Source organism: Rhipicephalus sanguineus, chromosome 4 (assembly GCF_013339695.2).
Source record: "Rhipicephalus sanguineus isolate Rsan-2018 chromosome 4, BIME_Rsan_1.4, whole genome shotgun sequence".
Lineage (NCBI taxonomy): Eukaryota > Metazoa > Arthropoda > Arachnida > Ixodida > Ixodidae > Rhipicephalus > Rhipicephalus sanguineus.
In genome coordinates, this window is record NC_051179.1 from 177,281,125 (window position 1) to 177,418,285 (window position 137,161).

General features: G+C 48.0%; 2 protein-coding genes and 1 pseudogene across 3 annotated transcripts; 2 read left to right on the forward strand and 1 right to left on the reverse strand.

Moving 5' to 3' along the window:
- Positions 1-12,209: 12,209 nt before the first annotated feature.
- On the forward strand, positions 12,210-13,631 carry LOC119391877 (phosphate-regulating neutral endopeptidase PHEX). The gene has a single exon (XM_037659529.1). It carries the CDS (start codon positions 12,210-12,212, stop codon positions 13,629-13,631), a length of 1,422 nt encoding a protein of 473 aa, XP_037515457.1.
- Positions 13,632-20,104: 6,473 nt separating this feature from the next.
- LOC125758355 (zinc finger MYM-type protein 1-like) lies at positions 20,105-21,837 on the forward strand (annotated as a pseudogene).
- Positions 21,838-25,306: 3,469 nt separating this feature from the next.
- LOC119390923 (calcium-activated chloride channel regulator 2) lies at positions 25,307-116,537 on the reverse strand. Of its 2 annotated transcripts, XM_049414980.1 has the most exons (12): positions 116,013-116,537; positions 97,398-97,504; positions 96,867-97,037; positions 91,160-91,284; positions 89,150-89,255; positions 76,891-77,121; positions 76,130-76,420; positions 70,995-71,177; positions 66,419-66,680; positions 60,082-60,183; positions 57,835-58,020; positions 25,307-26,322 (listed from the first exon to the last, which is right to left on the reverse strand). In XM_049414980.1, exons 2-12 carry the CDS (start codon positions 97,410-97,412, stop codon positions 25,823-25,825), a joined length of 2,172 nt encoding a protein of 723 aa, XP_049270937.1. In that variant the 5' UTR covers positions 97,413-97,504; positions 116,013-116,537; the 3' UTR covers positions 25,307-25,822. The 2 variants fall into 2 exon arrangements, with proteins under 2 accessions (XP_049270937.1, XP_049270938.1); XM_049414981.1 differs by lacking the exon at positions 76,891-77,121.
- Positions 116,538-137,161: the final 20,624 nt, after the last annotated feature.

The following is a 137,161-nucleotide window of genomic DNA, read 5'->3' on the forward strand; positions in this document are numbered from 1 at the left end:
ACTGCCGTCAATCGTGAAGGCGCGCGAGCGAACACGATAAGGAAGGGGAGAAAAGCGAGAACCGGTGCGGCAAACGAACGGAAGAGGGCGCGCAGCTGCAACTCAGTTTCAAAGCGCTCGCTGAGCGAGAGCCAATCAGTTCAAACCAGGGGGCGTGCAGGCGCACAGACGTCTAGCCGTTCAGGCAGTTGAGGCATAGAGTAACATAGGCATTTGGGGGGTCGTTGTAAAACGAAGTTCTCGCAGCGCAGTGTGCAATGCCGAAGTAAGTTCGTTGTGCGCATGTATTTTTACCGCGTTGATTAATATTACGTGCCGGTATCGTCGCTGGAAGTCGTGGAATGGACACGTACTTACACGGCGTGTCGGGACGGACGCATCGTTCGTTGTTTGACATGGAATCGCTGACGGCCATGTGTTGTCGTAGCCCCAATGAGCGCGAAGCTTTGAACAAGATCACAAGCGCGCGCATTTGACGAGAATGTCGCCGCAGCGAATATCGCTCTTCGGTGAGTTCAAGAAGGTTGCCAAATCGCGTGACTGTGCATGACGACATTGTGTAGGTAAGATTGCCCGAGCGGCGAGCTGCCATAACAGAGATGGTGTGCAAGAGGAAGTGTTTGATACGAAAGTATGCGTTGTACTAGTGCCTCTGCCTTCTGTGGTGCTCGTTATACGCTTCCGCGGAGCCGTTGCCGTGTGCGTCGATTACAGGGTGATTCCACGTAAGATCGAACAAACGATGGCTGGTCGACCTCTTAAATTTATTTCAAAATTTTATATATTATTGCCTGATGAGTGGAAAGAAGAGATCCGCAATTTGTTTTGCCGCCAAAAATTTTTTCGAAGCACAGGAAATCAATAACGACGAGGAGGTGGAGTGGAGCGCTCATCCGCTCTGCTGTTTTGGCCAACTTTCGTTGTGAATTGCACAAAATATATTAAAGTTAGGTAGCTGAAATTTATTTACCTAAATATATGCATGTTTTTGCTTCTGGTCAGGTATTTTTAGTTTTTGTGTGTAGTGTAGATGGTTTTATAAAAAACCTCACAAATAGCCCAATTTGCAAAATTTTCTTTACTTTGAAGCTCTTCATCTCAAAATCGCCTAGTAGCAGAGCTACAAAAATTCCGCATTACGTTTTTCGCATGCTTGTCTACCAAACTGCCAAATCTTGTATTTATATAACTTTTCAGTAAAGAGATATGATCGGGCTAAGTTCAAGAAAACACCGAACAATGGAATCTTCTGACGACAATTAAAAAAAAAACCTCATTTTTTAAATTTCCTAAACTTTGTCCACTGATTCTCGTCCACATCAGCTTTGGCAATCATTAAAAACATGTTGCATAATATCGTTGCACTAATAGTTACGGCCCCTCCAATGAGACCCTTAAAGCAAGGATGGGCAATTCCGACTTCTTGCCCAGCAAGTGTATAAAATGCAGGCAGGATTGAATTTCTTTTTATTAAAAGGCCAGCACGTACCTCAAAAGGTGTCGCCGGCACTGAAGACGTTAATTTTGAAATTATTTGGTCACTGCAGCGCAGGGGCGTAGGCAGAAATTTTTTTCGGGGGGGGGGGGGGGGGGGGGGCACCTCCTTGATCTGTAGTGGGGACGAGCAGGCAGATGTGGTCGAGTGTCATTTTCTGCTCTGTATGCTATGGCAAAAAAAAATTTCGGGGGGGGGGGGGGGCACGGGCCCGGTGTGCCCTAACGTGGCTACGCCCCTGCTGCAGCGGCCACGAGCGCGGATCTACCGAGCAGGCGCGCGCGCACCCGAGATGCTCGTTGTAAGAGACGGCGCAGTGAGAGCTCGTTCTCGCGTCCTCAGACCGATTGAGTTCGAAACAGCAACACCTCTCGGGTGACTTGAACGCACGTGCACTGGAGCTTCGCTATTCTATCCGCCCTCTGTTCGCATCTCAGCTAGGCGCTGATAACACGGCGGAGATGGAAGCAAGATGAAAACTATAAGGCAGCTATGAGCGCTCGCTTCACGCACGCTGCTGCCAGAGAAACTGCGCTGCGCCAGTTGCGATCAGTGGAAAGCATGAACGTGGCGCTCCAGTGGCAAAGCAAAATATGGAATGTCAAAGGAAAGAAAAGCAAAACTATCGGTAACCGGATGCGCTTGCCTATCTTAGATGTCGGCAGCAGACGGCCTGAACTAGCCGCGCGTTCAGAGCGCTGTTCACACTTCATTCGGCGCGGATAGTTCTTGTGCTTTCCTCTTACTCTACTCCTCCTGTGCGTCTCATGGCGAGAAAGTATAGCTCGGAATGAGTGTATTGTGGAGACTACCTTTCGAAGCACAAGAAGCTTAAAGGAGTACTGACACGAATTTAAAAAAAATCGGATTGTTGCTCTAAATAAAATACTGGTGTCGAGAAACCTAGAACGACTATTGTGGTGCCTGGGAATGCATCCTATATATTTTAATTAGCGCCACCTTAAAAAGACACTTTCGGTGTCGATATCGAGGGGGTGGTTTCTCAGTGTCGTTTCATAGCAGTGTGACGTCACGGAGATACAGAAACTCGCGACGTACTAGCGGGAAATCCGTCATCTGCTCGTGGTGGAATAGACAACGATGAGTGAATTGTCGTCCAGTGACCCTGACAGTGATTTCTACGATTTAGGCTGCATGCAGGACGCAGAACTCGCGAACTCGGAGGAACTGTCTTGACTCGTCGGGATAATGTCCTTGCAGTGTGGCTGGCTTGCAAATGCTCAGCGACGAAAACTTCAAAGTCAAATTGAAATATTTTATACGTGTTCTCCGGCTCCAGCGTGTGGACAGCATGGACACTGCATACCAACGAAGCAAAAAATGGCCCTTTTGCGATGCCTTAAAATTGTGTCAGTACTCCTTTAATTATTGCAAAGAAGCCAAAATTTCGCAGAGTTACCGACCTAGACATAAATGCTTTGAAGGAACGTTTAACGCCCGAAAGATCAGTGACTGTCAATGAGACGGACTACTTGTGCTACGCGTGCTATTGCTACCACTGCAATGAAAGATCTTCACGGAACGCACAGTTTAACGATGACATTCTTATGCCCCCTGAAAAAGAAATCGACGCAATTAACCAGATCACTGCGACTACCGGTGCACGTGCGTTCAAGTCACCCGAGAGGTGTTGCTGCTTCGAACTCAATCGGTCTGAGGACGCGAAAACGAGCTCTCACTGCGCCGTCTCTTATAACGAGCATCTCGGGTGCGCGCGCGCCTGATCGGTAGCCCCGCGCTCATGGCCGCTGCAGTGACCAAATATTTTCAAAATTAACGTCTTCAGTGCCGGCGACACCTTTTGAGGTACGTGCTGGCCTTTTAATAAAAAGAAATTCAATCCTGCCTTGACTTTATACACTTGCTGGGCAAGAAGTCGGAATTGCCCATCCTTGCCTAAGGGTCCCATTGGAGGGGCCGTAACTATTAGTGCAACGACATTATGCAACATGTTTTTAATGATTGTGAAAGCTGATGTGAAGGAGAATAAGTGGACAAAGTTTAAGAAATTTAAAAAATGGGTTTTTTTTTTTATTGTCGTCAGAAGTTTCCATTGTTCGGTGTTTTCTTGAAATTAGCCCGATCATATCTCTTTACTGAAAAGCTATATAAATACAAGATTTGGCAGTTTGGTAGATAAGCATGCGAAGAACGTAATGCGGAATTGTTGTAGCTCTGCTACGAGGCGTTTTTGAGATAAAGGCCTTCAAAGTAAAGAAAATTTTGCCAATTGGGCCATTTTTGAGGTTTTTTATAAAAACATCTACACTACACACAAAAACTAAAAATACCTGAGCAGAAGCAAAAACATGCATATATTTAGGTAAATAAATTTCAGCTACCTGCAAGGGGGTTTATTGACCCCCTTGCAGGTAGTATTGAAGTGGCATTTCTTCAGGTTAAGCTGAAGGCTTGCGTTGGTAAGGCACTGGAGAATCTTGCGCAGACGAGTGCGATGCGAGGTGAAATCGGATGAAAAAACGACAACGTCGTCAAGATAGCACAAGCATATCTTCCATTTGAGACCGCGTAAAATGCTGTCCATCATTCGCTCGAACGTTGCGGGCGCATTACAAAGTCCGAAAGGCATTACTGTAAATTCGTAGAGGCCATCCGGTGTGACGAACGCTGTTTTCGGGCGATCAGACCCGGCCATTGGGACCTGCCAATAACCAGAACACAGGTCTAGCGAAGAAAAGAATTCGGCACCTTGGAGACAATCGAGGGCGTCGTCTATGCGGGGAAGAGGGTAAACATCTTTCCTCGTAATTTTGTTCAGGCGCCTGTAGTCCACGCAGAATCGGATGGAACCATCTTTCTTCTTGACGAGTACAACTGGGGAAGACCAAGGACTACAAGAAGGCTTGATGACTCCGCGCTGTAGCATGTCGTCAACTTGCTCTGTAATTACACGACGCTCCGCTGATGACACACGATAGGGGCGCTGGCGCAAAGGAGTATTGTCCCCAGTGTCAATTGTGTGAACAACGGTGTTTGTTCGACCTAGCTCCGCTTGGGGGAAGTCAAACGAACGTCTGAACTCATGCAGCAGGGAAAGAAGCTGCTCTCGTTGAGCCGGAGCGAGATGGCTGTCGATAGAACGGTGAAATGCATCTGAGGACACGCTGTCCGAAGCAAGGTGAGGAACCAACGCGTTCAGCTCCGGATTCAACTTGGTGTCGGTGAAATCAAGAGGCACGATAACGCCTTCATCGATAGGCTGAATGTGGCCGAGCGTCTCGTTGCGGCGCAAATTGAGAGGGCACGAGTTGGGATTAGAAATAAATATCCCGGTGGTGTCTTGACGAAGCGCCAGAACGGCGAATGGCAGCGACGTGTGGTGGCGGCTACCGAAGATGTCAGATGGCGTGAACAGAACAGTAACGTCAGAAAGGGAAGCGCAGTAGGCAGGAACAAATAACGGCGCTCAAAGGAGGGAGGTCAATGTCCGTCGCGACGACAAGGTTGGTCACAGTAGATACGGTCACATCGACAGAAGGCGCGTCAAGAAACGCAGATAGTTCCACTTCGGCCCGAGCGCAGTCGACAACGGCGTGATGGCGGGATAGGGCTGACGCGCTGGACTTTTGAGTACTGTGGCGGAGCCTGGTGGCGTGCGCCGAAGTTGCTTGGGTAGTCAAAAATGGACGCCGACCGGCGAGTTACGCAGTTCTCAGATGCTTTAAGCGTTTTACTTAATTTTGCGCCTAGTTTTCAGGCTCAAAAAGTGCTTAAAACGTACGCAGGAACTTGTCCGCTATGCCTGCAGAGTCTGACATGTTTGACGAGCGATCCCTGCTTCAACAAACCGTGTCGAAAGCAGGTGGTCTGGGCGACGGCTCTGAGCAGCGCGCGGTCCCGAAGCGCGGTCGCCGCCGTTATTGTTGCGTGGTTAATTGCCTCGAACCTGGGGGTAAGCATCCTAATGTGCGGTTTTACTGGATACGTGCCGTCCGACGCGTGAAGTGAGTACGCGAGCAAAACGTGGTTTGCAACGTAACGTGCTGATTACTTTTCGTACGCGCGTGCAAGCGTTTATATATGTATATATTCCCTGTGTGCAGTCCAGACGGCACGCCGTGGCTGCCGACGGCGATCACGAGGATATGCAGCCGGCATTTCATGCGAAACGAGAAAAACGATGCCATGAGTCACCCTGCGTATGTGCCTACAATTTTTCCGGCAGCTTACAGCCGGCTGCTTCCAGCGGCCGGCTGTAAACATTGCGCGCCGTCGCTTCTCGACCGCCACCGCACGCTGACAGAATTTGACGAATTCCCTAGAAGCAAATGTTGAAAATTACGACCGTGCATGGGGAAAAAGTGTGTTTGCGACTGAATGCGGCAGAAAACGGCACACGACGCGAATGCGCTCATTCGGGCCGCCGACGGCTAGCCTTCGTCTGGACCTTTCTTGATTCCGTTTCGTCGTGTAATGCAAATCATGTCGGTTTTCTTAACAGCAATCTTTTCGTTTATGCACTGTCGTTAATCGCGCGAGCATGCCTCGTAAAACTTAACTCGAGTTCAACGTCGTATGAGATTCGCTGCACTTGCGAGTTGCAGCGCGCCGAAATGGTTCCTTCAATCTCCTGCACGTCGTAAACATACTTGACGTTGAGCTTCTTGCGTTTACGCAGATTGCTTGGCCTGAAGAACTCAGCCACGCCAGAAACTGGCCGAGATCCAAAGCGCAGCACAACCGACAGCGGCGGCTCCATTGCGCATCTGAGCTTAGTGCTGCATGCGGCCGCCCGTCTGACTACTCGAAACCAAAGAACTTGTCGTAGGGGGCGCTTTTTAGCACCGTTTTCGCAGCGCCGCCTGGGCAGCCAGTCAGGCCTATAAGAAATCCCATCCTAGAATGATATCGTGGGAACATGAAGCCAACACGAGAAATTCAATGGTGTACAACACGTCTCGAATTACCACTTTGGCTGTACATGCCGCAACGGGCTCAATTTGTTGTGCGCTCGCAGTGCTGAGGGAAACCACGGGAGAAAGCGTCGTTACTTTACGAATAGAGCGGCAGAGTCTTTGACTGATCACGGATATTGCGGCACCAGTATCGATGAGCGCAAGTGCTCGTACACCTTCGACAGTTACATCAATAGGATTGGCGGGGGACAGGCGAGGACTTACACGAATAGACGATGACGCAGCTCGTGCCTCCGGAGCTGCGGCAGTCAGTTTTCCGTCTCAGTGGGGGTGGGTCGTCGACGCATAGGTGACACAGAACGACGACGTGGTGAAGGGGAAGCAGACCGTCGAGAAGTGAAGGTTTGGGTATCGGGAGCAGCTTGCACGTCGCGTTCGTAAACTTCAGGTGGCGTGTGAGGCGCGCGGTATGGCAGCCGAAACGAGTAGTCGGGATATCTTGGTGCCTCCTGGTTCACCGCGAAGCGCCGACGACATAGGCGTGCAACGTGACCTGGAATCCCGCAAGCGTAGCAGATGGGCCGGTTGTCAACAGTGCGCCAGGGATTTCCGTAGTGCTGCGGTGTAGCAGAAAATGGCATGGTGGACGGTCGCACAGGTTGTGGGGGCGATACTGGCAGACGACGCGGCGGCCTTGCTGCGGCAGCTGCATAAGTCAGTGGGGCGGCGACAGGTGTCGGTGGAGAGGCGGACGGCAACGGCAACGCCTCGGAGACCTGCTCTTGAATAGCCTGTCTGATGGTCGGCGATAGGCAGTTCGTGGGCACTTCGGTGGTCGGCAAATACGACAGGCACGAGAGCTGTCGAGCCACTTCTTCGCGTACATATTCTTTTATCTGCGCCAACAGGGTGTTATCACCACCGACGGTCAAGGCGGCGAGGGAGTCGTCTGATGTCATAGACCTCCGAACTGAGACGCGTTGCTTACGAAGTTCTTCGAAGCTCTGGCACAAGGTCACAAGCTCGGACACGGTACGTGGGTCCTGCGCCAGCAACATTTGAAAAGCATCATCGTCGATGCCTTTCAAGATATGTCGGATCTTGTTTTGTTCAGTCATCTCAGGGTTGAGGCGCTTGCATAGATCGATGACATCTTCGATGTAGCTGGTGAAGTTTTCGCCCTGCTTTTGCGCACGTCCGCGTAGGCGCTGTTCGGCGCGGAGCTTGCGTACTGCGGGGCGACCAAACACATTTGCCAAGGTGGTCTTGAAAGCGGCCCACGTGGAAAATTCCGAATTGTGGTTGTGGAACCACAGGCTGGCGACGTCTTTGAGGTAGAATGGGACATACTCCAATTTCGAGGGGTCGTCCCACTTGTTGGCGGCGCTCACCTTCTCAAATAACAGCAGCCAATCTTCCACATCTTGGTCCTCGGTGCCGTTGAAGAAGGGAGGATCGCGTTGGCACAGGGTGGTAGGCACGATGACCAGTGGCGACTGAGCCGTGCCTTGTTGGGCGGTGCCTTGCTCGGTAGTCTGATCAGGCATTGTCGGCGCAGTGGGCAGCTTCCGGCTTCGAAGTTCCAGATTTAACTACCCAGCACCTCCACCACTTTGCAAGGGGGTTTATTGACGACGTCTGGTAGCAGGTAGACCGCAGGTCCAGCGAGAAACAAGCAGGCTCTGCAACCACAGCTCGCGATCAGCGCTCGCGCCTTTGCACCAAGAGATGATCCCACTGGTGAATGCCTCGCTCTTTCACCGCTACATACCTAACTTTAATATATTTTGTGCAATTCATAACGCAAGTTGGCCAGAACAGCAGAGCGGATGAGCGCTCCACTCCACCTCCTCGTCCTTATTGATTTCCTGTGCTTCGAAAAAATTTTTGGCGGTAAAACAAATTGCGGATCTCTTCTTTCCACTCATCAGGCAATAATATATAAAATTTTGAAATAAATTTGAGAGGTCGACCAGCCATCGATTGTTCGATCTTACGTGGAATCACCCTACAGCTAAAAACAGCGTGAAGAATACGCGTTGCATTACGCCATGCTATGCTTGTGTTATGCAGGCCTTGTGTTGTTGCGCCCTTCTGCCTTGACTGTATGCAATGCGGCATCCTTGCATGAAATGACGCGCACATGCCTTGTCACTACAAAATTGAGTCTGCTTTTAAACATTACTGGTCACCCCGTACCTTTTCTATGGTGGAAACGCAGCAGACGTTTTCGTTCAATAAGCATAGTTACCCGCCACGGTGGTCTAGTTGTTAAGGTGCTCGAGTGCTGACCCACAGGTCGCAAAGATCGAATCCCGGCCGCGGCGGTCGCTTTGCTTGAGGGCTCGCGAAGTGCTTGAGGCCCGTGTTCTTAGATTTAGGTGCACGCTAAAGAACCCCGGGTGGTCAAAATTTCTGGAGCCCTCCACTACGGCGTCGCTCATAATCGGGGTTTTGGGTTGTTAAACCCCATCACTTATTGTTATAAGCATGGTTATAGTAAACTAACGTGCAAATCAACTTTATAAAAGTAGACGGCTGTGCAGATAGACACATGTACACACACGGCGCGGTCATGCATACGCCATGCTGCTCAGAGGCTATGTGCTTTTAGCTGCGTCGCCGTCTACGGTGCCGCGCTCGTTTTGCAAAGAATGGACGTAATTGTTCTATAGTAAGTATTTTAGTCTGTCTGTTGCGGATCGTAGCTCTTGGGTGTGTACAGACTCAACCAAATCAATCGATTAGCCAAGGCAAAGCATAGCGGACTTTAATTGTTGGCTTTAACTGTAGTGTAGTAATAATGGCCTAAATTAAAATGGAATAAAGTGAACGAAAAACCGCCCTTTGCGTTGATTGTATCTAAACGCCCGATGCCCTACCGATTGAGCTACGACAGAAAGCGCTTCACCGTACACTTCGCTGGGTATTTATGTATGTGTAGTCCCTTGGAGTGTTAGCCAGTGCCACTCGTACTCAAGACGGTGAGTGTGGAACACTTTTTTGCCAGAGTGCGTCAAGCTGACCGATAAAACGTCGCATGCGAACTCGAGCCATAAGTCAGCCGGGGCAAGGACTTCGCGGTGAATGAAAGAAAAAAAGGGGATTTTTCGAGGGCCTCGTTTCATTTTTTATGCACAACCAAAACGAGCTAAAAGATCCCCTTCTTTCGTAGATTCAGCGAGGGCGTCGCCCCGGTAGACTTAAAGCATCAAGTTAGCATGCGAGGGTTTATTGGTAAGCTGCTACGTGGTGCTAAGACCCCGCCGCGGTGGTCTAGTGGTTATGGCGCTCGACTGCTGATCCGAAGGTCACGGGATCGAATCTCAGCCGCGGCTGCTGCATTTTCGATGGAGGCGAAAATGTTTGAGGCCCGTGTACTTAGATTTAGGCGCACGTTAAAGAACCTCAGGTGGTCCAAATTTCCGGAGCCCTCCACTACGGCGTCTCTAATCATATCGTGGTTTTGGGACGTTAAACCCCAGATATTATTATTATTGTTACGTGGTGCTAAGATCAAGTGCCACGTGATGTCCTCTGTCAAAAATGAATGTCCCAAACTCGCCGCCTGGGCTACGTGCGGTGCTGGCTGAGACTCCTAGAGATTACAAATACACAAGTACCCAACGAAGTAAACGGGGAAGCGCCAGACGCGTAACTAGAAGGTTATGGATTCAGATCGCACCGACGGAAAGGGTGATTTTTCGTCCACTGTAATCAGTTTCAACGTACGCCATTATAACTACACTAGAATTAAAGACGACAATTAATGTCCGCTATGCTTTCCCTGGCCTAATTGTCTGTTCGATTAATTTGGTTGTGTCTAACAAAGAAACGAGGCCCTCCAAAAAATTCCCATTCGCTCGTTCATCCGTTGTACACGAGGCTCACTGTAAGGCAATTCATTTGTCTGAAACACGTTTTGAACTGGTAGTAACAGTAAGTACACACATACAACTACAAACTTAATTCATTCGAAGTAGCACACCACGTATATGTAAATTATCGTTGGTGGATGTGAGCTTCCGTTCAATTAAACTTGTTAAGCGAGTGCATGCTCTCCTTGTTGCTGTATCTGTGTGAGAAAAATTGGGGCAAATATTGGTCCTGCCACTCCATATTTTCTTTGTTTGATGAGCCATACATCGTCTGTCTAGTAAAAGTTCTGTTAACAGAGAAATAGCATCGTTACATTGTATGCAAAAATGTGTCTGCATTTATTTTTCGCGCATGCTTTGTGGTATGTTTTTATATTTTTGTATCTTTTTCTGATTAAAGCTCTGTTGTAAGTCGGCGCTTGTGCTTGTCATTCTTTTCTGTGTGTTTTGCCTCGTTTTCTTTTCCAGAATTTATTGGGATAAATTTATACATCACTAGTCTACAGGAACTGCCTCTAGGCAATCTGTAGACCGCAGTATATTTGTGAGGTAATAAGTCCGTAGACACTCTATATACTGGGTCATAGGAATTGCCTATAAATAATCTACAGACATTTGTCTGTGGATATTTTACAGACAAAAGTGAACCAAAGTAGATTTATGTAAGCCTATAGACATTTGTTTATGGACATTATGCAGACATCGGTTTAAACGTATGAATTTTTATTAATCTACAGACCTTCTATAGCCAGTCTATAGACTTAGACTTTCTTATAAACTGGTCTATAAAAACGAGTGTGGCCACTATTCCATAGACTGTCTATAGACCAGTCTAAAGAACACGGCTATAGGACGTCAATTGATTTTATCGACAGATGTCTACAAACTTTATATAGACTATCTAAACATATTTTTGTAAGGGTTGTGACAAAGAGCTACCCTGGTCGCTCCGGGCGTTTGCGACAAGTGGATTTGACAGGAGTAACATTTCTAGATCATAATATGCCTTCTTCCGGAAGTAGCCTAAAGGATTTATCGATTTGTAATCTTGATCCTCATCTAAATCTATCATGATCGAAATTGTCCTGTCATATTTAGCGAAACGAAATTTCGCAGAACATTAACAGAGCATTGGTAGCACAGCTTTTGGCCTAGTTGGAAACGGTTCATCCTTGAGAAGCGCGATAGAAACACGGGGCTTCTCAAGGAAGAGCACTGGTGTCATTATGGCAGCTCCTCTGGGTCTGATATCAGTTTAAAATGTGCTTTCACAGTGCTGTCAATATATTGCCTCGTCCTACCTTCGTCGTCTTCATGGTGTCTTGGCCTCATTAAGGACGTCAAGTGTGCGCAATACGTTTTTTTCTTTCCATTTCCAGGTACAAAAGGGCAGGATTCGGACAGGAGCCGTACCCCCAGTTGAGTACAGGTCAGCTCCTCCTCGATGTGGACATGTTCTTCAAAAGATTTCTTGCCATCAAGGGGCGATACCCAAGATCTATCGAGAGCAACTTTCTTGTTCAGGCGATGTGGGTTCACGAAAAGTGCAAAGCAGCCCACGTCACAGCTGATACCTTGCCGGCCTGGATGAAAATTCTCGAATCCCTCGAACTAAGTGGATGGCCGTACACCAGGTTCTCTGGCGACCTAGTGAAACTCGTCTCTACAGGTGATAGATACCTTATGCTCGAGACGTTGTTTAGGGTCAACGTCCTGCGAGCAGTTGGCGGTCAAAGCACGTCACAGATTGTTCTCAAGGCGCCGGTGACCTATCTCAGGCGCTGCGTTTCCCTCTCGAGACCGAATTCAACGAAACGGTATCTAGAAACGCTCGTGCGAGCTCTAAGCCTCTACCGGAACGCAACAATGGGTGAAATCGCAGGGAAACAAATATCGCGACTTGAACTAGCGCTGGAGAACCTAACATCTATAGACACAATGACTGAGGAATACTCGGTGAAGGACCTGTGGTCTATTGATATGCTGCCAAAGAGTGACCGCTGGGACTGGCTCAGTTACATGAGAATGCTATTCAAGACCGAGACGAGGGTCGTAGGGACCACATTTATGTACGTGGAGGATCCCTCGTTCTTCTCTCGCGTGAGCACCATATTCGACACGGATAACTATCAGACTGCCATCGCGAACTACGTGGGCTTCAAAGCCATGGTCACGTTTTCGCCGTTCCTGCCATCCGATTACCGACTGCTGTACGAATTCAGTCACGGCTACAACATCCAGCATATAGACGCCCAGCTCGCGACATGCAGCTTCCTTCTTGAGAAGATGTACCGCTATGGCGTCGGTGTGGCTGCCAAGCTCACGTCCAGCAAGGAATTCGCCAGCGTATACAGGACGCACAACGATGACCAGTTTGCCGCGTTGTTCAACGAGACGCGGACGGTCGTGCGCGACCTCCTGCAGTCGGGTCGCTCCTGGTTTTCACGCGAGGACATCAAAACGGTTCAGCGGAAGCTGGACGCCATGGCGCTGGTCTTCGGCACGCAGGCAAACTTCGTCCAGTACGAGGGCTACCGCCAGACTCCAGCGCTGGCCCTGGATTCTAAGAGCAGCGTTCTGGACACTGTGTTTTCTATCTTTTCCTACGCGTCTTCCACATACTGGGACGCTCTCGCCGCTGGTGGCGCTGTAAGGACGACGGCAGCCTACGACAACGTCTACACGACATCCATCTTTAACTGGGGCAGCGAGTACCAGCCTACCAACAACTTGGTGTTCGTTCCCAACGGCGTGGTTGGATTCCTCGGCACAATATCGAACAAGATTCCGTTCCAGCTATACCCAGCCGTTCTGGCGCACGTAGTTAGGCCTGTGCTGAGCGCGCTTGTACGTAGTAACTCGCTCTTTGACGAACGCATGGTGCCGCGGAAGTGGTGGAGCTCCGAGTCCGTCGGCGCGTATGAGAACGTCACCCAGTGCCTGTGGAGGCAGTACGAGGCGGCAGGGCGCTCTGACGAAGGATCTGGAGCTGACTCACGCTCTTCTGGCAGGTTCAGTACAGCACGCCTAGAGAGCGACTTCTTAGACAACGCCGTGCTCCGACCCTTGTACGAGTTGTACGAGAGAGCTTTGGAGAGATACAACGCAACGCGGATGTACTACCGGCTACCCGAATGGCGCGTTACATCGAAGGAGCTCTTCTTTTACAACTACGCTTCCGCCTTCTGCGACGGTGCAGACAAAGCGACCAGAAAGCTCCAGCGCAGTCTGGCGATGACACCGGCTAAGCTGCGCGTCAATGTTCCTCTCAGCAACTTTCCTCCATTCCTCAAAACGTTTTCGTGCCCAAAAAAGAACACTCAGCTGCCGCGGTGCGAGGTGTGGCAGGGCTTCGACTGAGGCTTCAGTGCTGAGCACGGCAATGCATATAGACTTGTGCTCTGTGGCCTCTCGTTTCCACTGCAATACATTTCGGCCTAGATTATATACTTATTCTGCACATAACACAAATTCATAGTGATATATTTGCGAAAACAAACGAAAATACTGTTGATTCATTCGAGAAATGTGCTTTGTTTGATAATATCGTCATCCAAGCGGACATAATGCATTTACTTATATAATTTCGAGGGGAGGGCTTGGATTATTAGAGATGCAGTCGGATTACTCGGTAAATTTGTTATAGAAATGTTCCACTGTGACTTTTGCGAATGCGTCGTTGGCTATTATGTCAAACGACAGAAAAAAAAATCGAAGATGGACGTTCCCACTACAATATAAAATCAAACAAATGTCATTGCACGCCAGTGTGAAATAAGAATTATTACATGTAATACATGTAATAATACCTAGCGCTCATGTAGCAGTGTACACGAGGATTAGGTACAAATATAGTTGAAATAGCAGAGGTGATCCAAGCGTTTAAATCCGAAGCATTTTAGTAAATATACGTACATAGCACAGTGGTTACGTGAAACACTTTTATGCACTTGAACGCAGTATACACAAATATAGATATTGTGACACAAGCATACGCATCATGACTGCGGCCACCAGGCTCTGCAGCACGAAAGCCTCTCTCGGCGGTCTCAAATTACCCGTCTTGTAATAGCTGAAACACCAGCTTATGCGTCTACACTTTCATAGCAGCTCCATCCCTCCACTGAGCTCTCCGGTGGTTTTCACTACGTTTATCTTTCCTTGGTATAATTTCATTGTGGCCTGACAGTCCCAACGTGGGAGCGGCCCGGTGCGCGCTGAGTCGCGCAGTTCAGGATTTTTCAATAAAGTGTTGCATCCATCCACCTAATAGACAAACGGTTTTAGTATCTGCTGTGAATCACACCCTACACATCTCAGAGTGCTCATTCTTATGTCAACGTCCAGCTGCTCTCATTCGCTCGCGAATAGAAACCACTGTCAATTTTTGTATATTTTTGTTATTGTGCTTACTTTAAAAGGACCCCAAAACAACCTCTAAAAATACAAAGAACGAGCGCGTTATTCTCTACTAGCGTTTCCTGTCTTTTCGGCACAGTACGTGACGCCAGCAGCTCGTTAACGCGACGTCATTAGGAAATAAGCATTCAATTGGTCCTTATAAACGAGGGACATCAGCAATGAATTGTTTCCCACCACACTTTGCTATGCAGTCACACGCCCGTTCTGTCGCGTCTCCCTTGACCATCGTGCGCGATCAACTGATATCACTTCGTTTTGTGCGTTTTCGACTGCGCAAGCGGAGATAACAGCGTGTAACCGAAAAGCACAAAATCCAAATATGATCAATGCTTAGTGCTCTCATTGACAACGTGTTTTCTGAAGAAATAAGAGGCGAGAAGGAGACAGCACTTGTAGATCAGTGAAGGCGAGGAAAAAATGTTGCAGTGGCTTAGCTCTGCTATGCCAGCATAACGTAGCGTTAGCAAAGGTTCAGCTGATTATTCTTAGCTTTCCTGATTGTCTAGGATTAGCTTGATTATCATGCTTACTGCTGCTCCAATGACACACACACGGTATACATATTATGTGGCACATGTATATTTATTTTGCCAGGCAACTACTACGGGATCCCATGAGTTAAGCTTCTCCGCTCTTTTGCGCCGTTGAGCAGCATTTGCGCTCTCCTTCTCCATGGCTAAACCACACTGGCAAACGCCAGTGAGAGGCGCTATCAAGTGGCTCCAGCGGAGTGTCAGACGGCCACTGCACACCGAAGGCGAATAGCAGCGCGCGCCGGCGCCAATACGTCTGCCAAGGCTACGACGTTACTCCTCTGGAAAGCGCAGACCGGCAGCGGCGAAGTGCGCGGGAGTTGCCGGCTCCGGTGCGTGACATCACTGATCCTCACACATGCGTAGCACGGCTCTTGAGGATCCACGCGAAACTGGCTTGGCTAGGCCAGTGTAGCTAACGCTACAAAAACCAGTCTTTCTTCTATGAACTCGGATTTGTTTAGGGCCCTTTAAGAATCTTTGTTGATCTCCAATTTGCCGCCCCGTAGTACCCGTGAAATGCAAGTGGACACTTTTCCATTCATGTATGAGTCCAAGCTTCTACATGACTTTGTAACCCCTATGGAACGCGCTCCAGATAATTTTTATTTTGTAAACGTCTTTTTCATGACGAGGGCTCGGTGCGACTAACTGCCCGGGGTAAACGTACTCCTGCAGATATCAACGGCTGAGTGGCAGTCATGAAGACTCGCTTTTTTTCAAGCTATCGACATTACCTTGCTATTCGTTACATTGATTATCATTCCTGCTTATCTATTTTCTTGGCAAAGATCCACTGATGCACAACTGAAACGCCACAACTAAATTTCGACCTCTGGGTGGTTGAAAGGCACTTTATGGCTGTTTCGCAAGCGCTCGGTCAATATATATGCAAACTGGTAGGGAAACTTCCTTGGAAGCCCATGTGTCAAAAATTTGACGGCTCGTCGTCATCTACGTATCGTGGGCAGTTAGCAAAACAACAGTTAGCAGCTAACAGTTAGCAAAAAAAATGGCGCCACAACTAGAAGCGGCAGAGACGTCGCGCTTTCACGCTACATGGTACGCAATTGTTATAGTTTTTGGAAGTGCTGTTAGAGCGTGCTAGGACAGGGGAGTGCCCGGAACGAGCTTCGAAAAGTGAAGCCCAAACTGGGTCAAGCCGCTTGTGGCGGTAGATTGCAAGCCGCTTAGATCGGTAGTTTGCAATGTGTCGTCGTTTAAGAGTTGCGGGTGGCGGCTCCGCCAAAGTGGTGCAGGGGTAGAATGCCCGCTTCCCACTCAAATGGCCCGGGTTCCAATCGCAGCTGTAGATGGTGGGACTTTTAGTGGCACTAGTTATAGCTCTGTTGGTTTTCCTTCACTTCTTAAAGCTAGCTTCAGTTGCTTCGTGTTTCCATGAAAAGTGTGGGAACCACGCCCACCGGCTATCGCGAGATGGCGCCACGTGCTGCGCAGAGGCGGTGCGCGTGGCCCCTGCTGCACGGCTTAAAAGGAGCAGCCTGCACGCTGCCCAGGGGAGAGGTGCCTTGGCTGCCAGGGAGGACGGATGCTGCCGCCGATCATGGTCGCCGCCTCGTCGTCTCGTGTCCCTGGACTGACCCTGCCGTATGCAGCGTCGAGTTGAATAAATTATTGTTGTTTGTTGTGAGTTGAAGACTCCGTCGTCCTTGCTTGAACTACGGACGGGACGCAGCAAGCCCAGTACCCACAGTTGGCGCCCAATCTCTGCAGTCATAAGGAAACGGCTCATAGCCTTCTCGGTGCGGTGCTGTCAACGCGAAGAGACTGCACTAAAATCACTTCTCTCCCAGGAGCGGCCGAACCCTCTTACGCCAATGTTTGGTAGAGTTAGGAGCGTTAGCTGGCAGGGGCGGCGCCAGTGGGGGGCACGGGGGGGCTGGAGCCCCCCCCCCCCCCCAGAATTCTCGCCTGCCCCCCTTTGCCCCCCCAAGATCGCCGAAAAGCTCACCCAAGGTAGGCGGTATGAAGCAAAATGTCAAATTTCTGTCATAATTTGAAGGCAGGTCATGACAGCAGCGCTGCTTATCCAAATGACCATCTTGTTTAGGCATGACAGTTTATTGTAGGAAATTTCTTCTCACAAGCGATTGCCCACTCGCCTGTGATAAACAGGCGCTTGAAATACAGTGCGAACAGGTGCAAAAAAAATGCTCCGGCTGATATAGATTTAGAAAGGGTCTACACTTTGCAGTCCGGTCTGCTTGCGTGAACCAGCAAGTTCGTGCCTCGGATGCGAGAGCCTCTTTTTGAGGCGCCTTCCCCTCACATACCGCTTCTGCAGAGAATAAGCTTCGCCCTGCTAGGCTCGCATAACCGCGAGCGCTGGGCAACCCAAGACAGCACGCATATAGCACGGATACACGTGTCGTCCATAAGCGGACCAGAACACAGGCGAAGCAAACAGCGTGGGCTTGAAACCTTAGATGTTCATATACGGAACCGATTCCAATGCCTTTCCATGCGAACTCCACTCGGCAACTGGGCAGAGTTGAACCTTGGCCATGTGGAGATCCCAGGCGCATCCCTGAAAAGCAGTATAACCGAAGCCAGAACACGGCAAGAGGGATGCGCGTGTCGTCTTTCGGCGGCGCCAATGCGGCACGCCCAATAAACAAAGCGGACAAACTGCCGCGGTGTTAGATTCGTTTGCTCGCTTTTTCTTACACCGTGGGAGTCTTTTTCTTACACCGTACTCGATCGCTAGCAAGCAGTGCTTGTGACGCAGGAGAAACGCCAGCCCGTCTTGCCGCCATGCCAACGTGCGGTCTACCCTACAGGACATTGGGTTCATTGCCTCAGTATGTCGCAGAAAAGGTCCATTGCCGACTTTTTTTCGACTTCGAGCAAGCGGGCCAAGCAAAAAGGCGTCCCCCCCCCCCCCCCGAGCTTTCTGCTTCAACAACCGAACAATCGCGGACGCTCCAAGAACAAGAAAATTCTGCTCAGTGCTCCGTTTCGATTCCACTTGAAGAGACTGTGTGTAGCATCGCTTCTGACGACGCTTGCCCGTCCTCGCCGATGCATATGGACAGCGAATGTGACGAGCTTTCCGCATCGTGGGCAGCAAGGGATGAACCTGATTCTGCGACCTAATTCACCGCCTCTGTAGATGCCGAACACGCAGGCCAGTTGGACATTTCGAAATTCAAGGCAGAGCAACCCACACAGCCAATACTGAACCCATTTCCATCTAAGAAGTACGGCAAATTGAGCAGGAGCTTCAACTCGGACTGGTATCGCCTATTTCCTTAATTGGAGTGCAGCGCGCGGGCTGACGCAGCTTTCTGTTACCCTTGCAGAATGTTTTCAACTGGCGCCAATGAGAAATCTGCATTTGTCAATGGTGGATACAGTAATTGGAAAAAAAGCCCTAGAAAAAGACGCTGGTTTCAGAAAGCACAAAAACTCACTCGCGCATAAGACTTGCCAGGCATCGTGGGTTTCCTACACGCAGATGAAGTCGGGAGGGCAAAGCAAGTCAGTTGCATCACATCTTAGCGACGCGTACTCCAGGGAGGTGCAAGAAAATCGCCTCTATATAGCAAGAGTTGTAGATATATTGCGATTTACTGCTGTTCAAGGAATCGCTCAGAGGGGCCACGATGAAGGTGCCACAAGTGAAAACAAGGGAAACTTCGTTGAGCTCTTGAACTTGTTTGCTAAATATGACGAAATTGTAGCAAAGAATGCTTCCATATTGCTAGCGAACACACACAAAGGACGACATAGAAGGAGACAGGACCACCGCTAGACTTCAACTACGGGTTTCAATCCCGTACATTCACGGAGTTTCCCACCGGCTCAAAAAAGTGGCGCGAAATTGCGGTCTTGGTGTCTTGTTCACGGCTCCTCACAAGCTGGCTGGGCTATGTTCTGCTGTGACGGAACCTGAGAAGCCGCGGTGTGCTAAGAAACACCAATCAAAGTTCACAGCTTGTAAGACGGGAGTCGTCTACACACTTCCACTTGCTTGTGGCAAGGTGTATATTGGCCAGACGGGCAGATGCGTCAATGAAAGGCTCAGGGAGCATCGCACGGCTGTTCGATCGCTTGCAGGGGGTGGTTTATTGGCGATGCACTGCAAGAAGTGCGAGGGTTGTACCCCAGCATATGACGCCACTTCTGTGATGTACGTTGGCGGGGAACAGAGAAAGAGGGAAATAGTAGAGGCTGTCGAAATTCACAAGGCGGGTGACACATGTGTCAGCACTCCGTCCATCGCGTTGTCGAAAAGAGAACTGGACTATCTGTGTAAGAAGAAACCACGTGCGAACTGGCGGTATCGATAGGCGGCGGAGAATTTCTTTTCTTTTTGCTCGGTGGATAAAGGTACCTGCGCGTGCGCAAAGAAATGTATTGTGTCCTTCATGTCGATTAAAAAATCAGTTGAAGTCTAGCGGTGGTCCTGTCTCCTTCTATGTCGTCCTTTGTGTGTGTTCGCTAGCAATATGGAAGCATACAATCAACACCAACTAGCCCAGCTTAATGCATTAACATGTAGCAAAGAAATTGAAGGGTGGAGCAGCGAACGCGAAGTATGTTCATCATTCGATACAAGACCAGCTTCTCGAAATTCTCAGCCACATCACATTAACAAGTATAAAGGAGGAGATAAAAATCTCCCAATGCTTCGCACTTATCATCGATGAAACCAAGGACCTAAGCAAGACGGAACAGGTATCAGTTGTAGTAAGGTACTACGTCAGTAGAACTGTCTTTGAGCGGTTCCTTGGATTCCGCAATGCTGAGCAATTGGTTGCAAGGTCGCTCCTGAGCTACGTAAAGGAAACGTTGAATCGCTGCCGCATTGATGCTCAGCTTTGCATTGCTCAAACATATGATGGTGCGAGTGTCATGAGCGGTACCTTAAGGGGCGTCCAGGCGCTGTTTAGGCAGGAAGTGCCGCAGGCAGTGTACGTACATTGCATGAACCACCGCCTCAATCTTGTCATCGCGGATGTCTGCAAGGCGATAAAACCGGTGAGGGATTTTTTCTCTCTTTTGGAATGCCTCTATGTCTTCCTAAGTGGATCTGCCGTTCACTCCATGTACGTAGATGTGCAAAAAAGGTTGTCTTTGTCAGTGACAGAGCTGCAGCGTCTCGGCGATACACGATGGGCCTGCCAGATAGCGGCTTGCAGAGCTGCAATGAAAAGCTTTCCTGCAATCCTTGTATGTCTCGCCGAAGTCATCGCTACAAACAGCAGGCGGGCAACGGAAGCTAGGGGTCTGCTTGAGCAAATGAACTTCTCGTTTCTCTTCCATTTAAACCTATTTACCAAGGTACTTAGCCGCCTTAAGGTTCTTTCGGACCTATTGCAAAGCAGAGACTGCAATCTTAGTCAGGCATGCATCATCGCACGCACAGTCATTGACGAGTTCTCCGAAATGAGAAATTTGCAGAGCGCATTTGACACTGTGTGGGCGCAAACCTGAAGTATTTCTGAGGAGAAGGGGGTGCCCCAAAGGGAAAAGCAGAGAACAAAGCGTCTTCCGCTCCATTTGGAGCAGTTTGTATTGAGTGAAGGACGGCCCGTTGAAGAAGAGTCTCCAGATTCAAAGGAAACATTCAGAGTCAAAGTTTTTCTACCCGTTTTGGACCACCTCATTGCGGAACTAACTAGGCGGTTCACGGAGAATAATGATGTACTCTGCGGAGTCAGCGCCCTCCACCCCCAGAGTGAGAATTTTATGGACATCTCCTTACTCAAGCCTTTTGCTGAGCACTATGCATGCGACATCGGCAGCGTTGAAGTTGAGTGCAAGTTGGTAATAAAACTCCTTCAGCGCATCGAAGCCGAAAGGAAGTGCAAGATAGAAACATTGATGCAATTGGTGACTGTCTTGGGAGAGTATAAGCTAGCCTTCCACGAACTGCACAAGCTAGGTGTTATCGCGGTGACGATACCGGCATCGTCATCATCTTGCGAGCGCACATTTTCATGCCTTCGAAGACTGAATACTTATCTTCGCAGCAGGATGACCAACAACCGTCTGAGCGACCTAGCTGTGCTTGCGGTCGAGCGATCTCTTTCCAAAGATAGATCTTCAGCGTGTTGTTGACATGTTCGATGCTGCGCACAGTAATCAACGTATACGTCTACACTAATATGCTGGAAAATTGTTCGGGCACGAGCACATAGGAGTGAAACCTATACCGGTATCAAAACACCCGCTTCACCATAGAATAATCCCCGCCGTGGTTTGTGGTGTGCTGTCACAGCGCAGGCATTGGCACCTGTGGTAGCGACGAAATCTTCGAGGACTTTCTTGGTATTTGTCCCCGCTTTGAAACAAACTGCAAAGGGTGCTGTCCGAGGCCGCTTCGATGGCCTAGCTTGTCTGATGAACAGTGTATAGTCGGAGAGCTGACATTTGCGTTTGCGAAAGCTGGTGTACTGTATAGCCAGATGTCAAATGACTGACATGCCTATGGTGATCTAGTTTTGTAAATATATCCTCTCTGTATTTTTGTTATTCTTTTGCTACATAGCTTTTTGTTATTCTTTTCCCATTTCCAACGCTTTGCACGACCAAGCGGCGCAAGAAGGGTGCTTTAACGTTTTTTTTGTTATCTAGCGCGTATTTAGGAAACTTGGAATTGATATGAACCTTACTTAGTGGTGTTAGTTATCTCTGATGCTGTGAGATTACTCTTTAGAAACTATATTGTGATGTAAGGTTAACTGGTGGTATTTTATTGCTGCTGGTTACCTGCTTCATTTTCTTTATTTGGTACTGCTTTTTGTATATGCGCTGATCGATGCAATATATAAATTTGCATTATATTAGCAGAATCACTGCTGTGCAAACGTGCTAAATATAAATTTTTATCTTACTGCGTTGCTCGAATATCTTATTTACGCTGACGTGTTTAGAACGTGGGCCTTCAGCCCAGTCTAACTGTTGTTAACATTTCAGCCACCGAGCAATTGTATCCTATTGTGTTCTCGAAGATTGTAGTCAATGTACATAAATAAATGTTAGCTTTTGCTTTTCACATCCTTTGATTGGTAGCTGACGCAAAGCACAGTGAAGGGGAACAGCGCAGGTACCGACGGCTAACAGGCACAAGACAAACGCAGCACTGACTTTCAACAAAATGGATATTTCGCTTGTGCACAGCTGTTTATATTGAACAATTCACAAAAGAAGTTATCGTAGCTGCGCACATCTTCTCAAGTCGCTATCGCCCTGGCATATTATCAAGGAAGCTCAGCTCTTTTCACACAAGGCTACAGTGACAGGCATCTAATGCAATTCTAACCCGTGCGTAATTTGGCGGGTGCCTCGATGATTTATCTTGTAAGAGTTGACTTAGATCGAGAAAAAAAACTTGCAGATAATATTTTATCTCGATGTAAGCCAACTCCTCAAGTCATCAGATGATGTAAGCTTACATGTAAATCATCGAGGCAGCCGCTGTCTGGATGACTGATGGGAGAAATTGCAATGAACAGAACCGTTGGGGCTGAGCAATGACTGGCATCTGTTGATCATGCGCGGCCTCGATATCTATTACGTTGCACTTACCTAAGCAGAACACCGTGTATGTTTATTGGAGCCTTGAGCGACTGAAGGAAGCGTATGTGCCATCTAACAAGATTTATATCTCGGACATTCCAATCTAATAAGTGAGCCGTTTATAAAACAGGAGAGGAAAGAGGAAGGGAGTAAGACATAGTGAAAACACAGCGCATAAGTTCCCCACCTCCCTGCCCCCCCCCCCCCCCCCCGAAGGAATTCGCTTTTCGTGGCTCCCCCCCCCCCCCCCCAGTAAAAAAATCCTGGCGTCGCCCCAGGCTGCCAGCCTTAGTTCGAATGACATTAAAATTTGGTGCTATCGCATTTATTGCTTCGTCCTCGCGGTGAAACTGATTTTATGCAGTCATCCCTGCCACAATCGCGCAACCGCGGTTTACAACATGCGCTCGAGTATACATAGCCACCGAGAAAGCGTCGTGACACAGACCACGGCAACGAGCGGCTACGCCGATTTCCAGCTTGTGTGCAGTTAGTCATAGGTTATGTAAGTCTGATACGCAAGAGAATGATCTGAAAGCGTGTGGTACCGCGTAAAACCGCATGCGCGCCACGAAATTCTCTTTACTGTGGGCTCACGGTCTCATATATTTATAAACACAGGCAAACCAATACCGCAATTGCTGGCGCGCTCTATCCCGAAGGCATCGGCAAACAGCTCGTATACCCTTCTACGCGCTGTGCTCCCAACGCGAAGAGACCGCACGCGAACCACTTCTCTTACTGGAGGGGCCATATTCTCTTCAACCGGCGTTTCGTAGACTTAGGCGAGGTCGGATCCAAAAGAGTTAGCTGCTAGCCTTATTTCGTATAACATTACTGTTTGTTACTGTCGCATCCACTGTTTTCCCCTTGTGGTGAAACTGCTACTTTTTTTACTTGCCTTCATTTATTATGCTAAAGAATAAAATATTTCCGATTGATGAAATGTTGGCGGCTCCCATAGCAGTTTATCGAAGAAAAAAAACGTTACGATTGCGATAAGTTACCTGTTGCGAACTTGCGCATCGCTGATCACCGGATCGCGACCTGGTGACCTCATCCCTATACACCAGAGCACGCCTGTCTCGCACCCAGGCTGCTGGCACTGCTGGCGAGCCGAGCGGATACTCTCGCACCCAGACGCTGGGCTGACCGGGCTGCCGAGGCGCGCGCGGGCTGTACCAAGTAAACAGGGCAAGCTGCAGTTCTGAGGCTTTAAAGTGCGAAAAAGTACCCGTTCACGCCGCTTCGGCGTGTAAGAGCTCGTCTGGGCACTACTGTGTCGTCTTTGGATGCCAAAACAAGCAGCGCAACAAGAGGATATTAGCGTTGTCTGCGACGATTACGACGCGCCACGGAAATAGTGCCGGTGCGGTGTTATCAGCTTCGCCGCGAGTGGATAACTGTGATTCAAGCAAAAAAACTTGGAGCCGAGTGAAAATGCGCGAGTAAGTACACTAATTGCGTGTATTCTGCAGTGTGATGCCCACCTATTTCATTTTGCGAACCTGATTTGCGTGACACGCAACTGGGTTGAAGGCAGGCGCGAGCTTTGTGTGGGGGTGCACTTCATACCTTTGAGCGTTTCCTTTGACGAAAGTCTCGTGCAAGGTAGTGCTTTCAAGCCCATGCAATCAGCATGCTTTGCCACTTTCAACGTAGTATTAAGCTTTAGTGATTTGATGGCATCCACGCCTTCGAGATTTCGTCTTCAAAAGGTTATAAATGGCACGGTGCTCCTCAACAGCTGGTCAGAATTTCGTGCTTTCATTGCAGTGTTTGATGTCCCCAAATTTATTTGGACACGAGGCATCCAGCTGCACATAATACATATATTGGCACGTAAGTAAACAGTACTCGCGCCAGTGTCCTTTACGTCGCAGGCGTAGCTAACCGGCTTAACTAAGAGTAGCACAGTTTCCCTTGTAAAGCATCATCGTTACAAGAATAAAATCGCTCAGGTAGCTTCCAAATGGGATCGCTGAACGATACTGCAGGTTATACTCACTGATAGCACGCTTTTGTGAGCAAGACGCATTATTGTAAGAGCGCTCGTGAAACAAAAATTACGTTCCGCGAAACTACCCGTAAAGCGTACTCTAATTATTACGCGATGCATGCTGAAATGATGAGCTTTCACAAAACTTTGTGCACAACTTGTAATATGGCGCGACAAAACATCGTTTCACTCTTTCGCGAGCTGCACTGCAATTACGATTCACGCGTACCACAGCGAGAATGTTTTTTTACAAATGTAACAGCGTACGTATCTGACGAGGTGGCTTCCGCAGCTCACTCAGCAGGTACTGTATACATTGTGGACTTGCATGAGCAAGATGTTCTTGATGTTCCAATAAAATCAGCGAAAATGTCCAGGCTGGAAAAGACGCAAAACACGCTCTCCGACGGGCTGAGTTTCGGGAGTTACACGTTTGCTCTGTGTAGCGTCTGCTGGCGTGGCAGCCCGCGCATGTTTTTCGTCGCGTGTGCGATAGATGGCGCGACGCGCGATGCAAATATGGCGATGCGCATGGAATTCTCTGTGTTCTGGTCTATAGGAAGATGTCACAATCCCAAGAGTACATCCTTTCCGTAGTAGCCCTTGTGTACAACGTTGTTTACATCATTTGTGGTGGCAGCAATGGAAGTAAAGCCAGTAGCGCATATGATTGGTGCCACACATATTACGCACGCTGCACATGCATGAGCGAAAAGAGTAGCTGATTCTTGGACCTAAGCTACATCCTTCTAACGTGTTGATATTTGCGCGAACGTTAACGAAAACAGGAGGATTTCAACATTCAACTCGTCAACGAATTCACACCATACGGCGAAAACAGGATCAGTAAAGCTTGGTCCACATCATGTATCCTGTAGTTGATATATGCGCCGCCTCTTGGCATTCTAGCCATCATTCTTCGGTAGAAGTGCCGCGGTAGAAGCGTAGATGTTCAGACTTGCTCACAGCTCATAGAAACAAATTTTAAGAGGTAAAGAAAGTGCTTACTATTTCTTTCGTCCCTATCTCACTAAAGCGCTTAAATTTTGCTACTGCGGTAGAAGGCTCCGCCTGCAAGCCATCTCAAGCTGCGCCTTTCCCGGTGAGGCCGCGAACACAGCCACGGTTCTGTCGGAGCGCAATACCTCGCGACGACGTACGCGCAGATACGCAGCCGCCAGAATCAGGACAGCGGCCACTGCGAGCAGCGAGAATAGAAGCACCGGAAGCCAGGGCGGAAATGAAGCGTGGCGGGACTTGACGCTTCCTGCGACGCTGGCCGCTGCAATGTTGGAGAGTGGAGACCGCATGCCGGAATGGCTGACGGCGACGACGGCGAAGTACAGCCCCTGCGCTGGGTCACTGGTTTGCGATGTCGTGATGAGAGACACTCTGTGCAGGTGACCCGCTGGAGGAACCGGGTTCAGGCGGCTGTCCCCTACGAGCTGTGACTCGGTCACTCGATGCACTGTGTTGTTCTTGTGGGAGCCATTCGAAAAGTTCCGCAGCGCACTGGCCGTGTTTGCCGCAAACAGCTCTATTTTGGCACCTGCGAAGGGATACAATCGAGGTGGTCATGTACGCTACGAGTATATAGGTATTTGAGAGATTAAACTTTCAGCAAATACTGAACACTTCTCGGGCTGTACGTTTGAGTGATTGATAACGCGTGAGAAGGTGTTACGTGAGTTTCTGCGTGTAATGTACGTATATCTCTGACCTGCCTAGTAACACTACCGAAGATACGACTATTTACTCCAGCGACTGTCCATTTTATGATACCATTTTGAGTCCCTTGTTGATCAACACCGCCTCAAAAATTTATATGTGCAGTTCTGTGCCTGGCGCGAACCATACGGAAGATGGCAATTAACCTCAGCCAGCGCCTCCTCTATTTTTTCAGTGCCTGGAAAAGCGCACTCCTGAGGCCGCCGAGCTCGCTCTCCTCCGCCGTTCGCCGCTGCCGTGTGGAGGCGCCGTGCGAGTATACTACGGGAAGCTGGTGCTGCACGGCCGCGCGTATTACGAAGCTCAAGAATTGGCGTTGACATCCGAGTTTAATTCCATTCGTGCTTCTCGCAGGCTTTCACAGGTACAGGCGGGATGGAAGAAACGGAAACATAGCGACGCGCTTTTTATTGCGACAGCAATTATATGGACAGTCTAGACGGGTTTTTGCCGTCGCCGTCATGTCCCTCCAGTATGAAGTCCAAATTTATAAAATCCCCCGCGCATCGTATGTTCTACCGCGGGTAAAAGCGCGCGAGCGGGAGCGACGAACGCGGCCGAAGCAGATATCAAACGAGCCGGCCCACTTCCGTCGCTCGGAGGGTGCATGCGATAACATCACGCCGCTCGGGAGGTCTGCCGTCGAAGCAGACAGGAAACGCCCCGCCCGTCTTTAACGACCATGAATAGACTCGAGGGGGCGGGGGGTCGCGAGATCAGCAACTCTGAACTTTGAACCTAAGGGCGCGGTCGCGATCGCTGGCGCGCGCTATCTCGATAGCCATCACAGCGGGCGGCTCGTATACCCTTGTACGTGCTGCGCTCTCAACGCGAAGAGACTATGCGGAGAGCATCTCTCCCTAGAGCGGCCGTATTCTCTTACACCAGCGTTTCGTAGTTACGCGAGATTGGATACAAGACAGTTAGCTGCCAGCCTCACTTCGTATAACACTACAACTTGTTGCTATCGCATTCATTACTTCGCCGTTGCGGTGAAACTGTGACTTTTTTTTCCTCACGCTCTGACCTTGGTGGCAATAAAAAGATGCTAGATGGTTCTTGAATGTATCATGGATCACTCTTTTTATCAATCACCCAGGCTACAACCGCTTGAAAATAAGTGCGAAACAGCAGGGAATGTAGACTCCGCATGTTCGCGTTTCTTTCCGTCCTCACTGTACGTGTCAAATTGGATAAAAATACCTGCGTGAAACACGAACCACAGAGCGAACACGACGGGACAGGCTGGTACTTACAACTGATCAGGGAATGCTTTCAACGCAACCTTATACCCCCGGCAACGACCCTTTGCGCGTGCGTGAAGCAGCCATGCGTCATACAAAACGAAATCTTAACGAGTTATCAGCCGTGATTTGCGACCCGAAGATTTCATAGAATATGAGAAGCGACTGCTTAAGAAGGACGCAGCAGCGTCACTCTTAGAATCTTAGGTCAGACAAAAGCCGAAAGGGAAATTTTGGGAGCCTTCTACATTAAGAAAGGGGAAAACAATTGTGTCAGTGACACGTCAGGGCACCTGTCTGCTAAGGAAATGACCTTTCTAGACGCCGTGATAACTAGTTTGAATTTCGTTTTGTATAACGCATGGCTGCTTCATGCACGCGCAAAGGGTTGTTGCCGGGGGGTATAAGGTTGCTTTTCAAGCATTCCTTGATCAATTGTAAGTGCCAGCCTGTCCCGTCGTGTTCTCTCTCTGTGGTTCGTGTTTCCCGCTGGTTTTCTATCCAATTTGATAGGTACCTACTAGCCCGCTCCATCACCTTCATACCACTGTACGTATTCCGCAGGCAGTATGTCAGGCCGTGCTGCCGGTTCGATACTTGCATACGAGTTTGATAATATTCGCGTTTTATTTCCTATTTGAGGCTTTTGCAACCACGTCATTTGCATGCCTCAGTATGTCATACTGTTGTGCTCCACTGCGCAAATCGAACAGACGGAAATCACGATTGTCTTTTTTCTGATTTCGATTTATTGATAAATAAAAAGAAAAGCTTACAGGTCTCTCATGCATTCACATAAGACGAATGAAAAGCGAAAGCCAACTTCTTTTTCTTCCCAGTCAATGTGTTGAACATACCCTGCATTTGAGTTGAGTTGAATAAACTTTATTTGCCCAACGGTTGATATTATGCCCGGGGCTAGGCTGCCCGGGATCCACCAGTCGAGGAACATCTTTCGAGGTCCTCGGCGACGGCCCTCCCTCGCAGATATTTCTGCATCTAACTTGATTTTCTTAGTGCCTCCATGATCGGAGGCACTGTGAGCTTTCTGCACCTCAGCTGTTTAAGCACTGCATCCGTGATCGGCTCATCTGTGACCAAGCGAAGATGTAATACGATGGCGTCACGCTGTGTGACGTCACAATGTTGTCACGAAATTTTATGTTATGTGAAGTCATGTGATGAAGTCATCACTTGATGACTTCTTGCGTCACTCGTGTTGACGCCGCCGACGGTCAATTTTCGCGTTTGATGAGGCAGCTAATGCTTTCGCCTTAACACACTGCCCGGCTTTCGTTCCACGAAATTCCGCTGGCGTTTCGGAGAGATTGCTTTCAGTAATTAGGCGGGATAATTGATGTCCTAGTACATCTTCAAACTACACTAGAATATGTAGCCGTCAGTTACGACCCGAAGATTTCATAGAATATGAGAAGCGGCCACTTAAGAAGGATGCAGTAGCGTCAGTCTTTGCAGACTACCCTTCGCGTTTGCAGCCCAAGGTAACAACTGAACCAAGCATGGTACGTATCACTAAACGTGATCGTGCGGCGTCCGAACAGTCAGCGAATGCATGTACCAGTAGCAACGCTGCCTCGCGATCATCGCCATGTGCAACGCGGACATTAGGTACCGAAGCTGAACTATCGGAACCCATGAACACCACATGGGCTACCGGCGAAACAACCGGCAATCATCATGTACATTGTCACAATGAATGCATGCACAAAGCTGAGCAGGCTGCCCTATGCGACAAAAGCGTCCAGGTCAACAGCCATTCTGCCTCTAGTTTGCTCGCTGCCAAAAAGGCCAAATGGAACAAAAAAGCAAGAGACCTGAGGAGTCAGATAGTGAGACTACATTAGACCATCGACAAATACACCACGATTAAACTGCACTCTAAAAAAAAAGAATCAAGAGAGGGTCACGGCACCGTGGCTCTCTTCGCGTATCTATTTGACCCCTTTTGAAAGGTAGCAGCAGAAAAATAGAGTTAGCACTTTTGTAGGAGTCACAGGCCTTTCGTGAAGCGCGTTTCCGTTGGCTTCCGTGATGAAGGCGCCGCCGCATACGCCGTACATATCGCGCGTCTGCCGTTCGGCGCCGTCGTGGCGCCATGGCTCGCGACAGAGCTAGGCTGGCGCGGCGCCTCCGCCTCCTCCCTCAGTCCCTCTGTCTTTTGTAATGCGTTGCGTTGGTTGCGTGAGTTACGTCAGTCGCCTGTCTTGTAGTTTTGTGTTCGAGCGAACATGCGCATCTTCAGTGGCGGTGACGCCAGGCTCCGTGCTCGAAGTGACGCTTGGAGGGCGCCTCCTCCCTCAGTCCCTCTGTCTTTTGTAATGCGTTGCGTTGGTTGCGTGAGTTACGTCAGTCGCCTGTCTTGTAGTTTTGTGTTAGAGCGAACATGCGCATCTTCGGTGGCGGCGACGCCAGGCTCCGTGCTCGAAGTGACGCTTGGAGGGCGGAATATTCATGGAACTGCGGACACGGACAACGTGCGCCTGTTAACGGTGAGTGTATTGCTTTTGTAGATGCTAATTATACAACTTTAGCTGGGTGTCTGGAGCAGCTCTGCGGAAGTAGGCTGTCAGCCATTTCCAACAGCAGTCTTCGGATGCCCAACTAAAGATTTCAGTTAACGAGTTGACACCGTTATGCGCGTTGCTGTACAAGCTCCCATAAGATGAGCGATGCAAACAATTATCAAGGTCATTGTTTGCTGATCGCACATGGTGTCTGGACTGCTGAAAGAGCAAGATGTCGTTTGGAGTTGCGTTTTAGTCTACGTCATATTAACATGCCCAACGATATTGAGTGTGCAGTATGCTTCCGCGCGTGGGAACGTGAAAAAAAAGCCTGCGTACAGAACACTTAGACGCGGTATATATAATGGTTTTTTGCTAAAAGATGGTAGTTTAAGATGCAAATATAGTACGATGTTTCCAGCGCGTACGCGGTACTCACTTAAGTTGCACATGCCTCGCCAGTAAGGTGAAAATCTCGAGACTTTCGACGGCGCGCGTTGTTGCGGCCGCCACCGTGCACTCTTTTCCCTCGTTTCTGTTTGATGTTTTAGCGGTTTGCCTACATCTGCGATGACGTTTGACGTTATAACAGAATCGAATGAATGTACGCGACTGCGGGAGTTATGTGCGGTAATTCTAGCATATGACATGTCTGATCTCGACGTAGACGACGTCCAGACGCGCTGGGTGTCGTTCGGACGCTTGCACTGGCATGTGTTTATCTGAAAATGTAAGGATGTGTTACGCTGCTAAACACGCGGTCAGTAACCGCTCACGACGTGCCCCTGAATGCCGGAGGATGCGCCTGGGTGTCGGAATATTCCGGCGCAAAGCCGTCCTTATTCTGAAACCAATGTTTTGAAGCGATTTCTCAGAAAAGAAGTGCTTTCATTCGTGCATAGCCAGTGCCTATTGCGAAACGAAGTTCCCACCTCTTTTGCGTGAAAATTTGTTTTCGTTGCGACATTATTTAAAACGAGACATGCGTGTCAGATGTGTGTACAGTAACGGTGTGTTGAACAAAGGGTGGTTTTAAATACACATAATCAGTGTGTGTGTGTGTGTGTGTGTGTGTGTGTGTGTGTGTGTGTGTGTGTGTGTGTGTGTGTGTGTGTGTGTGTGTGTGTGTGTGTGTGTGTGTGTGTGTGTGTGTGTAATTCCCAGAATCCCGGATCGCTTCTCCCGCCTCTTCCCTCCAGTTGACAGCCACACTCGGGGAAAGGAAGGTGCCGCTATGACCTGGCGCCTTACCAATCGTGATGGGAAAATCAACAGCGGCGTTCGCCCTGTCAACGAGGCAGTCGGTCCTACCTTTTCTTTGCTTGGACAACACGACGTAGGAAAAGAGGTGAGTGGCATCCACGCAAAGGAGCCTAAACCAATTTCGTTTGTTGTTTAAAATAAGCTCACATCATCTTGTGCTGCAAGTTTGTCGCCAAGTGACGTGTTACAAAAGTCTTTTTTCGCGCTAAACCACGATGTTAAGTATTGACCAACTCGCACAACAACAAGTCCTTATTAAGTACAAAAGCTACTATATGCAAGTTGTGTTTTACACGTTAACGGCAAAAAACTTGGTTCCTTAACATGCCTGTTTGCATTTGTTGTTTTGTTGTGAGCCTTCATTATGTCTGTGTAAATCACTCAATGTTCAGGTCTTGCAAACTTTTGCTGCAATTCCGTTTTCTCATCGTAATATCACGCTTTTCATATACACTTTTTCATGGCTACTCAAGCTGAGCAGAAGCAACAACATAGCAAGTCACAAGTCTGATGCCTCCAGCCGTCACCACTTTTTGATTTATTCATAACCATAAGCAATAAATATGGAAACATGATGCCAATTTCTGCAGTTTATTTCGCGCCATATGACGCTATTCACATAACTGTCACACATTTTAGTTGGCTATACTCGTACAAGCATGTAAATGAGGAACACCTTAATTTCTTAATTGGAAATCACAGACCATCTTTTCGCGCTTTATTACTCTGCTGGAAAAGGTGTGTTGTTTTGAGGAGTTTCATTTGAAAAATGCTAAAATTGTACTATCTTTTTTTTGTATTCGCTGCGCACAACGGCAAGTATTATTGGACTTGCTTAAACTTAATACTTCACTATTTCCAACAGCAGTCGCTCAAAAGTAGGGAATGGGTGAATTGAGTAACTTAACATAGTTGTCGCGTCGCTTGACGCTTCGGTGTGTGTCATTTGACCCCCGTAGGAGTGTTACCGTTAGGAGTCGTCTGACTCCCTCATAAATGTGATCCTTCGGATAAGAGTCTTTCCACTCTTCCTAGAGAGCAAGGGTACCCTCCTAGAGCGCGCCGACTCTGACCCACGAAGAGTGTTGTATTTCTCTTTTTGTTTCATTTATTCTTGTTGAACGTCACGTGCGCGGTCCGGACGCTTTCCCGGAAAGGCGTCTGGAACTCCTCGTCTGCCGGCATCGAACCGTGAGACCGCGCCCCACCTCCGCCAACCAAGCCTCGGCGGGGCAACCTTTGACCGCGGTGTTGACGGAAGAAGTGCAGTGCGTCGCTCCGCGTGTGTTGTGCTTGTGAGGGGGGGTGTGCGGTTACGTCGGCGGGGGGGACGGACTGCGTGCCTGCGTGCACGAGGGAGACGCTCATAAGATCTTGTAGAGAGCGGACGTGTGTCCAAACGCTAAGATGTTTCTTACTCTTTCTTTGTTTTATCTCTAAGAATATAAGTTTTTTCAATTCTAACCAAATTTGAGTTTTGTCTTTCTTCAATCGTTCACATGGTGCCGAAACCCGGGATAGAGGGACAGAAACATCGAAGCCGACAGCGGACTTGAACTTTCCGACCGCTTGGACTCAGTGAGTTGGTCACCCACTGGTGCATCAATGGATCGACGCTTGGAAAAGCTGCTGGCAAAACGGCGTGTACGGCGTGGCCACAACTCTCGCATCATCGACGAGGCGGAGCCTGCGCTGCGAGACGGGACATCCAGCCAGGTGTCCACTTTGATACTGCGCCTGGAAACCAGTAACGAGGAGCTGCGCAAGATCAACGACAAGCTGGAGCCGCTGATCCTCGAGGAAGAGTTCGAGGCGGAGTACAACGAGGCTGTAAGTTGCGACGACGCAGCCACAGCCATGATCGGCCGTCTTCAAGCAAGGCTCAGCGCCCTGAATATCAACAACGGAGCACCCGAGACTGCACCGCGATCGAGTAATGATCAACGGGAAGCTGTTCTCAGAGTCGACGGCGTGAAGTTACCCAAGCTACGCTTGGAGACTTTCGACGGTGAGTTGGCCAACTGGATGCCCTTTTGGGAACAATTTCAGCAATCCGTTCATAATAACCCGCGCCTTTCAACTACTGAGAAATTTCAGTACCTTCGCTCGTTGTTGCATGGATCAGCCTTAGTGGCGATAAAGGGCCTTAACGCCACAGAAGCTTGCTACGAAGACGCCCTTGAAATATTACAACGACGTTTCGGCGACAGAAGGCAAATTGAACAAAATCATCTCGCTAAGCTTCGAGCCTTACCCGCCGTTTCATCATCGAGTGACCTGCGTGGACTTCGGAAGCTATATGACCACGTTCAGGGGCATATACGCGGGCTTCGCAGCCTGGGAGTGAATGCGGCTACGTACTCGACTATGATGAGCGACATCATATTAACATCGCTGCCGCACGATCTTGTTGTTGACTACAACAGACAAGTTTGCCGTTCTAAAGGACCTTCACAGCGAGCCAGCAATGAAGTAGACGGCGAAGTTGAAGTACCCACACGGGCAGACAGCACAAGGGCTGATGACCAGCTGAAAAATGTGCTTGAGTTCCTCCTAACCGAGGTAGAGAGCAGGGAGAGGAGTGTTAATGCCGACCGTGCGCCGAAAAGGGCAGTGCAAGAAAAGCAAGAAAGAAGTCCGAGGAGGCCGACCGCTGCGGTTCTTCACACTAAAACAGCAACCAAGACGAAGTGCTGTTTTTGTGGCTCGTCAGAGCACTGCACGGAACTCTGTCCTGATCCTCTTGATATCAAAGAAAAAAAGAACAGATTAATGGCTGACATGAGATGCTTCCGCTGCACTGTACGAGGTCATCGCGTTCAAGACTGTCGAAAAAGAGTGAACTGCACTATCTGCGGAGGGCGACATGTGTTTTCTATGTGCAACGCCAGATCGGCCGGAGCTCCGAAGCAACAACCTCCATCTATCGCTACGACCAACGTTTACGCCTCTACCACAGATTCCAAAGATTCCGACGTGCTCTTGCAGACCTTTCGAGCATGGGCCATTGGCGGAAACAAAGGCGGTTATATAAGAGGAGTGATAGACGGAGGCAGCCAGAGAACTTTCATCAGGGAAGATGTCTCCAAAACGCTCCAGCTCCGGGAGTCGGGATTCACCACTCTAAATATCTCAACATTCGGCGAGCACCAGAGCACCGAACAAAGCTGTCGTGTTGTGGAAGTTCGATTGAAAGCGCAGTACAGCGGGCAGGAATTCGTCATCGAAGCAGTCGAGGTCCCCTTCATCTGCAAGGATATTCTGCATACACCAACGGAGCATCATTTCATGAAGGCAATCGAGGCAGGAAGAGGACCCATCGCTGACAAGCTGCTGCTTCCCGGCATGCCAGCCATTCCAGGAGTAAGCCTTTTGATTGGATCAGACCACATGTGGAAATTTATGAAGAATGAGGTTGAGCACTGCAAAGATTCTACAGGTCTAGTGGCAATCAACACTGCATTTGGGTGGACCTTCCAAGGCCCGGTAAGCCCAACCAGTTCATTATTTGTTGCAGTGAACACATGTGTTTTAAGAATAGAGACACGCATGCCAGACCACTTAGACTCTCTCCTGCAAAACTTCTGGGAACTTGATGCTTTAGGCATAAAAGAGGAGCACAACTCGAGCCTGCATGACCAAGCTGTACAAGACCAATTTGAGAGTGCAATTGCATTGTCTGAGGGCCGCTATCAGGTAGCACTGCCGTGGAAAGAATCTGCTGGTGGAGCTCACAGTAATATAGATTTAGCTAAGAAGCGGCTTCAGAGCTTGACTACACGGCTCAGACGCGACGGAGAACTGCTAGAGAAATACGACTCCGTTATGCGAGAGTACCTGAGAGAAGGTCATGCCGAGCGTGTGCAACCTCTCCAGTCAGAAGACACTGGACACGTTTACTACATGCCCCATCAAGCAGTAATACGCGAGGAATCCACTACCACGAAACTAAGAGTTGTTTTTGACTGCTCATCGCATTTGCCAGGACAGCTTTCACTCAACGACCAGCTAGAGAAGGGACCACAACTTATTGCAGATTTGGCTCGAATTTTGCTTTGCTTTCGTCTTCATGTTGTGGCACTAACCGCTGACATAGAGAAGGCATTTTTGCAAATTCTTGTGCAGCCAAGAGACAGGGACGCGCTCAGGTTTCTCTGGTACGAAGAAACACCGAATGATCCTCATTCACTTCCCAAGGTAGAAGAGTGGCGAATGACAAGAGTGCCCTTCGGAACATCTGCAAGCCCTTACCTACTCAATGCAACGATACTTTATCATCTCGAGAAACAAAAGGACGAGCGTAAACACATTTCAGAGGTCCTCAAGAAGTCTTTCTACGTTGACGATTTGATAACTGGAGCTGAGTCAGTCTGTCAGGCTGTGGAAATGTACAGAGTTGCAAAGGCAATCATGGCAGATGCAGGTATGAAGTTGCACAAATGGGCAACAAATTCCGCAGAACTACGAGACTCGTTCGATAGCGACGACATCGCAGACGATCCTGACGCGATTCATAACGTTCTCGGGTTGCGCTGGAAACCAGGAAGTGATCTTCTGTCTATTCCTACAGAGAGTGTCCTGAGAGCCGTCAGAGGTAGTCCGAGCAGCAAGAGAGCAGTACTCCAAGCCGCTGCCAGGATTTTTGATCCCCTTGGACTTGTCAGCCCGTTCGTCGTCAGAGCAAAAATACTCTTTCAGCGTTTGTGGGAAAGAGCGTTAGACTGGGATTCCCCACTTCCAGATGACTTAGAGAAAGAATGGAAGAAGTGGTGTGATGAACTGCTGGACTTTCAGCAGCTTACCTTCAAGAGGTGCATTGTGGAGCCTAACGAGATTGCTAGCTTTGAGCTGCACGTTTTCTGCGACGCGAGTCCGGAAGCGTATGGAGCTTGTGCGTACCTGCGAGCGAAGAGCAGCGATGACCGATTTAGCATTGAGCTAATTTGTGCTAAATCAAGGGTAGCACCCTTAAAGCACCTTTCGTTGCCTAGACTCGAGTTGATGGCAGCCGTCGTAGGAGCTCGTCTCGCAAGCTACGTCTGCAAGCAAATAGCATTGAGCATGGTAGTTCATTTCTGGGCGGATTCTACAATTGCACTTCACTGGATTCAGAGTCACGCTACGAAGTGGAAAGCGTTTGTGCAAAATCGTGTATCCGAAATTCAGAGTTTGAGTGCCCCTCAGCAGTGGAGACATTGCCCTGGTAGCGCAAATCCTGCAGATTGCCTCACACGAGGCATGTCAGCCCAGGCATTATCAGAATCCACACTTTGGTGGCATGGCCCACCTTGGCTTCGCGGCAACTGCGATAAGTGGCCCTGTGCAACACAAAAGAAGGTTGCGCAAGAGACTGAATTAGAAGAAGAAAAAAGGAAAGATAAAACGGCGCTGCAGTTGTCTTCGGCTACTAAGAGAGAGCCAATCATAGACGTAAGGAAGTATAGCCGGTTGAAGAAGCTTCTCCGTGTCACTGCTTGGGCCTTCCGATTCCTTAGAAAGACGAGAAGAGAAGTTCTTGATGGTGATCTCACGGCCGAAGAGCTCGACCAAGCAAGGACTTACTGGGTTAAGGCTGCCCAAGAAGAAACTTACGGCACAGAAAGGCAAAGCCTAATGGAAAAGAGAGCCGTAGGTCAACAGTCGGATATATCCATGTTGAGCCCTTTCTTGGATAACGCCGGACTTCTCCGTGTTGGTGGACGATTACAGCATTCTAAAGAGGAAGAAACTGTCAGGCATCCCATATTACTACCTCCTGCACACGAGTTCACTAAACTCGTTGTGAGAGAATGTCACCTGAATGTGTTGCATGGTGGTGTCCAGGACACTATGACACAGATCCGAGAGAGTTACTGGATACCGCGATCACGTCAGGTTGTAAAGCAAGTCATTCGAACTTGCAATGGCTGCATAAGGGAGAGACTGAGAGCAGCTAAAGCACCGACTGCACCGCTTCCTGCGGATAGAACCTCGCCAGGCAGTTGTTTTGAGGTTGTTGGCATTGATTTTGCCGGCCCACTGTTCACAAGGGGGAAACGCAGTGAAGAAAAGGCATACATAGCGCTGTTCACCTGCGCGGTTACTCGTGCTGTTCATTTGGAGCTTGTATCGGATCTCTCCGCAGAAAAATTCCTGCTGGCCTTTCGACGTTTTACGTCGCGCCGTGGTTTGCCGTCAGTCATCTACACGGACAACGCCCTAACGTTTAAGAAGACATCGAAAGACCTTTTTTACTTGTTCAATTCAATGAAGAAAGGAGACTTCACCAGCTACTGTGCAGATCACCAGATACGCTTGGCGTATATTTCTCTGAAACTATGTCGTGGGATTGCCAAGTGAATCACTTAGTTAGTAAATTATCTAGAGCAATAGGTACTATGCGTCGCCATTGTAACTATCTTCCTACATCCATTAATATGATGTTATATAATTCAATGTTTCTTTCCCTAGTTCAATACGGAATTCTAGTCTGGGGGACGACTGAGACTGAGCTGAGAACATTCGCAAGCTGACGGTATTACAAAAAAGAGCAATACGCCTTGTCTCCAGGGTGCCATATCTTTGGCATACTGCTCCTTTGTTTACAAAGCTTAGAACTATAAAAATTGAATCTTTGTACACATATAGGCTTTGCCGCATGTATAGATTGGAAAAAAGTAAGAATGATAACGCTTTAACAAAATTGGCATCCTTACAGCAACATAATTCTTTTTATAAATTTCGTTATTTAGAACCTTGGATCGTTAACAAAAACAGAACTAAATACGGTGACCAAATGCTACAGTTTTGTTTACCTGCTGCTCTAAATCAATTATACAAAGAGAATGGTCTCAGTGTATCAACTCTGTCGTTAAAAAGGCTACGCGATGTATTTATGTGATTGCTTGTGCTGCCATGGGTCCATTTGTTTGTCTTTTTATATGCCTTTAACACTTCGCCTAATTTCTTTCCCTTGTTTTCATATGTTTCCACAATAACCTTGTTTATTTATTTCCGACCGTGGATGTTTATTGTTTTTCTGTTTTAGTTAGTCCATTGATTATGTATATCGTGTGTTCGACCGCTGTGAAGCCGCCCAGTGTATGAGGTGGCCAGGTTCCCCTCAAGCTGCTCAATGCAGCTTTTTGCCTGGTCATCCTCGCAACCTTGTTGTTGTGAATAAACAATTCAATTCAATTCAATACAGTGGAAGTACATTGTTGAGCGAGCAGCATGGTGGGGGGGGGGGTTTTGGGAGCGTTTAGTTAAGAGCGTCAAAGTATGTCTTCGGCGCGTATTGCGAAACGCACATCTGAGCTTTGAAGAGTTGATGACAATGCTCAACGAAATTGAAGCTGTCATTAATTCACGCCCCCTAACATTCCTGCACGTATCGCCAGACGAAGGCACGCCCTTGACACCGGCGCACTTTCTCACTGGAAAAAGATTGCTCGCGCTTCCTGACGGTCAACCGAGTGCTCCGTCCACTGCTTCAGCCAAGGAAATGATAAGAAGATGGAAGCATTGCCAGAGAACAATTGACCATTTCTGGCGTCGGTGGAGGAACGAATATTTACTTCAACTAAGATCGGCGCATCATTCCGCAAGCAAAGAAAACAACGCACTCAAGAAGGGAGACCTGGTCTTGATTCACGACGAGAGGCTTCCTCGGCTTCTCTGGAAAAAAAACATGGTTGATCCCTCTATCATAGGAATCGGTATAACACGAAAGTAAAACGTGTCCTCACAGACGTAGTTGAGCGTTTGTTGTGCATTGTTTCGCCCCGAAGGCGAAGGAATGAATGCTATAGCAACAAGTTGTAATGTCACGCGAACAACAGAAAGCAGTTCGAAACTTCCAACGCGTTGCTCAAGAAGAAAGGACGCACGGAACGAACATACACAGGATGAGCGCGAACTAACAACTGTCACAGCTCGACTGTTAAAGCGCGCTGGTCAAATGCAATGGAGAAAGCACGAAACGAACGCACAAGTATATACAGGATGAGCGCCAACTGTCACTGTTGTAACTTATTTGTTTGTGAGCAGCGCGCTCCTTTTGCAAAAGCGGCTGCTGCGGTGAGCGAAATGACCTTCGCGCTCTCTGCAACTTGAACGCAAACCTGCGGTGAGAGCGCAAGACGTACAAGATAAGCACGCGTGCAGGAGCGACCACGCCCTGTAGAGACACACGCTCATCTCAACGCGGGAAGCGACGACATTTAAAGAGCGCTCTTCGAGCCCTTCGCGCCATCTAGCTAGTGATAACGAAAACACACTGATGCACCCTGATCTCTGAGTACCGACACTGGCAAATGGTGTATATAAATAGCACGCCGTTAGTATGCTGAAGAACGTGCCGTTTGTGGCGGAGTCGTTTGGCGCTGCGCGCTGGGGATCGAGAGGTCGCGAGTTCAATTCCAGGTGACGGAACTTTTTCTTTCAGTTTTTTCTTTGCCATATGCTAGTCTTTATATTTTACAACGTCATATCCGTGACGGAAATGCGTCAGTGGAGCCGTGGTGGACCCCGGCATAAAACACTTTCGTGTTAAAAAGCCGTTATTCACGAGGTGCTCCCCAGTCGGGACAGGCAAGTGCGAGCTTGCACTGTGCGTCTGCCAGACGGTAAACTTCTTCGCCGGCCTGTGCAACTGTTGTACCCAGTAGAACTCAGCAACTAAAGAAAAAATGAGCTTGCTCATTTTGGGGGGCAGTGTGTTGTATTTCTCTTTTTGTTTCATTTATTCTTGTTGAACGTCACGTGCGCGGTCCGGACGCTTTCCCGGAAAAGCGTCTGGAACTCCTCGTCTGCCGGCATCGAACCGTGAGACCGCGCCCCACCTCCGCCAACCAAGCCTCGGCGGGGCAACCTTTGACCGCGGTGTTGACGGAAGAAGTGCAGTGCGTCGCTCCGCGTGTGTTGTGCTTGTGAGGGGGGGTGTGCGGCTACGTCGGCGGGGGGGACGGACTGCGTGCCTGCGTGCACGAGGGAGACGCTCATAAGATCTTGTAGAGAGCGGACGTGTGTCCAAACGCTAAGATGTTTCTTACTCTTTCTTTGTTTTATCTCTAAGAATATAAGTTTTTTCAATTCTAACCAAATTTGAGTTTTGTCTTTCTTCAATCGTTCACAAAGAGGTCACCGTGACTCTTTAAAGAGAGTCGTATACGTGGCAATTCAAAACTCTCCGAAAAAAGTCACCTATACTCTTGCTTTTTTTTCTTAGAGTGTGCCTTAAGCTACCGAAATGGTGAAATCACCTGGCCGAGTTGCTCATTTTCTGGCTCCAGCTGTTCCTTTCTCTTGGTGGCAACAAATGTTTTTCTCCAAAGCTCTACGAAGGGAACGGGTGATCACATGTCTCCTCAGAAGCATTTAGTGCTATTTAGCGCATGAACTCCAGGCTTGTGTATAATGTTTTACACCACTAGACAGTAGCATGGATCTGGGATCTTTGAGCACCCAAGCTTTCAGTATTAGCTCCTGGCAAATGCGGCTTTCAAAAGTCGACTTTCAGGCAGTCAAAAACCGCCTCTCACTCAAGCGAACATAACGGTTGCAAGACAATCTTCCGCGCATCGCTGGCATGTGCTCTCTGGTATCAGCCTAGCAGGCTTTGAGATGGGCTGGTTGCCCAAAACGACAAGTGCTTGATGATTTCTGTTGTCGGGCCGATAGGCCCTTATCTGCAGCACGCACGTTGGAAGCAGGGGGAGGAGAACACACGCGCATTGCCCATGCGCGCGACGAGCGGCAGCGGCGGAAAGCCACAGGGGGCGTGAAGATGGCTGGCGGATAAGAAGGGAGGTGAGACAAGGCCCAGGGCTTTTTGGTGGGCGGCAGGACGATGGGATGCGGCGATGGTCGCGCTAGGCGCGACGGTTTCCTCCGTGAGTGCTGCAGAGCAGAGGCCACGCCGGTTTGGGACGTCCGCTAATAGGAGTCGTTGGCTCGTCTTCTACTGCGAGTTGCGCGTGAGTTTGCTTTCCTGCCGTTATGTTTCGCGCGTAGGTTCCATTTGACCGCCAGTCTGCGGGGACTGTTCGTTCCGGGCTTTTGGCTCTCCTGTATACGTTAGTGCCGTGTTGCACCGGTCTGGAAGGCCGGTGGTGATTCTTTTGAGTCGTGAATTAAAACGGTTCTTGTTCCCAGCGTTGCTGGCTTGTGTCGTGCGAATTACGGCTCACTGACCCCCCTGAGCGGAGGCGGGGCCTTCATCTGGCGCCCAACGTGGTTTTCGCACGTAGCTGACCTTCCTTTCGTTCCTTGCAACGTGGTTTCCTCATGCAGTATTTATTCTTTTCGTTTGAGTTCGCTTTCGCACCGCGAGAACCGCACGCATTAGGCCCCCGTCCTGCCGGCCCATCGCACTCGCGATATGCTTTGTGCATATTCCAATGCTCTTGCGTTCCGGTACAGTTACAGCTCGCGAAGGTGAAAGCCCTACGGACCTCAAGTCTAATATAATGCCCGACAAGGTGAAACAGGACGCGTCCGAGCCAGATACTCCTCGTATCGTCGAGCAGCTGACCGCGTTGCTAGAACGCCAGGCTACACCAGCCGACACCTTTCGCTTACCGCTGGCCGTGCCTACGTACGAGGGACACACAGACAAGAAATCGGTCACAGACTTTTTGCAAGATTTACAAGATTATCGCGACGCGCAAGCCCTCCCAAATGAGACTCTTCTGCTACGCGTTCTGCCAGTCGCCCTGTCTGGCTCTGCCGCACGTTGGCGTCGTCGCCAGTCTTTCGAAAGTTGGTCTCACTTTGAGCAGCTATTCCGTGCCGAATTTCTGCCCCCCGACTACGCCGTCCGCATGAAAGATGAACTTCGCAGCCGTACACAGGCTGAGGAGGAAAGCCTCCAAGAATACATACGGTCCTTACAGGAGCTTTACGACCGCGCGGACCCTTCGGCACCTGAAGCGGAAAGAGTGGCTCGGGCAGTTAAGCAGTCGCATCCGCGTTTTCAGGCGTATCTGAGGGGTCGTTCATTCTCTTCACTCGACGTCCTCGCTACAGCAGCGGGTGATATTCAGGCGGCGATGTTGGCGGAGCTCACGTACCAACCACCGCCACCGCCTGAATCCACTCTCGAGCCATCCTGTGCGTGGCACGGTCGGTCCAACCCAATGGCCTCACCGATGACCCCACCAAGGGCTCTAGACCCATTAAGCCACCACAATCTGCCTGCTCCGTCTGCCTTCCCGTCAACTACCCAGGAACGTGGGACACCCACACCGGGCGCCTCGACCCAAGGCCAGCCCGTAGCGGTCGCCGCCCATTCTAGTGCCGGAGGCACAAGTAGGAACCCTCCGGTATGCTTCCAGTGTGGAGGTCGGGGCCACTATAGGAGCCAGTGCCCAAGCCGACCACGTTCTGGCCGCTGGGGAAACGATCGGGGCCGGCGATGGTGAGCGCATGCCAATCGCCGGCCAGCATTCCACCGCCCCCCGGGGTCCTCTCACTTTACGCAGGTCCTGGAAGAACTACGGCGGCTCCTCTGTGGGCTACGACTCGTCTTCAAGAGCAGCCAGCCACGCTGCAGAGGCCAGGCCACCGGGTGTTTTGGTCTTCACATCATCCAGCCGCCAGGAATCACAGACGCGGCAAACCTTCGACAAAGCAACGCACGCCCAAAGGGACAAGGCCGCATCCCTTCCCGCTCGGACAACTGCCAGAGAACCAAGCAACCAACGCTCCTGCGAAGTGCTCCCCGCCCGATAACAGCCATGGTGTACTCAACAATACGGTGAGCGATCGTCCGCCTACATTCACTCCCCTCGCTGCCCACGCCGATAAAGCACCATTAGTGATGGTTTCCATGGCAGGAGTAAAGGTCCCGGCTCTGTTAGATACTGGTTCAGCTGTTTCCGTTTTCGGCGATCGCATTAAGAATGCCTGCGAGATGAAAGGCTTAACTTTGCGAAGTGTAAGCACTAATCTGCGCGTGGCCTCTGCTCATGTTGTCCCTGCTACGCTTGCAGCTCGCTTAGCGGTTAGACTCGACGGGCGAAAACTTCGGCAACGTTTCCTACACCTACCCGGACTTTCCTGCCCCGTAATTTTGGGACGCAATTTTATAGCGAAGTCGGGTATCGTGCTTGATGTCCGTACGGGCACCTACAGCCATGGCAGCAATGCAAAACCACTCGCGTTTGTGACTACTTCGCCACAACCCCAGTCTGATCTGCTTGCAACAAATGTGCACCCGTTCTTCGAGGCCAGGGAGGACTTCTTCACTATTATCGAATCCTTCAAAGGGCCATCACAGCTAAAAGCTAGAATCGAAGCAGCCCTAAAGCCCTTTGCGGCAATGTTCACAGAGGCTCCTGGCAGGGTTAATGTATTGGAACACACGATCGACACAGGCGACGTCCGCCCTATCCGTTTCAATCCTCGTCCCCTGAGCGTCCACAAGCGTGAACTTCTGGACGCTGCCCTCGACGAAATGCTCGCCACCGGTGCTGTAAGAGCGTCCAACAGTCCCTGGGCGTTTCCAGTTGTTTTAGCTCCAAAGAAGGACGGTTCTGCTCGGTTGTGCGTTGATTACCGGCGGTTAAACGCCGTCACGGTTCGAGACTCGTACCCCTTCCCATCAATCGACTCTGTTATGTACTCCCTTGGAGCCGCCAAATTCTTCACTACCCTTGACTGTAGCAAAGGCTTCCTGCAGATCCCGTTAGCAGAGCGCGATGCTCAGAAAACGGCATTTACTTGCCACAGGGGATTGTTTGAGTTTTCGAGGTTACCTTTCGGATTGTGCAATTCACCGGCCACATTTCAGCGCGTCATGGACATTGTGCTTCGAGATGCCAAATTCAACTACGCAATGGCTTACATGGACGACGTGGTAGTCTTTTCGCAAACCTTTGACGAGCACCTGACCCACCTAACCACTGTACTACAACGAATGCAGGACGCAGGCATCACCGTCAACCCCCGGAAAGTTCAGTTGGTTTCAAACAGGATCAACCTACTAGGTTTCATTGTCGAGCAAGGCACAATACGGCCAGATGAACAGAAACTTCAGGCCATCCTGCATTTTCCACCACCAACGGGCGTTAAGAGCCTGCAACGGTTTTTGGGTATGGCGGGCTTCTACCGTCACTTCATTCCTCACTGCGCCGATCTGGCAAGACCACTTCACCAGCTCCTGCGCAAGGGTGCCCATTGGTCTTGGACTAACATGGAGCAGGCAGCCTTCCAGGCTCTGTCGGAGGCTATCGCTGATACAGCACGGCTGCGCCTCCCTGACCTAAACTTACCCTTCACGGTGCAGACCGACGCAAGCGATTATGGCCTTGGAGCAGTTTTGCTCCAGGAATATCAAGGGATGCTTTACCCGCTAGCATTTGCGAGCCACACGCTCTCGGGCGCAGAAAGGAACTACACCGTAACAGAGAAAGAATGCCTTGCAATCGTATTCGCACTGAAGAAATTCGACATGTATCTGGATGGAGCTGCATTTACGATTCAAACCGATCACCAGGCGCTGTCATGGCTGTCAAAGTTACAAAACCCATCCGGTCGTCTGGCCAGGTGGGCCCTTTCTCTTCAGAAATATAACTACAGAGTGGAGTACAGGAAAGGCACTGGCAACAAAGTGGCTGACGCGCTTTCCCGAGCGCCACTGTCAGGGGATGGCGAACCAGCCGCCGAGGTCCTGGTCGTGACAGTCCCTGAAGAAGTCTGGGGAACACTGGTCTCACGACAGCAGCTCCTCGACGCTCAGAGAAGCGACGACCAGTGCAAGCAGATATGCAGTGGCCTGGGCGCTGCTAGTTCCACCGGGAACACACGGTCCGCAAACACCTATGGCAGCTACTTGCAAGCCGAGGACGGCCTGCTCTTGCGTTACGTCCCCTCACTTGACACTCATGATGACGAGTCCCCGTTCCGTGTTTTCATTCCTCGGACTCTACGCAAAACTTTCATGGCGTACTTTCATGACACACGCCTCGCTGGTCACAGTGATGGCAAGAGAACTTTTGAAAAGCTGTGTCGCGTCGCCACATGGCCGCACATGAGAAAGGACGTCATAACATACGTCCAAACTTGCCCTACCTGCCAGACCGCAAAACCGAGGGGAGGCAAACCACCGGGCCTCATGCAATCTGTAGAAAGCAGGTATCCATGGGAAATAGTTGCCTGTGATGCAATGGGCCCGTACCCCAGATCAGCTAAGGGGTGTCGATACTTGTTAGTACTTACTGACCACTTTTCTAAATGGGTAGAGCTGTACCCGTTACGCCGGCTGGATTCAAAAATAATCTGGGATTGTCTGCTGCAGACCTTCACTCGCTTCGGTTTTCCAAAGCAGCTAATAACAGATAATGCCACATATTTCACAGGCAGAATATTTGCGGACACTTGCAAGGTTCTTGGTGTACACCACAAAAGAACGACACCTTACCACCCTCAGGCCAACATTACTAAGCGCGTCAACAGAAACCTTAAAACAATGTTGGTGGCTTTCACTGACCGGCACAGGGACTGGGATGCCCGCGTACAGGAAATGGCATTCGCCACGCGAACAACAGTGAATCGTTCAACTGGATTTACTCCGGCAGCCATTCTATTAGGTCGCGAGCTCAAGTTTCCTATCGAACATGAGCTCACCCATGACTCCGAATCACCGCGCTGTAACTACGCGACGTTCGCGCAAAATCTCTCCAGTCGCTGGAGCGAAACTTTACGGGAGGCCAGAGAGAACTTGGAACTGGCCCGCCTGGAACATTGCAATCAATACAACAAGGGCAGGCGACCTCTAGAGTTCGCGGTTGGTGATGAGGTGCTCCGCCGCACGCATCCACTCAGTGATGCAGCAAAAGGGTTTGCTGCTTCCCTCGCACCACGATGGGATGGTCCCTACGTGATTACAAAGCAAATTTCTAGGTTGGCATACCTTCTCAAAAACAAACGCGGTGGTCGAGTAACAGGCCCTGTAAACGTGTGCGACCTCAAAGCTTACTACGAGCGCCCGCTAGACGCGTAAACACATTCCCCCGCTACCGTCGACATTGCTGTCCTGGGTATTCGCTGTTTGTCAATCAGGATGCGGTGCCTTTTTGTTGTCCTGCTGTAATAACCTTGCCCCGCTGTAATAACCTTGCCTTTCGCAGAACACCCCGCAGCAACTTCAGTGCCAACTAGCCCGCGACAAAGCACAAGGCTGGCACCCATCACGGAACGCCGACACAGGCTGCTGTGAACGCCGACACACGCTACGTGCACGTTCCATTCTGTGCAACCGGTGGGACAGACAGGGCACGAATGGTTATGTGGTGTGACGTGTGGGCCGGCTCCGTTCGGTGTAACCATCAGGACAAAGACATGCGACGAACGGTGATGTGTTGCGGTGCCTGACAAACTGTGTAGACAAGGACATGCGACACCAGGACAAAGACATGCGACGAATGGTGATGTGTTGTGGTGCCCGACAAAGTGTGTAGACAAGGACATGCGACACATTATGAACTGTTGTGGTGCCCGACGAACTGTGTAGACTAATTCAGAACTGCTTCTCAGTTCCCCTTTTCTATTTTCTGTGGTGTTCATTATTGCCCTTAGTAGTCGGTGGAAAATGACACTCACTGGAGTGTCCATTCTTGTGTGGGGGGGAGTGTCGGGCCGATAGGCCCTTATCTGCAGCACGCACGTTGGAAGCAGGGAGAGGAGAACACACGCGCATTGCCCATGCGCGCGACGAGCGGCAGCGGCGGAAAGCCACAGGGGGCGTGAAGATGGCTGGCGGATAAGAAGGGAGGTGAGACAAGGCCCAGGGCTTTTTGGTGGGCGGCAGGACGATGGGATGCGGCGACGGTCGCGCTAGGCGCGACGGTTTCCTCCGTGAGTGCTGCAGAGCAGAGGCCACGCCGGTTTGGGACGTCCGCTAATAGGAGTCGTTGGCTCGTCTTCTACTGCGAGTTGCGCGTGAGTTTGCTTTCCTGCCGTTATGTTTCGCGCTTAGGTTCCATTTGACCGCCAGTCTGCGGGGACTGTTCGTTCCGGGCTTTTGGCTCTCCTGTATACGTTAGTGCCGTGTTGCACCGGTCTGGAAGGCCGGTGGTGATTCTTTTGAGTCGTGAATTAAAACGGTTCTTGTTCCCAGCGTTGCTGGCTTGTGTCGTGCGAATTACGGCTCACTGACCCCCCTGAGCGGAGGCGGGGCCTTCACTGTTTACAAGTTTTCATTATACTTCAATCAGCGCGAATACAGCCGAAAACTTAGCCATATATCAGCTTCCGGCATTCGTTTCCGCGAGCGACGGCGGATCTACTCCGGTGGCGGCGCGTGGCGGCTAAAAGCCGTACTAACGCCGACGCTGAATTACAGCTCATGATTACTGAACTGGATACGGAAAGTAGAAGAGTAGGTCTGAAAATTAATATGCATAAAACTAAAGTAATGTGGAACAATCTTGGCAGAGAACAGCGCTTTGCGATAGGTGGCGAGACACTGGAAGTTGTAAAGGAGTACGTCTACTTAGGACAGGTAGTAACCGCGGAGCCGAAACATGAGAGTGAAATAACTAGAAGGATGGGATGCGGCTCATTCGGCAAGCATTATTAAATCATGAATGGTAGTCTACCACTATCTCTCAAGAGGAAGGAATATAACAGCTGCATCTTACCGGTACTTACCTACGGAGCAGAAACCTGGAGACTTACAAAGAGAGTTCAACTTAAATTGAGGACGACGCAGTGTGCGATGGAAAGGAAAATGATAGGTGTAACCTTAAGAGACAGGAAGAGATCATAGTGGGTCAGGGAACAAACGGGGGTTAAGGATATCATAGTTGAAATCAAGAAGAAGAAATGGATATGGGCTGGGCACCTAGCACGTCGGCAGGATAACCGGTGGTCATTAAGGGTAACTGACTGAATTCCAAGAGATGGCAAACGCGTGAGGGGGAGACAGAAAATTAGGTGGGTAGATGAGATTAAGAAGTTTGTAGGTATAACGTGGCAGCAGAAAGCACAGGACCAGGTTGATTGGTGGAACATGGGAGAGGCCTTTGCTCTGCAGTGGGCGTAGACAGGCTGATGATGATGATGATGATGAACGCCGACGCCGGTTCCCACTGCTCTCCTCAGCTGCGCGCAGGCACAGAAAGATAGAGGCGCTGCCTCAGCAATACACTCATGCCATTTTGTAGTCGAGTATTGCTTTCCATGTTTCATTAAGTTGCAACGGTGTAATACTAACTTAGCCTCAAGTGTGCATCTATTTTCATATTATTTTCACCCATATCTATGGTGCTATAAGGACACTGCATGTCCTGCATACGAAATAAAGCGCACAGTAAGCTTGGTTACATTCAAAGAACACTTCACGAATCCTTCGGGGAAACTAAATTATTGTTATACGAGTTCCTGATGCCGTCAATTTTGGAATATGCTTGCGGCATGTTTGGTTCTGTTATAAGCAATGTGAAATTAATCTTTCTTTTATATTCCGTTCAAATGAAAGCACCTCATTTCATCCTCCACCATCACCGGCGTAATTAGTGGCGCCACAGACAGCGCCTCCTACACTGAACGTCATCGTTATTCCTCAAAAACATTACACTTCATGGCCAGCCAAAAACACTTCAAAATTTAGCCACAATGAGCTAAAGATAACACATATGTTTGCACAGACTAACATCTCTAAAATGTTTTTCTGCACCAGGATGACAAACCTATGGAACTTTATCAAGCAGTAGTACTGCTTGTCTTACGGTCGAACAGTTTTTAACAGCAGAGCTGCTTAAGCCGAGGAGGGAAGAGATAGAAGGAATAAAGATAGCAGGAGAGAAAGAGGAAAGAAGATAGGAAAGTAACACAAATAAATGACGGAAACTTGGATCGAAATAACCAAAAACACGAAAGAAAACGTCTATAAACGGGTGGCCAGATCCCTTTGGTTCATAGAAGTCCGTGACTGGTGATCGGAAATGATGATGATCATCATCATCAACCGGCACGCGCTCTCTTCCTCCTCTTCTTCTGCTTCGCTACCAGAACACGTGCTCCGATTTGTCCGGCGTGGCCTGCAGTTACTCTGATGGGTGAGAAAACGAGTAGAGAGAGAGAAAGAAACAAAGAGGAAGAGAGAGAGAATCTCGGTGAAACAATTTCTTGAGGAGACAGGATTCCATCCCGAGTGCCCACGATCCCAAAGGCGAGCATCGTGACCGCTCGACTATCGAAGCACGCTAGCAGAGCGTAACATAGCCTTGTATAGTGCACCAAAGGGGGTAGAAAGGGAAGTAAGCGTAAAAGATATGTGAGGGCGAGGAGCAGCGAAAAGGGGAGGGGAGAGGTCAAAGCAGACCTTAGAGAGAAAGAAAGGAAAGGAAACCAGAAAGAGAGAGAGGAAGAGAGAGAAAGAAAGGAAGAATGAAATATAGAAGGAGCGAGAAATAGAAAGACATATATGTACAGAGAGAAAGACAGAAATACAAATAAACAGTGACAAAAAGGCGTAAAACTAGAGAGTATTCATTCTAAAAAGGCAGGGCGTGCAAACACGGACACAAGAAAGAAGTCAGAACACCACAAACGCCGCGTTTGTGGTGTCCTGACTTCTTTCTTGTGTCCGTGTTTGCACGCCCTGTCTTTTTAGAATGAATACTTACCAACTAGCTCAGCTCTCTGCTATTCTATGAACTAGAGAGAAGAGAGATCAAAATGAAGAGAAACAAAGAAGGTTTTGCAGTTCCGCACTTCCTTCAGGCTTGGCCCACTAGTGCGAAGCTGCCGCAATTTTTTTTCACTCTTGGGAACACGTCACCACCTTGTTTGAAAACATTTTTTACAGCTGCTACGATTTCATTGCCCCTGGTATGTCGTTGATATGTAAACAATCCCAGAGCTGCAATGTGCATGAATGAATTAATTATAACGGGATATATAGTATTTGTATAGCGCACACATCACGAGCATGCAACATATAGCTCAATGTTACCTAGCACCATCACTCTCCATATACATCTCCCTTTTATACTGTATTAAATGCGAAGCATTTCTTAGCGAACCTCTGGCACTTTGAGCGTTTCTATCTACGTATCTATCTATCTATCTATCTATCTATCTATCTATCTATCTATCTAGCCGCCTACGTCTGGGTGCTCTCATGATCGCCTCCTTAACTTGGTGTAGACCAAAATTTGCATGGGAGGGTAAGAGGATTTGACGAATATGACTGCCGGGTCATGACATAAATAGCGTTAAATTCCTGTCGCGTACGTCGTCAAACCCTTTCCACTGGACACGTGTGGCACATACCCATTTACCACGGGCCGTGGTGTGCGGGTACGCGCCACAGGTGATTGACAGTTTATGTCTACCCAGGAACGGCGAGAACAGACATTGGTAACTTAAATGCTAGAGAGTTAAGTAATACCAACATCGGCAGCGTTGACTCAACGAATGGAAATATTGAAAATTAGGATCCCAGCAGAAATCGAACCCAAGCATTCTGCGTGGCAATCAGGTGTTCTACCACTGAGCCACGCCAGGTCTATAAGTTGGTTTGGAAAAACAGCCACTCTATATCTAATTTACAAGCACATATCTAATTTTACAAGAAAGCAATAAACACTACGTGATACTCCACGATGTGTACTCCTACGATACGGGCGTCATATCAGATTGACGTCTGTAGTTCCAGTGTTGGCTCCGCTTTTATAGCAGTCTAATAAACATTACGTTTGTATTCCTATGATTCAGCAAGCTATATTGAAGCATTGCTCGACCCCGGAGGAATACATTAACGAAAGTTACATATGATATCCACATCACCGCATCGTAAAGTGCACTTCGTCCACCAGAACGACGAAGTGTCCTAAGAGGCTGGGCGATGGCCTCATGCTGACCGAAGATAATATCATATTGATTGACAGCCATTTGTAGACTAGGCTACGTAGGCCACATACTCCCAGGTAGTCTACGAATAGGACAAACACCATCAACTGATGTTGGTCTACGTAGCACTATCCAGGCCTACCAGCCTCGACGGCCTATGCCTCACCAACGCGAAAGGTGGCTTCAGGTTCCGACATGTCGCAGGCTCTGTCGACAGACAATTTGTCGACGAAATGACCGAGGCATCCACGAATTCCAACAGTTCTATTATACCACATACTTCAATACACATGGACCCCTCTTCACCACGATCACGACCAGATCCTATAACAAGTCATGACCAGCTGCTGGTGCTCACTGGTCACGGTGATGATGCCCTTGTTCAAGAACTGTCAAGAACTTCTTGCACACATGCACACGGGTTCGTGAAACGCGCGTGCGTTCTCGGGACACGTATGAGCACTACATATCAGCTTACCGCTTCTGGTGTTGGTAATACCCACGTTGTCATTGGCAGCGTTACCCAACCGTAAACAACTGCTTATATAACACATATGCAGCTCTTCAACATATATATGTCTGCGTATAATATATATATACAAATCTTTAGCGTCATTTTGTAACGTGTCGCTCAGTAAAAAAAGTTACGCCACAGTCACGTAGCCGCCGCATGCTTCGCATAACATCGACTCCCACGGTACGTGGGATCTGCCGAATTTTTTTTTCTTTACCTCTTTAGACGCGCACTGCTAGCCGACCTGTCCTTCTTTTGTTTTTATTAAACATATTATTTTTGTTATTCTTCTTCTTATTATTATTATTATTATTAGTAGTAGTAGTAGTAGTAGTAGTAGTAGTAGTAGTAGTAGTAGTAGTAGTATTTCTACTAATAATATTATTTGATTTGCGTACACAAGGACACTGAGGAAAGAAGGAGAGTGCAGGCTGACAACTGCTACCTAGCGCGGCACAACGCCTCGCAACTCTTTCGGGAGGAGGGGAGAGATAGAGCAAAGAAGATAGAAAAGTAACACAAACAAATGACGGAAACTTGGATAAAAATAAGTAAAAACACGAAAGAAAATGTGTAAAAACGGGTGGCCAGATCCGTTTGGTTCATAAAAGTCAGCAGGGCTCTACGCGCCTGGTCGCGTCGAGAAGCACAGCCTCTCGGAGCATAGAGACACGCGCGTGTCTTTCTATTGATAATAAGGAAACTTGAAATGAAATAGCACAGAAACACAACTGTTGCCAAAGAAATGAGTTGAGTCGACGGGTTGCACGTAATACCCGTATGTATTCTGCTATACGTAAATTATACTGCGACGACTCAACATTCATGCCTTCTTATGCGGGCCATAGTGCACTGCGTCTCGTATTGAATGTCAGTGCAGTCCAGCTATTATCAAGTGTGAGACATCTATTAAGCGGCCGGCCGGCGTTATCAAAGTGCACGTACCTAAGAGCGCCTTTTCGTTCTGCACTGGACTGTGGAAGGCGCAGCTGCCCGGGCATTGCCTTCACGGTATCATTTTGAAATCGGTGCATTGAACTTCTGGCTAGGTTATGGTACTAGCGGAATAAGAGACGATGACGAGATGAAGAGACACGGGACCACGGTAGACTTGAACTAAACTTTATTACATACAACATTTAAGTATGTATGGACACAAATTCGTGACCGCATGCGCGCAAGAGTCCCGTTAAAGTAAAAAATATTGAACAGCCTGTGGTATCAATTTCTTCCCAGATAATCAAGCTCCTTGTCAGAGAGAGAGCCAACGAGCGGCTGCTAACACACGCGTCAGCTTCTTGTTTAATGACGGGGGCTTCATAAATTTCCCTCTCCCCCTGCGTTGCGAAGCTGCGCAGCACTGCCGCATGGTGCTCCCGTAACCTTACGTTTCAACACCGGCCGGTTTGCGTAACGGCCGCAGCAGAGCGGAATCCTGTATACCACTGCGGTTTTGCATTGAACAAAACGAGTGGCATGGCTCAATTTACATGCCTTGTCTTGGCTTTGCCCGTCCACAGCTGCACACATGAGTGCGAGCTTATTCGGCGTCGTAAAAACGACGGGTACGCCGCACTTTTCCGCAACCTTCTTCACGCGGTGAGAGAGCTGGTGCACGTAAAGGATAGACACTGGACGTGCCTGCGGCTCACCTTCGTCTCGTCTGACGGCTTGACCGCCAGCCTTCACCTCCTTTACCAGGCTCTCTATTACGGACGTAATAAGCGGTTTTGGAAAGCCGGCATCTCGTACCCGTCTCCTATTTCGCTAGTACCATGACCTATTATTCTCGAAACCAGCTAGCCCAACCTTCCGCCTGAGCTTCTGCCCCAACAAGGGTCCGGAAGTGGCATTCCTTCCGTGGTTCTTGCGTCACCTGTCGCTGATATTTGTCATACTCATAGCATGCCAGTTTCGGTGGATATCAAGTTAATCAAAAGGCCACGAGAGCACTAAGATCGTGCTATAAACAGTGGCGCTGAATATGAGTTGCAACACCGTGATCATGGTTGAAGGAGCCCCAAGCCTATGCTGTAACGCCCGCAAATGTGACATTCGATTTGAAAATGCCAGTAGCCGAAACACTGTTTACGTCACTGATTGTTCTCTATGGCGGCGCCACACTGCAACGTGGGTGCCGTTTTTTCCACGAGCAGCATGTTGCAACTTATGTTGGGCGCGACTGTACGTCATGAGATGCATGTCATTATTTTTATGTTACTACCTGTCTTTCATGTTCGTCATGCGCTCATGTCATGTCATAAGAATTTCGGTGCACAGGGTGCTTCAGAAATAACTTCGAATATTCTCAAAAATCAGGAAAATGCGATATTACCTCGCTGCCTTTACAATTGCTTTTTTCTGTAGCGGCAGGCATCCTAAGATGCCTAAGACATAATTTGGGACAGCAATTAGGAAAGGTAGAATAATTAACATTTTAATTAGTGGGGTTAGGAGGTTATGTCAAATGGGAAAATTGAAGTTCTTCATGCGAAGAGCCCATTGCAGCCTTGAGATTTCAAAAAAGCGGCCTCTAGTAAATATTATGTCATAATGAAGTTCAACCAAATTCAACGGCGAAACCGAAACCGAAGCACCGATGAGTGCAACAAGCAGACGACCAGAATGACGTCACTGTTTAAGACAATGATTACACAGGTGTAGTTCTTCCGCGTTCGTTAACGTATGTGCACCGTGCGTGCTATATTTGCAAGCGCAGCCCGCACACCCACACAACTAATTCGGTTGATGGTTGATGTAACGACGCTCGCTCATTCTTAACGTCTCAGAAGAATATGGCAATTGCTCCTCCGCGTTTCGGTTTCGGTTTCACCGCTGAATTTGGTTGAATTTCATTACTTCGCAATTATTACTAGAGGCTGATTTTTCGAAACCTGAAAGCTGAATGGGTTCTTAGCATGAAGAACTTAATTATTGAACTGCGCACAGCGCAATAAGTATACATACGTGATGGAATACCAACTAGCCCGAACCCACACTTCACTGAAGGGCTTAAATTCTCCCATTTGACATAACCACCTAACTCCACTAATTAAAATGTGAATGAATTTACTTTTCTTAATTACTGTCCCAAGTGATGTCTTAGCCATCTTAACATGCCTGCGGCTGCAGAAGTAGTGATTGTGAACGCATCGAACAAATATCGCATTCCCCTGATTTTTGAGGATTTCCGGGCACATTTCTTGAAACACCCTGTATATCAAGTTAACTAAACAGCCGCGAGAGCACGAAGTCTTCGTCATGTAAATGATGACGTACATGCATGTCATGATTTGTATGTTGCGACGTGTCTTCATACTCATCATACTCATGGCATGTCATACCAGTTTTGGTATATATCAAATTAACGAAACAGCCTCGGGAGCACTAAGCCCGTGCCATGTAAATCATGACGTACATGACATACATGTCATGATTTACATCATATGTCATGGCATGGCATGACAGCACGACATGTGCATTACATGTAGTGTCATGACATGCATGTCATGAAGTGGACAGTTGCAAAGGGCGCACTTCGAAAGTCAACCACAATATCGAGATCTGCACGCGACTGCTTAAACTTGACCGATGGGAAAGTTGATACATTTGCAATACCGACGCCTGCTTATGAAGAAGTCTCAGACTAGCCCGTGTCTGCCTACACTTTTCAAAATTTGCTAAACGATGCATTAGCGATGGAGCACTTCTCACCGATATGGGACGCTTTTCGTATAACTTCAACAGAAAAGCTGTTGTTTTTTTTTTTCAAAAGGACAGACTGATGGGCTAGTCGGTAGTGCATAATTCTGAACGGTAGCGCAAAGAAGCACACGGACGGCGACAGGTCAAGACTACCTGGTTTTATTGGACTCTCACTTCAGTTTGCCTACCGACCTGACCACTGCGGTTCGCTCTGTTGTTAATGAATGCCTCAGGCCACTTGTTGTTACATTTGAAGCACCCATTAACGGGTCCACCTGGTTTTTAGAGACCCCCCCCCTTGCTTTTGCTAGTAAACAGGTATGTTGAGGTTACGAGCCGAGCGGCAAAAAACCCATTCTTCCATATTTATGGGCTCATCATAAGCTGGTAAAACGAGGCATAACCAAATTGTGTTTTAATAATGCCCTTTTGAAGTCCTGCCCGCACCTCATTCACAGATGCTTTGATAGCCAAGCTGCACGTTTGTCAGATGCGGGTTACCCGTTGCATGTGTTGTCCGCTGTAGCAGGGAGCATGCTGAAGAAAGTCAAGGAAGATGACCGCAATGCCATTGACCGTGTAACGCATGAAAGAAAGAAAGTTGTGTGTCTTACCTTACTTCCACAATATGAGCCATAATCTCAAGAAAATTGCAAAACGCGCCGGTATTGATATTGCGCTATCTGATCGATTAAACCTGTCGAGCTTGTGCGCTGGAGTAAACGCAGGAGCGTGCAAGCCACGTGTGTGCAATGTGAAGCACCGCGAACCGTTTGTGTCTTGTGTAGACGGTGTCGTCTGTTCTATTCCGCTCACATGTGACAAAGAGTATGTAGACCAGACAGGCAGGTGCATGAACGATCACCTGCGGGGGCACCGGTACAATGTCGATAAACTCGCCCTGTCAGGCCACCTCGCTGCGCATTATGCACGTTGCGGTTGCAAGCCACTGTTCAACCACGCACATTCGCAAGCCAAAACTTCTGACCAGCTAACGAGAGAAATTTTTGAAGCAGCAGAGATTTAATATAGAGACCCTGTAAGTTGCCCTTCAAGCTGTTTATCGGAAAAGGAAATGGCATTTTTGTCCCGTCAGGCGGCTGTTTGATTTGCTGGGTCGATTACCTTCTGTACCCTCCCCTCCCCCTCTCCTTTTCCTTCGCGCGGTGTCGTGTGTGTATATATGCGATCACGTGCAATAAACGCTGAGTTGTTCATTAGCGCTGTGTCCCGTCTTGATCTGTCGCCGTCCGTGTGCTTCTTTGCGCTACCGTTCAGAATTGTTTTTTTCTTTCTCATGGAACATTTCCGGAACGCATATTTAACAAGTGGTACGAGTCTCGGTGTATCTTCGATTTGAGACCACGCTCTCATGGTCAAATAATTAGCTAAAAAGCGAACTTCATTTACTATATGTACTTGATTGAACTCGACGATCTTGGTCGAGATTTTATGTTGGCCCCTTCGCTTAAAAAGATTGAATAGGTTGAGATGCGCTATACATCCAACAGGTTTCATCCAAATAACCGTCCCGACGGCATGAGGAGAGGCGTTCGTGGCGTCCAACGGCAAGTCTAAAATACATAAGCACATGAATCTTACAGTGCGCAACACCAGAGTCGGCGTGTATTCTATATCTGCGCCATAATGTTCACCACGTTAAACGGTCAAACATTAAGCCTCATAAAACGCGAATATTGACCGTCTACGTTGGCGCCAGCACGATTGATGACGTCGCCATATGACGTCATTGTGACGCCACATATTGCCAAAAGTTGTGACGCCATTATGACGCCCCTCTGACGTCATCGTACGTCACTGTTGCTTGTTCAGAGGTGGGCTGATCACGCAGGCTGTGCAAAACAACGTAAGGTGCAGAAACCTTTCGGAGGGTGGTGGGGAAGGATCAATGCATCAACTGAGAAGAAAAAGATTACTTTCGTCGTCGAGTCGACTTAGGCGAATGCATAAGGCACCCTCTAAGTATTTCAACAATAGACAACAATACTGCGAAAAAAGATCGACTTCTTTCATTATATATGTTCTCACTTTTACTTCATTTAGTACTTTACTCGTCACGTTCCGTGGCTCGGATACGACAACGGTGCTTGTGGTTACGAAAAGATATGAGACGGTATATAACGTCTATATCGAATAAAAAAATCATCGAAATAATGTAACTTTCCCATTGATATAAAATTCGATTATCAGTCTAACTGGGCGTGTGGCGTACATGTACGTACTCACGCCCTGGTCCATCTGGTCTCCTGGTGCCGTCCACGCCAGAGTGATGAGCCATCCTTCGCTGGTGGGTCTCGCACCTTCCACGCGCAGATCTCGCACTGTCGAAGGGGGATAGGCGAGGTCGCCATCGACGGCTCCCACCCAGAGGGAGCCGGCATCGGAAAATCGGACAAAGCTTCCGTTTCCTGCACAACAAAACTGCATATTATTTTTCCAGGATTGAGTTGGGAGCTGCCTGTTTTTACGGACGCGTTGTGGATCGGTTGAAACGGCGAACGGTGTATTTATCCGTATTTGTCGTCATCTATCAAAAAACACTGCATTCATTCGTTACACCATACTGTGCAGGTGTGGTCTGTTCGGAATATACAAGACACACGTCCAGCTGCAGCGGCACATAAAAAGCACACGCTCGTAGCAAGGCCACGCAGGCAGAGACTGAGCGACACGAGCGAAGTATATCTTGCCTTTAGCTTGCATCCATGTCTCTCAATGGTAAAAAGCTGAGGCTGGAGGTAAGTGCTACGCCCATCTTTGATTTTGGTGTGGTTTTGCTATTACACTTATGAATTTATGAAGCGCACAATCAGGACAGGAGGACGCAGGAGACGGTTAAATTAGGGTGGATAAATTTCTCCGTATGTGCCCTAAGTTGTGTCCTTGACCAATAAGCCGACTACACCAGGTCTTTCTCACGCTAATATACGCCGGGCATAAGAGCGAGGAAGAGCTCAAAACTCGCTTCCTTCGTGTCAACGTTTATTCTGGGTACGTTGCCTTGGAGCGCCCTTAAGTGAGCTTAAGCGCAGCCAGCGCTGATAGACATGCTCGTCACTATTGCTATAAACTGCCGAATGTGCTTCCGTAATGTTGATGCGCGTATTCGCAGATAGTAAAGTGCATTTCATTCATTGTCTCTCGACACAAAACTGCTTCAAATTTTGCTTCTCGCAAATGGTGACGAATTATACGATTACATCTTCGTGGAGACCTGCTTGAGTTATTCGTGAAAATGTTTCCGCCCTGCGGGATCGCGCAGTTTAAAGCACATCGATGTACAAGTTGCAACACAAACTAACTCAAAAGTGACCTAAACTGAGCGGTCAAGCAGGAACTTGATGCGAATAGTTAGATCTACGGACTGTTCTTGAAGTCGCATTGAGTTTTTATGCTGAAACGGGCGCCAGCGATAGTAGTCGCGTTTGCTTTGTCGCTCAGAATATCTTGTTTCATGCGTTTTTTTTTTTTTTTTTGTCTGACCACCGGTTTATTATACCGTTACGAACACTAGTACTACAATGTCGGAAACAATTAGCACGTGTTGCAGCTTCGTATATAATACGTGAGTCTTCTGTGTTTTTAATGTTTGGCCGTAATAATACACTCTGTTACTGTAAATCTGCTGTACGTGCTTCACCACATTAGAAATTTATTAGCTTACAAAATCGAGCACGCATCTTAGACAAGACTAACGCAAAGACAGGGAGATATGCCTGTCTCTGTCTCCTAGTCGTCCTTGTTTAAAGCTACGTGCACGATTCTTTACGTACTCTAATTGCCCTGAAAGGTGCAGCCCTTTTGCCAAATATGGCTCAGCGGAATGTGTTTCTCCTTATTAATCTCCTATATTTTAGGATAATCAGGATATGTCAGACGTTCATTGTGGTCGAAACTGCGCAACAGGACGGGACACGAAGAAAGGCAAGACAAACGAGCGTCTTGCCTTTCTTCGTGTCCCGTCCCATTATTGAGCAGTTTGGACCACAATGAACTCGTACCAACTCGCCCAACTCTCCACGCTGATGTCAGACGTGCAACGTGAGAAAAGCACTCACGCATATGTCGGGCATACTGAGGCAGTTCGTTTGCTAAACGCACCTGCTAAATACAACAAAAATAAGCCCGCAAAAATTGCAATTCTGAATAACGTATAAAGGAGAACAGCATTATTCTTCTATGTTTTCTATGCTACGGCAGTGAGACTTGAACAAGAGTTCTATTTAGTTCTGCGTGTTCCACCCTGAGGACCGCGCCATATATGTAAATAAAGTTGATTCCTGCTGCGTGTTCACGACCATAGAGTGAAATACGATGATGATGATGATGATGCGCTTAATACGCTATACCTAAGGGCATATGATTCCGAAGGAAGCCATTCACTCTCAGCCGGCTTCATTGTTATTTTCCAGTGCTGTTGCTAGTATACAACTATATTATATGTAGCAAGAGAAGCATGTATAACATACCTCGACGACCCCTGGCTCGTAGTTGAACCGCGTAGCGGCCGGCCACATCGAAAGCGATGAACGCCGCACTGTAAACACCGTCTCTGGCCGCTACGTCAATGCCTGCATCAGAAATGGGACTTGATGGTATTCTCGTCCAACAGCGGCTTATGGCAAGGCAGCGCAGTATCCCACTCTGAATAGTCTATTGACAAAGTTTAAACCAGTGCAACATTCGACAGAGACGAGGGAACACTTGGAAAAATGCAGATACTACCTTGTAGCAGTCCAGGCCGCAGCTCTATAAAACAGCGTTGCGCTGGTGCCTCATTAGTCGGTAACTAGTCAACTTTTTCTATTAGCACAGGTTGCGTGTTTGTGCGCGTTGTTCTTCCAGTACGGCATTAGGTCGACAGCAACGGCACCCTATGGATATTATGACGCCAAGGAGGAGCACTAAACGTCTCCACACTGCAGCTTTCTTCCGAGATGTGCAAGGTCTCTCCCCCACCAAGACCAGAAGGTGGTGGTAGCCACTTTACGCAGTGCGCTACGGCGTGGTCAATTGTACACGTCTGAACAAGGCGTACGGTTATGAAACGAATCTATTCACCCGAAAAAAAATAATACGATGAATAAACAACATCGTCATAGAAGCGAGAGCGCAGTGAGCATGATTTAGCCCAGCACATCTAAAGGTTGTGGGTTCAACCCCCACCATATAATAACAATAATAATAATTGTTGGGGTTTAACGTCCCAAAATTACGATATGATTATGAGAGACGCCGTAGTGGAGGGCTCCGGAAGTTTTGACCACGTGGAGTTCTTTAACGTTCACCTGAATCTAAGTACACGGGCCTCAAGCATTTTCGCGTGTGTTTGACACGACAAAAATTTGTAGAGTGCGCATTGGGAGTTGTGTACATGACCCCGTTTAGCTGCGGTAAAGTATACGTTGGCTAGTTGCGACGTTGCATAAATGTGCGTCTAAGAGAGCACCAATCAGCGGTTAAATCGTCAGGAGCATCACATCTAGCAGTTCATTGCAGGGAGTGTGGCTGCTATCCTGTTTTATGTGATACCGAAATAATTTTTCGAAGCAGCAATCAGCTAAACCGAGAGATGACTGAAGCATTTCATATAAGAAAAAGAGGGGAGCAGTGTGTCAGCGAACCTTCAGCTTTGTTGCATAAGGAGTTTGTTTTCCTTGATAGCGTTCCGCAATAGTTTATCGCCATTTTAACTATAATTGTCTCGTCGCGCATGCGTCGATCACATGATTGTTGTATTTATATCCTTCCTTGTTCAATAAATCTTTTAGTTGTGAGTAAGCGCTTGTCCTGTTATCTTCGCTTTTTGTATTCGTCTTCGGACGCTTTGATAAGTCAAACCATTCATTTCAACCAACTAGCCCTGTTGTCGATTCTCTTGGACGATAGAGTAGGCTTGCAACTGAGAGCTTCAGTAGCAGTACTGAAAACGAGGATGTCGTCGAGATACGCAAAGCAGTAGGTCAAGCCACGTAAGACCTGGTCAACGAAAGGTTGAAAGGTCTGTGCCGCGTTATGAAGACCAAATGGCATGTGTAGGAAGGAAGGAAAACGGGAGAGAGGAAAGACAGGGATGTTAACCAGTTTGGAATAACCGGTATGCTACCCTGTACAGGGGGAAGGGATGGGGGAGATCGAAAGAAGAGTAAAGAAAGAGAGAAAGAGAGGGGAACACACACGCGCACACACATACCTTCACAGCGCAGAGCGGCAGTCTTGTGCGGTATGCGGCATCATTAAAAAGTCTACAGCCGCTCGTGTAAGTCTGTTGTCCTTAGTAATTTGAGCAATGCCTTGGTTGCTTGAATTCTCGATGACTTAGGATGACATTGGAGAATTGTTTCTAGTGTCAACGGTCTGTTGTGAATACGAGCGAGAGCGAATATCAGGGATTGTCTCTGCGCAGCGTAGCGAGGAGAGTCGCAGAAGATATGCTGCAAGGTCTCCTCGGTGCCGCAGGCGTCGCAAAGAGCGTTGTCGGCCATCCCTATTCGAAACGAATATGACTTCGTGAAAGCCACTCTTAGCCATAAGCGGCGTAGCAGAGTGGCCTCTCTTCGGCGTAGTCCAGATGGTATTTGAAGTCGCCGCAACTCGTTTAGGTGGTGTTGTCGATAGTTTTGGCCTCTTGAGGTATTCAGTGTTGAGTGCGAAATATTCTTTGCGATCCTTTGAAGCATGGCAGCAGCATCAGACCTTGAAAGGGGTATAGCCTCTTCCTTGTCGCCTTGCAAAGCTGACCGAGCAGCATTATCGGCATGTTTGTTGCCAAGCACGCCGCAGTGACTTGGCAACCATTGAAACGTCACTTGGTGTCCCTTCTCGAATGACGCATGAATGAGGTGTCTTATCTCGAATACGAGCTGTTCATATGGTCCACGTCACAGGGCTGACAAGAGAGATTGTAGGGCTGCTTTGGAGTCACTAAAAATTGACCATCGCTGCGGTTGTTCGCGATTGATGACACAAAGTGCAGCGCGAAGAGCTGTCAGTTCAGCAGCCGTTGATGTTGTTGGGTGGTCGGTCTTAAAGCTAACAGTTACACCTTTCGCTGGGACAACTACTGCTCCGGACGAATCACGGATGGTCGTTGAGCCGTCGGTGTAAATATGTATGTTGTCGGTGTATTTCTCGCGCAGTAGAAGCAGAGATAGCTGTTTCAGGACAGGCGATGACAAATCAGATTTTTTCTTGATTCCTGGTACACTGAGGTGCACTGTAGGACGAACCAAACACCAAGGTGGAATCGATGGTTTGGATGCGGGGCTGAAGCCTGACAGTAGGTTGGCGGAGTAGCTCCAGATTGTTGCGCAGTATGATGCTAGCGGTCTTTCTGAGGGCAGTGTTGCCAGGTGGTGGTTAGGAGCTCGAGCAAAATGCCTGATGTGAGCTCTCAAGGCTTCTAACGCAATGTGCGTTTGTATCGGTAGATCCTTGGCGATGGCAATAGTCGCCTCTGTTGGCGCACATGTGGGCAGACCTAGGCAAACTCTGAGTGCCTGAGCTTGTGCAGCCTGTAGAACGCGAAGATTTGTCTTGCAGGTGTTGGTTAGCACAGGCAGACTATATCTCAGAAACCCAAGAGTGCTCTGTATAATTCCAACATTGCATCTACTGACATGCCCCAGTTTTTCCCTCCCAGAAACTTGAGCAGCTGGGCAATGGCCGTCAGGCGCTTCTTCAAATAGGCCACGTGTGGGCTCCAATTGAGGTTTCTGTCAATAATTATGCCGAGAAATTTGTAGGTTCTGGCATAAGAAATCGACTGCCCGTCAATAGAAATGGCATATGGTGTCATTGGTTTGGGCGTGAACGCCACCAATGCACATTTCTCCGGGGATATTCTGAGGCCTTGTTTGCTAAGGTAGTGCGCTGTCAATGTTTCAGCCTTTTGAAGTCTCGCACGTATTTGAAGTCGTGTAACGGCTGAGGTCCAGACACATATGTCGTCTGCGTATATAGAGATCTTGATCGTACTTGGCAGAGATTCGACAAGTTGAATGAGGGCGAGATTGAATAGTATGGGACTGAGTACTCCGCCTTGAGGAACGCCTCGGCAGGTATAGCGTAGTATGGTGGGGCCGTCTTCGGTGGACACAAAGAATGACCTTGCAGACCAATCCATCGAAGAACTCGACCACCAAGGCCAACCACCTCAAGTGCATCGATAATAGCCTCGTGCAGAACATTATCATAGGCGCCTTCCACATCCAAAAACAACGCTGCAGATAGTCGCTTACGTGATCTCTGCTGTTGAACGTACGTAACGAGATCAAGAACATTGTCGATGCATGAACGGTCACGTCGGAAACCAGCCATGGAGTTTGGATAGATCTTGTAGATAGATCATGTGTAGATATTCGAACAGGCGAAGGGTGTCATAATGGCAATCTTGTGAATGTCTGCGGGTTCAACTGGAATCTGGCGATAGTCTTTCACCAGGTCGATATTGCTAAATATGGTGCAACCCTGCAGTGCCGATGTAAAATCCTGGATAATTCGAATAGGGTACCAATCCGGGACAGTGGCCTTGTTAAGAGTACGGTAATCACCGCATCAGCGCCAGTCACCAGTGTTCTTGGGCATCGTGTGGAGTGGTGAGGCCCAAGGACTGGGGAGGGACGCATGAACTCAAAGTCAAGCATGTGCTTGAACTCCTTTTTGGCAACAGCGAGACGATGTGGTGCGAGGCAACGAGCCCGGGCAAATACGGGAGGGCCATTCGTTATGATGTGATGTGTCTCGCTGTGGGCGACCGAGGACAGAAAGGAGGGTAGTCGGAAGGCGTCCGGAAACTCGGCAACGACGCTTGACCAAGGGTTCGGAACGATTGTGTGCGCCTAGAAAAGCCGAAGGGTGGAAGCGCCACAGGAAATGCCTTGGACGGCTAAGCTTGTTTCGGAGTCCAGGATGCGGCTGTGCCGCATGTCGACGACGAGCTTGTAGTGCTGCATGAGGTCGGCTCCAATGATTGGTTGGCGCACGTCCGCTATGACATAGAGCCAGCGAATGGTACTGTGGTCTGAGGCCGATATCGAGAGTTACCGACTTTTGGACGTAAGTCCGGATAGTTGATCCGTTGTGAGAGGAGGGGATAGTCGAAACGCGGTGAGAGATGGGAGTCGGGAGGATGGCGTCGTTCAGCCGACGTAGGAGGAAGGACGCAGATTTCAGCGCCGGTATCGGCGACATAGCGGACCTTCGTGATACTATCGCTGACTTGGAAGAGACGACTGTTCCTGGGGCCCGGAACAGCGGTCGCCGTCACTGCTCGGCCCGGTCGCTTCCCATGTATGAAGAGGGCTGGCGACAGTCGTATGCGCGCGACCCGTTGCGACGGTGGTACCAGCAAAGGCTATCGGGAATGGGAGAACGGCGGCCAGAGCGATTGGGGCTGAGGCAGCAAGTTCGAAAGGCGGCGACTTCAGCTGTCAGTTGCTCTAGTTTTCGGGGGGCTCCTCGTCTGCAGCGAGGAGACGCGCATGGCTGTCGCCACTAGCTGCGCTGTTGGGCGAAGGATCTGTAGGGCAACGTCTCAAGGATCTGTAGGGCTTCGTCTAGCTGTTGCCAAAAAGATGCGTAGCCACGGAGGGGAAACCGACATCCATAATTTTGTCGGCCAACTATCCAGAGATTCCGGTGTCGATGATGAAGACACGGTAAGAATCATGCGCACCTGCGTTGGAAGGTGCTGTAGAGAAATTTCTCGAAGACGTGCGTTAATTATTGTTCGGTGACCTAGTGAGATCGGGCGTCAAGCTTTGATGCGACGCAGTAAGTCAGTAGGTTTGCGATGACCGTGCTCCTATAATGTAAGGAGTTGCTCATTCGATGTTCTGTGGCGGTAGTGCGCTTGATGAGCATCTTCTCAAGATGGTCATAGGAGTGGTCGGCTGGAGGAGAACGTAGAACATCGCGAATGACCGTAGCAGTATGAGGTGGAAGCGGTTCAACAATGGTCATGCATGGTCAACTGGGAAGTGAGCCGACGACGACGGAACAGTGATTCTACGATGATGAACCAAAGTTCCTTGTCCGATGACTGAAACTCAGAGAGCTTGACAGCGGAAACCTCGAAATCGCGGGATTGTGGCGATGATGACAGTACCTGATTAGCATGACTTTCTGGCTTCGGGAAGGACTGCGAAGACTGCGGTTCTTGAATTCCTGGCCAAGCGAGGCGGCTGAGACAAGCGCAATTCAGGAAGCAAGAGTGATTAAGCGAAGGCCGGGTCACCAGTTTGTGAAAATAGGCAGAGAGACTTCGATTCTGGGAGTCCACAAATTATATATTTCAGAAGCCATTTTCTCAAACGCAAACAGTAGAGTAGAGCAGGCACGTACTAGCACGCTACAAAACTGTATCGAGCAATTCGCTAATGTATCGAAGTATTTAAGATATAAATGACAAGTATCATATCGGATACATTTATTCTGCTAGTATTTTGTATCTGTATCTCAAATACTTATCGTCTCGGCATCTTGTATCGTATCTCAATACAATTGCAAACTATACGACAATTCGCGTGTTCAGGCCAGTCAAGATTAATTTCTTTTACCGGACCCATTCCATGCGGTATTGGGACAATACATTTCATTCCTCTAACACTCGCGTATGGGCTGTGTAATTTCGTACCAGTGTTCATTACGAGAACGAGAAAAATACTAAAAGGTGTGTGGGCTGATCGACCGCTCAAACTGCATTATACATGGCGCCGCACTTCTTCGAAACTCAATCTTCTATATCATGCATCGCGAATTTATTAAGCTTACAGAAAGGGTGTTGGTCATGCAACGCTTACTGACCTGCACCGTCGTCCCTGAGCGGTAGGTGCACTTCCACTCCTCGAGGTGTCCGCACCGAAGCCGTCACGTGGGCGCCCAGCAGAGGCCTAGCACCCCGCACCAGTTCAGCGTGTAGCGCTGCGGGCGGCATGTGGCCAGCAGCCCGCTCAAGGACCCCGTTTCCAAGGAATGCCCGCAGTTGGGTCACAGGGCCCGAGCGCGATGGCCGCGAGGTTATAGACACACGCGCCGGCTCTGACAAGCGCACGGTCCACAGTCCTGTCTGAACACGAAGAAAACAGAGCCGATAACGCCGCTGTTTCACGCAAGCTTTGAAGTTATTAAGTGCATCAGAGAAGTCACTCGTATTGCCACATGGTTGTGATGGAAAAGAAGGCGGCGGTTTGACTAATCAAGACGCGTAACTTTATTTGGTGAACTTGTGCCTAGAAAATCAACACGCACGGTAAACTATAGCGACGAGTAAGCGCAACCTATCGGCGCCTAAACCATTGACACTACCACATCGCAAACTTCAGAGACGAGGGACGAAAGAACACAACACACGCAAGCGCTAACTTCCAGCTGAATTTTGATTGTTTGAGACACATATTTATAATGATAAACGCGCGCCTGCGCCACTTGACCTCCACAACCCACGACACCCTAAAGTGATAACTGTAAGGTTACAATTTAAAAGCCATCGGTAACATGCCGAACAGAAAGGTTATACACGATCAATGTTGGCGGTAACGCGTTACAAGTAACGGCGTTACCGGTAACGCGTTACTTTTTTCAGTAATTAAGTAACGTACTCGTTACTATTTCGGAACTGTAACGGGTAACGTACTTTCGTTACCATTTTTCAGTAACGTAAGGTGTCACGTTAGGGCTCGTTCACACAGGCGTCAAACGCTCCGTCACGTCACCGTCACGTCAAAAAAACGTACAGCAGACGCGACGTAGCAGTGTACGAACAGACGACGGCGGTTGCAGCGTCGACAGCAGCACGTTTTTGTGCAGTGTTGACCGACTGATGCACCAAAAGAGGAATTGTCCACGCAGCTCAAATGCTTCGCTGGCGCTCTCCCGACTCCGCTGGGCGCTCCTCCTCGCACCACAAACACACACACACGCGCACAAAAGCAACCACTTGTCCCCCCGTTTTATGGCCCATTCAGTCAGGCGCGCGTTCAGTGTTTCAAGGCCACGGACCCGGGGGCCGTATGCTAGACGCGTGGCTGTTCTCAGAACTCGGAACTCCAAACGTAAACTTCTGATTGGTCCGTTTTCTAGGGGCGGGGCTCCGTCCCCGTGCCGGCGACGGAAACGTAGAGCACTGCTCTACGACACCGTCAACCGTTTTTTCCGGAGAAAACGTCTCGGAAACCCTCTCCCCTGACGGAAATCGGCGACGTGACGTTGACGTGACGGAGCGTTTGACGGCTGTGTGAACGAGCCCTTACTCGTTACTTTTCATTCCAATTATACTCGCAGTCTTACACAAAATTCATTCGTCTTGTATAGGAGCGTCTTTCTCAGAGCTCGCCCCGACGTTATTTTGCCGCTGTGGCGGACTGCTGTCGGCCCGCCAAGCGTTGACAGAGCGATAGTGCACGGGTCCTTTTTTGCGAGGGGAAAATGGCAATCGGGAGCTATTTGCCGAAATTTATTAAGTGGATTTCTTATAGTTTCGGCTACCTTGCTATCGAAGTTCAAGTTGCCGTCGATTGTCGATGATTTTGAAAACATTCCGTATCGTTCAAAGAAAATGCCCCCACGTCCCCGAAGGGAATCGTGAGGAAATGCGAATGCATTTCTTGCGCCGAGAGTACACGGCGCAGTAATTTTAATATTTTAATGGCGTAAATTAATGACGAGACGAGGATTTGTATCGTAACCATTTATTTACACATTCATCAGCACCTGTTTGTGTTGTCATTGTACCTGACGGCCATAATCTCAGCCTTGTGGTCGCCGTTGGCGTTTCACAGCGGCGTCTCGAGCACACATTTCGAGAGGCGCCCAGCCAGCCGACGGGAGAGTGGGGCGCAGGGAGGAGAGAGAGCGAACGGCGAGAGAAGGAGCGGCGAACCACTGCACCCAATGCCACCTAGAAGAGCGGTGCGGAGCCGGCGCGCGCCCGCGCAAACCGCGGTGAGGAGGCGGAGCGCGCGCAGTCACGTGGGGTGTGACGTCGCTGCGCCGTTGCTACAGACGCTCCTCTCCTTTCTTCGCGCCGTTGCTATGGGACGGCGGATTCAGGGTCGCTTATAAAGTGCATTCGCACTTAAAAAAGTCCCAGTTTCGCCGCAAGGGTGACGCACTGAATGCGAAAGCAATGAAGTAGAATGTTATACGAATTAAGGCTAGCAGCTGGCTCATTTAGCATCCTATCCGGCGTAACTCAACAAAACGTTGCCGTAAGGAACACAGCCGCTGTATTGGGCGACGCAACTTTCCTGCTTCAATATGCACAGCAAGCGCCAAAGTGTGTGCGTGTCTCCGAGACCCCCTCTCCGTCTGGTCTTCCCGAACAACTCACCCTCACCCCCCCCCCCCCCCCCCCCCCCCCCCAACCGCCCAAACGCGTCCCCCGCCGCGGCGGCGGACGCGTTTCCTCTCCGCTTTTGGCCCCGAGATCGAGCGGAGTCGCCGCCTAGCGGCTTCTGGCTGAACCGCGCCTTGTGTGGATTGCTCCATGCGTCGTCTGCTAGCCCCGTTGTGTTTGCATGTGCGCGTACGTCATGCAGATCCCCAAAGGGTGGTTTCTTCCGTTGCGTTAGTGCAACTTTAACCGCTCATACGTATGCCTTACACGATGCAAAGAAGCATTTCGCCTTGATCGGCTGTATATATACTGTAATAAGATCAGTGAGTGCACTTGTCGAGAGTGCTGTGTGTGGTCGTCGTACCTTCCGTTCATGAGAGTCTTATCAATGTAGGTGCCGCTCTGTGGTTCAAGCGCATTACAAAGTGCACTTGGCGTTGCCCTAAAGATGAGAAGTGCTAAATATCATGTGAATATAGCCTTTTAGCGGCGCTGTGGTAAAAAAAAAAGGCTCGCATGTATTTGGGCGTTGTGGTTAAATGTTGTTTATATGTTACGCGACGAGCTTTGGTTTTGTACGGTCCCGGTCACACTAGAGAGAAATATTTCTGTTAAGTCACGTCTGGCACTTCGGTACTAAAAAGAACACAAAATGAAATGACACGGAAATCGCAAAACTGAGTTGCCTGGCGCAATTTTGTGTCGAAATTTATACAAAAACACCCGCGTACTTAGATTAAGGTGCGCTCGTTAAAGAGCGCTGATGGTCAAAATTAATCCAAACGGTGTAGTTTACATTTATGTCGTAGTAATTTCACGCGAAGCCAGATCTTTTTTTTTCTTTACATTATCTTGAGCGTTTGTGTTGCGTTGTTTAGATTGTCGGAAGGCAGCGGACATTACTCCTATGAAAAAACGTACTTTCGTCCCGCAAAATAACCGGACCTTTGTTTCATTACCATCGTGCAAGTAATCAATCGAAGAAATTTCCGTGCTGTACAGTTACCTTTGTGTACTGTTACTGGAATAAAAACAAGCGTGTGCGTGTTAAACGTCTCCGTAGCGCTAAAGCGCTGTCAACCACGTAGCTTTCCTCAGTAAACCTATCAACTGTCCAACATTTCATGGAGAACTGAGTAAGAAATGCGAATGAATATTTGAGCACGCAGTGCACAAAGTGCTATTTCAACTGATCGTGCAGGAATACGGGCTCTCTTTTTGTTGAGAGGCATCCAAATGAACAAGAAGTATATAGTTCATTCAGTCGCGCTATACAGCAGTGCGCAGTAGGTGGAACACAAGTTAAACAAGTACAAATAAAACAACAAGAAAACGTCACCCATTGCGGAAACGCCGACTGTCGCCGAAGGCGAGCAACAGGTTCGTTGGCAGAAGGCAGTATAACCTCTTTGGAAGATGCTTCTCTCACAAGTAATTGTAACGTTCGGCGCGCTTCGTGCATTAATTCGGGAACCAAGAGCGCACATATTACCACAAAACTGCAGTCAACGCATTTTGTTTGCCGGAAATCGGATGACATCGCTCACAACGAAGTGCTGTTGTGCACGTTTGCATACTCGCCGACAACCGCCTATCCACACTAGCGTGGCGACGGTGCTGCCACCTGTAGCCCTACCTCGCGGCGATCGTCGGCCGCCCTCGCATGCTCTCACTCGCACATAGAACATACGACGCGCGGGGCCATGTAATCGATTTTGACATGGAAACTCGCAGCGACGGTGACGCCGACGCCAAAAATGCGCCTGGAGCGTCCATATAAGTGCTATTGCACAGTCAGCATACAACAAGCTGATCAGCATGAATGTTTCCATTTAAAGGATACGTTCTTCTGAATGCACAGCGCCCAAGTCAATCTTTCAGTACACTGCCCATGTCTGTGCATCTATGTAAGTTCGCTCTGCGCAGGGTGTTTTCACTACAGGTTTTTTTATATAATGTTCCTTGCATTCTCTCTTAAACGCTGCATAGCATTTGCTCTGGCGCACAAAAAGAAAAGACCATAGGAAACAAGCGATCAATACTCACCCAAGTTCTGTCCAAGAGGAGCTTGCTTCTTAGAAGGCTTGCGTCGTAGGATCCTAGCAAGCGCTCGCCTGATGGGCTGACCACTTCCAGGTGCTGCGAAGAGCTCACGAACTGCGTATCGCGACCGAGTTCGTCATCGAGGGGCACGTCAAATGTCGTAGCGTTGACCATCTCGCTGAATAGCTGAGCGAGAAAAGAAAAACATATCAATATCTAACAGTACATGGTGCTTCAGCTAATTTGCTCCTGTTATTATATACAACACATCCTCTGTATGCAAAACGCTTTGATCCTTGGGAAACACAGTACAATGTGTGTGCTTGCAATTTCTGTGAAGGGTACAAGAACCTAACACCAGTATCACTTTCAATCATCGTTATTGTTTTCATAGAGAAGGACGTAGACAGACGAGGAGACACACTTAGATGTAAATGTACATTGCCACGCACGCATCTTTTGCTATGTTTGTGTAACTGGGACGTTACGCGTGTAATCGCTGTCTTGCGCAAACCGCGCCCGAATGGCTGGGAACCTTCCAGATTATTTCAGAATCTTCTTATAGGCTTGAGCGCGCAAACGCGAACAATTGAGATTATTCTGGAACTAACGCGGCCACCAGCGATAAGGCTCGAATGTTCAATGCCGCATGTATAAATACCGACACGCCTTACCGCAGGACAGTTTTATCGACGGCCGACGCTCTGTTCGCCGCTATCAGTGTACAGTGCGTATTGGTGTAGTTTGACTTTCCGTTTCAAGGCCACAAGTTCGGCCAAATAAAAAGTTTCATCTTGGACACGCCGACTGCTGCCTTCGTTGACCCACGTGACATCTGGTGGAGGTGCTGCTTCCTTTATGTTCCGGACACCTACGAAAAGCCGGGAACCAAGCCCACAGCGTGAAGAAGACATCAAAGACCTTGCGCAACAGCGAACTAGCTGGAGGCTACAAGGCTTGCAACCCGAATACGGACTCCTAACCGAGAAGCGAGAAACCACTGCGACGAACACAACATCGACGATGACCGCCGCTCTGTCACCCGCGACAGTAGTGATGAACCAACCTAGGGCGCCGCCGACTTTCCGTGGATCATCGACTGAAGACCCAGAAAGCTGGCTGGAGACGTACGACCGAGTCGCCACCTTCAACAACTGGGACTCCGAAGAAAAACTGCGTCACGTCTACTTCTACCTAGAAGACGCCGCGAGGACGTGGTTCGAAAACCGAGAATTTGCGCTACAGACATGGGATCTCTTTCGCACGACGTTCCTAAGCAAGTTCACGAGCGTCGTCCGGAAGAAACGGGCCGCAGCTGTGCTGGAGACCCGTGTGCAACTGCCCAATGAAAACATTGCCATCTACACGGAAGAAATGAACCGCCTGTTTCTACACACCGACCCAAGTATGCCCGAAGAGAAGAAAGTCAGGTTCTTCATGCAGGGTGTAAAGCAAGAATTCTTCGCTGGATTGATGGGGAACCCGCCGAAGACGGTCGCTTAATTTCCTTCGGAGGCTTCGAAAATCGAGAAAACGCTTGGTATGCGAACGCGGCAATACAACCGCAGCTTCTTGGCCACAAGCTACGCCGAATTTGAAGCGTTAGAAACCGCCGACCTGCGTGAGACGATCCGAGCAATCGTGCAAGAGGAGCTGCCAAAAATTCTACCTTCATCGCAACCTCAGATGCCATCGCCCACGTCGTGCGCCAGGAGATCCAGCAGTCACTGGGCGTCCCTCAGCTAGCAGAGCCGCAGCCGCAAGCTGTGAGCTATGGTATTGCAGACCGCCGTCATACTCCTCCTCCACGCCCACGCCAAGACGTCACACCGCCGCAGTACCGTCGCCAGACGTCGACGCCCTACTGTCCGAGTGTCGGCCAGCGCTACGCCCCTAGGAAGACCAACGTTTCGCGCGCCCCGGACCACCGCCCGCTCTGCTATCACTGCGGGAAGCCGGCCATACCTACCGCCGTTCCCAATACCGCCAGATGGGATTGCGCCGCTTCGCCGTCAACGCGCCGTGTGCAGAGCGAGGTCAGCGACCACGCTACAACGCCGACTACCTCGCAAGATCGCAATGCAGCCCCCGAGGACCTTTCCGATCGCCGTCGCCAGGCCGCTACGTCACGCCCCAACGCCGACCGTACACTGGCCCAACCCGGGTCCGGTCACCTAGCCCGTATCCGGAAAACTAAGGACAGCAACTGATGGAGGTGCGGTTGCTGTACGACTAAATACCGAAGATCATCCGCCGCCGACGACGACGCCGCGACGAAATCTAAAGAACACGCCGCACGCTGAACGGAGCCTTGACGTCGAAACTTCGCGGCCCGAAGAAGACCTGATGACGCAACATCGAAGCAGCGGGACAAACCGAGGTAGCCGTGATCCGACGCCACGACCTAACCGCAACGCAAGGCGACGAACTAGCGACCTCGAAGTTCTCATCGACGGCCACAACGTCACCGCTCTCGCAGATACTGGAGCCGCCTTTTCCGTCATCAGTGGGCCATTCCCCGCGAAGTTAGGACTGCTTGGGAAGGCCCCGAAATTCGGATCGCTGTAGGAGACCCGGTGACGCCGACGAGAATCTGCACAGCGAGAGTCACAACTGCATTTATCCCACGAGCTTCGTAGTGCTACAGCTTTGCTCAAGAGATGTTATCCTTGGTATGGACTTCTTAAGCTTACATGGTGCAGTCATGGACCTGAGATCGGAGTCGATAACACTATCCACAGAAAAGGCATTACCACCGCACACGCCTCCAGAAAAACATGCCTTGAATGTGCTGGAAGACCACGTCACGCTCCCCCCTCGCACCAGCGTCATCATTTCCGTCGGCACTCAAAAATCAGCAAACCTTGAAGGCGTCGTTGAAGGAGACCAGCACTTGTTGATCAACCGCGAGATTTACGTCGCAAGAGTAATACCTGAGCTGCGTGGAGGAAAAGCAACAGTGGTGCTCACAAATTTCAGCAACGAGTACAAGCACGCGAACAAAGGCCTACATCGAAAGATTGTGCAAGCCACCAGTGCTTTCGCCCTCATAGATTCTACCGAATCTACTCTGACGAACCGAGCTCCTCAACCATCTTTCGACCAAAATCCGAGCTTTCCGAAGCATAAACAATAACAGCTCAAAACCCTGCTCCTGCAATACGAGGACTGCTTTTCGTCGTCGTCAAGAATTCGGCAGGCCCCAGTCGCAAAACAACGCATCATAACAGAGGAAAGTTCCAGGCCACTCCGCCAGAGCCGATACAGAGTTTCGACGCGAGAACGCGAGGCCACAAAGAAACAAGTGGACGAAATGCCACGCGACGACATCATCCAGCCTTCGAAGAGTCCGTGGGCGTCACTCGTGGTGTTAGTGAAGAAGAAGGACGTCTACCCTCTCCAATGGATAGCCGACACCCTGGATCGACTCTACAACGCGAGGTACTTTTCGTCGATGGACCTCAAGACCGGGTACTGGCAAATCGAAGTCGACGAGAGAGACCGGGAGAAAACTGCCTTCATAACACCAGACGGCCTCTTCGAGTTTAAGGTAATGCCTTTGATTTTCGCTCGGCACCTACGACGTTCCAGCGCCTAATGGACACCGTGCTGGCTGGATTGAAGTGGCAGACGTGCCTCGTGTACTTGGATGTCGTTGTTATTGTGTTTGCCTCAAACTTCGACGAACACCTCCGGCGCCTTGAAGCTGTACTTCAAGCAATCAAGACCTCCGGCCTCACCCTGAAGCCAGAAAACTGCCGCTTCGCGTACGACGAATTCTTGTTCCTGAGCCATGTCATTAGCATGTCTGGAGTTCGCCCGGACCCGCGGAAAACAGCTGTCATTGCTGCCTTCCCGCCGCCCACCGACAAGAAGAGATTCTGCGTGGCAATCAGATATTCTACCACAAAGCCACGCCAGGTCTATACACTGGTTTGTAAAAACAGCGTATGCAGGCGTAATGTCGGTGTAACGCCAATTCTGGTTGTGGTGCTGGCTATCTAATTTTACAAGAAAGCAATAAACGCTAAATATGTACTCCTGCGATACAGGCGTTATATCATATTAACGTCTGTGGTTGCAGTGTTGGCTCCGCTTTTATAGCAGTCTAATAAACATTATATTTGTATTCCTATGATCCATCAAGCTATGTTCAAGCATTGCTAAAACCCGGAGGAATACATTAACAAAGTTACGTATGATATTCACATGATTGCACCATAAAGTGCACTTAGTTTTGATAATACTGACGTATGTACTCTAACATAGGGTTGACGTTACATCGCCCCATAAGTTGCCCTTTAAACGCCAGTGTTGTCGACGTCCCTGGTAAGACCACGATGTGCACACAGCTACTACACTTACAAAAACAAGTCGATCCACCTCGTAACGCTTGGCTCAAAGCCATAATATACAGCATAGAAGTACTCGCTGACTGCTTCGCATGAAACCGATTCCCACAACGCGTGGGATCTGCCTAATTTTTGCAATACCGCGAATGTAAGGTCACCTCAGTACATCTGAGGAACATTTACCCCAACCCATCAACACGGATTCCATTTTCCCCACCAGAAGACACGACGGAGCCCACGTCTGTGCACGATATGAATATACTAGATAAATTGCAGTGCGCGTCTTGTTGCAGTACCCATAAGCTGGTTCTCAGCATCACAGAACCGGCAATGGTTTGTTTTATGGATCAAAGCCATAAAATACAGCATCGCCGACTGCTTCGCACGAAACCGATTCTCACAACCCGTGGGATCTGTCGAATCTTTTAGCATATCATTACTGCTTCAGCTAACAGTTAATGCTTCTTCATAGCTGAAGACCTTCTAAAGATATCATTTCAAAGCAGCCACGCATAGAGCATCGATACCTTGTTTTGGACCGTATTTCTACTCATCTTCCTTGTTAATGGAAGGTGTGCGTGAGTGCTACTAGACACCTCGGTGCCTCAGTAAAGCGCCAAATTCTAAGAGAACGATCAGAACTGCGTGCGCAGATGTAGCTTCCTGGCTTTGCATACTGTGCAGAGTATTCAATAGCTGTCACCCGAAGAAATGTGTAATGTCTTGCGCTTTTCAGTCCCAGCGTTGGAAACGTATGCCCCATCGGAAGAGCTTCCTTTGCCTCACCGTAACAGGCCGTGTCGCTTCGTCCAGTTGCTCGACGGCGGCCGAAGAAAAGACGTCTGCAATGCCGGTGACAACGTCGTCGGAGCCGGCGGTTGTGAACGCTCGCCCACCCGTGTCTCGAGCCGCTTTCTCAAGCGAGGCTTGTGCGTCACTTGTCAAGGCCAATGTGTGCAACGTTATCCTTTTTTGCAACAGCAGGGGCAGCACGCCACTCAGGAAGGGTGGCTCGTTCTCCTCGCCATCCGTGATCAGCAGCATGGCACTGCCTTCAGCACCCCCGGACTGCAGCACCTGCACCAGCGACCGAAACGTCTCTACGTCAAATGATGAGGTACAATGGGTGACGGCTTCCAAACTACAGGTTTACTTTTGATTTAATTTATAAATATTTAAATTACCGTCATTAAGTACGGCTTATGATGAACTGTATAAGTGGAAGTATATCTAGCTTCAATGCTAAGTTACGCTTCACTAGCTTTCAAAACGGCATTGAAAGGACGGACACGCACTAGTGCTAGCTGCATGCGTCCTTTTGTCCCTGCTTTATTTTTACATCGAGCTTCAAGTCTAGTGGTGAAATACCATAAACTAATTTCAGCCTTGTATGGGTATGCTGGTCTGAACCAGTACGCAACGCGAATTAATCCACCAAGTTAGGTTGAGCCCGATGACCTCACTCGATTGTTTGTCTCACGCTTCCGAGCGTCGCACTTGCGGGCTCACTACAGTTTTACGCCAATATTCGATGTATGAACGCCTACCTCAAGAGCTGCAACAATGCCGGCTCCCATGGAGGTTCTCCCGCCGACAGAAACTGGCAGCGCAGTCTCCTTCAATCTCCTCCGCATGGTATAGTTAAGCTTCGTGAGGGGCTCGAGAACCAATGCCCTCTGGTTGAAGACTACCATCGACAGCTCAAGGGAACCGTCGGGTGCGCCGTCTTCTAAGAATCGGCCCACAGATCGTCTCAGTTGCGCCAAGCGGTTCCCCTGCTATGACAGCAGAAACAATGGGAAAAATATCTCCAATCGGAAACCGTGTTGTGTATGGTCACCAGGTCGTGAATTCACAATTTACCGGACATTTCACGAACTTTTCCTCAGAGAAAACAGGCGCTTCATGTTCATGCTGAAGCCGCCGTAACAAAAACCAGTCATTTACGCCCACGTTGTCTGCTGGTAGATTTCTGTCTTCATGCACCTCTTATTACACGGGACAGGTAAACACTGTTCGAACTCGGCGTGTGAAACTGAGCCGAACACTAAGTGTTAAGCTACGACACGCTGCATAGAAATTGTCGAGGGCGGGAGCGAAATTCCAGAGGGGCATAACAGTCGCCAGAGTCGCGTGGCAGCTACCTTGTTATTTCCCCAGCACACGACGGTTTCGTGTTATAGTTCGCGGTACTCTCAATGCACGCGCCAGCCACGAGAGCTAGTAATGTAGCTGAAGCTGTAAATCAAACTCAAGTATATTCTTACATCAAGTTTATCATCGAGAGCCCCTTAGGAAGAATATTTATTTAGATAGTCTTTAAACTTTGGCAAGGTTTTTATAGGAGTAATTACATGAGCATGCGCCGCTCAGACTATTTCCAGCGACGCATCTCATAAACCTACATGCACTAAATCGATATCTCTCCCCCGCTTTTATCAGGAAGACACGGAGCTTTTGGTTTTTTTTTTTTTAACGAAGGCTATTTTTTTTTCACTTGGAACCAGAGCCGCCTTGTCTTGAATCACTTCGCGTCGCTGAATTAAGCAGCGAAAGTCGCTATTCGTGGTCAGTCTGAATGAATCTATAGACGCCCATCTTTCTTGAGCATATTGTCGCGTGATCGTGACTTTGAAGAAGGCAACAGTTGGCGTGTCCAATATTAAACTTTATTTGGCCGAACTTGTGGCCGCGGAACGGAAAGTCAAACTGCAAGCAAGCAATGCACGCTGTACACTGTTAGCGGTGAACTGAGCGTCGACCGTCGATAATCTGACAAGCGGTAAAGCGTGTCGGCTTTTATACATGTGCTATGAAGATTCCAGCGTTATCGCTGATGGCCGCGTAATCTCTCGAAGAAACTAGACTATTCGCCTCCTGCGCGCAATCTGAACGGAATGATCTAAAACAATCGTCAAGCTTCTGAAACATCGCGACGCGGTCTACGCGGAGTGTTGCAAACAGTCTTTGCGGGTGAAGCCCGAATGCACCAAGATAATGTTGAAAATGGAAGACGATGACGGTCTCACACCACGCGCCTACGATCACCAGTAGGATTAGAGTTTGGAATAAAGGGGGAAGAAGAAGGCAGCCATGCCGCCAGGTCATCATCATCATCATCATCATCATCATCGGTCTCTGTTCTTTGTATTTGGTGCCGTGAAACCCGGTACTATGACTCCGGCTTGAACTGAGACCAAGACGGCCACTCATGGATTGATGAGGCAGCGCCCGTGGCTTGGAGGTTCGCGAGGCGGGAGCCCATGACGTTTACTTCGGTTCTGGTCTGCCCTTGCCCTTCAAGACGACGGCCCGAGGTTCGCAAGGCTAGGATGAGAATAAAGAAAAGGAAAATCACATCCTGTCAGCCCAGCCCTCGGAGAAGTCAACGGTATGCCTGACCATCTACTAGATTTCCCCTTTGGTGACAACTTCGAGATTCACGAGGCCAGGACGATGAAGTTTTGCTACGATGACGCCCGTCCTGCAGGCCTAGACCTCGAAGCTACTGACTGTTTACTATTCGACCCGTGGTGCTTGCCTGACGATACTCAATTCAAGGGTACCGAAGACGGAGTGCAGAAGCCTTTCTACGAGAGTAACCGTGAAGGTCCTACCCTTGGATTAGATTGCGTCACGACAACATCGTCGATCTTAACGCGTAACGACCGTGGAATCACGAGCGCGAAGGAGACAAACACGATTGACGAGAACATGAAGCGACTACAACATATTCGAAGATCATTGCGCACAGCCATTGAAGAAGTCTTAAAAGAAAGTGACACTGTATTTTCTTCTATATCACCGCAAATCGGCAAGCTCAAGGAATATTGCTTATATCTTGAATTGACGAGGCTGGAATTGAAGAAAGTGGACCGCCACATTTATGACGCTATACATTTTGAAGAACTAGAAAGCGACGTTGAACGTTATGAAAACTTTGACTTGGACGTCTTAAGAGCAATATCAGACCTTCAACTTCGATTAGAAGAATTAGAGAAAAGAGCGTTGTGAACACTCGGACAACCAACAGGAAGTTCAGGGACGAGGTTTAAGCCGAACTTGGCTTTCTCGCAACGCGAGAGAATGCCTGTCGACGGCAGCAGAGACAAAACTGTCAGGGTGAGGAATTCCGCTGCCAACTCGCAACACGACCTAAGTAATGTAACTCTCGAAATAAGCTGTGCGGCAGATGGAAAAGTCATGCTAGCTCCGATTGAGCAGAAGTTGCCTGAGAAAAGTTTCAACAATTGTACCAAAAATAACGTCGTAGGACTTGATGCTCTGTCGTCTGTCGGTTGTGGGAGCCTTGACGACATTTCCAGTAATGCTTTAAGTGGATTCATGACAGATCCAACATGACTGCGATACAAGCGTCAAACGTGCGTCACGAAGACCAAAGGACCAAGCCAAGTAAAAATGGAATTTCCCGAGAGAACAAGCACACAAATACTGTTGGACATGACACGTGTGGATCACTATCAGCCGCACGAATCACGACCTCGGCTATCAAAACTACAAGCCTGAAGGAGAGTGTGCACCTCCGCGGGACACGATTGAAGAGACGTTGCTATCATGTTCAAGGTGAACAGGGCAAAAGAACCAAACGAAATCATCTGATAGCTCGGAAAGGCAGAATGATGCCATCAAGAGGAAAGAAATTCAGGAAAAGAATGAAACGACGGCCTATTCACGTCAGAGACAAAGAAGACCTGAAAGCAAAGAAAGGAAGAGCACGTAAAGACTTCCAAAGACTCCACTTCATACCAAGAACGCGCGAGGCACCTGCTGACCTAACCACATGCAAGCAGGGACTTCATGTCGGAAGAGCGACTGTAATTCGGAATCACTCCAAACGCTTCAGACATCGATGGAAAAGAAAATGTCCTCCCTTACATTTGGAGAGTGTCGACTTGATAGCGCGACTATGGATCCCGAGCGTAAGGATCGCCACTGCGCGTGCGTGGCTAATCTGCGAACGTTAAATGGTGGTTAGTGCAGGAGATTCAGTGCATCGCGAATCCACAAATGTGCAGCCAGTGAACAAAAAGACAGCGCGACAAGTGACGTGAATTTGATCTATCGCCCAGCCAGTGCGGTGGCTCGGCAGTGTTTTGTTGTATTGTGCCATCTTTTCATTTTCGCTTCTTTGTCGCGGGCGGGAAGATGTTGAAAATGGAAGACGATGACGGTCCCACACCACGCGCCTACAATCATCAGTAGGATTAGGGTGTGGAATAAAGGGGGAAGAAGAAGGCAGCCATGCCGTCGGTCTCTGTTCTTTGTAAATAACACGCGTGGCTATGCCCTCCTTTGAAAAAGCATCGCCCCGATGCTTAAAACAGAACATGAACCGCTTGTCAGATTATCGACGGCCGACGCTCAGTTCGCCGTTAACCGTGTACAGCGTGTATTGCTTGCTTGCAGCTTGACTTTCCGTTTCCCGGCCACAAGTTCAGCCAAAGTATAATCTTGGACAACCCGACTATTGCCTTCTTCAACCTCACGACCACGTGACATCTGGTGGAGGCGCTGTTTGTTAATGTTCCGCACGCCCCATCGAGCCGTGTACCCAGCACCTCCACCAGATGTCACGTGGTCGTGACGTTGAACAGGGCAACAGTCGGCGTGTCCAAGATTAAACTTTATTTGGACGAACTTGTGGCCGCGAAACGGAAAGTTAAACTGCAAGCAAGCAATGCACGCTGTACACGGTTAGCGGCGAACTGAGCGCCGGCCGTCGATAATATGACAAGGGGTAAAGGGTGTCGGCTTTTATACGTATGCTATCGAAGATTCCAGCCTTGTCGCTGGTGGCCGCGTAATCGCTCGAAGAAACTAGACTATTCGCCTCCTACGCGCAATCTTAACGGAATGATCTAAAACGATCGTGAAATTTCTGAAACATCGCGGCGCTGTCTGCGCAGAGCGTTGCAAACGGTCTTTGCGGGTGAAGCCCGAATACATCAAAATAACACGCGTGGCAATGTAAAGAGATGTCGACTAGCAGCTAAATTTTGAAGCAAAACGAACATCCCGGCCATTACGCATTAAATAAACCGACAACCGATTTTTATGGTACCTGTTTTCTTTAGTTCAACGATAAGCTTATCTGTCATGTGTTTAATCACGTACAGTAGTAACGCGGAAAACACGTTGAGACGTTTACAATCAGAATTTTTCCGTCGGCGGCGACTGTGACGCACACAATACATGCTGCAAGCAGTGGCAGTTGAGCGCGACAGCGGTAGAGTACACTCTAACAGCGGTTCGTATTTGTTGCGCTGCGGTACGCTGCGCATGCGTGCACACCACGCGCATGCACCGCGGCTTGACATGTTCCACTAGTTGCCGCGAAGGCAGCGCTGTGTCCTTGTGTCGACTAAGCGTCCACGCCTTTTACCTCCCAAGCAGCACAGAATAGAGCGGGGAAAGATAATAACATACATACTCTAATTTTGAGCACTAATTATGAACTTATAAAAGCATATTTTTGACCGGAACAAAAACGTAACCGAAACTTTTATCTAATATTTCGGTCCGGAGTGAAACCGAAATTTTTTCAATCGTTTTTCGGTTCACGGGAAAACTTCGCAATCCGGAACAGAGCTCATGCAGTGTGAGCATATCTTAGGGCACAGTATCAGCGCGTACCTCAGGAAGGAATTCAGAAGCAAAGATGTGTTGAAATTGTGCGAAAAACGAAAAGAGTGGCAACCAGAGATGTTTACATTAACGCAAGTGGACTTTTGCACGCCTGTCACGCAGGCCAAAGTGGAGAGGGCATCCTCGGCGCAGAACTTTGTTAAAGCGAAAGCTGTTATGAGATCACAACAGCTGCATTTGGCGTCATAGTTGTCCGCCGCTGCCGGTGTCCGTGACCGCTATCGCGTGAAATAAGAAAAAAATTAATGAGAAACAAATTTCTAGGATTGGATGGGGTTCTAAACCGCTCCCTCTGCGTGGCAGTCGGGTCTTCCACCACAGTGCCACGTTGGTACTTGTAACTCCTTCGCAAAAATGCTCTATACTGGCGTCATGTCGTTCAAGGAATCCTATCAACGTATGTAATATAGCGTGGCAGAAGAGCAAAATAACCACCAGTCATCACGCAATGCTAATAGCGCAAAGAGTGTGTGGTTTAATGCTTCCCACCAGTGTTACGGAGTTGCCACTCCTGAATTATAATGACTCCGTAATCGTTCCACATTTTCGCGACCCCGGAATGGAATGGTAATGGAATGGGGACATCGCTTGGAGGAATGTAATGGGAATGGCATTAAGAGCTTTTTGTAAGGAATGGAATGGGAATGGAATTACGTCTTTTTCCGAAAATAGAGCACGTTTTCGTCTACGTGAGGTTTTTCAAACTTCAAACATTAGTAAGTCAGAGCCTCGAATTTAACAATAAAGCAGTGTTTTTAAAAAGGTTTGGCTGATTACAAGCACGGTACATTTATAAGCAACGCGCCTACTACAAACCAAGGTATAAATTAGTGTACAAACAAATGCATTATCCCAGCAGATACTGAAGTGAGAAACAAATTACCCCTGCGCGGTGGTTCCCATTGATACCCGCACACGAAAGTGCCGAATTATCTATGCACAGCCTGATTTTTATCTCACGAGCAGTTTAGTATTTGACACAGGTAAATACCCTTTGCGACAAGGAAGACATTGCATACCTGCGCACAGGCGAACACAGAAAGTTCTCACCCCATCCATGCTTGCGAGGCGCGTTTGACAAGCGTGAGTGCTGACGAGCAGTGCGGTGCAGCGTTCCGTATTCGATGCAAAGGCACAAGGTGCCCAAGCGGTGCACAGTTCCAACTAATACCGGCAGATCTAGAGGCTTTTGTTCCCCATTAACCAAATCTTAGTTTTCTCCATATTCACGACCGCTCCAGGCGCGTGCCAAACTGCTTAGTCTTCTTCAATACAACTTTAGTCAGCATAAAAATACGCTATCTCGATCTCGTCATTTTAGCACTAACACGCTTAAGCTTAAACAATATTACAACACCGCATTTGTTCAAACATGCTGACCATGCAAATACTATAGGTAGCGGGAGGACTGCCCCTGTGGGAATTAGTAGGGTGGTTTTACTGCACGAGATATGTCACCATGCTACTATCCCTGGGCCTTGGCAACGTGTTTTGCGTACTTTTGCAGTTCTTAATGCATCTGATGACATCAGCTTTATGGGGCGTTCATTCTTAACTCGATAAACTATCAAGGTGCCTTTCCTACGTTGATGAATTAAAGGAATGGAATTGAACTGTCCGGCCATTGCAGGAGTGGGAATGGGCTGTTTTTTTCATTGCGAGGAATTGAAAGGAATGGAATTGTGGTACGTTCTAATTCCCCTGAATGGAATTGGAATGTCATTGGAGGCGCCCATTCCGCAACACTGCTCCCCACCCACTGCAAAGTGCTCAACCACCATTCTTCATCACAATCAGCCACATCACAAAGTGCACATAACGCTTCACAGATGTGTAGCGGGTACCACGATTCTCCGAAGAATGACGAAAAATGACATATTACAAACTTCGCTACTTCAGAAAAATTACGACCATTTATGGCGTAGTGGGTACCTTGCATGTGTACTTGCATTAGTTGCCCCAAGAGACTGTACAACGGGCTCTACAAAGTCTGCTCTTCCAGCTTTCGCTGTGACTGTGCTGCGTGTTCCGCGCAGGCCTGGCAATCTTTTTATCAGAACAGCGGTCTCGCACATCAGAGTACACTCAATGACGTGCTGCTTCTGAGATCGTGCTCACTCCCTTGACACAAAGCATTGAGCCCACTAAAAAAATCGCATTTGCCTTTTGAGAAAATAAATACTATGACTTTGAAATCAATACTGCTTTGTGCTAGTTGGTAGGAATTCGTGGTACAGTTACCTCCGCTCCTCTGAAGAAAGTGTTTCACCCTTTTACCACTTTTTTAAGAGGAGGGCAAGTAACTACATCACAAATCCAATGTTTTTATGATTACCTTAACTTCAAATTTTTGCATACAAAAAAAAACCGTTACGAACCGTTCCGGAACATTTTTCCTTCCGGAACAGAAACGGAACGGAACTTTTTGCGTCGGAACGAAACTAAAACCGAAACAAAAAGCATTTCGTTCCGACACTCTGTATGCAGGGCTATAGAAGGCCCGCTTACACAGCTAGGGCCTTTTTTGTGAATGTAAAAACCTTCCATAATTTCTCTGGTAGCCGGACCCGCATGCGCAAAAAATAAACACAGTGTCTACAAATATCGCTGTACACCCTTGTCCATTACAATGTCTAGCCAGATGCGAATAATGATTGCCTACTAGTGAGAGTTTATGTTGCAGCATTCTAATATCCAAACAGCGGCCCGTTTGGCTTATGCAAACGTGGCCACACGAGAAACGCACCTGGTAACAATGCCCACTCTGCATGGAACTATCGTGGACATGTGTTTTACCTTCCAACTTTTTTAAATGCGAAGCATTTCTTAGCGAACCTCTGGCACTTTGAGCGTTTCTATCTACGTATCTATCTATCTATCTATCTATCTATCTATCTATCTATCTATCTATCTATCTATCTATCTATCTATCTATCTATCTATCTATCTATCTAGCCGCCTACGTCTGGGTGCTCTCATGATCGCCTCCTTAACTTGGTGTAGACCAAAATTTGCATGGGAGGGTAAGAGGATTTGACGAATATGACTGCCGGGTCATGACATAAATAGCGTTAAATTCCTGTCGCGTACGTCGTCAAACCCTTTCCACTGGACACGTGTGGCACATACCCATTTACCACGGGCCGTGGTGTGCGGGTACGCGCCACAGGTGATTGACAGTTTATGTCTACCCAGGAACGGCGAGAACAGACATTGGTAACTTAAATGCTAGAGAGTTAAGTAATACCAACATCGGCAGCGTTGACTCAACGAATGGAAATATTGAAAATTAGGATCCCAGCAGAAATCGAACCCAAGCATTCTGCGTGGCAATCAGGTGTTCTACCACTGAGCCACGCCAGGTCTATAAGTTGGTTTGGAAAAACAGCCACTCTATATCTAATTTACAAGCACATATCTAATTTTACAAGAAAGCAATAAACACTACGTGATACTCCACGATGCGTACTCCTACGATACGGGCGTCATATCAGATTGACGTCTGTAGTTCCAGTGTTGGCTCCGCTTTTATAGCAGTCTCACAGTGTCTACAAATATCGCTGTACACCCTTGTCCATTACAATGTCTAGCCAGATGCGAATAATGATTGCCTACTAGTGAGAGTTTACGTTGCAGCATTCTAATATCCAAACAGCGGCCCGTTTGGCTTATGCAAACGTGGCCACACGAGAAACGCACCTGGTAACAATGCCCACTCTGCATGGAACTATCGTGGACATGTGTTTTACCTTCCAACTTTTTTAAATGCGAAGCATTTCTTAGCGAACCTCTGGCACTTTGAGCGTTTCTATCTACGTATCTATCTATCTATCTATCTATCTATCTATCTATCTATCTAGCCGCCTACGTCTGGGTGCTCTCATGATCGCCTCCTTAACTTGGTGTAGACCAAAATTTGCATGGGAGGGTAAGAGGATTTGACGAATATGACTGCCGGGTCATGACATAAATAGCGTTAAATTCCTGTCGCGTACGTCGTCAAACCCTTTCCACTGGACACGTGTGGCACATACCCATTTACCACGGGCCGTGGTGTGCGGGTACGCGCCACAGGTGATTGACAGTTTATGTCTACCCAGGAACGGCGAGAACAGACATTGGTAACTTAAATGCTAGAGAGTTAAGTAATACCAACATCGGCAGCGTTGACTCAACGAATGGAAATATTGAAAATTAGGATCCCAGCAGAAATCGAACCCAAGCATTCTGCGTGGCAATCAGGTGTTCTACCACTGAGCCACGCCAGGTCTATAAGTTGGTTTGGAAAAACAGCCACTCTATATCTAATTTACAAGCACATATCTAATTTTACAAGAAAGCAATAAACACTACGTGATACTCCACGATGTGTACTCCTACGATACGGGCGTCATATCAGATTGACGTCTGTAGTTCCAGTGTTGGCTCCGCTTTTATAGCAGTCTCACAGTGTCTACAAATATCGCTGTACACCCTTGTCCATTACAATGTCTAGCCAGATGCGAATAATGATTGCCTACTAGTGAGAGTTTATGTTGCAGCATTCTAATATCCAAACAGCGGCCCGTTTGGCTTATGCAAACGTGGCCACACGAGAAACGCACCTGGTAACAATGCCCACTCTGCATGGAACTATCGTGGACATGTGTTTTACCTTCCAACTTTTTTAAATGCGAAGCATTTCTTAGCGAACCTCTGGCACTTTGAGCGTTTCTATCTACGTATCTATCTATCTATCTATCTATCTATCTATCTATCTATCTATCTATCTATCTATCTATCTATCTATCTATCTATCTATCTATCTATCTATCTATCTATCTATCTATCTATCTATCTAGCCGCCTACGTCTGGGTGCTCTCATGATCGCCTCCTTAACTTGGTGTAGACCAAAATTTGCATGGGAGGGTAAGAGGATTTGACGAATATGACTGCCGGGTCATGACATAAATAGCGTTAAATTCCTGTCGCGTACGTCGTCAAACCCTTTCCACTGGACACGTGTGGCACATACCCATTTACCACGGGCCGTGGTGTGCGGGTACGCGCCACAGGTGATTGACAGTTTATGTCTACCCAGGAACGGCGAGAACAGACATTGGTAACTTAAATGCTAGAGAGTTAAGTAATACCAACATCGGCAGCGTTGACTCAACGAATGGAAATATTGAAAATTAGGATCCCAGCAGAAATCGAACCCAAGCATTCTGCGTGGCAATCAGGTGTTCTACCACTGAGCCACGCCAGGTCTATAAGTTGGTTTGGAAAAACAGCCACTCTATATCTAATTTACAAGCACATATCTAATTTTACAAGAAAGCAATGAACACTACGTGATACTCCACGATGTGTACTCCTACGATACGGGCGTCATATCAGATTGACGTCTGTAGTTCCAGTGTTGGCTCCGCTTTTATAGCAGTCTAATAAACATTACGTTTGTATTCCTATGATTCAGCAAGCTATATTGAAGCATTGCTCGACCCCGGAGAAATACATTAACGAAAGTTACATATGATATCCACATCACCGCATCGTAAAGTGCACTTCGTCCACCAGAACGACGAAGTGTCCTAAGAGGCTGGGCGATGGCCTCATGCTGACCGAAGATAATATCATATTGATTGACAGCCATTTGTAGACTAGGCTACGTAGGCCACATACTCCCAGGTAGTCTACGAATAGGACAAACACCATCAACTGATGTTGGTCTACGTAGCACTATCCAGGCCTACCAGCCTCGACGGCCTATGCCTCACCAACGCGAAAGGTGGCTTCAGGTTCCGACATGTCGCAGGCTCTGTCGACAGACAATTTGTCGACGAAATGACCGAGGCATCCACGAATTCCAACAGTTCTATTATACCACATACTTCAATACACATGGACCCCTCTTCACCAAGATCACGACCAGATCCTATAACAAGTCATGACCAGCTGCTGGTGCTCGCTGGTCACGGTGATGATGCCCTTGTTCAAGAACTGTCAAGAACTTCTTGCACACATGCACACGGGTTCGTGAAACGCGCGTGCGTTCTCGGGACACGTATGAGCACTACATATCAGCTTACCGCTTCTGGTGTTGGTAATACCCACGTTGTCATTGGCAGCGTTACCCAACCGTAAACAACTGCTTATATAACACATATGCAGCTCTTCAACATATATATGTCTGCGTATAATATATATATACAAATCTTTAGCGTCATTTTGTAACGTGTCGCTCAGTAAAAAAAGTTACGCCACAGTCACGTAGCCGCCGCATGCTTCGCATAACATCGACTCCCACGGTACGTGGGATCTGCCGAATTTTTATTTGCACCTGTTCTTTTTTCAACGAACTTCTTATGAGTTATTCCACAACTGTTTTTCATTTTATTTGACAGAGCTTTCTTCCCTCTTCTTTTTCTTCATTAATATATTCATCCCTTTGTCTCATTGTGCGTAGGATAGTAAACCGGGTGCGCGTCTGGTTGACCTTTCCTTTCCCCTCCCAATTTGTTTTCATATTTATTAAGGAATAGGGATTTACAATCACAGCATGCCTCCCTAAATCAATAATTAAACGTGAATTACTGGCATTCGTAACTTAGCAATAATCATAAACATTCTTGTCTGTGTCCCTCGCTTCGCTCTTCGCTTATATTGTAGCGCTGTTGATGTAATGTGCAGTCGAGTGCCAACTATACCCCAAACCACCCGTTAATAAGAATTCTGATGTCACACCCCCTTCCTCCTTTGCTGTTTTCCAAGTTAAGTCTTCAAAACAATTGCCATCTCAAAGCACGCAACACAGAGAAAATGGAAAAATCCAGAAACTTATCTACAAGCTCAAGCATCGCCAGAACCTCGTGATCCCGATAAACTTACGATTTATGATAAAGCACGGAGATATTTTTTGTATGTTTCTTCTATTGTTGATAGCTCCCGTGGGGGTGTACCCCCTCGATCACTCTTTTATTGTTGCCTTTGTGCGAAGAAGTCTTCTTGCGAGATTCGCGCAGCATAAGAGCAGCCTGCCTGCATTAGAAAACGCAATGAGCAAAACAATGCATGGTTTAGTGTAAGCCCTGGCATTTTCCAATGTGTTCGTGCTTATATTTTGACTTTTGTAATGCTACTTACGTCGTGGTACTTACTGCCATGCTTGCAGAAACGTCCATGACAAGCACCAGGCGTCCGGGTCGGGACCCTGAGCGCACCACCCTAAAGTTTGTTGGCTGCAAAGGCGACGGTCCTTCTAGCCTACATTAAAAAAAAAAGTTTATATTGCAACTTGTGCGGGCTCCTCACTACGTAGCTGACAAGTTTTGCCTTGCAAACGAGATACGGGGAAACAGCTCCTTCCGCTTCAATTGTAACGGGAATTCCGCTGATACTAATCGTAGGTAACACAGGGAAGCAGCACGGAAAGTGTGGCCAAATAACGAACTTCGTGAATAGTGGAGGGACAGAGACATAGTAATTTATTTAAATAATGACCGCAGGCCTGTGGCTGGAAGTGAGTACAAGGACGGCAGTAGAGTATGGGTCATTGTGGAAGCTACACATGAGACGCTCCATAGGTAGTTCTACATCTTTTTGCCGTCTGTCCGTCATCGTATCCCGCATTAAAAAGAAGCAACCTCCGCAGGCCGGTGCACCCCGCGCACTCTTTAGTACATCGCACTGCCACAACAGAGAGCAGAGTGGGTCAAGGAACAAACGGGGGTTAAGGATATCATAGTTCAAAATCAAGAAGTGGATATGGGCCGGGCACGTAGCACGTCGGCAGGATAACCGGCGGTCATTAAGGGTAACTGACTGGATTCCAAGAAATGGCAAACGCGTGAGGGGGAGACAGAAAATTAGGTGGGTAGATGAGATTAACAAGTTTGTAGGTATAACGTGGCAGCAGAAAGCACAGGACCGGGTTGATTGGCGGAACATGGGAGAGGCCTTTGCCCTGTAGTGGGCGTAGACAGGCTGATGATGATGATGATGACTCCCACAACAGGCGACGAAGATTGGATGTTACCTCTGTTGAGCACAAATACCATACCACTTGTACTCGTGGTGTTCCAAGGTAAACAGACGCGTTCCAAGCGTTTTTTTTTACCTTCAAAATTCGGGACACGCGTCACGTGAATGTGATCGTGTGAGGCTTATATCGCGGTATGAGAATGTGGTTGGACGTGAAAATTAAGAAGGATGCCCGATATTCTGAAACTCAATATTCACAAGAAGACTTTGCACGCTGCCAAAACACACATTTACAGGTTGTAGAAGATTGCGCAACGAACAACTTTGTCCGACCAATCGTTGTCAGGAGTAACATGTACAAAGAAAAAAGAATTGGTTTTCCCCTAAACTATGTTTCATGAACTGTTGAGCCCCAAGCAGTGGCGTCAGGAAGCGTTCCGTCGAAAACACGGCAGTTGCGTCGTACCTCGAATAAGCTCACCGAAATCATGTTTACAATAGTTGTTTACAATACTCCAGCCTCATTTTATTGTCATCAGTTTCTCATCACGAATCCCTACGACCCTGGAGCACACAGGAAAAGCTCGATCCTCGGAGGTGGTCGGTCAACACGACTCTAATATGCGTGCTTCGCTAGTTTCTCTCATTTGTCAGCAAGACTGTAAAATATGTTTAGTAATGTGTTAAACGCATGTAATATTCCGTAATGCCACTAGCTATTTTCTATCCCGTATTAGCTATCCCGTAATGTGTGCCGCTGTACGAGTATCTCTCACAACGAGATACTCACCGTATTTCAACAAAACTTGTTGGCCGGCATAATTCATGATATTGAAGGATAAAAAACTGCAACTACAATACACAAAGACGAGGGGACAACATGTACAAGCGCAAACTTTACACGCAAAGACTCGGGAACATATGGAAACTTTCTATATTTTTTCACGAGGCAGTACTTTCGTGAGCGACACATCCGTTGCTCTGATGGAAGTTGAAAAGAGTTTCTTGAGTGGCTGTTAGGTAATTTGGTCCCATGACAGTGTGATTTCCTATTGCGCATGTGCGAATATGAGCCTATATTTATGCGCGACCAGCAAATAAAGTTAATTGAAAGTTTGCGCTTGTCCGTGCTGTCTCCTCGTTTTGGTATATTGTAGTTGGGCTTTTTTTTATTCTGCAATACTCACCGGAGAATGTCATCCGTAGCTGAAATGACGCTCCACGTGCTTCGTCCATCACACAAGGCGTTTTGCGGTGACGGAGCGTCTGCGTTGTGAGCGAAGGCTGCGCTGTCGTTGCAGAATGAGTCCACCTGTGCAGTGTACGGTATGGACGCCTCTAATAAATTATGGGTGAACTGTACAGCATCTAACATAACTATCGTGTAATGTTTACGAGAACACCGACAAAGGTTGCCCTCGAGAACAAAAGTAGAAGCGAATGCAGGAGTAACGACGCAGTATAAAACACAGAAGGACGATTAACTATAACGATACCATTAACTTCTAACGACGTGACACGGATAGAGTATTGTCATCCATGTGCTTTTAGCACAAAGCTACAAAGCAAATGTAGACGGATTTCTCTGCACAAAAGCGTCTTAGGAGACAAAAAAACCGTCCTCGTCTGGGATATGAACCCGGGGCCAACGCCTTTCGGTTGCAGTCGCTCTACCAGAGTGGTCTAATGGGAGTTTGGCAGTTTGCAGCGCGAGGGCTAATTAATGTAAAATTTGAGTCACGGAAACACTCAATATGGAAAATAATGAAGGGCATAACACAATACAGACCCAGGGACACAACATGACAAACGAAGAAGGTGCTATTTTCTTGCGGGTCTGTGGATCAGCGTTTGCGCTTATCCACTCCGTCCATTGTCCACCATGGACCACATGCAGCTAGCACAATTCGCACTTCCAAAAGAATAGGGGTAATCGGCTCTCCGCAAGCCCGTAGCATAGAGAAGAATTCGTGAAAGGAAGGCATTGTCGTACACTCATTTACCACGCGAAGCTACAAAGGAAGCCCAAAAGAAATTCTGAGCAAGAAAGATTCGCAGTGCACGAAAGGTCACCTTGGTCCGTGCTTTGATTTTTGTACCTTTGTGCTACATATGCTTGGCGGACAACTTTGCTGTTTCACTAGTCTTTGTCGACCTTTCGCAATTATGAAAAACGTATTTTTTAACTTAAAGAAGGAAATTACTGAAATCATATATTTGCTTTACTATTAACAATTAAATAACACTTAAGTCTCTTTTGTTGCGATAATATTATCCTTGTTTGGAAACACAAGTGAACTGCTAATATTCCATGGTTTTAAAGGGCTTTTGGGATTTGTGAGATTACTATCCGCGGTTAGGTGTGCGTTCCAATCCACCTGCATGATGCTTCACGAGTGTGTGCAAAAGTCAACGACAACTTCCAAGAAGAACTAACGTTTAAGGTATCTAGAACCCTAAAACATTTGCCGAAAACTCAATTTCTTTCAAAATTGTAAAGATGGCCGACGAGTGTTGGCTTAATGCGAGTAAATATCATGACGTATATGTAAAAATAATTGCTGGGGTTTTAGGTGCGATAGCCACCGTACAATTATGAGGCATGCCGTAGTGGGAGCTCCAGATGTTCTGACCACCTGGGGTTCTTTAACGTGCACCTAAATCTAAGTGCACACGGGTGTTCTTTGCATTTCGCCTTCATCGAAAGTACCACGGCAATTTCACGGCCACGGCGATTTCCGGCCGCCATGGCCGGGTGTCTAACCCGCGCCCTCAAGCTTAATACGTATATGCCATGTCATTTATGTTATGCCATGTACTGTTACACCATTGTACCCTTTTGTGCTATGGTGGATAATTTATGTTGACCGGCTCATCGCTCCGACTACGTTGCTCTTCAGGGGTGTAGCCAGAAATTTTTTTTCGGGAGGGGGGGGGGGGGGGTTCAACCATACTTTATGTATGTTCGTGCGTGCGTTTTTATGTGTGCGTGTATATATACGCAAGCAAAATTAAAAAATTTCGGGGGGGGGGGGGGAATTGAACACCCCCTCCTCCCCTTGGCTACGCCCCTGTTGCTCTTGACCAGTGTGAAGGCTTCACAGTCTACATTTGACATCCCAGGTGAACAGAGGTCTGCAATTATACCTTCTCATTTTTCATGTTATGCCATACAGGACATGCCTGCCATGGCATTCATGACTTGTCGTCATATGACATGACATGCCATACGAAGCAGCATATTTGTCATTGCTTGCACATTCTGTATATAACATGTCAGTGTAATCACCGCCACGACTGCACCATACGAGGGGCGTTCAATAAAGATTTCCCCTGACTAACTTCCATTTATTGCAGGATGCTGAAACTGCGTATCTGTAATGACATAAGTCACTGTAGATCACGTGCCAATTTGCAACTCTAAACTAATAACGGTCTTTCTTTTAGAGGTGCTGAAGTGGTGTGAGGTGTGATAATGGATGCAGTGGAATACAGAGCAGCAGTCAAGTTCCCGTACTTGAAAGGCCGCACTCCAAGGAAGACGTTCGATGAGATAAAAGAGGTTTATGGGGAGGGTTCCCCATCATATGATGTAGTGAATAACTGGCATCGCCAATTCAAATATGGTCTGATATCCGTGGAAGCGGCTCCGATTGCAGGGCGACCCCACTACGCTGTCAATGAACACACCATCCAGCAAGTGAAGGCCGCCATTTTGGAAAATCACCGCATTAGCGTTCGAGACCTAGCCCAACATGTCAAGATTAGTGTGGGGTCCATGGAAAAAATTATTCAGGACCATCTTCATATGCGTAAGGCATCCGATCGCTGGGTTCGCCGGCTGCTCACACCTTTCCAAAAGCAGGTACGAGTCGAATGCTCCCAGGCTCTTTTGACCATGTGCCATGGAAACCAGCAGGACTTTTTCAACAGACTGATTACGCAGGATAAATGCTGGATCCATCACTATGATCCGGAGACTAAAGTCCAGTCGATGCAATGGAAGCACTTGGACTCGCCGCCTCCAAAGGAAGCACGCACCCAGCCCTCGAAGGGCAAGGTCATGCTCACAGTCTTTTGGGACCAGCACGGAGTAGTCTTGATGGATTTCCTAGCAAAGGGTGCCACGATTACTGGGGCATACTATGCTTCACTGCTGTGGAAATTGCGAGAGACCATCAAAAACAAGAGACGTGGCATGCTCACCAAAGGCGTCCGCCTTCTGCGAGACCATACCCCAGTTCACAACTCACATGTTGCCCAGACGGAAGCACGCTCCTGCGGCTTTGAAATTCTACCGCATTCCCATTATTCACCCAACCTCGCACCATCGGACTTCCACCTCGTTCCAACATTGAAGTCATATTTGAAGGGAAGCATTTTCCAGATGATGAGACTCTGATTTCTGAAGTTACAACATGGCTTTTGGAGCAACCTGTCGACTTCTACAAGTGAGGTGTTTATAGTTGCATAAAAAGATGGGAGAAGTGTGTGTCCCGGGGTGTCACCTATGTAGAGAAGGACTAATAAATCTGCAAAGTTTCGTTGCTCTCCGTCTACAGGAAGTGGGTCAGGGGAAATCTTTATTGAACGCCCCTCGTACATACATCATGTTATTACTGCCACCGTGTCAGCATATAGAGTACCCGCTTGTGCACAAGGGTTCTAAGGTGGGCTAGTTGGTTCATGAACATTGTGGCAAAACAGCGCAGACAACAGGGCGAAGAAGAGACAGGACACAGAGCGGACTATCAACTGATTTCCTCATTGGAAAGGCAGGTTTTCCTCTCCAAACTGTCTGGCCTACCTATGCAGGCAAGTGAACAGGGGTGAAACAGTCTCCTATTACCGTGACAAGTAGCACAGAAATCGATTCACTGAATGCGTGACGAACGCAGTTTATGATATTCCATTATCACGCGGCAAATCATATATAGGACAAACCGGGCGGTGCATAAATGACAGAATGCATGAGCATGCTAGTTCTTCAAAGTAACAACAGGCAGTTAACTGGATATTTATTGTACATCATGCGGTAGCTCCCCCTTGCTTGACAGTGAGCAAGTTGTCAAGAAATATTGGGATCAATGTGCGCCAAATTTGTGAGGCGCACATAATGCACAAAAGTGGAGCAGCTTGTGTTAGCGCGCCATCAGTATGACTCTTTGACAAAGAAATTAGTTACCTCGTGTCTCAACTGTGATCACTAAGCTTGTTGTTACACGCTTTTGTTTTCTGTTTTGTTTTTGTTTTTATTTTATTGTTCGTGGTTGCAGTTTTCTAGCCTTGTTGTCACTTGCTTACCAAACTTTTTTGTTAGACCTTGGTCCTCGGTTTTTGTGGATTTTCATTGTCCGGTTCTAGCTGTTTTTAATCACTGTCGTACCGACCGCCAAGGCATGGTCTTTTTTTTCCCATTTCTTGCTCGTGTTTACGTTTCCATGAAATCTGCTTTTGCCTCATCTTGTAAACCCTTCTCGAACTTGATAGTAATGCCGGCCGGCCGAGCCACTCGATAGCGTTTGTGTAATTTTTTTTGTTAGCCTGCCTATATATTCTCCTCTTGTGATGCCATGCATGTCATGGCCTGTAATCTATGTCATACACACACGTCATATGAAGCGCATACTATTATATACCAAGGTAATGGAACAAACACCATGGCATACAACATCATCTTGCCATTTATGTCATGATGCACATGACATGCACGCGAGCATGCCATGGTGTATATGTCATTATTTGTCCTTAATATTCATCATACACTCATGTCATGTTATTTCATGCAGACAGACAGACAGACAGACAGACAGACAGACAGACAGACAGACAGACAGACAGACAGACAGACAGATGGGGTGTGTTCCAATACTCACCGTAGATGGCTAAATAGACAGCTAAGTGGACAGCGGCCATCTTAAGTCCCATTGCAATTCTCACGTAGCCGGCAAAATAGACAGCTTCGAGAAAGACAAAAACGATGCAGGCTACTTTGCTGTCCAAACAAGATGGCGGCTCAGCGCAATGCTCGCTTAGCTCGGATCTCGCCGGTATGGTCGTCTGTACACCAGCAGACGCTTTTCCAAGCGCTCAATGTAAGCTACGCTAATTTTTTCATAGGTTTGAACACGAAAGAGGCTAAAGAAAGAACATTTACGTTTTTTTCTTAGCTTTCTCTTCTCGACGCGAGGTGTCATCACGTCGCGTAGACGTCTTCTAGACGCGTTCCATTTGTCAGACAACATGACCTCGATGCTGTCTTCTAAGCTGTCAGCGCAGACTGTCTACGATGCTGTCCAGAATTGGAACAAAGCCATAGATAGATAGATAGATAGATAGATAGATAGATAGATAGATAGATAGATAGATAGATAGATAGATAGATAGATAGATAGATAGATAGATAGATAGATAGATAGATAGATAGATAGATAGATAGATAGATAGATAGACAGACAGACAGACAGACAGACAGACAGACAGACAGACAGACAGACAGACAGACAGACAGACAGATAGATAGATAGATAGATAGATAGATAGATAGATAGATAGATAGATAGATAGATAGATAGATAGATAGATAGATAGATAGATAGATAGATAGATAGATAGATAGACAGACAGACAGACAGACAGACAGACAGACAGACAGACAGACAGACAGACAGATAGATAGATAGATAGATAGATAGATAGATAGATAGATAGATAGATAGATAGATAGATAGATAGATAGATAGATAGATAGATAGATAGATAGATAGATAGATAGATAGATAGATAGATAGATAGATAGATGAAAGTGTTAAAGTGTTTATCGTTCGCCAAGTAGTGCTTAGTAATCGTACGGCTCGCCGCAACCGGTGCTTTAGTGCGCCGGCTCCTACTAACCGTGGGAAGCGGCGGCAGGAACATGATGGAGGAGCGCGCGTCTGTCATTTCAGGTACGGGCTCGAAGTCCACGCAGCCAGACTCCAAGGTGCCCTCAATGATGCCGCACGGGGCGCCATCCTCTTTCTGCCGTGACGTCACAATCCGCGCACTGCACGTGTTTGAAAGCGTCTGCGCACACAAAAGCGTTAACGTTATTTCCCTGAAAAGATTACGCATTATATACAGCAGCTGGTCAATCATAGCCAAACCTAAACTGCCGCTCTGCGCTGTGACGTTATGTGTGTGCGTGTGTGTTCCCCTCTCTTTCTCTCTTTCTTTACTCTTCTTTCCATCTCCCCCTTCCCTTCCCCCTGTACAGGGTAGCATACCGGTTATGCCAAACTGGTTAACATCCCTGTCTTTCCTCTCTCCCGTTTTCCTTCCTTCCTAAATTGTTATACGCTTTCGTAAGTTTGATGATTGAGCTATTCGATTGAGCATGTATTCGATAGGTTAAGAGTGCCGAGTCGCGTAAGTATACCTTCTCACCTTTCTTCCCCTCATGTAAACAGCCGGGTAGAGCGGGTCTTTGGGGAAGCCGAACTCGTCGAAGACCCCGTACCGCAGGTGCGCCCACTCGTGCACCAGCAGGTAATCTGCAAAGAGAAATTCATTCATTCATCTTTATTTTCAAGGGGGGCGCTGGCCCCTCTACTGAGAAAAGTTAGGGGGTGGACCCTCCTCCCCCCCCCCCCCCCACACGCTTTCGACAGTGGTGACTCTCGCCTGCACACTGGGAAACGAACACTGTGGCGAAGTTCTTTTTCGACACAGCAATCGCGTCGTTATATAACAAAAATTGTCGTCCGCTTCTTCTGTGAAAATTGTCTTCCGCGTCTCACGACCACGCCCTGTAGGCTCTCTGCGGTGCAGGCCGCCTATGTGACGCTTTCGCGCCTTGCCCTCCAGCATTCTAAAGGAAGCTATCGCTGAGCAAAGGCAGTATAAAGTTAGAACACCCTGTCATTCTTTATATTCCGCTTTACCTGGCCTGGAATTTACACCATCGACGACGCAAATACGGGCCGGGACCCGTGAACGCTTTATGAACCGTTGAAACGCTCTTCCTGATTTCAGGATATTCATTTTCTTTCATCGGAAATGGATAGCATCACCGCTGCTCTATATGCAAGCTGCTGTAGGTCGACTAGAGTGCAGCAGTGCTAAGTATTTTATTTGGGCCGAACTGGGAGAGCTAAAAAAGGTTTCCGCTTTAGTCTCCACTCAACCTGCCTTGCTTATCATATGACAGCTTTCAGCGATCGCGGCGGCTTGCAAAAGTGCGACGGATAAGGCAGTGGAGCAACAGGGTGGCTACTTGGACTGGTTGGCACTGCATTTTAAAAGGAAAAATACGTTCTTTGTGCGCAAAACGTTTCAGAAAAGAAGAATGATAGGACAGAGCGCACACTCACACTTACAACCTTGGTTGTAAGTGTGCGCTCTGTCCTATCATTCTTCTTTTCTGAAACGTTTTGCGCACAAAGAACGTATTTTTCCTTTTATAAGGCAGTGGACTCCAGCCCATTGGGAGGCCCAGCTTTCCAGCTTGCCCCGCAACTTGTTCTACCGGACCAGGAAGATCGTGAAGGTCCATGGTTTTCTGGACTAAGAAGCCTGAATTGAGAGCCGAGCTGGTTCATCATGATTCATCATGGATTGACTTGTACAGTGCAAAGTACAACTCGGATGGCAAAGAAGCACACACGACCAGCGCTGCTTATTTCTCTCTCTCCCCCTCTCTCAGCAAAGCTGCGTTCACAGAATTGTATACGCGCAGAAACAGCTCAACATCGTTATACTACAACAGAAAATATTTATTATACTCATATGAATTTACCTCGCCCGCTGCTATAATTAGCCTCTGCCTGTGTCAGTAGCGAGCAGCCTTCCTGAATTGCCTTCAGAATGAGACACTTTTCCGGCTATTTCGAAAAAGTTTAGCTATAGTTCAGCATAATAATGGGATGTTTAATATGCATACGTCATTTAACGCCGCGTGATTTCATAGGTTTGTGACGTCCCGTCAATTTCGGCAGTTTTATGGCAGACCGAAACATTTTTTATTAATGGCGAAGAACCAGTGGTCAAAAATATACTGCATTGAATATAGTGTGCTCTGTTTTTTTTTTGTTTTTTTAGGCAGTCGTGCATAAGTGGTCACTACACGACTTATCATTTTTCGCCTCATTTGTTGCATCGCGTTACGAGCAGGTGTTTTTGCATGAGCCACAAAAATTTCGACCAATCATAAACAGCTAACGACAAATGCGGACGGAAACAATGCGGGGTAGGGGAACGTTATAATCACCCACATTTTTTTTTCAAACATTCGCGCTTACAGCGTTAGCATAGGCACATTTACATAAAAGGGCCGGGAGGCCCTTCAAGCCACGTCGCTAATGGAAATACGTTGAGTATAAAGAATGTAATACGCCTCTAATAGCACAAATTCTTACATTTTAAGGGAAACTTTTGGTTGACAAGTTCACAACAATGTTAATGTAGTAGTAGTAGTAGTAGTAGTAGTAGTAGTAGCAGTAGTAGTAGTAGTAATAGTTATAATAATAATAATAATAATAATAATAATAATAATAATAATAATAATAATAATAATAATAATAATAATAACGTACTAGAAACATTATTTCGACTAAGGGCAAACAAGGCAAAATATGATATACGCAAATCTGAATATGCGCAAGAAAGTGCAGTATTAATTAATGAAAAGAAAAGGTGCACTCATTACTACCTACATCATAAACGTAATTATTAGCGAGCAGCTTTTATACATTGACGAAATTTCATTGAATAATGCAAATCTAATACTGGGAAGGCCGCCATGGAAATAATTGTATTCATGCAGAAATTTGTCTGGTTAATGTATGAAAAGTGTTGCGTGTAATACTATGACACGCATAACATGCATAGCCATAGTCATGTTCTTTCGTTCATGCATAGCATATGTATGATTGTCCGAGTGTATGCTACATAAAACTGGCTGTACCTCCTCTATAATGTTATTAAACATAGCTAAGCAAATTCTCATTGTATCTCAAAAATCACATCATACTGAGCGCGAATGAAGAAGTCATTTATCTCTGTCCGTATATATACACACTGTAACGAAATAAGGAAAGAGACGTAGACACAGCGCCCGTTCTCTGGACCGGCTGCTCTATTGTCCCGCTTCGTTCTCCTCTTCCTCGCGCTACCCGAGCATGCGCCCGAGCCCATTGCCGCTGTTCGTCATTACACTCGGCCATGCTGCGAAAGGTGCTCCTCTGAAAGCAAAACAGATTTCGGCAATTCAGACGTCTCTACGGACACAATTCTTAATATGCGACACATGCACGTCGAAGTTGTTCCCCCTCCTTTTCTCTGCGCGCGAGTCAGAATGCGAAGACCGCACTCGCCGAGTGTTCTCGCATAGTTGTTTGGTAATGATGAAGGGCCCTTCGAACTTCGCGCATAGTTTCTTCGAAGGGGACCCACACCTCATCGCCGATACGGTATAGGCACCGTGCATACGTTAGGAGCCGCCACAGTCGCGCGCGGCCTCCAGCGCCACAGCGGCCACGGCCGCAAACTTGACGGGATATGGGAGCAGACGACGCAAGCGGCAGCAAGCCTCTGCGCCGTGCTCTGCTGCTTCGCTCGACGCGTTTTCGTTTCCGTTCGCTTTCAAAAGACGTTAAATTGTTAGCAGCTGCCACAGACCCATGATGTTAGAGGGTATGCTTCTTTTCGCCAGACCTCGTGCAGGGGAACGCGGCAGCATAAAATGCATGAGCAAGGGAAGACGACACGGAGGCTACGGGCTCGTTGAGCGAAACTGCGCGCCGCTTCGTTCACTAAACGATCACAGCTTGTCACCCTCAGGCTAATGTGGCAGCAGACTTGGCGGCTGCTTGAAAGAGGCGACAATACCGGCGATTGCATTGCGTTCACAGCACCGATTTCAACCAGTGCAGCCGAGCGGTCCTCACAGCGGCTGTTAGCTAGCCATGGCACTGCAAAGCGTGTCGATTATTATTACATTTGGGTTCAGAGAGCTACGTGCTATAGATGGTTTCTTAAGGAGCTAATCTAAATAAGGGCAGAGATCTCGATTGAAGCGAGGCTGGCGAGGCATGTTCACGGCTTCGTGGAAGAGACGTTGCACGGCGGATCGTCAGTCACGGGGAATTGCGCACCACAGATGCGAATGAACGCGCCGGGAAGATCCGTGAAAATCGAGGTATGTCGCTTAAGTTTGCTCTTTCTTAGTTACAGGTCATGTAATGGTTTCTTATCACTTAAAGCAGGGACATCCGTGCGGCCAACTGGGAGTGCCGTGCCGGAGTCGCAGGAAAGCATAAAACCGCCGCGGCAGTTCCATTGTGCCTGAATGAAATTACTTGCGCATCGAAGACAAGCAAACCGCAATAATGGGGATTTCCTTTAATTAAAAACGTCTACCCGAAACACTCAACTGTGGCAATCACAAAAAAAAGAAAAAAGTGAGCGAATTTTTTTTTTCTTCTTCTCTCCTTTTGTCAGCTTCATTACAAATAATCTGGAGGAACTTCTGCCTCTACAGTTAGGGCAAAGAGCATCAACGTCGAGCACGTGCTGAGGTTTTTCGGCAGCACTGAGTGCACTTTGTCTGACGTGCTCCGGGCAGAGGCCAGCGACGCGGCATCGCAGTCCCACCTCATGCTCCTTCCTGCCTCTACTCAAGCGCTGAGCTTGTTTGTTTTGAAACGGACTATTTGCTCATTTTTATGTAGGCTCTCAGGCAAGCAGCTGAGTTTATACAAGCAGTATGTCGAAGTGCCACATCAGGAAGTGGCCGAACTGTCACCACGCATGTTATTAAACAGAAATGCTTTGGCAAATGAGCGTTTCTGCATGATTACTGCGACAAAGGTGTGAAGTAATACCTTTTGACACTTCGTCTTGGCAATGAGTCTGCTCTGCGATGTACATTTAGTGCACTTATTTAGGCCGGCACATTTTTTTTTCTTTTTTGTATCTCTAAGGCGCACAGGGTAATTGACATGCTAGGCAAACGTGCAGATTGCGTATGGTGTCTGATAGGAAACCAGTAAAATCGCGTACCTGGAGAATTTCTGTAGGTGTTACTGCACCCAACAACGCAGCAATTATTCTTAGAGTTTGGCATAACCGACACAAAACGAACAGCCCGCGAGAAGGCCGCGCGCCGTCATCGCGGAACCGTTGAGCGAGCAGGGCGAGCGGGTGAGAGTATCCAGTCAAGTCTGCGCTTGTTGCCGCTAGGGGAGCATTCATTGCCGGCGGAGTTACGTCTGCACGGAGCCTATGGCGGTGCCCGACGGTGGCGGCGGTCGTAATGTCGCTTTTGCGCCTGTTGGGCATGCATTATCTTCTTTCACGCCTCGGTTCGTATTTTGCGGCAAAGTGTCCCTCGTGCGGCAGAACGTCCAGGTTATACAGGCGTGTATAAGGAGAGTGTAGCGCCAAGTTTTGGTAGTTGGCCGTGGACGATTTTGTATGGAGAGGTTCCGGCTGAACTCCGCAGCGCCGTGTTAACTGCGTATGCAGCCGCTTTCAGCTGCTTTTCCCAGTCGGCCTCACCGGGCTTGTTGTTCGTACAATACGGTGCCAGTCGAGCATGTAGGGTCTGGTTCGACCTCTCTGTCAGGCCGTTCGCTTGTGGATGGTAGGCTGCCGCGAAATGATGCTCAACCCCCGCTTGCCGAAGACAGGTATGGAGCTCACGGCTGCGGAAAGTGGTCGACCTGTCGGAGATGACTTTCTTAGAGAGGCCGTGTCTCCATTCGAAGTGGTCCCGCGGAAAGTTTATGACGCAGCTGGCGGCAAGGGAAGGCACGGCAGCGACCTCTATATACCTTGACAAATAGTCCACAGCGACTATAATATATCTGTTGCCTGCTGTCGATGTTGGAAAAGGCCCGATGTGGTGTATCCTAACAGTGTGAAAAATTGCCTCCGGAGGCGTAATAAGTGTAAGTAATCCAGGTTGGCAGCTCGGACGCCGTTTGTGTTGTTGGCACACGTTACAGCTTGCGACGTACGAACGCACATTCCTGTCCATTCTCGGCCACCAAAAGCGCTCTCGTGCTTTGCGCAATGTTGCTCAGTAGCCGATGTGGCCTCCTTCGGGTGTGTCGTGGATGGCACGCAGAATACTCGAACGTAAGGAGGTAGGAATGACCAAAAGGTGGCGTTCGTGTTGCTTCTCGGCCCAGAGACGACAATACAGCGTGCCTTCGCGTAAAGCAAACTTGGCGTTGCATCCCGTGTCTTATATAGAATTCATAATGGTGTCTAAATCTTTGTCGACGCATTGGGCTTTCGAAACTTCTTGCTGGCAGAACATGATCCTGTCGTCGCGGTTTTGCAGGAAGCGTTTCTCTGTTCGGTTTCGCGATAGGGCATCCTGGTTTTGTGCTCCTGCGTGGTGACGGATGTTGTAACCACTCAACCACAATGTTGCGACTCCGAAATGACCCAGTTCTTGGACGTGTTGACGCAACACCTCACCCACATGGCAAGCAGTTCCATTTCCGTCATTGGATGCGCCGCACTTGGGCCGACCGTCGACTCTGTCGCCACGAAATACTCTTGGCCAGAGTCTACCAAAAAATCCTTCGTGGAAGGGCGCCTCCTAGGAGCTGCATAAGCCTGGCATCGTCTTCAGAGAAGCAAGTATGCCTCATGGACTACTTGGTGTGCGGCCCTCACGTGCACATTTGCACCGCTTCCGGGAGCCTATGACACTCGCTTCATGGAGATGCGGTCGCGCCGGCAAGCCCGAATTGCAAACATTGCCGCATCTCCAACAAATTACGCCCCCAGCAAGTTTGCTATATTGCCTGGCCCTCTCCGGCAGCCTTTCTGGCAGTATGTAGTCGATTGCATATACGATTCGACGCACGCGGCCACAGTGTCTGTGCAGACAGTCCATCATGACATCGATGCTTTTATCCGACAGGCAGCAGAGTTGCTGGAAACTGCAAGACGCCGCGCTCCTGCAGTCTCCCCATAGGAACCCGCTACCACGCGGCACGGACGCTTTTCCTGCGGGCGCTTTGGGCGTGGATAAAAGGACTGCCCACCAGCGCCGCGTCAAGCCATCCATTTCCAAGCGCGGCCACTTCCAACATTTCGGGTCCCCGTCGACGGCATCGGTGAGTTGACAGCACTCGTGGATACTGGAGCCAAGCGAACGGCGCTACTTCGCCGTCACGCCCCAGTTACCCTCCAGCCATGAACCGAGCCGCCCTTATGCGGCCTCGGCGGCAGCATACTCCCTGTGGGTGCGGTGGACCTGCAGCTAGACACCTAAGCCGGGAGCAAGTTACTTGCCGCCGTTCCCGTCTTCGAGGACCTACCCGCTGACATGGTTCTTAGAGCGATTTTTCGCTCTAAGATGTCAGGTCAAGTGCAGCTCACCATAGATGGCGACGGTGTCAACATCCGTGGCTTGACCCCGAGTACTTCTCCGGATAAAAGTTCCAAAGGTGAGCCAGCAACGCTGCATTCAATATCAGCCGTGCTCGAAAGGCACAAATAACTTTTTGCCGATAGTACTGCGCAGCTTCCTGGCACTAGGTTATTGGAACCTCGTATACCGACTGACAACATCCGCCGGTGTCTGTGCCTTACGGTGAACGCAGAAAAAGAGCTGGCTGTGAATGCCGAACAAATAGACGAAATTCTAGCCGCTAATGTATACAGGTCGTATTCTAGTCCGTTGGCTGCGCCTGTCGTTTTACTCCGCAAAAAGAACGGTAGCCTACGATTCCGTGTGGACAACAGGATAAGCACCCCATATCCGACTTATACCCGCTGCCACGTATTAACGCGATAGCGTTAGAGAGCTCGTTTCGCAGAAATTCCGGTGTCAGCGTCGGTGACGGCGTTGTTGGTTGTGAGCGAAAAATCGTCCGTGACCGAAACATCGGGAAAGATGAGAATAAAATAAACAATAAAATTATTCGGTCCCATTGAGGATCGAACCGGGCCGTTTGCGTTGCGAGCAGATGTCCTACCTCAAAGCCACGATGTTACTTGCAACTTCTTCGGGAAAAAAAAGACTACATAAATGTAATGTAGTGGAAGGAGCCTCCTTAATGCATTTAATGTTGCATGGCAGAAGCGCACAATCGTTCAAGGCGACGCTTAACTGCATGAACTGTTTCAGTGCAATTTTCGTGTGTGAAAAACTTTGAAGTACGCAGGCACGTGAAGGCCAACTTAACATCTTTCGCACTCCCATCGGACTTCTTGCCATGTGCCTTGTAAAGTAAGCACAGCCTTGAGGGATACTTCCTTATTTTGTTCGGCTGGTGCCACGACGAAACTGAGCCCATTCGGCGATTTTAGGCGCATTGGCGAGGCCATCAAACTACGTTTTTTGCGCGATGCCATGCTTCGAAAAAGCCGGTATAGTGCACCCACCGCCGCTAAAAACACAACTTACAAACAGCTCCAAAAATGAGCATCTATGTCCATCTAGCGCAAAACATACCAAAGAAACAGGAAACATTAGATAATGTGCTGCCATCTGTGAGACGTTGTGAAAACATGTCTCGACTACAGCAGAGCCTGTATGGCTCCGCCGTTCTAGCACAGGGAAGTGGCCACACTGCACAGTCTTGCTCATCGATGAGTGCCGGCGGGACATTCATGTGAAGTAGTCACTCTCATGTCAGGGTTGTCATGGCGACGCTGACGCTTGGCCTCCGCTTCTCGAGCTCTAAGTTCTGCGTCATTTTGGCGTCGTTGACGCCTGTGATCGGCTTTCCGCGCTCGTAGTTGGGGATCCATATCACGGCGACGACGCTTCATTTCAGCTTCCCTGACTCTCAGCAAGGCATCTTCATGGTGTTGTTGGCGTTTGACCTCCGCTTTCCTGGCCTCACCACGTCGCGCGCGCGCGCGCGCGCGCGCGCGCGCGTGTGTGTGTGTGTGTGTGTGTGTGTGTGTGTGTGTGTGTGTGTGTGTGTGTGTGTGTGTGTGTGTGTGTGTGTGTGTGTGTGTGTGTGTGTGCGCGCGCGTGCGTGTGTGTGTGCGTGCGTGTGTGTGTGTGTGCGTGTGCGTGCGTGTGTGTGTGTGTGTGTGTGTGTGTGTGTGTGTTTGTGCGTGCGTGCGTGCGTGCGTGCGTGCCTGCCTGCCTGCCTGCCTGCCTGCCGGAGGATGCCTTTGACATCCTCATGATCTGATGTCATCATTATCTCATGTACGCTGCTGGACAATTCGTTCGCATAAAAAAAACATTTCATGCTGCAAGTTCGTCCAAGATAATTTCGTAAGTTAATCTCCTCCTGATTTATATAAACCCAAATGCGTCTAGCGCCTTCTCTTTCTCCTTAGCTGCACTGTTATTAACTTTGCTCAATCGGTTGTCTACATGATGACGTCAAAATACCGGAAGCTGCCAAACCAGGCGGCGTGAATAGCAGGCATCCTGGTGAGGCTTGTCGGTGAGCACTCGCCTGCTTGGGGATCACGGAGAGCAGTGACGGGCAGCAGCGTATATTCGCCCGGTTGGCCACAGGGACGCGGCTGAACGGTCCGCGGCCATCGCGCTTCCTCGCTGGTCACAATGCGGACGGGTGCATTCGCACGGAGGGAGGCCGGTGCGTCCCCGTGCTGAGCTGGTGGCCAATGGGGAGGCAACGCGATGGTGACGTCACGAAAGTGCACCAGGCCTTGAGTGGCACGATGAAGAAAACTCGAGGAACGCGACAGGACCGACTGCAAACGGATGCGCACTCATGAAGAGCACCTGCGGGCGTACAAAACTTTGCGTCTTTTAAGACTACGGCTTTACACAGTTATAGAAATAGCAGATTGTAGTGAAGTACGAGCACTAATACAAACCTAGGACACACGAAGTAGAGGTATTATGTGCCGCAGCACATCTTCATACAAACGGTACCTAAGGTTTCAGCAGCACTGAAAACTGAGATTCCTTTAAGCTTCAAGCTTAATGAACCATGAAATAGCACGAGAAACATGAGCATACAAAAAATGCACAACGACGCATGCGCTGCACTCGCCACAACGCGTAATTTCTTAAGCAACAGCTGCGATATATATATTCTCACATGGTCATGATTTGAGGAAGCCGGTGCTCTGGCTATTAAAGGCGAAATTCTTTATTTGGACGAACTGTGTCCAGGAAATGAAAAGTCAAAGTACAAGCAATACGCGTTGTACACTGATAGCGGCGATCACAGTCGTTGGCCGTCGGTAATATGCCAAGCGGTAAAGCGCGTCGACATTTCTACATGTGCCATAGAAGATTTCAGCGTCATCATTGGAATAACGTTATCATATAATGTCGTTATCACCAGTATAAACTCTAATGTTCACGTTGTGCGCGTACTCCCTTGATCACGCCAGCTCCGCAGTTGCTCGGTCGTGACTCGTAGGCTTGAACAAGAACTCCAGCAATGCTCGAAGTTTTCAGTAGACGTTCAGAAGCGTCAGCATTACGAGTATCGATAGCCAGGAGATTCAAACGTTCATTTGGTCGTACTTGTAGTACGCCATCTGGAGCTGTCTCTTCAAAGGCTGTCTTCAATGCTAGTGAATTGAAGCGTGTGATAAGTTGCTCAGGGTATCTTGGCTTGGATATGATGGTCAAGTTTGGCTTAGGTGTGTTTTCTGCAGGCACAGAGTTAGGTAGCATAAGCGACCTCTTCGATCCACGGCAGCGTTTTACGGGCGATACATCAATGTGTTTTTCCGAGCCGTTGGAAGAAAGCGCGGTGCATCCATGTATGTAACAGTTGCAGAGGATTCTGTCACGTCAGAAAAGTCATCGTCCTGACCTACAGGCAGACTGACGTCTAGGCTGGAAATGATCTCCATGAGAGGACCTTGGCCAGGTGGTAGCGAAAGATTCGCAGAAGATGGAGTATGATTCTGACCTGTAGCCGTTGGAAGCTGCAATCCAGCGCCAGAAACAGTCCCTATGCTGATTACCGCCGCTTGCATCTGCTGTGTGTGGCGTGGTACCGGGGCTGAAGCTCAGGAGGTCCTGTGTGCGGTCCTGGGATCCGCACCCTAAGCTGGGATCATGTCCGAAGCTCAGAAGATCAGTGTGCGAGAGGATGCGCAATGAGGCACATAAAATAGGGAAAACTTCACGAAGACGAGCGAAGCAGCACAGCCACTCCGCCACAACAGTACACAGTGGCACACAGCATCGTTTCATAGCGGTCAAAGAACTGATCTAATAACTTAAAACACCAACGCGCTTGCAGTGCCGTCTCCACGCAAGCCGCTGCACTCCGCCAGACACTTTAGAACCAATATAACTCCCCGCGAAGAAACGTCGGCGAGGAGTGGGCCAAAATGTGTCACCAGCCTGGAAGTGGAGGCGCTGGCATCGAGGCAGCCTAAGACTACGGGAAGCTGGCGCTAAACGGCCGCGCGTATTGCGAAGCTCACGAATTCGTGTTTGCATCCGAGTTTAATTGCATTCTCGAAGGCTTTCAGTGGTACAGGGGGGATGGAAAGGAACGCTAACATAACGGCACGCTGTTTTCATCACGCTCTGACCGTGGTGGCAATAAATAGATGCTAGATGGTACTTGATTGTATCATGGTTGACTGTCTTTTTGTCAATCATCGAAACTAGAACCACTTAAAAGTAAATGCGAAACACCAAAGAATGTAGATGCCGCATGTTCGCGTTTCTTTCCACGCCCACTGTACGTATTCCGCAGGTAGTCTGTCAGGCCGTGCTGCCGGTTCGATATTTGCATTCCAGTTTCATAGTATTCGCGTTTTATTTTCTATATCAAGCTATTGCAACCACGTCATTTGCATGCCTCAGTACGTCATACTGCGGAGTATCACTCTGCAAATCGAACGGAAATATAATGATAATAATATTTATTGGGGTTTAACGCCCCGAAACCACGATATCATTATGGGAGATGCCGTAGTGGAAGGCTCCGGAAATTTCGACCACCTGGGGTTCTTTATTGTGCACCTAAATCTAAGCACACGGGTCTCAAGCATTTCCGGCGCCATTGAAAATGCAGCCGCCGCGGCCGGGATTCGATCCCTCGACCTGCGGGTCAGCAGTCGAGCGCCATAACCACTAGAACACTGTGGCGGGTAATCGAACGGAAAGAAATCACGACTGCCTTTTTTTTATTTCCCTTTATTGACAAAAAAAAAGCTTACAGGATCCCTTATGCATTCACCTAAGACGACTGAAAGGCGAAAGCCATCTTCTTTTTCTTCCCAGTCAATGTATTGAACATCTCTTGCTTCCCTTCGAGATATTTCTGCACCTAACGTGGTTTTCTTACTGCCTCAAGGATCGGAGGCACTGCAAGTTTTCTGCACCTCAGCCTGTTATGCCTGCGTGACCGGCCCATTTGGACCAAACGAAGATGTAATATGACGACGTCACAATGATGTCACAAAACTTAATAATCTGTAACGTCATATGATGGCGTCATCATTTATTGGTGATTTCTTGCATCACTGGTGTTGACGCCGCCGACGCGAGACACCGCTGCACGCCGCCGACAGTAAATTTTCGCGTTTGATGAAGCATCTAAGGCTTTCGCCTTAATACACTGTTCGGCTGTCGTTCCATGAAATTCCAGCTGCCGCAGGTGTTCGGGAGAGGTGGCTTGCAGGAATTTGGCGGAATAATCGGTCTCCTGATACATCTTCCTACTACACTATAGTATGTAGCAGTCATTACGACCGGAAGATTTCATGAATGTATGAAGCGGTGGCTCAAGAAGGATGCAGTAGCGTCCGTCTTTACAGACTACCCTTCACGTTTGCAGCCCAAGCTAAAAACTGAACCAAGCATGGCAAGTATCGTTCAACGTGACCGTGCTGCGTACGAAAAGTCAACGATTCAATGTACCAGTAGCAATGCTGCCTCGCGATCGTCGTCATGTACAACCGTGACATTAGGTCCCGAAGCTACCGAATCGGAGCCCATGGACACCACATGCGCTACCGGTGAAACAGCCGACAATCACCATGCACAGTGTCACAATGAATGCGTGCACAAGGCTGAGCAGGCTGCCCCATGCGACAAAAGCGTCCAGGTCGACAGCCATTCGGCCTCTACTTTGCTCACTACAGAAAAGGGCAAACGTAAGAGAAAAGATACAGAGCTGAGGAGCCAGATATTCAGGCTACAGCAATTTGTCGACAAGAGCAAAGACGAGCTCAAGCAACTGACAACAGGCAGCATTTTTCACGCCTTTTACATTGGCTCAAGTTGACAGTCGGCACTACGACTTTAGACTTGAACAACAGCGCCTGTTCACACACATCAGCCAGTGTCGCAGGAAGCGCGCCGCCTATGCAGCTGTTTTTGTTTGTTTTCCGTACCACCACGATTTATTTGCTTTAAGCCCTGAAATGGTGAAAACACCTGGCATAGTTCCTCATTTTCTAGCACCAGCTGTTGCTTTCTCTCAGTGGCAACAAACGTAATTCTCAAAAGCTTTACGAAGGGAACGGGTGATCACGTAGGTCCCTGGAAGCAGTCTAGTGACATTTCGTGCTATTTAGCGCATGAACTCCGGGCTTGCGCATAATGTACTACACCAGTAGACGGTAGTACGCACCAGGGAACTTTAAGTGCCCTAGCTTTCAGTATTCGCTCATGGCAAATGCTGCTTTCAAAAATTGACCTTGAGGCAGTCAAGTCAAAAACCGACTCTTAGTCAAGCGAAAAGAACGGTGCCAAAACAACCTTCCGCGCGTCACTGGTATGCGCTCTCTGGTATCGGCCTAGCAGACGACGCGCTAGTGCCTCGATGAGATAGCCGCGAACGACACATGCCCTTGAAATGGGCTGGTTGCCCAGAACGACAAGTGCTTCATGGTTTCCGTTAAGAACTTTTCATTATACTTTAAACAATGCGAATACAACCGAAAAGCGAACCATGTAGCAGCTTGGAAGGCCGCCAAGCCATTCGTTTCCGCGAGCGACGATGCGACGGCGTGTCTTCGCCGGCGGCGGCGCCAGGCGGCTAAAAGCCGCAGGAGGAGGAGGAGGAGGAGAGCTTGAGGAAAGGAAAAGGCGAGCACGGCTCAGCGCCGCACTAACGCCGATGGCCAGTTCCCATTGCGCTCCTCTCCTTCGCGCAGGCACAGAAACATAGAGGAGGCGCCGCATCAGCACGCAATGCATGGCAGAATTCATGGCCATAGTAGAGGCAGTTACCATGCGCAGACCAAATACCCGTTCTTTAGTGATACACCCAGAGAGCCAAGCAGCCTGTCAAGCCCTCGTGACAGGTGAAATTCCAGAAGCGCATTACAGCATACTAGGGAAGCACTTAGATGCCCACTCTTCGCTACGTGTTCGAACACAGTGGATACCTAGTCGGGGATCAGAGGGAATGAAATGGCACGCGCCATGTCCCGTGTAGTTCCCCCGGGCCATCCCCTGTGGTGACCGGACTTACTAAAGCGAACCGAATTACTTGCTCTGGCGCGTTCCTACAGGCGCGCAAGATTAGACGAGATGCGCAACAGCCGCAGGGTTTATGCCGATCCACCTCCCTCCATGACGAGACGCGAGGCAGCCCTGGTGAGGCGTGCCCAAACTCACTCTATACTCACTCCCCACACTCAGCGCTACACACAAGGCAAGGACGGGTCTGCAGCCTCCGTGGCGTGTGGTGTAGTGATGTAGAACTATCGGTAAATTGACTATCGATAGCATCGCTGGTTCTATTTTTTTTTACTATCGGTAGTGTAAACACACTATCGACAGTACTACTATCCACAAATTATCGATAGTGCAATCGGAAGTACCATCGGCAATATTACTAGCGATATTACTGCCACGCGTGTTTATTGCTTTGTTTTGATGTATACGGGTTTCACCCACAAAAACTGTTAGCCCCGTTTGACGCAGACCGCGCCGTAATGTTTGAGAAGCTTCACGATTGTTTGAGATCATTCTGTTCATATTACGCGCCGGTCGCGAATAGTCAAGTTTATTGGAGAGCTTACGCGAGCACAAGCGATAGCGCTGGAAGGTTCCATGACTGATGTATAAAAGACGGCGTGTTCCGCCGATTCTCTGATTACTCGACAGCCGACGACTGTTCTCGACGATATCAGTGCCCAGCGTGTATCGCTTGTATTTTAGTTTGATTTTCTGGGCACAAGTCTTGCTGCATCATTTTTCAACACCGCAACCATAAGACAATACTATTGATAGTCATTCTAAAAAGACAGGGCGTGCAAACATGGACAAGAAAGAAGTCAGGACACCAGAAACGCCGACTAACAACTGAAGAGACGCACAACGGCGGAAAAGAAAGAAGGCATGAAAACTTATCTGCGCATGCCCATGCAATAGGCGAACCTATCGATCCGGCACGCGTGGGGGTCTACGTGGAAGATACGCATTTAAGGCATTTGATTTCATCTTTATGCAAGTTAATCGACGTTTCAGAAGAACCACGTGTGCTGGCCCTATTCTCCTAGATCTTTGAAACTGCTGTTAAATTTTTCGTCAAAGCACTCGAAGGTTGTAAAAAACGGCATCGTCATGTCTTGCCTTAAGTCAGCCCTCACCAAGTAGTGTGAGCGCAAAATGAGTAATAGTTTAACGCACAGGTTACGCGTCTTTTAGATGTAGGGTATCCTCGTGATGCAGCGGCCACGGTCGCTGAACGTTTAAAGAAGTCTATTATGTTAATTCCGAGCATGGTTGCAGAAAGCGATAGAAAGAAACGTGTGGTAGGTATAACGTACATTCATTGCGTATCTCACGGGCTAAATAGATACCGCATTAATGTTATTTTCACAACTGCCAATAAGCTAGGTAAGATTTGTGCCGCTGGGCAGAGGAAAAATGAGCGAGTAAAAGACAAGAAGCGGACCTTTATTTGTTTCGTACAACACACCAACAAATTCACTGATTGCCTACAAGTGTGGTGTATAAGGTTCCTTTCAGCTGCTGCCGCTTCTACGTAGGACAGATGGGCCGATGCATTACCCAGAGATTGTTGGAACATTAGAGATCGCTAACCGGAGGCTCACCTTCTACTCTATCTTTACGTTGTCGAGATTGTAAGTGCACGCCTAAATTCGATGAATGGGCAGTGTTGTACCGGCACAGAAATGAAGAAACGCGCCTGATGACTGAAGCATAGCATATCGAGGATAGTGGCAGCGCATGCGTGAGCCAACCGTCGATTAACTTGCATAAAGATGAAATCAAATGCCTTAACAGTTATCTTTCACGTGGATCCCCACGTGTGCCGGATTGATAGGTTCGCCTATTGTACCTTCTTTCTTTTCCGTGATTGTGCAGCTCTTCAGTTGTCAGTCGGCGTTTGTGGTGTTCTGATATTTTTCTTGCCCGTGTTTGCACGCCCTGTCTTTTTAGAATGAATGCTTACCAACTAGCTCAGCTCTCTGTTGCTGGCCGGTCATATAGCCAAAATATTTGCGATAGCCTACTACCAGCTACGCTTAATTTATAAAAATTTTTTGGCGAGAGAAATAAATTATTTCCTCAGTGAAAATTGTGGAATATATCCATCAATAATTTCATATCCAAGAGCAACCAGTTACACATTACAATTAACAAACTTAGTTCTTGATATATTTTTTATTTCGAAATCATAAAATCCAATACAAATCTGAAGCCGTGCGGTGCCACCACATGTAACGGCTTCCTTTCCTCTACTTCTGAACATTTTGACTTTATGATCATGTGTCAGCAAAGCACCCTGGTGACGAACACAAGCATCTCAACTTTCTTGTCCTTCAGCCTGCTCCTCCGACCCCACTGTGTACCACGCGCGCGGAGAACCAAATTTACGCTGCAACGAGTTCACGCTGTTCAGTTTACACTATCGATAGTACTATCGAGTTTACTATCGATAGCACTATGGATAGTATTTTTTACCATCGACAGTTTGATAGTGACTCTGCTATCGATAGTATTGATAGTATCATCGATAGTTCTGCATCACTTCTTTAGATGCTTCCCAGATAACGCCCACGTTCTGTGGGTGGGATTGTCCGTGTGGCCGTGCAGCCATGGGCGAGAGCCTCAGACACATACCTACCGATCTAGGATCTAAGACACTGGAGGAAGTGGCTGGCGGACTCCTCCCCAGACATGAAGGCACTACTCGAACATTTGAAACTTCTAAGCCTGTCTGATGACTTTAGTCGGATAAAACTTAAGAAGTCAGGAGAGGCCCCGCCCAGACGACCGAAGCGCGGCAGCCGATTGCCTCCGCGACTAAAGAAATAGTGCCGCTCATGCACGCGCCGATGTTCTCCGAAGGCGGAGCCACCGGCCGTCTCGCTCATGACGTCAGTCCCTAGTGCACGCCCATTGGCGCAGGCTTGTGTTCACCCGCCTTTGAGGAGGAAATGCCGCTGACTTCTAAAGTTGTATCCGACTATAGGTCTTGCATTTTTTTAAGTGGACCCGGACTGGGGTTCGCTAATTTTTAATAAAATTGTTCTTTCTGTTCTCTCTATAGGCGTCAATATGGAGTGTCAACCTGCCCAAGCTAGTGATGCAGAACTATCGGTAAAATGACTGTCGACAACATCAATTGTTTTTTAAGCTATCGACAGTGTAAACAGACTATCAATAGTACTACTATCGGCAAACTATCGATAGTGCAATCGGTAGAACTCTCGTTAATATTAGTAGTGATATTACTCCCACGCGTGTTTATTGGTTTGTTTTGACGCATTCGGGTTTCACCCACAAAGACACCGTTTGACGCAGACCGCGCCGTAATGTTTGAGAAGCTTCACGATTTTTTTAGATCATTCTGTTCAGTTTATGCACCGGACGCGAATAGCCAAGTTTATTGGAGAGCTTACGCGAGCACCAGCGATAGCGCTGGAATAGTTTATGACTGATGTATAAAAGACGACGCGTTCCACCGATGATCAGATTACTCGACGGCCGAGTACTGTTCTCGCCGCTATCAGTGCGCAGCGTGTATCGCTTGCATTTTGTGTTTTGACTTTCTGGGCATACGTTCGCCCAGATAAAGAGCTCCGTATTTCCCAGTCTTCCTACAGCATTTTTCACCGTCACAACCACGTGACAATACTATCAATAGTGGCGTGAATAATGATTCTGTTGGTGGCCGGCCATATTGCCAAAATATCTGCGATTGCCTATTATCAGTTTCGCTTATTTTATGAGCAATTTTGGCGAGAGAAATAAATTATTTCCACAGTGGAAATGGCGGAATATGTCCATCAAATTCATCTCCAAAAGCAACCAGTTACACCTTACAATGAACAAGCTTAGTTCTTCATAGTACTTTTATTGGAAATACTTATAATGTAGCATAAATTTGAAGCCGCACAGTTCGACCACATGTAACAGCTTCCTTTCCGCTACAGCTGAACAGTTTGACTTTATGATCATGTGTCAGCAAAGCACTCTGGTGAAGAACACAAACACGTCAACTTTCTTGCCTTTCAACTTGCTGTTCCTGCTCCACTATGTACCACACGCGCGATGAGCCAAGTTTATTATGCAATGAGTTCACGCTGTTGATTTTATAATAATAATAATACTTTATTAACATTCTTTATTATTATTCATCATAATATTTTATTAAACTATCGATAGTACTATCGATAGTATTTTTATCATCGATAGTTCGATAGTGACTCAGCTATCCATAGTATCATCGATAGTTCTGCGTCACTAGTCGAAGCTCACGTTCTTTTATGAATTCGTGGCGCGCCGGCTTTTCGCTCAAGATGAAAGTCAGTATAACGTGACGTTTCTGCTAAAGTCACGTGAAGCCGAGCTGTTGAGCTGCAAAATGGTTAACCAAATCGAATTGCTTATCCCATTTGGTTAACCTCGCTCATTTCCTGTTTGACTCCTGCTCGCATGTAGTTGCGGAAATAAAGCATTGGCGCTGCATCCGGTATGGCTCCTAACATCCATCCCTTTTGCTGCGCCCCTTTTGTCACGCCTGTATAAGCAGCGCGTCCATTCATGACACTCTTGCGTGGCCGTGATGCGTGCCGTACTTAGTGTGAGTAAATCAGCAAGCTGGCCCATATTTGCATAAAATAGCGTCGTCCCACCTTGAGCTGCTCCACGAGCTCGAGCTCCACAGGAAGCGCTTCGTGAACGGCGACGACAAGGTCGACGTAGCCCCCGTCGTCTTGCAACCGGATGGCGGCACCGCCGCTCGAGGACCAACGCAGAAGCAGCAACAGCACCATGAACGGTGACCCGAAGAAGAGGTTGTGGTCACACGCTCTACGGTCGTCTCGACGGAGGGCGGTTCGCAACCCGGGGCATTGCACGGGAAGCTTCATTTTCCTTACTTCAATGAAGCTATAGAAGGGGCATCGTCGTTGCGCCAAACCTGTAACGCGGCCGCCGATGAAGCACCGTACTTGCTCGTCAGTGCACATACGCTATCACGCTACAATCACGCTTGTGCATTAACGTCTTTACTCGACCACACCCCGCGGAGACAAGCGATCACGGACAAACGGTGCGTGCTCGTCTCCGGGACGACAGGTCACAGCTGCTGATATGGCGCCGGTAAACACGGCGCTTCCTCTCACTGATGACTCAAGAGCGTCGCCGTCCGCGCAGAATAGCATATTAAACTGCGTGTGTTATGACGCGGTGGTTATGATGTCTTCGATAATTGTCATGATGTTGGAGGCTGGAGCTGGTTAACTAGCGTCGCATTCATTGTGTCGTAGCTGGTGTAGCGCAGTGCGGCCATTTTTCTAATTCCTCATCATTCGAGCTGTATGTACACCCTTGCAATCTTAACAGTATCGCGCGAGCGCTGAGCGCACAAAGCACACTGAACTGCGAGCGCCGTCCGGTGCGCTGTTTACTTCAATACGTCATTTAAGTAATCTTTAAGTGCCGTACAACGGAGCACATCGGAGAACTGGTCAAGAGTATGCGCACCCAAGTGCAAGCGTCCTCGGCTGTGCGAGGCGGATTCACTTTCCGCAGCGTCATCCACTGTTCGTTTTTTTTTTTGTTTTTTTATGAACGCCTTTCACAGATAATTGCCATGAGCCGCCTCGAGGTGCCGACAGGCGCCCATAGCTACATAAGAGCTCATTAAAACTTTTTGTTGTTTGCCTTTTTTGTTCAATTTATTCAGTTATGGTTTTTTCCACGAAGAACATGGACATAGTATCGCATCTCAGTTGATCTTTAAAATATATGATTTCGCTTTTTCTATGGCGTTCTGATGCCTGAGGCCACGAAGAATTATTGATCAGGACATTTCTGTCGTGACAAATGCTACTTTATCCTGCTATTTACTGAAAAAAAAAAAGCCGAGAATGCTTCCCTCTGTAATCTTGTGTGGCCACCTAATACGACGAAAAACCTCCGGCAGATGCGACAACCTCTGAAAGACGGCGAGGCAGGGAGCCGTGGAGTGCTTGAACAATGTAAGGGTCAATTTCCAGGCTCTTCCATTGTTCTTCAGTGGCAGCCCATTATTCGTCACAACTTGCCCAGTGGAGCTGCGTCTTTGATAGATTGAATTTCATGATACCCCAAATGTTCTCAATAATATTAATATCTGCTGCTAATGGTGGCCAATCTAGTCTCATAACGCCGAGTTGTTCCAGGTGTGCTCGCCCGGCGCGCGATGTGTGGACGGGCGACAAGTCATGTCGAAGCCAGTAGCAGCGGGCTGGAAAAGGACCATCTATCACAGTGGGAACTCGAATGATTATTTCTCTATATGCTTCACTGCACGTTCGTCCTTCAATCCTTCGCAAAGATCCAAGGCTTGGTTACCATGCCCCAAACATTCACGCTTTTGCGTCCACTGGCCCTCACTTGCTGAACGTAGAGGTGGGGTCGTACCTGGAAATTTTCAATGCGATTACTTCGATAAAGCATGGTGGTATTTCTCGAAGCATATGTGTGTGCATCTTATTTAAAAGGCAGACCACTTAAAGCAAAGTGAGAAGGATGAAAAAACGTCGGTAATTATATCTGATAAAAACTTATAAATGAAATACGCAGCTCATGAGGTCTTGTCGGTAGACCTTCTACTTTTGGCTCCACTTAGTACAAAACGTGGTCTCGACCGCGAACACAACATTTTGCCAGTCATCTGCAGTCCCGTGCAGATGCGCTTAAGTGAACGCGAGTCTTTTCGTCCTTGCCTCACTGGAAAGCAGCGGCTTCTTGGCAGCACTTTGGTTCTTCAAGCCTGCTTCAAGAAGCCGTTGTTGCGCCAGTTCTGTGCTGACGTCGAGGCCCACCGGATATCTGACCTGACCAGCTACCATGAATCTAGCTTGCTTGCTTGACCCATAATTCTTAGCTCTTGCCCAATACGGGGGATTGGCCACGAAACCGGAGGTTAATATAAGCGGGGTAATTTAGAATCTATTCGCACCAGCAACAGCAACCAAGGCATCGTCCTCTTCTTCGGTTGTCTTGCGGGCACAATTTATCGCTGCATTGCCAATGCACCCCTCGTCTTAGAACGCCTGCAGGATTCTGTTAAGAGTGGCTTGCCTCATATCCAAAGTTTCTGCAATGTGTCTGGTTCTCCGCCTACAGCCACTGTCTCTCTGATTTCTATTGGTACTCCAGGAGGCATGTCTAACATCCACAGCAGAGGTCACTGCTGATTCGCGCGATAGAGGCATTATTTATAACCTGATGCTGCGATCACAAGGCCTCCTTCGAATTTCAGCTGGTGAAATGTAGTCAATTTCTTATCTACGCAAAAAAAAACATTATCTAGCCCGAAAACGGAGCGATATCTGTGCGCGTGTCTCAGCCTCCTAGACGCTCACGCTTTCCAGGTGGCTGTGTATGGCATTCATCAAATAAAGCCAAAGTTTCGCCTCAAGGGCGAAGCAATGAATGCGATAGCAAGACATTGGAATAGCAAGAAATAGGTCACTAAATTAAAGCTTCATTTGAGTCTAGTTTGTACATATTCCGGGGGCTAAAATTGCAGCGCAAACGCACTTCTTTGTCCTTCTTACTTCTTCGTTGCTTCTATGTCACTGCGCCCATCTGATATATAATTTCACGTCTTCCCCTATCTAATACACTATCATCCTTGTTACACGTTTTGGTTTAGAGCTATTGTTGTGTGCGCATGTGCGGTAAGTTTCCCTTCGACTTATATATGCACTGGCGTATGAAAGAATAAAGCAGTTGTTAGTCAGGCGATTGTGTCGTACGTTTCTTTTCTTCGTGGCTGTCTCGTGCGTTTAGGCTGTAATTTTAGCCTCAGGATTCTGGTCACAATGTGAGATACATACCGTGATTCTGGTTGTTGTTGTTGTTGTTGTTGTGCCCCTACACATGGCTCATACTCACACAGGCGTTTGGCCAAGAATTGTTGATATGATTCTTTAAATATTATTAGTATTAACTAATGATTAAAGACAAAAGAAGAAAACATATAAAAGAAAGTGTGCAATAAATATTTGTACATTCAGACCAGACTACTAATCCTGACAAGAGATTAGAATAATGAAATAAAGTGTAACCCAACGTCTTTTTTCTTTTCTATTGATTTTTTTCGTTATTCTGGTTCAGCCGTCTCCTTTTCTTCCCTCCTGTGGCATACGCCTACCCTCTAATCACGGTAACGTTTAAGACAGCATAAAACGGCAAGCAACTTATAATTTAAAGCTTCTCGATCGCGCTTGTCGGGATTGTTAGGATCCGCTTAACGTGAATATCTGGTAAAAAAACGAATAGACGAAAAACCCTTTCTGGCGCTGGATTCTAAATGTTTTTTAGGGGGGGGGGGGGTGATTCAAGCACAAAAATAGTGACACAAATGCAATCCGGCTCCAGAAAAAAAAAAAACAGAAAAACAAGCAGTGCGCAACACAAACACAATAACATCATGATAGCGAAAGTGAGCCGTTATGTAGCAGGCCGCGGCCGAAATGGCTCGTCTTAGTCACGCCTGCATTAACGCGCTGTCCGTTCACTTCTAAGAAACTAGATTATCTCTTGTACCGGCGTCACACGGGCACTTTTGATCGTGATCCGAGACAATCCCGATCGAATTTCTTGATCGCGATCAACGTTCATCGTTACTATATGGTACAAACTAATCCGGATCGAGTTTAGTGCAAACCTCAGTCAAATTGCAATCTGGAAGCCAGATGTCGATGAGTATATACAGTGGTCTCGATTGCGATCGAACCCGATCGCATTAAAGTGACCGTGTAGCAGCACCTCATCTATATCGAGCCTAATCCGGATCGGCCCTGAACGCGACCAAAAGTGCCCGTGTGACACCAATATTGATTACGGCGTTGTCTGATATATGACGATTCGCCTCATGAACGTCTTTAACGTAAAGGCGCTGCAGTTGTCCCTATTAAGCTTTATACTTTGAATAGACCTTCGAAAACGGTGCTTGTTTGCGCCACGGGATACTACTTCTACCAATGCTCACTGCATGTAGATTGTTGTTTGCTAAGTGCTTTTTGGGCTGTATCCGACTGTAGAGCTAATAAAATTAGTGGATTGACTGTGATTGCGCAGCCAATCTATATCGATTACACAAATTTCCGCATGGAGTATTCTTTGCAAAAGGTGGCTCGGCTCAAACGAAAACGTGATACCTCTCTTGCAGTGTCACTTCCGAGAAAATAGAGCCGCTGTATTCTTTGCAAAAAGTGGCTCGGCTCAATAGAAAACGTGATACCTCTCTTGCAGTGTCACTTCCGAGAAACTATAGCCGCTGTTTGTAAAGAACAAGCTGATAGTGCGAGATATCACCTTCCGTCCACCTTTTGTCGCAGTGGAACTTCTGTGTCACGTGTAAAACGGTGTATATTTGTGCAGTGATATACTGTTACCACTTTTCTGTTTTCTTGACATTGTCTTTTTCGCAGCATTACTACTTCATAACATAATTATGCACTGCTTAATCATGTCCTGCTTAAAGCGTCAGTCTAGGGAGCGTGGAGAGAAAAGCACATTTAAAAATTACAGCATATCCACGGGTGAATGATGAAGTGCTTGGGCAAAGCTCCTGAAGCAATCATGGTCTCGGGATTCGCTTCTCGTTGAGCCCGTTTCGCAGCGGCGTCCTTGGCGCGCACCGTCACGGGATCCGCCTGGCTGCCGCCAAGCGAGCGCCCGCCGCTGCGCATCGTCCATGCTCCGCCAACGATCCGATACGTACGGCGACGATCCAGGAGAATGAGAGACGCGCTCGCTCCCCGCGCATCCCCGCACAGCCCGCGCAGCAGCCAATCGGAAAGCAGCGGCACTTCCAGCGCCATCTAGGGTCAATTCACACAAGCGCCATATTGCACACAATTCTATTGGACCAACGCCATCTAGGAAATGAGACGAGAAATGGTGATGACGACACAGATTGTGTACAGCGCCATCTAGAATATCGTCCCTGAACTGCAGTTTGTATGTACTTCTATGAGACAGCGCCATCTATTGCATTATACGGGAGATGCGTTTACGCCGGACAACGGAGACGTGACAAGGTTAGACTAAGAGGAGCTACGCCCCTAAAAAAAGAAGCAAGCAAAGAAACATGCGCTACTGCCAGGGGCGTAGCCAGAAATATTTTTCGGGGGGGGGGGGGGGGGTTCACCCATACTATACGTATGTTCGCGCGTGCGTTTATATGTGTGCGTGTATATATACACATGCAAAACTGAAAAATTTCGGGGAGGGCCGTTTGCACCCCTCCCCCTTGGCTACGCCCCTGGCTACTGCGGCCCCGGAAGCTCCCTGTGGGAAGAGGGAACCTTCTTTTTTTCTTTTTTCTACTGTTCTCCGGTTTTCTTAGCGTTTGCTGGCGTCGCAAGGGCAAAATGGTGGGGTCGCCTCCTCTTTCGAAGAAGCCGCACATCTGCAGGCACGGCGTCAGTGCCCAGCAGTGCTTTTGCCGCCAAGATAAGAAAATGGGACACATGTCCAAAACAGCACCACTAAAGTACTTGCGTTTGTCAAAATTTACGTGTGTACGTAGCAACAAATTTTCAAGTTAACGTGAATTTATATTTTTTTAGGTGCAATATAGTTACACCTTTACCTGCCATAGATAATAGCTCTGGCTGAAACCCGGGAACTATACAGTTACAACGGGTATATTCCTCGATATGCTTATTTAAAAAGTTTCTGTTATCCCATCACTTTGTCAGAGGTCGCCTTGTATATGTTTGCGGCATTCATCATTTTAGCACAGCATTTCTAATAAAAATCAACCCTCGTTTTGAATAATAAAAGACAAAGCAGGTACACCGTAACCTACATTATAAAGAAGTTAAAATACTGCACAATTAGGATATCCTAACGATGCACTGCCTCAAGATAAGAAATAATGCCAGTCAGAAATCGCATTGTGATCATTTTATACGCCTTGAAAATACTATACAAAAAGATAAGCAAGCGAATAGGACGCATAGAAATGCATGAGAAACATTCCGCGGATTTGTCCAATCTTCTGACTCATACGTATAAAAGAATCGCATAATGGAGCATTTGCAGCGGGTAATGAGCAACGCCCACTGCTGTTCTGTTGGATCAATGTTAATAAAATGTTTACTAGTTTCATTATTTCACAGAATGATAAATATCAATGGGAACAACTTACACGTGCTTAAAACTCGACGCTGTAGTTTTATATTTCTATGATTGAAATCAGGAGGCGTAAGACAAACGCATAGCTAGGGCCTGGCGGTAATCTGCCGTCGCCGGTGCTTCTCGCATGCAAAACGAAAAGAATAAAATTTCATTGTTAATAGTAGAAGCTCCACGTGCCGTTGACGATGTATGTGGCTGACTGGAGTATGTAGAGGCTGTGCAACGTGAGCGCACCGTACGAAATTTCTACACATGTGAGAGCTTAATTATCAATTCCCTTGCTGACGCACCACATGGGACCATGTGCACTGCTCGACGCCGTTAGATTGATTCATATATTTGTCCAGCGTTACATCGGCTGCATAGAGTGATGGAGATTTGTCACCAGAGCCCATCAATCTAACGCCGTTGTTATCCAAAACAGAGCAAAATAACGCGACGTGGTGAAAAGTATTCGTTTCTGGTCGAGTGACAACTTGAACGCTGGACAATTCTACTTTGAAATTCAACATTTAGGTTTCGAGCTAACAAGCGCGAACGCGTTCGGGCAGTATGTTGAGGAATAAGTCATGTAGTGTAGCTACAAAAACGATGACGGCCTTTGGTCAAACAAGGTAAACAGCAATGACTGTCAACCACAGACGTGAGGGAAATTTCTTCATATGACTGCCAACTTCCGGCTAAGGAATAACATCGAGTTTTGCTCTGAACTGACTCCAGTTAAGCTAATAATTGTATGCTGGCTACGCATGCGATGGCCACAATGATGAGCGCATGCATTGGCATCAATATGGATATTGGAGTTTTTCGGCACTGTAAATCTATTCGATCAGAGACACATCGTTAGAATATTTTTATAACCTTCAGAAGTTGCAGGAATTTGAATACTCTGGAGATCAAAGTATTTGCCACCAGGAAGTACATAACGGATAAGAAAGTGAAATCACGCAAATTTATCTTTAATGTGGCTTTACAATGGTCCGTTGTGCTGCAGTGAGAATTGACTGAAATACAGTGAAACCTCGGTGATACGATTACACTTCATACGAATTTCGGGGTGATACGAATTTTTCGTTGGTCCCGGCCAAGGCCCATTGGCCTGCAATGTAATGGAGTACGGTTGTTGCGAACCGGTTTTCACCCAGCGACGTTTGATACGAACGTACGCTACCGCCCAGGTACGATGAGCTGCTGTCCGCGCTGTCGCGGAAGGCGCTCCAAGCACGTGCGAGTGCGGGAACGCAAGCGTAGGCATGCGCGCCGCACCTCCAAATCGTCAGAATCACGGTGTAAGAAAAACACTTTTCTTACGGTCAGAATAAACCTTCAGAGACGCGTCATGGCCTCCGAGGTTGTGTGCGCGAATCTTTGAGGCTCTTATGTGCATCCATGTGCCTTCGCGTTTAGAGTGCAGAGGACATTAGTGCCACGCTTTTTTTTTCTAACGCGTCGAGGCGGGCTGATTTCGTTGTACTGTGTTTACACGTGCCTGCCTCGTGCATCAGACATCCTATGAAAGGTCGACGAGGGCCGAAAGAAGGCGAGGACGGTGTCGGCGAAGGGATCAGGCTTCACAACGTCAACATGCGCGACCGTTGAGGTCGCACTCGTGCAGGCACGGCCACAAATCTCCCCAAAAACATCCCCAAGCGCATACGGGCCGCATATTTATGAGTGCTCGTATGATTGCCGACATCTAAAAACTCATCTGACAATCAATCGGGGTTCTTCCTGACGTTGCTTTTGTCGCATGCTAATTTTCCACGCTTTCTGGTGATACGAATTTTGGATGGTACGAATATTTTTGGTGGTCCCGCGAGATTCGTATCACCAAGGTTTCACTGTAGTTCGCAAATGGCACGTTGATTGTAAGCGACCCCATACATCAAACCATCGATTACTAATAAACTTTACTGAAAATGAGTTAATTCAATTTTTTCCCATCGGTAAGGATGTGGCTGCTTTATAGCGAGCCCAAAAATGAATAATTTCGTCACACGAAACGTGCGAAATAGAGTTCTCGCGGACTGTACAATATTGGTGGAAACTTTCAGTTGCGTGTTTAAGGGGTGCGAAAGCTCTGACTGATTATATGCAAAGCTGAATTGCGAAGTGATCTTAAATGTCGGTGTTCTTGTAGCTTATTACACGTCCATTTGTATAAGAATGATGTCGCATTTGCAGTCCTGCTCCAATCAATAACCCCAGCACTATAAAGTTATGTTTGCTGTGCCTCAGTTTTCCCGAATCCAGCCGAATATTTCTGATGGGCACGTTAAGCATTTGACTAGGAAAAGGTACAATTACGGAGTTGGTTAGGATGCGGAATTTAAATGTCGAAGTTTTTCGCCTGTTTTGCAAGAAACTTCACAACCTTTAGTGATCGGGCCGCCGAGAATGCTCCGCCGTATTGTCATGAGTACCTTTCAAGCCCTACCTCTTATGATGAAGCACTTATATGCTCAATGCACAGTCGTACGACATGAGTGTTTTTAAGTGTACTGAGCGTTTGTGGTTTCTGCTCGCAGCTCAAGAAAACGTGCCGCCTTTGCATGCATTAGATGCAAAGCATTTGAGTTGAACAACAGCAACAAATGGGAATAAATGCGAGTGCCGAGCATAAATTTAATTTTGATCGTGATACTATAGTGCGCTAGGCACTAATAAAATATCTACGATTTTGAACTGTCCACCGAAAATTGTGATCCACGCCTTTTCTATGACCTTAAGTGAAACAGTTCGGCACTTCTGGAACGCTAGCACCGTGCTCACGCTTTAGCATGGTCGTCAATATAAATATATGATTGATCTGATCGAGCCACATGACAAAGGGAGGACATCAGATACAATAGTTACATATAGAAGTGTACGAATATTAAACATTTGGAATATCTAATCGAATATCGTCATACTTGATTCGGTCCGATGGAATAGCCCCTATGCGTTAATGCGAATATTTCAAAATATCATCTATGTCCAAATAAACAAAAAGTTGGCGTAAAAATACGATAATTTTTACAGTCATAAGCTATACGTCGCTTGCAAAGCCAGAATTCGATAGTCCGCACACTCTGAAGAGTCACACTGCGTGCAAAGAAAAGAACCTGCTTAAAATTTGTACTTGATGCTCAGGTTCTGGTTTTCATGTTAATTTTTTTTTATGTTACGGCGCCAACGATATTTTGTGTTAACAACAAAAACGGTTCAATTCAAATTCGATTCGCTTCTTGGACGCATTAGCGCTGCCCTAAAATGTTTAGGCATGTGCTTCAGTGGAAATTTCGCGCGCCCTTTTTTTTAAATGCGAATGCATTTCTTAATCGGGCTATGTAAGGCATCCGGCGTTGTCCGCGCGCCTCTCCGCTCTCACTCCCTCTCCCATAGCAACAGATGCGGGCGCGCGCGCTTATCCGCGCACCCACTGACCTCCATTAAAAATGCTGGACGGCGCATCCCCGCTCTGTGAGGCGGGCGCTTGTGAAGCCACCGGAAGGTCCCCTGTTTGTCCCGGAAGCTGGCGTCTTGTGTCCGTCTCAGTCGCGCAATTCAAATATTCTCGGGTGGCAGCTGTTATGATCGTTTTTATTTTTTATTTTTTCAAACTCTGCGATCACGCCTCACTTTAGACGCCGACGAAGGCTACACGAAAGATGACAGACGCCGTGCCGACACCGTCCGAATACGGCGGAGTGCTGCAACGTACAAACTGCGTAAAAAGTAATGCAACTTTGAGGTACTTACGCGTGAAATGCCTTCCCTGACGACTTTTCCGGTCTATTCGTACAGTTTACTGCGCTACAAGCAGGTCTCTTCCAGGACAAAAACGGCGGCTTCCGGTGGCTTCACGCCCGCGTGATGGATGCGCCATCCAGCTCCTCCTAGTGGAGATCAGTGCTCGCCCCTAGCAACCGGAGCAGGTGAGCGGGCGCAGTAGAGGAGAGTGAGTGGAGAAGAGGAGCGCGCTGTGGTGTGTGAGGGCGCTCGCATCGTGGGAGCTCGGCGGAGCTCCCGCGTGTGTTGAGAGAGTATCCGCGATGCGCAGCGCCTGTAGGGGCGCCACTGAAAGCCGCGTAGCAGCGGCCGTTGGAACCGCATGCGGGTCGCGTAGCGGACGCCTCCTTTCACTGCAAGCATGACGGAAATGCGCGCGTGCGATTTGCCGCTTGTGCGCGTCCCTGATAATTACTTTTGCGGCGATAGTGTGCGCAAAGTAGCCGCGCTTTATAATAGTGGACCTGTGCCCGATGTAACAGCTGTGTGGGACGACAATGTCACTATACGCGCCAAGTGTTTGCCACAGACAAGCGTCAACAAGCTTCCTTACGAAGTGGAGCTCATCGTAAGTATACCGCTTTCTTTACAACGTCCCGATCACTAATGCCTGCATGCGTTGACGCATGAACCAACGTTTTTTCTCGACACAGTAGCTTCGTTTACGTGCCATGTGTTTATATAGTAGATTTTGAGGGAGCGCTGTCGCGCCGGCGCATGGATTTCATGGGTGCGGCCACGCGAAGGGTCAGCGTTGGTAAAACTTTGAAACCAGCACGATAAACTTGCGTAAAAATATCTCGGCAGCTTGCGCTAGTGGCGCGGGACTGAGTCACTGCGGAGCTGGTGGTCACCTAGCTTGTCATAGCAGCTTGGCTACGTATTTGCTGGGTGTCTTCAGAGAAGAACGTCGGTGCATGTCTGTCGACCCCCTGTAATTTCGCTGAAAAAAATATATTTTGTTGTCTTCACGAATACGTTTAGCTCTGCGACAGTTATTTGTTCGGGAACAAAATTTTCGTCATGATGAGATGCATCCAGAGACTATACGGCGATCTGTTTGAAGCGGTTGAAACAGTTCTGGCACAAAATGTCGGTTTCTCTGATGGATGAGGCTTCTTCTGGCGTGCGCCTTCAGGAGGAGTGGCGTCTTAGCCGCGCCAGACAGACTGGCGCCGGCGCGCGCGCAGACTCCGCCACTGTCGCGCGCGGCTCGCCGCTGCTGGTATGCACGTTCGGAAGGCGTGGCGTCTAGCCTCGCCAGACACACTGGCGCCGGCGCGCACGCAGCTCTTCGCCTTCTGACACTGCGCTGAAGCCGCTCGATAGCGCCTCTGACTGGCCCTTGCAGGTGGGTAACGCCATGGAGAAGGAGAGCGCAAATGCTGCTCAACGGCGCAGAAGGGCCGAGAAGCTTATCTCATAGGATCCCGAAGTAGTTGCCTGGCAATTAGTGATTCAGCGTACGAAGAATGAACAGAAGGAGGCTAATAATCCTAGATAATCTGGAAAGCTAAGAATAATCAGCTGAACATTTGCTAACGCTGCGTATATCCTGACATAGCCGAGCTAAGCCACTGCAAATTTCTTTGTGATGTGCGTAAAATGTAGTAATAATGTGCTCTTCAAAACCAACTGTTCCTGTTCTTTTCTGTCAATCCATAAATCCACAGAACATATTCACGACCTAAAAATAATGATAATGGAAATTATTGCTCCATGCTCGCTCAATGTTGTGGTTACTCAGTTTACGTCAATTTGGCTACATTTCGTGCTTCATAACTTCTACGTCACAAAAATAATGCAACATGTTTGTGCAGATTAAGTTAGAACACGTGCTTGGCTTTAATTCTGAAATGTTTAAAGAAAATCGAAGATGGCGTTTTTTTTTAAATCATCTTCGAAATATTGCATTCTTAGAGACTTGTCCTCAGTTGAACATTTCTAGTTGACGTTTCAAGTCACTCTCAGCAATTTCGTTCAACCAATTCGTTAACCTAATATATCGCAATGTTCTCAAAACTTTTGGGAAGTCTTGGCCTTTATGCACGCGAATAAAAAAAAAATCTTACATTCGAGCATTATTGAACTTTGTGCATTGGTACTTTGCGACTTTGCGATTTTTTTTCTTAAAATGAGAGTATCAAAACTGCGAAGTAATAACGGTTTGTCGACGCAAACGCAATTTTCCAGACCTACAGCTACAATAGTTTTTTTTTTGTAGCATCTCATCGAAATCCCATTTCCGCGAAATTCGAAAGAGGCGGTTGCGGCTCAGTCGAGGCTTTTAAATTTTTTTAAAGAAGGCGGAATTTTTTTTCGCGAGACCAAAAGTGGTTTTGTGGTCTTGGGGACTCGGACAACAAAATATTTTTTCAGCGAAATTACAGGGGGTCGATGGACATGCACCGACGAGCATATACAATGCAGGCGAGGCGACCAAATGTAAACGTAGTAGCGTTCGCTGAACACGTAGCGACATAAATGGAGAAATAAAAACACGGTAATCATTCTAACACTGCCTAAACAAAGCGCGATTGCTTACCTTTTGCGTCGAAATGAAATAGCATCGGAAACTTGTAAAGGTGCGTTCCTGGCGAGTTTTTGTATGCGTTTGAGCAGCCGACAACGCAGCAGTTATTTTTCGACATCACTGAAGCCCGAGAGAGTCGTTAAATCACGTTGAAAAACACATCCGTCCGTGCACTAGCGTAGACGCTCGCTGAAACACTGTTCGCCGGGCCCCGCAAGCGCTTCCGAGCCATGGCGGCAGATGGCGTGGTCGGCGCTTTGCGCATCGCCTATACGCCTAGTGCGCGCCGACGGAAGCGTCATAGGCGGCGAACTCAATCATTGCTCTCGGGAAAGCAAGCAGACGGCCGCCGTGGTTTCCTACGTCGTTGTACGTGTGTTTCCGCGTTGTTCACGTTTCCGCAGTGAAATAAGCAACGTTCGTCGTATGTGTGGTGGCCGAAACTTCAAGGGATGTCGAATAAAATTGCTGTGGAGTGGAGTGCTCAGACACCTACAAAAACGTGCCCGGAACACGGTTTTACTCACTTACCGCAAGGCCTCCTGAGCAAGAGCGACGGAAGCAATGGATCGCCGCTGTTCGCTGGCAAAGACGAGCCGCTTCGTCATTGTGCGGGTTAACACGTCGCTTCTTGTTCTAATGCTTTCGTTCTGCCATATAGGTGCTCGCTGGATGCACTCGATCATGTTGACACTGGTAGACGACCAAGGTTATCAGCCTGAGCATGCGTTGGTTCGGTTCGGCCGCCGTGACGGGCACTTCGCTCAAACGTTCTATATTTCAGAAGTGTTGTAGTTCGGGCGAGTTGGTCATCCATGAATTAGCTTGTACTAGCGCGGTACATGTACCGCGCTCTTACAAGCTAAGTTCTATATTTATTATTTACAGAAACAGAAATGCAGCAATGGTTGACTTCAGAAAGAACAAGAAGTTATTGAGACGTCACCTTTGTAAACAAAACAAAGCGGATGTTCACCACGAGCTGCACCTCATAGCTGGATCTTGTTACGCTGGTCTGCGCGACGCACCTTTGATATTCACCGGCATGACGATTCACTCCACGCGGACGTTCGTTCTCCTCCGCAGTCGGTCATCACATGTCTTCTCGGCGACCCTCTTCAAAACTTGTCACTGTCATCTCTTGATACTTAACTCGCAGCACTAGATCATCAAACAACACGTCTTCTGCGGTCGAGCGAACGATGCTATCACTAGAACGACATAACTTCTACGCTGACTAACTCCTCACTGACTCACTCTGCCCCCGCGCGCTTGCTGCGCTTGCATTGCCTGTATCGGCTCGCGCCTGGGTTCGGGAAGGTGCGTATGATTCGTCTGTGCGTAGCACAGCGAAAGCTAGAGAAAGGGCGAGATCCTCTCACCGATTCGTCTGCGGAATCAGACGGCGCCGCTGGCTCGGCTTTGCTTTCTCGAATATCCCGATCATTCGCGTTCGTTGGCTGTGTCGGTGGCGTCTTCTGCGGAGAGTGTAACAGGCGCGCCAGGCTTTCATGCCGTCGTTCGAAATCGGCGACGTGCGCTTAGTTAAGCGCTCGTTCGTGAAAAACATCGAGCACAAGTCCACTTTCGTTGAGGCCCGCGCCTTTCCTGCAGCTGCCAGTGCGGAATTAGTTGTCTGGCACCCGCACGAAGGGGAAATAGCAGCCGCGAACTTCATCCATCTCCTCGCAGCAAAGTTGTGCAAAGCGCTGTCGTCTGCTCGGCGTCCCGCACGTACTGTCAGCGGCGCCCGCTAGGTGGCTATCAGTGGCGCCTCTGTAGGCGGTGCACAAGGCGTATAGGAGAAGGTAGGTGCAGTGCTTCGCCGCTCCTTCTCTCGCCGTTCGCTCTCTCTCCTCCCTGAACCACCGCCTCAATGCAGTGCGTTTGAAACGCGTTTGTAGCGTTTGTGCTGCCTTGGCACAGCCTGAAAACAGCGCGTTCTCAACGCGTTTGTGCTGCATTGAAGGCGGTGGCAACATCCCTGAGGTGATTACGAACGCACGTAGGAAGCGCTCGTTGAAAGAGGCGCCCAAAAGGGAGACACTTGAGCGCGTCGATGTGTCCAGCTTTACGCCATTATACTTACTACGCATGTACTCTCGGCGCAAAAAAAAAAATGGCGCTGAGCCGTGCTCCCAATTAGGGTTGCAGAAGTTGCGCCTTTTCCTTTCCTCAACCTCTCCTCCTCCTCCTCGCAAGAAATGCATTCGCATTTCCTCACGATTCCCTTCGGGGAGGTGGAGGCATTTTTTTCTCACCAGACAGAGCTGATATAAGCAGCACGTGCGTTCCTCCGAAAAAAAAAAAGTGGGGAGATGGGACCTTGTGGTTTCGGCTTTGGAGAGAGAGCACACACCAGAGCACACGCTACATGCATCAGATCCCTCTCCCAGAAAGAATGACAAGGCCTGAAAGAAGGAACGGAATGTGCGGGCCTCCGTCGTGTTATGAGGGAGCCGGGGCGTGCAGCGCAGCGTGCGCACTCCGCACGCTCCGCTGTTTCACAGCGCTGGGGAGGGAAGCAAGCTCCGTGGCGTGCGTGAGTTCCCGCTAAATCGTAGCTCTTTCGGACGAGAACGTGCTGAAACACTACACAGAGACGGGCAAGCACTCAGAAGCATTTCGCTTGCCTTGATCCTGGAGGCGCGCAGCTGTCTCCCACTGCCGAGGACCTCAAGGGAACTCGTAAGTGGCATTCTATTTCCTGAGGGTGTATCGCATGGTGAGGTTTGTCTAGCGACTAAATTAAATTTTATTTGCACAATTGACGCGTCAATCTGGTCGTCTCTTCTAGCTGACAGATGAGAAATGTTCAGGCGAACGGCGGTTACATTTGTCCGTGGACCCAACGCTTCGTTGACGGGCAAATATGTAAGATTTTCTTGTTTTTTATTTGTGGCGTCTTATTGCAAGACCGTGACATATTTTGCCGTCTTTTCTAGGGAACCCTGCAACAAGGACTGTAAAGAGTGGATATCTGAGCTGGTCTTGCCAACAGTAAAGCACTCTGGTAAGATGCATGCTTGGTTACGAAAGTCTCACGCAATCGCTTTTCACATTGAATTTGGTCGCAGGTGGGCTGTAAATGCCGACTGCACAATATGTGACTGGCCCGCAGCCGCTTGGAAGGTAAGATTGTGTTCTCATTAATCTATTTGTTGTACCATTTGTTTTCCAGTGACATTACGAGCCAATTAACAACGCAAACCTCGATCCATCCTGTCTCCACATATTTTCTAGTTTGTGCGCTGTGGAGCTTGAAGCGCTTTTCAGAGTTTCAGCACACTCGCATTTATTGTAAGTGCAGTGTTTTTCTTAATTGTGCAGCGACAAAATTATTTTGTTTTGTTGTGTGAATAGAGTTTCTAAACGCGTCATGACTGTGCAACTAGTCAAGTGAATAGTCTACCTTTCTCACAGTATTATTCATTGTTCTTTCTTTCAGTTTTTCCCGGCAGGAGAACAATGCAAGTCTCGCATGTCGACGATAAAACGTCGCATGTGCGTACGTGTTCAGGGCCAAGAGCACAAGAACTGCCCGAAAAAAGGGAGCCGAGCCAGCAGGAATGCCGTCCGTCTTATATATATGTGAGCGCTATCATGCAGCGATCACATGGACTGTACGGTTGCCTTGCACAAGGGTGGATGCAAACGCTCCGTGCGAACAATGTTGCATGTAAAATCAGTGCATGTATACACTTGCAAAATAAACATCTAAAGAGAGAAAACTTATATTCATGTCTTTCTTTTATTTACGTCTTAAGACGCTAACAAGTGCACACCATTAGAGGCGTTTATTTCAGTCTTACATGTGCACTGTGCCCGTAATTCAGATAGAGTTAAACGCCTCTATAAACTGCCTGTTGACATTAAATACGACACGCACCAGCACACCAGAAAAACAATTGATGCGTTTTGTAAGAACATGCACAAAAATGAGAACAAAAGCAGAGCAATACTTGCGAGAGACGTCCGTACATTGGGTGCCAACGCAGGCCCACGTGAGGCCAATGTCAATCCCCGTGACCGGCCCTACAGTGGTTGCCAAGGTTGGACCAACGACAGTGCAGTTGGCCAGCGACGTCAGGCCGACACTTTGCCAAGGATAAAATGTTGCTTGGGTATCGCCCTTAAAGTTCAATTATGAGTATCTCAATATACGTGCAACTTTTTTTATTCCTAAAAAATGGGTATGCCATAGATTGTCATATACTACAACTTTCTAATAATAACAACCGTCTTCAAGACGATAATTAAAATGTCAATTAACGAGTTTTTTAAAATTAGTCACAGCAGTGTCATTTTAGCTACGGCAAAGTATTTCCGCCTTGACGTGGTTCGTGTGCAAAAACGACAGGATCGAGCCTTACAGTCATATCATTTTTATAAAAAATCTGTGTTGTCTCAAAACAATACACCCTGAATATCGCTTTTTGTTTGCAAGTTCAATAACTTTTGCTTGCACGTGTCTATCTTCAAACCTCTTTCATTCATCTCCGAGCAATAGAAGGCACGCGTCGCAATGAAGAACTTGGCGGGTGAAATTTGGTTGCAGGGCTCCTTTCATATATGCACATAAATGACGGTGTCATCGTTGATGTGCCGCGGTAGACTGTGCACTGTGGTTTGAACATTGATGGGCATGTTCAAAACCTGGCCTTTCATACCAAATTAAGTAGCCTCCACTGTGTCATCTCTTTGTCATCCAAAGAACGGCAGGAACAGGAAGATGGAAACTTGCGATAAAAAAATCCGTAGACAGTGGGTGGGTGCTCGAGCCGACATTTGGACAAGTGGACTTGTCTTCTTGAAGACAAGTCCACTTGTCGAAACGTCGGCTCGAGCACCCACCCCCTGCTTACGGAATTTTTCATATATGTGTCATATGCGTGCTAAACAGCTTCGCTGGTCATCCACAGCTTCTCAGAGTGGAATGGCTAAAACGTTTATTTTCCTTTTGCTCTGATTTCCCCATCGCGTTTTCCCAAATAATTATGAAATGCATAGAATAACCTGGAGGGCAGACATATTATTCTTGCCTTTAGCAAAATGCTGCAAAACCTATGTGCACCATATTGTGCAGTTTGATCCTTTGGGGCATGCATGGACGCCATGCTGCACTAAAGCGTATGTGCCAAAGTGCATGCAAGTTTGTCATATTAAAATTAAATGCTGTTAATTCTATGTTTTAATGCAGAGTTGGTAAGAGCGGTGCACGTTTCAGATCATCTATGGAAACACTCGTGCACATGTGGTGGGACTGTAATTCTTGCATGCAAGAATTTATTAAATTTTATCTCCAACAATACTGCTAGGAAACAATACACATTTTAATACATCAAGAGCACACTGAATTTCAATGCCAAAATATTTCCACTACACAAGCAACTGCCAATGCACCTGCGATCACAGTAAACACTTTCAGTGACATTTAACACCGGTCCCTCAGGGCTCCAAAGTCATATATGTCAGCCCAACGCTGATATAGAAGGGCTGGCTTTTCAGTGAAAGTGCTAAGACTGCAACAATGCACAACTGTGCAGGCAACAAGTGGTACCAAACAGCGGTATATGCTCATTGCAAGGACAGTTCAATACTGCATAACAACTAAATAAAATCTTCACTTGCATACCACGTCAGTATTGACCACTAAATTGTGTGTACTGCTTTTCTCAAACTTGTCCTTAACATAGGATGACTTCATTAGTTCACTTCAACAGCTCAATAGATCAAGTTAAGCAAGCCTAAAGCAATAGAACTATCATGAGGCAAAAAAAGGATAAAACATCACACAACAAGAACAAAGAAAATCATTTGGCTCAAAACATCACCTTTGACAAACGAACAGTCAATTACACAAGTACATAATGACCACAGTGAAGATAATCTTCAGATGGTAATGTTTAAGACAGCTGGTTACATACCACTAACACAAAACATCAATAGCCATAATTATGACATATCATAATCAAAACACTTCATTTAACAACATTACTGGTTACACAAAGCTAATACACATACCTGAATAAAAGAACAAACAGCTCTGACTTTAAGACAAGAGATGGAAGAAAGCAGCACGCACATGAGTGAAAAATGGACAATCAAACTGCACCAAACCATTTCTTGCTTGAGTAGTAAAACATCACAGTCACAATGGTATGCGTTTGAAGACGAGCACTGGACTAGGCATACACTAAAAAGGCCAAAATAGAAAAAAGAAGACATGATCTACTATAGTGATGTAGTAAAGGACATAGCAACAGCAAAGAAAAGACTTGCAGTAAATGCATTTTTCTCCTAGCTCTCAATGCTGGACATTATGTCCCAGGTTGTCCTCAATAACTGCAAATGACAGCAGGCTGCACGTCTGTAACATTTTGCTCAATACAGTCGGCTCCCGTCAAGTTGCCAAAAGGAGGCATGGAAAGTTGTTCGTTTACACAGATTAAACCGGAAACATTTGAAGTACCCAAGTATTTGTAGCCATACGTAAATGGCTTAACAACGGTAATATAATGCTAGACAATGGCTACTATGGTTGCTGTTTAGGCCTGTTGTTACCCCATTGGTACGGACTGCCTAGTGCCTTACAAACAAGGACACAGGGGAGATACAAACAGAGCTATGCGTACGTAATCTGTCTTCCATGCGTCCTTGTCTGTCATGCGCCATGTAACATGTGCGAAAAATAACAGTTTGGGTCTGTTATGCTATCCGATGTTGCGTGCCAACCGAAAATGCATGCACAGAAGGAAGTTGCTAGCATCTGTAATGGTGACAGGCAGTAGGTATTGTAATGGTAGTAAATTTTGGCTATGCTAAAGCACTCCATTTCTATGCAATTATCAGAGAGAACAGTCCTTGCAAACGTACGCGTCACCTAGGTCATTACAAAACCTTCAGTTTACTCTGCTCAGGAAGTCGGCCCACTGACACGATAAGGTAGCGCACGTGTCAGGCTGTTCAGCAGTCCTGTGTACTCGTGCATAAGGAGGGACTCTACATGCTCAGGAGCATAATGTCTTTCTTCCCAACAACATCTTCATATCATTATCACATTATTATCCATCCCATGCCTTATAAGATTTCTAAGAACCTTTCACATTAGACAGAATCGTGATATATAAACAGAATCGTGATATATAAAATGATTTCTAAGAACCATCACACATTAGACAGAATCGTGATATACAAACGCCACACTAAAAATGAAATCTGAGCACTTCATTCAATTTTTCTAAAATCGGTCTAGCATTAGCCAACGAGAGCTCGCATAATTTAATTGAAAAAGAGGCAGAAGATAAATATAATAACTGCCTAAACAAACAATGTGCCTTCAATACAAATATTGTACTCTTACTGCAAGAGGAGAATTAAGAAAAGAAAGATGCAAAAATGCAAGGCCAGTGGTGACGCCTAATTACTTTGTAAACTTGCTTGCCATGATGTCAATGGCTGCTTAAGCCGAATTAATTTTTATCGGCAGACATATGCTGCATTCTTGTATTTCAAGAGAGCTCAAAGACTGAACTCGACAAAACTGAAAAACTTTTACCGAGTCAATGTAACCCATCTACTCAAGGCCGTAACTTGAGGGGGTTCTGACATGCCCCGAAATTTTTTCATGCTTTAACTTTTTGGGTGATACTAAAATACTTGCACGCCTTCACAGCGACCACAAGTTGCCAAAGTTAACCGTTCTACACACAAACACCCCGCGAAAAAAATTCCTGGGTACGGCCCTGCATCTACTGAAAAATATTTCGAAATTTGTGACTTCTCACTGATGCCCTGGCTAGCATCGGGGCTTTGACGTGAATTTAGTTTGCAGTTCTTTGAACATCTGACAATTCTTTAACACCACACTATGACTGCGTTTGTTAATAAATACTATCCATGCATTAAAAATTTTCCACAAAGCCTTCCAACAAATTTTAATCAAGTAGCGTTTATACTATGGGCACATGTCACATTATTTTGTGACATTATTTTTCATTATTTTTCTTTGTGTTGTCAATATAGTAAGTTTTGCCAAAAAGCTTCCCCCTTCCTCTCTCATTAATTTGCTGTAATATTTATGCGCTAAGTCTAGCTCGCATCATATGACAGTAGCGACCTAAAGACGACGGCAGTTTCCATTTTAACGACTCAGCACTTCAGTATGGGTTGCTTGACCAAGCAAGATTACATGACCAAGCTATTTTTGTCAACATCTCAGTGTGCATGAGATATTGCGAATGCAAAACTCATTATACACTTTGCATTGTGTCTATAAGTGACCCCCTATATTTCTTGGTCCCTTGTGAGATCCAGTTCATTGTCAAACTC

Excerpts from the sequence above, each read along its gene's own strand:
- LOC119390923 (XM_049414980.1), bottom strand. Across the intron at positions 60,184-66,418 it reads GCTCAGGGACGACGGTGCAG|GCATTGACGTAGCGGCCAGA; the intron begins GTCAGTAAGCGT and ends TTTCTGATGCAG. Across the intron at positions 26,323-57,834 it reads CCAGATGGACCAGGGCGTGA|GTGCCAAAATAGAGCTGTTT; the intron begins GTACGTACATGT and ends ATCCCTTCGCAG.
- LOC119391877 (XM_037659529.1), top strand. The coding sequence starts at position 12,210 with ATGACTGAGGAATACTCGGTGAAGGACCTGTGGTCTATTGATATGCTG.